Genomic DNA, 144,179 nt, shown 5'->3' with positions numbered 1-144,179 from the left:
CGTCTGAGTTTTTTACTTTGCACCCTTTCATAGGCAACCATATTTGTATTAGAGCTGAAATGATTAGTTGATCAACAGAAAATTTGTAACTTTTTTTTGATAATTGAGTCATTTTTCAAGCAAAAATACTAAACTTTTGCTGATTCCAGCTTTTTAAAATGTGAGGATTTGATGCCTCTTTGTCACATATGATAGTAGACTTACCATATTTGGGTTTTGGACTTTTTGTCTGACAAACCAAGACATCTGGAGACGTCACCTTGGTCTGTGACAAAGTAATAAGGGCATTTTTCACTATTTTATCGTTAGCTGCAGCCCTAATTTGTATATTTTCTAGTTTTCATTTGGTAAATGCTTGCAACCTTTTCAGTATACATTAATTTTCCTGGCAATTGATATATTATCTTTACTCACCTTTTCCTACTACTAAGTGCTTTATCGTATATTTAGGGCTGCAACTAATAGTTATTTTTATCATCAATTAATCTGTTGGTTATTTTTCAATTCAAGTCAATTGATCATTTGTTCTATAAAATGTCAGAAAACTGTGAAAAATGCAAATAAATGTCTTCAAATTGCTTGTTTTATCTGACCAACAGTCCAAAACACAAGGATATTCAGTTAACAACGATGTTAACATTTTGCTTGAAAAATTACTTTAGTTACCAACCCTTTTAGGATTGTCATTCCTTAAAATAAAGCAGTATATTTAAATAATTTTCTCAGCCAGACCTGATAAGATAAAACTGTAAAGTAACAAACAAGAAAAAGGACAAAGATTCAAGTTAACTGCATTGCTTTTTGTATAAAACGAATTTATGTCGGGCTTTTGGAACAATGCATTTCCCTCCGAATATGAACATTTTGTACGAAGAAAATGTTACTTTAGAGAAATTAAACTGTATGTAACTTATACAACAAGGTAAGACTGCTATGATGATAGCACTGTTAGCAAAGACATCAGCTCCTACGAGGACTGTCGTGCGTTAGTAACTGAAAGCATGATGCTAACGTTAACTAAGCTAACAACACATCACTAATAATCTGAACTCCCGTCTCAAAGTCCAACCCCCGCACTCTGACTTTTAATACTAATTCATTATTAGCCATCTAAAACAGAAACTCGACATTATTTATGTATTTACAAACCAAGTGGGAGCAACTGTGACGGATTTGTTGCTGGAGTAGCCGCCATGTTCGTTCAATGGACCCCGCGCGCAGGCAGAAGCAATGGAAAGAAGAGCGTCAGTAGCCAGGCTGAAGCAATCGAGCCTGAATCAATCATCGAACGGCTATCTACAGCAGCCAAAGATCATGTTTTGCATTTATCTGAAATCTAAACACAAACACGTTAATAAACTGACTGAATACAACACACAAGTGGGTAGATATAACATGAAAGGACTCGTAAATTATCTTATTCAATCTGTTTCCATATGATGGCGCTAAGTGTGATAGTCAATACATGACGTAATTCTTTGACCGTAACAAAGAGAACGTAGTCAAGGTCAAGATAATCACGTAAAAGTGCTCATTATGCAGAAAGGCTCCTTTCAAAGAGGTATGTTATTACATAATCCTGTTTTTATCACTAACACATAGACATAATAGCATTTTAATGTTGTAGTTTGTCAAAGTGGAGCCAATTTTAGATACTTTACTGTATACTACTGGGTATATTAGTATAGCAATGCATCATATCTTATTATTATTAGCATATCGTATTTTTATGTAAAAAGTAACTAGTGACTAAAGTGTAAAAAAAATGTAGTGGAGTAAAAAGTACAATATTTACCCCTGAAATGTAGTGGAGTATAAAGTATCATAAAATGGAAATACTCAAGTAAAGTACAAGTATGTTAAAATAGTACTTAAGTAAATCTACTTAGTGACATTCCACCACTGGCTACTTTATAACTTCATTACACTTAATTTCTATGACAGCTGCAGACATGCTCATCTTATAAAATATGACACATTGTTATAGATTAAACTACCAACAGTGTATAAAAACATTAAAATGAGCTCCACCTCAATTAGCTATAACATTAAAATGGTGCTCACAAATTAATGAAACAGTAATAATAATGTAATAATATAATATATACAGTAATAAACACTGATTGGGGCCATGCTGCTCCATAATGAGTACTTTTACTTTTATACATAAATACATTTTATGATAAATCAATACTTCTGTATTTATTCAAGCGCAATTAAAATTGTATGTAAGTAGAAAATACAAATACAAATTCTTTTACCACTTTCCAGGAGTCATTAACTGTCTAAAATTAGACTTTTCACCATAGACTTTTCAGGGATATCCGGTTAAATTAAAATACAACTAAGAGATTTGGTATGGTACTGTGTGGAGATAACATTTACAGAATTAATTAATATTATGTGGGAAAAATTTAAACATTTAAATTGATACATACATTGTTGCATATAATGTACATGCATTGTTGTTTGTGGTGTCTAGTCCAAACATTTTTAGGGATTGGGTTCATGCTGCGGAAATTTGGAATCAGTATTTATAAAATCCTAAAAGCATGTAATATTGTGTTAAATAAGGTATTTGCACAAAGTGTATTCATCTTTGTTTTATTTATTTATTATAAAACATTTTATTTGATATACTCTGGCTTTATCGCTGGTGTAATTAGTTTCGTTTGTACATTTGTTGTACTAGCCATACACCCTAATATATATTTGTGTGGTCATTTTTAAAATTGTTGCTCAATCCTGCTGTATCCGTTGCTATGACGAAGACGGAAGTGCGCTGCAGTGAACCCTCTCGCTCCGTTCGTCCTCTGGCGCAGAGGGACGAAGCGGAAGAGAAAATCATCTGCACTGGCTCCGTGTTGTGCTCGTGCTTGCCTGTCTCCTGCGGACGGCATCGATTCAGGGGGTGAAATCAGCTTTGTTTTGCTGTGTTTACATCCGACCCCCGAGTTAAAAACAACACAGGGCTGCGCAAACATCAGGAGGGAATGGAGTCTCACGGCAGAGACGAACTAAAGGGACCGGTGCTGCATATCGTGGTGGTTGGATTTCACCACAAAAAGGGCTGTCAGGTACGGGAACCCCTGCTCCATGCTAACGTGGCTAACTGCTAGCTAGCGCTTCCCAATGAGCTGATAATAAAGGCACATTTCCGCAATATTTCTGTGTGATTTGGCTGTGGAGTTGTAATCCAGCTCACTGTCAGTGTCTTTCTTTTTAACTGGAGCTCTGGCAGTGCGTGCACAACCCTGCAGGGGTGGCGATAATTGTTCACCGCCTGCCATGCAGTGAAGAGAGGTTGTAGTTAACATCAGCTGTTGGCTCTGGGCTCACAGGGTTATGTAACACGTGTTCTGCCAACTTGGACATCTTTCCAGTTCAGTTTATTCAACAGCAAGCACGGTGCTGCTGTGCTGTGCTGTGCTGTGCTGTGCTGCTGCAGGCTTCAGCTTGCTCTTCCTGTATACAGTGCTTTTCTTTGCATAGCACAAGACTTACCTCCCTGTGTAATTAATCTGTCTGTCAAGCAGGGCTGGCTGATTTAGTACCTTGATATCAACAATATGAGGATATTGTGACTGTTGGTGACAGTCTTTAATCTGAGCTTTGTTTTGTACATTTGTATTTTGTAGAATAAACTGCAACTCCTCTGAGGGAACAAGTGAGAGCCGTACTTACTGATATTTTAAATGATCTTGTTGTGTAATTTGTTGTCAAGTTTCTCTTGCAAATGAGATATTGATCTCAATGAAACTTCCTGACTTAGATACAGCTTAACTAACTCATACTTTCATAAAATAGTGTTGCTTAACTGTAATGCAGCTTTTAAGGGCAGGAGGAGACAATATTTACACCATATTAGGATGTTATCTTAAGGGCTGGGAGTCATTTGAGGTTTCTTGAGTTCCTGTATTGATATGAAAGCGGTACTTTTATCTGGAGTTGATTAATTGTTTAGTCCTTTGACAGAAAACTAATCGACAACTGTTTTGATAAATGATTAATCATTTAAGAAATGTTTCACGAAACATGCCTAGTTTCAGCTCCTCAAATGTAGGGATTTGCTCTTTGTCTCTGCTTTATGTCATTATAAACTGAATATCTTTGGTCGGACAAAACAAGACATTTGAAGACGTCAGCTTGGCCAGTTTTTACTGTTTTCTGACATTTTGTGGACTCGGCAATTAAGTTATTAATGAGACGTTAGTTGCAACTCTAGTGTGACGTTACTTGTGTTACTTTGTTGTGAAGTTTTAAATTCCGTATGTACAGTCATTTATTCTATGGTCCCTCTTGCAACAGAGATCTGAATCTCAACGAGGCTTCCTGAACACATCAAGCTTAACTAACAAACTTATTAACTCAATCTTTCCCAAACTGTTTGGCGTGTGCGACATCCTAAAACAAACATGTATACTTGTTGCCACCCTTTGTCACACATTGTATGAGTCTACAAGTTCAAACCGTAAAGGATTCTTCCTTCTCAGACGTTTTTATTTGAAAGATTTGTTGAGACCCGAAGAGGTGAAATTAGGAGAAAGTGTCTTTCCAATCTTATTCCGATATTTATCCCCGTAAGGGCAGTTGTATGCAGCAACTCTCCACCCAGATCAACAGATGTATTCACACTGTAGATAGGAAGACAAAAATACTGTTAATCACAAAACTATAGACGTTCACAGGCTATAAGCCGCTAGTGCAGACACAAACCTGTGTTTTGGTACTGATATCATAACGAGACCTTTTTGGTTTCTGCGTTTGGGGAATATAAAAATGTTCTTCAACAAAACCCTTTTTTCATTCAAGAAAAGAAGCTCTGAAATGTTAAATGTCGTCTGAACAACGCAAGCGGCCTCAAAAGAACTTTGCCTGAATGAAATGCAGTCAGAAATTTGCAAAGTGTTTTTTAAATGATGAAAAATCAGTAAAGAAGAGTACAAATCAGAGCAAGCGCTCAATGCCAGCGTTAGATACTCGACAGTTTTCAGTTCGCGGTGCTACAGACATTTTTCAGACAGTACTAACGCTTGTTATGACGACTAAAATCTGAGACAATATCTGCTGATATCACCGTGACGTTACACAAATATCTCCCCCTGCAAAGCCGAGGACTGAACTGCTTTTATTCAAACAGCAATCACAACTAATGTGACTATTGGTTTCTTTTTGAACTAAATTGCTTGTGAACTCGCCCGCAGACAGAGCTCGCGTGTTGGTTCTGCTTGTCTTGTCCCTGTAAACCTGTTTTGCAAAGATTAACATTTAGCTCGGACATCAGTCGCAGACATGTTGGCCTTTTGCCCTCCAGCGTGACAAAAACAGCGTTTAACACCTGCCAGTTAGCGAAAGTGGGTGTGAGGCATTCAACATAAGTGCCTCTAATGCATCTTCTAATTGTCGGCTCTTACTCTGCAATATTCATTAAATTTACAGGCCGAGCCGGCGGCCATAAAACCAAACACTGTGCCTCCTTGTTGTCGCCGCTCTACACCTGTCTCTGCTGCTAAAAGATGAAGGGACTGCCTTCCTGTGGCCTGTTTAACATCGACTCAGTGGCCTTGCAAGTAGCTGCTGTTTAAAAGATAAAAACAGACGTTTTTGATGTAAAACTGAGAAATGAGCCTGACAAAGCAGCCAGTGCTCACTCTTTGTTTCAGGTGGTGGATGTTATCAGATAGGAGACGGCGATCTCCTGCTGGGTATCAGATTGGGCCCCTGGCTCTTTGATCCGTCTGTCTCCTTCTCTTTCAGCCTGCATGCCTCCATCGATCCCCCCCCCCCTCATTCACCTGCCACCCATCTGTTTCTCTGGCAGGAAACTTGTTTAACAGACATAGGCAGTACCGCCTCGCCCTGAGGGAGTGCACTCTGCAGGAGTTTCTCTTTAAGGAGTGAATCATTGTTGTTGCGTGTGGCGTTCAGGACCAGCAGGGTTCAGGTTAATCGTAACTGTCACCGCCGGCAGGAGGCTGGGCTTTGTGTGAATGTTTTCTTCAGACAGCTTCTTCTTGAGCTCAGTGGAAACCCAAAAGGCGTAAAATAAAACTGAGGAGAAAAAAGAGAATCTGTCTGAACGGACATAAGGCTTCATAACCATGCAAAAACTTTATCCTGTGATGGGAAAGTTACAGTTTTCTGAAGGTGGATGACAAAAATGTTGCAATTTCAGAAATACCCTTTTAAATATTGCGGAGGAATGAACTGTTGGATGGCCCTGTTTATCGTAAAGAGACAGGAAAGAAAAGCTCTTTCCTTACATGCCAACAAGTTACTCAACTCTACTTTCTTGGTTTTGATGTAAGAGATGTTTTTTAGCCATGCTAGTGGAGTGGCTCTAGTTGGCCGGCCCACCACTTTGGTCCAGACTGATTATCTCCACAGCTATTGGATGGATTGCCATGAAATTTATTACAGATATTCATTGTGCCCAGAGGATAAATCCTTTAGTGCCACCCCGAGGTTTTTAATTTGTCCAATACTTTAATTAATGAGTAAATACCCGCAAAACTTCCCATCAGCCTCAGCTGCACTTTCCGTTTAGTGCCGATTAGCAAATGTTAGCATGCTAGCACGCTAAACTAAGATGGTTAACACTGTAAACATACCTGTTGAACATCAGCAAGTTAGCATGTAGCTCAACAGTACAGCCTCACAGAGCTGCTAGCATAGCTGTGGACTGTTGCTTGTTAATAAGTCCTATCCTCTGTGCTGACACTGAATCCCGACTGGCTTCTGTGTCCAGCCCTGAAGAGATTTGGGATTCATTAATTAAATATTACAAATAATTACTGTGTGTAACTATAACAAAAATGCTTTTAAATACTAGGTGTTGCTTTCTTTTCTCCAGTATAAAATGTTGAATATTTTCTTGACCACTGGGAAATAGTGTGGAAATAATTAACAGTATGTCTGAAATGATGCAGACATATAAGAACAAAGCACATTTTGTAAAGCAGCATATAACGAGTAAAGGGCCTACATGAAAAAGAAAAAAGCAATAAAAAGAGAACGAAGGGAAAAGAAATAATAGTAAGATGATAAAACTGTTCTCAGTGGTGGGAACAGAAGAAACCTAGTGTCCATCCAGGTGATGAGGAAGTTTACACACACCTGAACACCGACTGACTGACACACACACTCATCCAGATCCAGACTTCAGTCTGTAGATCCTCTAACCTGCAGGAGGGAACCAGAGCGTGTGGAGGAAACGCTCCCTGACGTAAAAGAACATGCAGAGGAAGTCGTGATGGCTGAGAATTAGAACGAGTGAAGGAAAAGTTAACCACGCCGACTGTCTTTGCTCGACCACCAGGTTGAATTCTCCTACCCGCCGTTGCTGCCAGATGAGGGTCATGACAGTAACCTGCTGCCAGAAGAGTGGAAGTACCTCCCTTTCCTGGCTCTTCCTGACGGGGCGCACAACTACCAGGAAGGTACGTCACACCCACAGTGTATATAGTTTTAAGGGGTGTAGGTATTGGCTGTATATATGAATGAATTCTATATCCTGCATTTATATACATTTAAATCAGTTTAGTCTAATAACTAAATATGATAAAATGCTGTTGTAATAGTAATGCACTAACCCTATTTTAATATTTATTAATAGACTTACTTACTTTATGATTGATAATGTTGTATTTGCATCTAGACCCGAAATGATGAATCGTTCAGTTGATGGATAGAAAACTATTTAGATAATCGGTTAGTTCTTTCTTTCGTATGTGAATATTTGCAGGTTTTTTTTGTTTTCTATGGTCGTAAACTGAATATCTTTGGGATTTGGACTGTTGGTCAAAACAAAGCAAGACAAACTGAATGTCAGCTTGGTCTTTTGGAAGTTGTGATGGGCATTTTTTACTCTTTTCTGACATTGTATGGCCCACACGATTAGAGAAAATAATTGGCAGATTAATTGCTAATGAAAATAACTCTTAGTTGCAACTTTATTTGCATCTTTACTACAGAGAGCTTTATCGTTGATTGATGTCAATTCTAGTGTCTTTAAGAGACTATCAACTCTAAATGTTTACCCAAAAAACATGCAGAGGAGGTAGACGTGTTTTTTTTTTTTTGCCCTTATTAATGTCTGCAGGCTTCCTCCAAGGCTGCGTTCAGGCAGACTTGAGTCCTGTGTGAAAAAACGCAGCCCTCTCATTCATTAACATGGAGCCAGTCGACGATGTCTGGCAAACCGCTGTGTTGACCAATCCCATACATGCAAGTGCGACTCGTTTTTATCACCTCCTCTCTTCTGTTGTCTGAATAGTGGCACCTGGACAGTAGCAGAGATTTTAGTGAATAAATCAAGAGAAAAATTGTAAAAGAGGGATTTTGAAAAGTGAGAGAGGCATGTCCCCCCAACCCAGTGGAAATTACACCCTTCTATAGTTTGTATTTCAAAATGTTATGCATCTATTTGGTGGAAAAATGCCACTTTGAGTCAGTTATTGAAGTGTTTTTTAGATCCTCATATGGCCGCCGACAACGAATGGATGGAATTGTGATTCTGTTTTTTACTTTAGGTCTGGTGATTTTGTAAAAGCAGGTGTCACTTTTGAAAAGAGAAACAGTATCCAGGCTGTAAAGGGAGAGCCCTGCAGTGATAGTGAGCTGACTCCGTCACAGTCCCGTGTGTTGTGGCTGCCGTCATGTGACAGTCCTGTGGTTCGCCGCTACTGTCCTGCGAAGGCAAACAGCAGGAACTGAGTCACAGTTCGCATCTAGACTTTCAACTAAAATTACGCCCATCACCACTGTTATTGTACCGGCATCACAAGACAGGCGAGTTTCTGTCTGCTGTGGCTTTCTGTTGGTCAGCTCAGTGTCCGACTAAGGTGTGAAAAATGTAGGTTTTCATGTTGCAAGAATGAGCTAAATGTTCCCAGAGCAGAAGATATATCCATCAGCCTGAGTAAAGGAGGATACGTGAGAGAAAATCTTTGCTTTTAAACAAAGCTCAAAACCAGCCCCTCAGGATCCCTCTTGCAGACAGCTTTTGTGCCCTTTTTTACATTTCTAAATGCAGAAAAATCTTTGAAGATTTGAATCGATCCCTGCTGTGTATTTCTTAATCTTTTGCGTCCATTGTTTCTGCTGCTCCAGTGTGTGTTACTGCCACAACAGACTGTTAAAAAAACAATAGCGATGTGACCAACTCCCTCTGCACTGCGGCTCATAAAAACAGCAGTCACACTGATATGACAGGGTGTTGGTTACAGAGGAATACACTGAAGGAATACTACTAAAGGCGTGGTCAGTTATTGCCATTCTTGCTTGTTGTAGCTGTTCTACAGGCCTCCTTTTCCATTGTTTCAACCTGTCCCACCTCCCTGCATCTTTCAGTAAAAAAGCTAAGGTGCATGTCTGTTTTTGACTCTGCCATAAAGCAATTTGTGAGGCGTGTTGGAGTCGTTTTGGACTCACAGCTTCCTACTCATTTTACCTGACTTTGGGGGAAACTAAAGCTGTTTCCCAATATCCATCCATCCATCCACACTACTACTATGTTGTATATGTAGTGTTCACTATGGAAAAGTGACAGAAGTAACAATTGTGTTGTTGATGTGCACTATTGTCCCACCATGCACTGCTCAGAGGAAATGGAGGCGCTGCTTATAGCTGCAAAATGAGATAAGATAAGCCTTTATTGGTCCGCAGAGGGGTGTTGCAGCAGGACAAGGATAGAAATAAGAACAGATAAACAGAGAAAAGTAAAAAATAAATAGAAGTATATAAAATAAAAATAAAAATAGAACTAAAAATAGAAAGTGTACAAGAGCAATTAAAGTCAAAATTACAAGGCAAGCAGTACACACACAGTACCCACGACCAGTGTTGCACTCAAACTAATAGTGCAGTACTATTATTTATTAGTTATATAGTCTTGACGTTGGTTTGTTAGATTAATATTTCCACTGTGCAGTGATGTTTTACAACAGGTTTCAATTTCTAGATCTTTACAGATAATTCTTACTGAGTAAAAGTATGCATGTTCTAGTCTTCAGCAGGTTTTTTTTTTTTTAGCTTGTGACCCTTTATAAAATTAATTAATGTCTTCCTTTGGCTAATGTTTAGTTCGTGGTTATGACCAAGTTAACTAAAAGAGTGATTTGTCCTTCTCAGAGTGTTTTATTTAAATACATTTTAGGGGCTTGCAAGGGTAAAATTATCCAGTAATTCACAAGATAAAAAAGAAAAGATTGAGTCTAAAAAAATCCAAACCAAATATATTGTTCTGCTTTCCTAGCATTTTGAACTAAAAATAAAAGCTAGAAGCAAAGCAGTGTCTGCTGGTTTCCTTTGTTTCTGTTTCAGTCTCATTTCCCTCCAGCAGACCCTTCATCGGTTCACGCACCTTTTTAGACGCAGCTTTCAGAAAGCAGAGTCAACTTTTGTTCTAGAAATGTGAATGTAAACTATAAAGCAGAGAGCTGAAGGCTGTGTTCTTGGCATACTGCAGCTGTGGCCTCTGTCCAGATGCCCCGTTGCTGCCCAGCCTGGACCCCCCTGCCTCTCCACCAAGCTCTGGTTAATCTCTGACGTCCACAGTCTAACCTTTGTGAGTCTGCTGTCGTCTCGTCCAGAGGAGATTGTAACCACGTTATAAAATGCTCTTCATCCCCTCCTCACATGGAATGAAGGCTGATAGTTGTGGCATTTCCTTCACTGCGTCCTTGTTATTTCCCATTTGTTTTTCCTGTTAAAGGGGCTTTAGGCTATCTGTGATTTTAACTTTTGATTAACTTTGATCTGTAGGAACTGCCTATATTATCCTTTGTTATTTCATACTTGGATTCATGGGCTTAAACATACAGTACATGACATTGTCGCCGGTCACTTTCCAAATCATAGCAGATAAGCTTCATTTCCTACATTCCATGTAAGCATTGGCTTCTTTTTATTTCACTATAGTATAGAAATTAACCTGCAGACTGGAGACATGCTTGAGAGGTAATCCATCACAGTGACCGTTAAATTTAGTTTTGTCTTGTGACATTCGCATTGTTTGATAAAGCATTTAAAACAAGGGAGGTAGTTTATTCTGAATGATTCGATTCTTCCTTTTTCTTTTTGTGTTTCAGAAAGCTCTAATATCCAAACTTTGAGAGTCAGCTGGCATTTTATTCATGAGCTATGTTTTTTGGGAAATAAAACCCTGGAGACAAACAAAAAACAATCTTTGACGTTCATTGCAGCGAAAAGGTTAGCGTCTCAGACGTCAAGAGTGTCTTTGAATGCACCAAAATAGACCTGATTTAAAGACAGACCCTGCTCAAAACAGCTTGACATCACTCGACTAGGGCTGCAACTAACGATTTAGTTCATTACCCAGAGTCCTTGGTGACATGGTGACAGTCCAAAACCCAAAGATATTCAGTTTACAGTGATATGGAACCATAAAATGTTTGGATTAGCTCGAAAAATGACTTTATATTTAATTAATAGATTATCAAAATAGTTGCCGATGGATTTTCTGTCGATCACGTCATCGATGCGTCTCCAAAGGAGACGTTATGTGATATGCGTGTGAAGCACGTTTGTATTTATGGCAAGTTGATTTTCATTGTGTACTAAAATGAACTGAAATCATTGGCTCCTTGGAAGGTAGGAAATCCATGTGCTGCGGTAATGTAAAGTTCATAAATATGCAGGACAACTCCTTAACTGAAGATGTCAGTGATGTTTAAGGGTTAAAGACAATCTGCTGCCAGGAATGAAGAGCTTGTAAAGTTTATCCAGTTCTGAAGCTTTGCTATGTTGTAAAATAATCTCTTAAACGGTTATGTCTGTGATTTTTTTTTTATTCTCTCCTTTGTGCCTTCCCTCTTACATAACCATCCTCTCTCTGAACTTTTCGTATCCTACCGTCAGGTGCATGCAGTGATGTTGGAGCTGAAGCTTATTCTGCAGTGTGAGTGCAGTGTAAATCCTGCACAAGAGTAAAGCTAAACTTACACATGATGCATCTCATCTCACTGGCTGTTTGATAGTAAACGTGTATTTTGCAGATCCTGATTGATACTCCAGACGAGAGAATGCGTGATACTTTATATTAATATGACTAATCTTGTTGTCTTGCAGACACTGTGTATTTCCACCTGCCGCCGCTGAGTGGAGCCATGAAGTGTGTCTACGGAGTGTCGTGTTATCGCCAAATAGAAGCAAAAGTCAGTCAGATATTTTTTTTTCCTTAATTCTTATAGAGCCATGAAACCTTGATTTTGTCATCTAGCTCAGCAAATATATTTACTATATGGACAAACGAATGTACACCAGTGGCAGGAGAAGTATTTAAGTAAAAGTTTATCCAATTAAAATTAAAAAATTAAAAGTAGATATAGGTATAATTATACAGTCATATCAAACCTGAACGCTACAGTTTTAAGTGCGAGCATATTTTGCATTATATAGTATATTAATACTGAGCAGTTACAGCAGCAGATTATGTCCATGGTTTTGGAATGACATGTGCAACACTCACATATGGGTGTAATGTTCAGGTGTCCACCTGCTTTTGGCCATATAGTGTATTTACCACATGCACACAAAGCACCACAGCTCCCTTCTTCATCTGTGTGCTTGATTTGGTTCGAAGGAGACAGAGGAAATGAAATGACAGCATCTCCTGCTCTATTTTTATCTCTCATGACATCAGCGTGAGGTTTTCACAAGGGTCAGCTGCAGAGCGATGAGTCACACAGTGGGCTCAAAATGTTTGGTTTGTGGTCTTTTATATACATATATGTTTTTAAAAAAAAAAAAGTTTTTAATCCCTCTCCAGGCCCTAAAGGTCCGACAGGCTGACGTCACCAGAGAAACCGTTCAGAAGAGCGTCTGCGTCCTCAGTCGAGTGGTGAGTCAGTCGGAAGATGATGCTGTTCTCTTATAACAGAATAAGAGTTCTGTCTCAGTAGCCTTCAGAATTCAAGAGTCAGTCAATACTGGCGTGACCTTACCACGATCATGTAAATGTGGAAGAAGGAGAGAGGATGTGATTCATTGCAGTAGAAAAGGCTTTAAATGAAGAGATTTCTGCAAAGGCTTTTTTATCTCCCGGCATCTTCTCCTCTAATGCTCTAATCCAGTGAGGCTCCAAAGTCGCCGTCTCCTCTCATATGAAGTGATAAAATTATCAACATGATGGGTCCCAGAAGTAAAATTCTCTTTCATGTTTCCCCACAGAGATTTAAATGACTTGTAGCCAACTTAGGTAGATTCACCACGGGAACAATTATATATATATGACACTGGATGAGCCGTTAGATATTCTGAGTTGAATTTCACAGAAGAAATCATGTTTTATTCCTAACTTTTTTTGACATAATTTGTAATACTCTATGTAATTAATTGTTATTTTATGCCCATGCGCTCTCAGTTGCATTAGTTTGTCACAATGATTGGAAACACGTCTATACGAAGGCAGACATTTTTACTATTTTATCATCCAGCTCTTTATTATATAGAAGACTTCTAAATTATGCTCAGGAAAAAGGTGCTTCACAAAATCATTTAACAGCGTTTAGGTGGTGACTGGTGACTGAGGCTTATTCTACTGTTCTGTCATTGTGAGATTGCATCCAGCAGATATACTTTAACCACAGGACATCTCACATTATGAAACCATAATTTCACACTGTAAGACTGAAAATGATGAGCGTATTTATGAGCGTTCTGGACTTCTCAGATCAACCAAATGTGTGCTGATCCTCCCAAAGCATTTGGGGCAACGAGACTCCATGATGGCCAATGCCAACATGCAGATTAGAGCTGAAACGATTGCTTGATTAATCGGTTAGTTGATCGACAGAAAATGAATCCTCCTTTAAACCACCTCAGATGCCACCTTTGGCTTTAGGAAACTGGAGGTCTCTGCGTGTAGAAAGTCAGTCCCTGTGTTGACTGAGGAGCAGTGGTGGAAGAAGTATCAAGAAGTAAAAGTTTAAAATTTACAATTTAAAAATACTCTGTTACAAGTGAAACTCCTGCTCACTATGCAGCCAAAATGGGCTCTGTTGTTGTTACATTATTATATATTAGACTATTAGATGATTATTGATTGATTGATTATTGATGCACTAACATGTAAGATGCATTTTAATATTGTAGCTGGCTGCAGTCACGCTAATTTTATACAATTTATGTTATTTTAATACTATTGGGTGGTTTAATTTACTGTGTAACAATGCATTGTATGTTATATGCTCATTATAGGTTTTTAAACTCTTCATCTGCAAAGTAACAACAGGTACATAATAAATGTAGTGAGTGGAGTGAAAAGTACAATATTTCCCTCTGAACTGTAGTGGAGTTGAAGTATAAAGTAGCGTAAAATTGAAACATTTAAGTAAAGTACAAGTAACTCTGAACTGTACTGAATTACAGTACTTGAGTAAATGTACGTAGTTCCTTTCCACCACTGCTGAAGAGGATGTAGCTTTTGATGACCGTCCAGCTGCTCAGTTGATCCTCTTAGAAAGTTCCTCATCTTCCGGCCACATCACTGCTATTTCTGGATAGCATTGTTTTTGGGTGGTGGTGTGGTGTGCATCAGGGTGGTGGGAAGGACATTTTCATAACGTAAACACATTTTAGACATCTAGCAAACGTCTGTACCCAGAAACATCTGGAATTATAGGAGACACTTTAGGTCATTTGTCTTGGTCAACAACAAGGTAATTAACATCCACTCCACACTTTTCCTCAGAGAAGTTAAATGAGCACAATACTGATAAAAATAGATCTTATTATGTTCGGCCATTTCCTGGTAAAAAGAGGATAAAGACGCACAGCAGTCATGATTGAGTGTTGCTTGTCCCCGTGAGGAGAAACTGGCTTGCAAAGGTTTTTATGGTTCATGCTGTAAATGACTCACACATAAACACACACACACATGTGATCTGCTGCTGACCCTGTTTGTTTTGATTTCCAGCCTCTCTACGGTCTGCTTCAAGCAAAGCTACAGCTCATCACGCACGCCTACTTCGAGGAGAAAGACTTTTCACAGATCTCTATTTTAAAGGTGAGAATGTGAGACCGTCTGTTAATGTTTTACCTTTCTGTTATCACTTCCACTAACGTCCTGCCCCCCCCCCCCGCAGGAACTGTACGATCACATGAACGGCTCTCTGAGGGGTTCAGCTCTGGAGGGATCACAGGTTTATCTTGGTAGGTAAAACTTCCAGTACAGTTCCAGTACAGTTGCAGGTGACAGCTGGCAGGACAAGTTTCCTTAGTAGGAATGTTTTGGCTAAACAATTAAGAGATACATAGTAATTAAATGCAAATAAAGGTGTAATTTCAGGTTTTTATTTTCACTTTCACACATTTTAACTCAAGAAAGTATTTGGAAAAAGACAAAGGGTTGCAAATATGTGTCATTTTGTAAAATAAAATATTAGTACATCTGTTGCTTTTGAGTAGAACTTCTTATATTACATAAATACTCTCCTCCTCATGCTTTACAACAAATCTCAGTTGTCTGTACGGGAGTAAAATGATTGAGCAGCAATTCAAAAACAATGATTTTGAATTGTTTTGTTGTTCCAGAGATGCAGATATTCTATAAACAGACTGTATTTGTTGTTCTGGGGCTTGTCAGGCCTGTGACCATGTGACTGTTGTTAACTGCACAAAAATGTCTGTGCATGTTTATCTGAGGGTAAATTCCTCTTTTGTTGATGCTCTGTTCGCTTTCTTTCCTCAGGGTTATCACCAAGAGATTTAATACTGCACTTTCGACACAAGGTAGAAAATTACAGATTGAACAATATTGTGTATGCTGGGAGTGTAATAGTTGTTAGGTTTTGTTTGAAATATCAGTAATTCTTTTCATTTTACCTTCATAGGTTCTCATCCTCTTCAAGCTTATTCTGCTGGAGAAGAAGGTACGATTACAAACTGAACCAAATCTTTTCTTTTTTCTAGTAACTCCGAACTTTTGAAAAATGACACTGTATGTCTGTTTTGATTTTTTGTTGCTTGTGTTTGCAGGTCCTGTTCTATGTGTCTCCTGTCAACAGACTAGTAGGAGCTCTGATGACAGTTTTATCACTGTTTCCAGGTCAGCAAAAAGAAAAATAAAGTTTCATACATCTTCTCTCCTTTTGCACATTCAATTAGGCCTTTTGTAAGGATGGTGCATGGGTGTCTTTAGTCATCTGTACAGATAACTGTAAAAACGGAGGAAAAAATACAAAAAACACAGTCAGTGGATTGACACAAAACAGCCTTACAAAAATATGTTAACAAGGAAATCGGCAAATCATTATCAGGTCAAAAAGTATTAATAAAACATCTGGTTAAATCCAGGTCCAAGCAAGTTTAAAGGTTTAAAGGTTTAACAGTATGGAAATATATTGTATGTTGTTAACTGATATTAGCTACTGGTCATACCAGACTAAGTAAGGCTGTAGCGGCAAAACCTGTGAGTGTATTAAATTGAGCGTGAGGGTGCAATTTATTGCTTATGAATTCATTGTTTTCATTTGTTAAAAGAAGAATGTGTTATTTCTTGTTAAAACATCTCATAGTCTCACTTTAAGTTCTAGAAAAATCCGAAAATGTAGGAATTGTAGTAATTGCAACATGTCAAACAGAAAACTATTAGATGGCAAAAGGCAAAATGGATTAGCGCTGATAAAGGAGACTCAAATTAAATAAAATGGCACTGACATTTTCATTTGATCTGATTTGTCCAGGTATGATTGAGCACGGCCTGGTGGACTCATCCCACTACAGGCCTAAGAGCAGCGTGTCGGAGGACCTGATCCTGGTGGAGAGCGTCTCAGGAGCCGAGGAGTTCGTCTCCGTGTCCGTCACCGACATCGCCAACACCACGCTGGAGCTGGAGGGGGAGGGGACCGCCCAGCCTGCCGCAGAGTCTCTGTCCTGCAGGAACAGCACGGACGGAGACAACCACTTCCTGAAACCCCCGTCACGCACCTCCCCGGAGTCCTCAGAGAGCGACTGGGAGACTCTGGACCCCAGCGTGTTGGAAGAAAGTGGTCCTAAAGAGGCAGCTGAGGGGAAAGAGACAGGGTCAGAGCTCCCGGACACCTTCGACTCCAAGCCGGGGACACCCATCACTGTGCAGCCACAGGCCGCCAGCGGTCAGGGAGGGGTCATCCAGGGTCTGGTGTCTGGGCTAGAGGAGGATCAGTACGGCCTGCCGCTCCCCATCTTCACTAAGGTAACACTCACACTAACACACAACTCTTCATACTTGTGCAGCATTTGCTTCGACTGTGGACTGAGACGCCTTAAAATGAAACATGGAGAGAGTCCGGACAGATCCATCACGCTTAGCTAAAGCTAGATGGACTAATACTGAGATCTGTTTTAGTTTAGTTTCATTTATTTGACATTATGAGAGGAGAGACATCACACACATCTATAAATGTCAAGATCCAAGACTTATTTCCATTGTGGAGGTAAATTGTGTGTGTGTGTGTGTGTGTGTGTGTGTGTGTGTGTGTTCAGGTGACTAAGCAACCAACAAATCAATAAAATAAACAGAACTGCAACATGTTTGATTCCTCAAAACAGAGAAACAAGAATGAATGTGAATTTTGTTTAGAAATTCAACTCATATTTCAAATGGTTCGCGCGTTTTCTGTGTAATATCATGTTTTGTCTAACATTTGGATACACCAGTTCATAAAAGATCAATACTAGTTTATAAATAACGTATAAATCATGCTCACAGCCAATATCTCAGCTCAAACACCCACTCATCAAATAATCACCATGTGTGTTTTTAGTTCCAGCAGGATATCGGTTCAGATTTAACACACAGACAGCTTTTGTCCTCGGTGTGTGTGTGTCTGGGTGTGTCTCTCCTCTGGCACCGTTACCCAGATCAGCCCAGGCAGCCGGGCTGGAGATAAGCACCTGTCTGGCAGTCATATACACAGTGACCTTTGCCTTTTGTTGCCAGGGTTACCTGTGTCTGCCCTACATGGCCCTGCAGCAGCATCACCTACTGTCAGACGTGACGGTGCGCGGCTTCGTTGCCGGGGCGACCAACATCCTCTTCCGCCAGCAGAGGCACCTCAGTGATGCTGTTGTTGATGTAAGTCCTAAAATATTTCATTTTAATGGGAAATGTAGATATTGTGGGCTTGAATTTAACCTTAAAGTCTAATTTTTAAGTTAAATACTGTATATGTGTTTTGTGTAGGTGGAAGAAGCTATTGTCCACATTCAGGACCCCGAGCTCCGGAAGATCCTGAGCCTGACAACGGCGGACCTGCGTTTCGCCGACTACCTGGTCAAACACGTGACGGAGAACCGCGATGACGTTTTCCTGGACGGGACGGGCTGGGAGGGCGGAGACGAGTGGATCAGAGCCCAGTTCACCCTCTACATCCACTCCTTACTGTCCTCTGCATTACAGCAAGGTAGGAAGACTCAGACTCATTGTGTCACTCTTTCCTTCCCTCTCACTTCTTCATTAAGGGATTATTTTACTTAACTGCCCATTAACAGGTTAGTTTAATCCAGAGTATCTGCAGGCTATAAACACAACTGCAATAAGTCTTTAAATACATTTGATCTAAACTGAAGTGTTAAATTGTTTTAAGTACAGTCTCATTTTACATTATAATGTACTCTTAATAAATCCAAAATGGCTTGGCTTCAAGTCATGCAAAAGACCATACATATAAAGTACATATACAATGTTTTACTTCAACTGCTGAGACCACGGTGCCTTCGGTCATTACGGTCCTACTCTCTGGATTTCTCTACCACATGAACTAAGGTCTGCTACAACAGGGTCTCCTTTTAAAAGCAAACTAAAAACAAATCTTTTTTTTCGCAAACTTTTAGTTAAGTTTAAAGTGTGTGGTTAACAGGTACATTTCTTATCATAGAATCAGTATTTTTTATCATTATTATTATTATTCCCTTTTTAATAATAACGATAATACCTACTTATCTTATTCCGTTTTTATTGTAATACCTTTTTATCTTGTTTTTATCTTATCCATATATGTAATACCTCCTTATCTTATATGTTTTTGTCATTCATGATTTTTGCCGATTTTTCATGCTTGCTTTTTATTTTGAAGCACATTGAGTCTACGCCTGTCTTATGAAATGTGCTATATACATTGACTTGACTTGATTTTCCAAAGCATTAATAGAGAGTTTCCCCTCGGGGATCAATAAAGTATTTCTGATTTTAGATTGAGGTCCCATCTTCCAGCTGCTAACTGATTTCTATGATTTTCACTACGATTTGAAAGTCAACTTTTTTAAGATACATAATCTATCACAGTAAACATTTAAACGCCTTTATTGTTTGCCAAATTACATGGTCTCACATTGTAAAGCAGTTGAAAACACGGCCTGTTTTGAGCACTCAAGAAAGATCCAATATCTGAGATATGACCTTTTTATTAATAAAACAACCCTTTACTTACTGAAACAACATGATTAACTCACATAGCCAGTATACCTAAAACAAAAACTCACAAAACAGAAAACAAACATAATATAGAAAAAAAAAATAAATAAATAAACAAATTAAATTAAAACAGACAGTAAGTGATAACATAATGTTTTGGTACACACCATTTTCTCTTGTATCATTTGCATTCCCTTGCTTATTGGCAATTATACCTTCTAAGATAAATTAGTGCTTGTCTTGTTAAGAGGTTCTTACTGTACATAAAAACATTTATTAAAAATATTGTGTCCTGATATGTCTGAATGTTTTCAGTCCAACAAACTGAAAAAAGCACAACATCCGTGTTTTTGCATTTAATCAGATTTGTAAGATGTAGCTTATGAATGTAAAGTGTATCGCTTCTTTAGATGTCAGAGTGATGCTCCTCAAAAAGCTTGACAATGACCATTAAATAAAGTTGACTAAATGTTGTTAACTATTTAAGCAAGTTTTAAGATTCTGCGAGCTGTTCCGTAGTACTGATTAAAGCATGTACATGTTATACAGGAACTCATTAAAATGAAGTGAAACCAGTGGTTGCTTGGAAGGTGGGGGCTACAGTCGAACAGTGCATCCAAAGACTGAAGTAGGAATCCAAAAGACTCAAAAGAGGCAGAAGAAACTCGACCTTGCTCTGCTCACTATACAGAGCAAAGTAGGAAATCAAATCTAAAAAGTCAAAGTGTCCCTGTTGTAAATGGGCTAAAACATTCTTTAACAATTCATTTGCTGGTTTCCTGTTTCTTACCCTTCTCATGTAAAGTTACGCTACGTTTTTGGCTTTGTTTCATAATGTTTTAATCAGTTTTGAATTTATTAGAGCAAGCATTAGAAAATGTATGAGGCTGAGTCCTTGCCACAGCGGCACAGACTCTCTCTCTCCCACATTTCCTGTCTCTCTATAGCTGTTCCTATCAAATAAAGGCAAAAAGCCCCAAAAAATAATCTTTAAAAATCTCTAAATATGCAGCTTACTCACTTCTTCATTCAAGTTATGATGAGTTGATTCTATATTAATATTAGTATAGTTCTATTTTCTGCTAAAGAGCTTGTCACCTTCTGAGGCATTACTATTTATGATCGCAGCTGTAATCATTGCGTCATGCATACACACAGTGATCATCACACATAATTAACTTTGTAGAGAAAATGACAAAGTGTAAATCCAGTAATGCTGCTAACCACGTTCACCGACTCCTCGCTTCTATTTTCTTGTGTCGTCTCCGTTCAGATAACGAGAGGCTGCTGGCTGATTACGGCGCGCCTTTCGTCGCAGCCTGGAAGATCACCCACAACTTCCGGGTGTGGTACGGCAACAAGCACCCCGCCATGGCCGCCATCACCCCGGGGTAAGTGGGCAGGAGAGACACTGATCTCTGAAAGACTACAAGCCAGAGTGAATGAGTCACCAGAGTCACCAGACACTTGCTTTTATTTTAATAGAAACTCTTAATGATGCTTGTTACAAGATGTCGGCCTCAGACTCGACTCATGAATCTGATGACAAGATCAAAAAATACTTGCAACTCCACTTTGACACCAATGATTTATGACTTTAGCCTTTAGACCTGGAATGACTTGATGTCCTCCCCAAGCCCAAAGATGAAAAATTGTTATTGTAAAGTAAAGTGTGCAGCAAATCGACTCTACATTTTCTTGACAACAGACATCACACAAGCGAAAGTTTGTCCGTGCAAACAGACAACCAATTCATTTCTCTGGCTATCACATTCAAATGTAAAGATTCTGCTGCGGTTATAAATATATAAAATAAATAAATAAAACAGACGTCGGCAGGCAAAACATGCAGCGCAGAAATGACAAATGATTGTACTTGTGTCACAAGAAAAACATACCAAGGCGCAACTGATCGACTGCTTTTAAATGTTTGTTTGAAAGTAGTAAATACATATTTTAAAAGCATTCATTGTTTGTGTAAATTTTCTATACTAACTGTTACTGACTTGCAAGACAACGACTTTGTCCCACCTCTGGTTGTCACTGGTGGAAGTGGTTTGTACACTTTAAATTGACCTGTAATTGTACTTCGACCCTGGAAGGTGTAGCCACAGCCTCATCTCGTGCGCAGCAGGTGAAGTTCGATTGAACAGTTAGAGTTAAAACAATATTTGCCTTTTTCGCTGGTTAAGAGCACTAACAAACAAAAATGTAAACTGTGGATAACTTGGATTTAGACCTTAATCATCCAGACCAGTGTGTATGTGTGCAGGATTTCTGTACATTAAGAGTACAGAAAACAAATATGATGAATTTTAGGTTTTTAAAAGTGTATACATTTGCTCATAATCTGGACAAGTAAGAATTTTCATTTCCCAAATTGTGATATTTGTTTTACTTGTTATTTGTTATAATCTTCCTACTTCAAAAGGAAAATCTGTTGGAAACTTATTGAGTGACCTCTGCGTTTGTTCTCTGCTGTAGACATCCGTTCCAGGGCCAGTACAGTGTTGCTGACGTGAAACTACGACTCTCACAGTGAGTATTCTTTCATTCCTCTGCTGTTTTTGCACTCATCCTTTCATGTACATTACAATACATGCAGCTTTATTATTCACTGTAGTGACATCTGTCTTTTATTACACCTCAGCAGCGTAAAATACTGCTTTAAGTCACAGAATATAACAGCATGTAGGACACGAATAACAGACAAGAGGGACACCGGCGCAGTGCAGCAGCAGAGCTGTGACCTATTTAATTTTCTTTCAAAGTTCATTGTATCAGGTGATTTGCTGTAGCTCAGTTTATATGGCTCACTGAAACATGCATGTTGCTGCCCTCTTGTGGTGACAAGATGATATTCCAGTAAACATGAGTAAAGACGTGACATTGGACATGTTCAGCAGTAAAACAGGATGTGGCTTTCTTTTTATTTCAGTGTCCTACTCCTTTTAAAAAGACAATGTAAAAAGTGGTAAATGCAGTGATTTTCAACCATACATTTCAACTATCTTCAGTCATTTAAGAACATTTTACCCAACTTTTGCTCAGTGTTTGCTGTCAGACACCTGACTGTGCTTTTACTTTGAAGGAGCTGGCAGTGAACAGCCTCAGTGTGTCTGGATCTGAGACGCCTGATTTTTATTCATTTCTGTTTTGATTTTGGACGGAGATATGTGGATATGCCTTTTCAGATTTTGCCAGTTAAACCACTCTGATATCTTGTGCAACCCTTAAACATCTGTTAAAATGTCAATAATATTGTTTAAAATTACGTTCTGTTGCACAAAGTATTGATTCAAGAGCAAGAATTAAGCTCTGTAAGAGCACAAATTAGTTTTCGTCCTTCTCTTGACGCTGATTAGGCTCCATACATCCTGAAAAATTAAAGGATCACTCACAAAATAAAAGACTGGAGGAGAATCTAAACTGGGAAAAACTTGAAGGATAGATTTGTGGGCTGAATTTAGCAATAAATTCTTAACATGTAAGCGGCCTGATCTTAGTTTAGTTTAGTTTAGTTTCCTCAGTGGTGTTCTTGGAAGTCTGTAGTTATTAGCAAGAAAAAAACATAAATAAGTAAAGAAAAAAGAATAAAAAATTGATTTGTCAGTTAAATAGTTTTTTAAATCTGTAAAAGTTGATACTTTACTGCTGCTGTCTTCTCTTTTTAGACCACTAATGATTAAATTTCCAAAAGTTGTCATGCTCAGTACACTCTACACCCAGCTATGAATACTTTATGAATGCTGTATGTTACAGAGAGCAGCAGGCAGTGTGTTACTTCATGCTGTGTTTGGGGGGGGGGGGTCTCATATCGGCTGAAGTCATTAATTATGAGCGAGTTTCATTCTCAAAAACGGAGCTGAACGGAGACTTCTTCAACTTCAGCTCCGGTTTCATTCCAGGAGAGTGTAGATGAAAGGTGACTCCGACCACAGCTGGAGCGCCGCTTCTAGTGTTACGCGTCAGATAAATGCCTCCACCACACACACACACACACACACACACACACACACACAGTTGAGTGTGTCTCCATCCCTAACTTAGCTTTATAGTGAGAACACGGGCAGATCTGCAGGGCTGCGATACTCGGGGCTCTCACTTTACCACTTTGGTGGGTGTTTGGTGACATGGCCGCTGTAAACTGTGTCGTAAATCCTCAGTAAACAAACACAGACAAACAAACTGTAGAGGAAGCTTAAAGTGGGTTCAATTTGGTTCGTCTATGGAAAAATTCTGTGGTAAAATATTCTGATGAAAAGCCAAAAAGTGAGCCAGATGAGATGAAAAAGAACAAAAAGATCTAAATGAAAAGAAATTAGTTCAGAATACATGTTTAGAAGTTGTTAAAATAAACCATTTCTGCACTAATGCTGATGTAACCAAAGATGCAAGCTGTGACATTTTTTATCTCCGTTGAAGTTTGGCACATTTACAATGAAACAATTCTGTTACATTTCAATTTACAATTTACAAAAAATGACATTATCAAGCTGCAATTCAATTAACTGTTTAATGTTGCTCAGACTGTTTTTCAGTAATATAATAATTTGTCAAAATGTGATAAAAATGAGCCACTGAATGAGTTGAACTGTATATATAACCTTTATTTAATCAGGTAACTCCCACTCAGATTGAGACCTGAATACATGTAAAAAAACAAACAAAAAAAAAACAAGATACTGAAGAACAGTTATATACATTGCAATATTAAAAAATGATGCAAAGCTGAACATGTATTCAAATAATAAATAAATTGTATAAATAAGTCAAAATAGACATTGCTCATTTAAAATGAGGACATTAAAAAACATAATTAAGCGATAACCTTATATAACATTTAGAACCTAAACAATAGTAATGCAATACTTAATGTAAATTCATATTATCAGGAAAGAGATAAATTGATACATTATTGGTCTAGTGATGTTACTGATTTAAGCAGCACTTTATTACTGTATGTTAAGTAGTTTCAATGCATTCTTTATGCATTTAGAAATACTTTTCCATAATTTAGTCACTAACTAATCATGATGAAAACATCTAGCAAAATTCTCAAGATGGTAATTTAACACATAACTAATAATAATAAATAAGGAGGGAAAGAAGGCACCTCTCACAGGTTTGCTATGTGCAAAAAAAAGCAAAAAACACAATTTTATTCATGAATATGCACCATGTAAGAACAATATTGGCTAAAAAGTTCTTAAAACTATATTTTGACTGAGGGCCCTTCTACAACTCACAGCTTTAAGATGAGGTAACAATGCAGGGCTTGTCCTGCGACCTTCACCATATCAGCTGAAAGAAAATTCATCATCTCAGCTGTTTTGAAGCAAAAATGCCACAAATTCACTGCCTCCACATTCTCAAATGTAAAATGCTTTGTCGTGATTCTCTGTCTTATCAGAGGATTTGAAAAGTGGTGACCGGGTCAGAGCTGAGGGCGAAGGAGCGTGGCTCGGGGGTGGGAGGCAGGCAGGAAGTTTGGCACTCAGCCATTGGAGCTTCTCAGGAATAAACGCGTCTCATTTCCTGCCTCCGCTTTGTGTCAGAGCAGGGCTCTAAAACAGGAGGGGATTCAGCCGGTCTGTGTGTGTGTGTGTGTGTGTGTGTGTGTGTGTGTGTGCTCGCGCCTGTGAGGTTTTCCTACATGTGTTCGCTAAGCGGAGACGTGAGGGCACTGCGGCAGATAAACAGCTCCGTCTCCATTGCGACCTTGAACATCAGAGACGAGTGTTTATTGACTGTCAGGAGCTTCGAGCCTCGCAGACTCGCATCTCTGACGGACGTTAACATCCTCCTCACCCAGGCAAAAAAAACTGAAGACGATTATTAAAACCACCAACACTAAATCAATAATAAAGATATACATATATGGATAAATGTAAATATTGTATTTTATTTGATTCCTCTGCATTTTCCGAGATTCTTAGTAGACATACTGTACATGTGCAAAACAGGTTCAGCTTTCAATTTAAAAGAAGACCATGAAATTCTGCTAATGGGACAGCTGTATCACGTAATACAATAAAAGGATAATTAATAAGCCAGTTCCACAACTATATCTATAGTAAATATAACATTGTTCTGATATCTAGCATTGCTTCTATAAGCTGTTCTTGGCTGATATTGATCACATGCTGATACATAAATGCACCCGTTCGGTCCGCCTGTCCTTGATGTAGTTTGAATCATTTATTTTGTTTGTTGCCAACATTTGACTTATTGCGATATATAAATATACAGTATATTGTTGTCACAAAACATTTTTATTAATGTCTTGACATTAACTTCAGCCAGCCGTATTGCAGAGCCCAAACAAATCTTTATTACAGTTTAGCATGGACTCTGTGCTTAATGTTGTGTCTCTAAATAAACCATTGAGCTGTAAACTTTCATAACCAGATGAATTCAAATAAGCTTTATTAGCATGAATGTTAAAGTTACACTATTGCCGAACTAAATTGCATATTATTGAATAATACACAAGAAAACAAATACACTTTAAACAGTACAATCCATTATACACAAAACAATTCAACACAGTAGACCGAACGAGGAGACTCAGACTATTTTCCAGCTTTTCCCAAAATGTGGGGAAGTTTTATATATTTGAGGGCTGTTTAGACGTCTCCTATTTGCTATAATCGCCACTGAAAAAGTGTTTTTTAGTGCAGCTAATATATAATTAACCTGGATTTTTGAGCCTGATTTTGATATTAGATTTTAAAATATATGATTTAAACTATATATCGAATGTACATTTTTTTCCCTTCTTTTTTTTTTTACATAAACACCCAACATAAACACATTTCTTAAAAGGTTCCCTTAAATTTGGTCATTAAAGAATTGCAACTATGTATTGAGTGGGACATTGTATAGTTAAAAACTTGTCGAAAACAGCAGATATAACAGTAAATTAAAGTTGATATTAAAGTTGAGATGAGAGAAAAGTGTACAGAAATAAGTTATATTAACTTTGCTTTAATTTTTATCCACAACACCTTATTTGTTAAGTGTTATTTATAGTTTGTTCCCATGTTAAAATTGAATTTTGTGTCTTTTGTTTTGGTTTTATTCTTTTTGTGTGTTAATTGCAGGTTGTTTATGGCAACAAAACCAAAATCAAAAGTCAAATATATAAAAATGCAGCTTTATAAAGCTTAAAAACTGTAATAAACCATACTGAACTATAATTAACATTAAACTAAAGCCTTCACTATAAACATGATAGGAGTTTTTTTTAAATTCATTTATTTTTTTGCTCTCTGATGGATAAACTAAGCTACAAGCTAATGACGACGTATCAGTCGGGCGCTACTGTTGAGTTCACTTTCTGGTCCCTCACTAAGCTCTGCCCCCTCCACTGAGATTTGATGGATGTTTGCAATGTTTTGTTTTGTGTCCATCAGTCTTGAGTCTGACCCCAAAGCGTTGCCTTGTTGCCTCTCATCAGTCAGGGACAGCAGAATGTTTTCTTGCATCAGTGAACATGGAGCTGTTTTCCTGGAACTTGAGGCTGGACGACGGGGGGGGGGACTGGGGACTGGGGTTAGTGGGACAGACGGTTACTGGTCTGAAGAATCCCACTTGTCAGGGTGCTGGTTGACAAAGTAAGAGGAAAGCTGAGTTCATCCACTCTGCTCAGCTCATCACTCTTTGTCCCACTGCTGCTGCCCCGCCACCTCCCCTCTATTTATACTCCCCCGGAAAAAAAATTAAAAACGCTGCCCTACGCATGACTTCCTTGTGAATGCAACACAGCCGACCCTTTTCATGTGTCCCCGCCATCAGTGTTGGACAAAGAGCAGCCAGTGGCAGAGATGTTCTCAGAAAACAGAGTCATGTGACGGGCTGCACGGCTGCAGGCAGACACTCACTGTTAGAGGATCTTTCTTTATTGTCAGCGTACCACGCTAGGCCACATAAGGAGCTGTTTATTTGGGTCAGCCAGCGAGATGGAGAGTGTCCGCTGGGCTCGTCTCTGAGCTAACAGTGTACACAGCAGCTCAGGGGAAATACTGCTTTCTGTTACCATGAGATTGTTGGAAGCTTTTCTGAGGCTGGGTGGTATCTGAAAAAAGTTTAAATGTGATCATTTTACCACAGTGTTTCCATTATTCCATCCAAATTTCCCCTCAACAGCTTCAGCGTTACAAACATTTTTTCCATGCTAGAGTATGTCACACTTACTGTATATTGAGCAAGACATTTAATCCTGATTCTAGATGTCTTTTGCATTATTTTATACACATTTTCCCTGTAATTGAGATATATTTGGACGCTTTGAGATCTTGAGTAGAAGTTAAAGGCTGATTCTGGAAATGTTTGTTGAAAAAGACAAGTAAAATCAATAAAATAATAAATAAATGAGTAAAAAGTATAAAAGTATATAAAAATACAAAAACGTTATATAAGATAATATAAAACATAAGAAATCCAAAACCATATCAGTATAACAACAGCTAACATTAATGAAAGGCTTTTTTAATATAAAATAAGTTTGAAGAAGTGAATTATAAGATGTTACTCAGGCAAGAAGATCCACTTTTGAGGTATATTGAATTATTCATTATGGAAGAGTTTGCATCATAATTGGAAAATCAGTATTTTGTGTATTTTTTAACAAATCAAAATGTTTTGTAAACAGCTGATTTAGTTGTTTGCTTGAGTTAATCTCTGTATCTAAAGATCTGTCAATCCATTAGGGAGTGATAGCAGGCCATGGTTTGATTTTTATACTAGTTTTTAGTGTTTTATTTTTAATTTTTTAAATGGATTACACCATTTATTTCCATGTGTTTAAAGGTACTTTGTGGAATTTGTGACCACTAGTAGCGCTTTGGAATAATGTTCTTTTGAGCGGGTCCCCATTTTGTTTGTGTCTTGTTAACACGACCAAGGCACATGCACACAACACAGTCAACACATTATTCCACTGATCGACAGTTGGTGGTGGTAACAGGCTAAGAAATGTAGCAATGCGCCAGCCATCGAAGGCAGGGAAGAAGAAGACTGCAAGCAAGCAAACAATGGCTGTAAACAATGCAGGTTTCAAAATATTCAGATGTTCAGATTTACAAATGTTTTAAGGAAGGAAATGCATTCAACACATTTGTTACATCTTCAGAATATATACGGTGCGGTGCGTCTTGGTGAGAAACACAAAAAACAACTTTGTTGACAAGAAAAGTCCACAGGGTGCCTTTAACCACTGCTGTCTGCATGATGACATTGTAACGCTGAAGCCACAAACACGACTTAAGTTATGTTTGACCATTGCAGACCTCTCTTTGTGATTCTGAAGAAACATTCTTAGTGTGTGAGGAGTTTTTATATATTTCAAATTATGAGAAATGAGTGATGAAAACCAGAAAATTGTAATATCTGGACACTTGGTTAATGTCATCAATACTATTGAGCGGCATTTAAAGCCCCTTCTTCTTAAAGCCACTATGTGTAGACTTTGTAAATGTCAGTGGCAGTATCAAAAAAGACATTACACACACAAATGACACTAATGTTCGCAAACAAAATGAATGGCTTCAGAATAAATACAAAATATTAGATGCAATAGAATATAAAATTCTACACCTATTGGCTTTAAACTGAGTGACAAATGCACTAAGCCTCTCAGCACTGCTGGGAATGCACAGCAGCGGGTCGCTTACTTTGAAAATAAGGACAAAAGGAAGTTGGCACAGCGAGGGGAAAGATTCCTGGTGGATGTGCAGCCGTGGAGCTGGATTATCGATCCTAGCAACAAGCGCCTAGCAACCGCAGCTTGTTTGGTGGATCCACTCGGTGTCCCATGAGTGACAGCGCCGCGGGACGTCCGCCTGACTCCGAAACGCCACTGAGCCGGCGAGTCGGGGTGCCAGTTCACGCTCCGCCGGGCTCGTTGTGCACAGAGTGGTGTCATGTTGATGCTGTAGTCAGATAAACACTATATCTGTCTGTGGTGTGTAGGAATGAGAGCAGTTACGCCGGCAAGACACACACACACACACACACACACACACACACACACACACACACACACGCACGTCTCAGTTTCTCTTTGGTTTTAGGTTTCATACACAGACTTTAAGGTCTCCTTTAGATTAAATCTGAATCTAGGATCTGACAGTTGATTCTATTCACTTCTGTCACTGAATAATTAGGAAGGAGACAGCGTCATGTTAAAGCTGAAATCTGCAGTCTTTACTTTCTTTTCTTCCTTCAGTTGCAAAGCCTTCTGGACCAATATTTACTCTTGTCTTTGAGTGATTTCTGTCTTCCTTCTGGCGTCTGTGCTGCCTCAGATAGATGCTGCGTATTTTTTATGTCCAGTGCAGACGATTGCGCTGGAAAGTGTCTTCAATGTAAAATCTTTATTTATTCATTATTTAAATGTCCCTTATTTGTATAATCTCTTATTTGATTTTGTTACATTGTTTCTTTTTGTTTTTAATGATTCTACATAAAAAAATGTTTTCTGTCTATTGTAATGCACATTGTATTGCATGTGTTTGTAAAGAAATGCCCTAAATAAATACGTTTAAAAATAGTAATAATACAAATACAACTACTCCTAATAAAAATAATATTCAGATAATGCAAAATCCATCATCAACAAAATGTGTTTTCCACCACCCATGTAACACTCTTGACAAAAATGGCAAGCTGTATATGTCTTAAAGGAATAGTTTGGGAAAATACACTAATTTGCTTTCTTTATGAGAGTTAGATGAGAAGATCAACACCACTCTCATATCTGTGCATTAATAACAGAACTGGAGCCAGGAGACACTTAGCCTAGCTTAGCATAAAGACTGGAAGCAGGGGGAAACAGCTAGACTGTCTCTGTCCAAAGGTAACAAAATCCACCTACCAACACCTCTAAAGCTCACTAATTAACATGTTGTATCTTATTTAATCCGTACATGAACAGAAATGTGAAACAATTATGTGGTTTCAGAGGAAGGTACATGCTTTAGAGGTGTTGGTAGGTGGATTTTTAAACTTTGGACAGAGCCAGGCTAGCTGTCCCCCCCCAACTTCCTACTTCCGTCTTTATGTTAAGCTAGGCTAATTGTCTCTTGGCTCTAGCTCCATACTGAACACACAGACATGAGAGCGGTATCCATATTCTCATCATTCTCAAAGAGAAGATTGAGTGTAGTTCCCCAAATGTCGCACATTTTCTTTAACATGTAACACAACATTCGACCATGTAGATGACATGTCACATTATTTTAAGCAAAATAATTGATGGATTTTAGCTTAAAAGGTCCCATGAAATGATGTCAGTACTTGAACCTTAATGTGATATAATTCCTGTTGAAACATGTTCATAAGACAGTGAGGGCTCAATCTTAATTGTAAAAGAATGGGATGTCCGTTATGGAGAGAAAGGCGCTTCAAGATAAAGTTACCACGGAAGAGGCAAAAGTGGTTTCCATATCATTGGATCTTGGTCACATTTTAAAATGTTTCCCCATCACCACTTAAACTCACTATGTTTGCTCTCTGTTGTGATTATCAAAGGCAGCTGCAGTGTAGTAAAATTCACAGTGACAGGGTTTATTTTCAGATGAAATAACTGGCTCATTAGAGGGTGTGAAGGCACAGAGTGGCAGCTGCTGACACGTATCCACTTCGTCTTTTTTAACAACGCTGCTGTTTGCCCAGATGATGCAGGAGCGAGATTCCTGCTGAATGTCAAGTCAGTGGGGATCCATGTGAAAGGTTGTGTGTTGGACTCGCACCAGGCTGCTGTTCAGATAGCCACGCGGGGCTGCATTTAGCCGTGCATTTGTTGTGAAACGTAGCCTGCTCGTTTCCGCTCTCGGTTCTGATCATTAGATACGGCACCTGTGACTGCTGCTCAGCCTCTGCTGTTACATAATCCCCTCTAACAGGTTGGCGCAACATTTAGCAATGGCACTTTTGTGTAGTTTGTTTCCTGGAAAGGAGGAAGAATTCCTACGATGGGATTCACGGAGTGCATGCATACGTGATTTGTGAACCTTTTGTTCTCCCCCTCTTCTTCATGTCCACTGCAGCTCGGTGCAGAACAGCGAGAGAGGGAAGAAGATCGGTAACGCCATGATCACCACCAGTCGCAGTGTGGTCCAGACGGGGAAGGTAGTGGGTAAGAAAGCTCAGAAATCAACCCCAAAGTTTAACCAAAATAAGATATACTCACTCTCAGGCAGTCTGATGATGCTGTTATTTAGGGCATTACCCTAAATAACAGCATTAACAGTACATTTCCTCTCATCAAGTCAACTAGGACTGCAACTATCAATTATTTTCATCGTTTATTATTTTTTTTAAATGGATTGATTAATCATTTTGTTTATAGAATAATAATAATGAAAATGCCAATCAAATGTTTCCAGAGCCCGGCAAATGTTTGGTAATTTTGTTTGTACATTTGCTTAAATGATTATCAAAGTTGATCAATTTTCTGTTGATTAGTTAATCGATTAATTGACTTACTTGTTTCACCACTAACGTCCATGATCCCTAAATTGATTGGTCTCATCGAGACCTGTTTTTGTATTATACTTTCCCTTGCTGTGTGACATGATTTATCAGCGTCAGACTCTTTGAATCAAAATCGGAAAAAAATGTTCATTTAAATCAGAAACTTTCTGATTCAAGAAGTAAATAAAAAAACATTCTGGACACATTTTGGTTGATCAGTAAGACAGAAATTGTAAAACAGACATTTATTTGTAAATGTTTGGAAGTACCTGCTTTGTAACAGATGTCTCACTGTTCTCCACCTCTGCTCTCAGGTCAGTCGGTTGGCGGAGCGTTGACCAGCGCCAAGTCGGCCATGTCTTCCTGGTTTTCCACACTGGCCCAGCCTGCAGCTGTAACCCCCCCGGCCTGTCCAGAGCCCGCCACAGAGGTCAAACCCTGAAACCAAACCCACCAGTCCTCTTACTCTGTCTCCTCATCCTCTGGTCTTCTGGCTGCTGTGAAGCCTGAGGGTCAGCGGAGTGAGAGCTGCTTTTATGAAAGATGTGAGCAGAAATGGTCATCTTCAGAACCAACGAGTTTTAACTCTTTAAAAAAAAAAACCCCGACAGTCTCATCCCTGTTTGGTGGCCACTCTGGACAGGAAGGCAGCACTGCCGTTATACTAACTGTACAGTCCATATCCACTGTGAGGCAGAGGCTGCCAGCGTTATTGATCAAAACCCAGAAATTTCAGCAGGCTGCAATGCGTCTGACCGCCTGTCTGTCACTGCTGCAGTTTGTATTGCTGGATGCTTTCCTGTGAGACACTAAAGATGCTGTCGTTGGGTTTTGCGGTGTTCACTCTTTGCTGCATATTTCTAGAGTTTGTCTATATAGCCGACTATTTTGCTGAGAAATTACGTTTTAAAAAAAAAAAATCTGTCACGTGATTTGACAGAACAGCATGAGCTGTGGCACCTTGAAGATTTTAAGAGTTTAGATTTTAAGTTCAGTCTGGCTCATGTTCGGTGACGCCTCTGTAGTGACATTGTAGTTGTCCTGGTAACAGCACGAACTCCTCTGTGAGATGTAATTGCGTAAATTAATGTTGAGGCTGCAACTAACAATTATTTTTCATTATCGATTAATTCGTCGATTATTTTTAAGATTATTTGTTTGTATAGGTCCATCACAGTCCGAGGTGACATCGGTGGAGCCCCGAAACTGACAAAATGTAGTAAACGATGAAGTCAAAAATATAATAGAATATATCAATAAAAGATATTGTTAGCCAAATAACAAATAACATGAAAACGTCATACTTTTCCTTTAACCTCCAGTCAGTCTGTTAAAAATAAAGCAAACGTTTTTTGTTTTTTTCTCGTAACAGTAGCTGAAGCCTTTTAGCTGGCAAGAAAACGCTAACAAACTTAGCTAGCTAATGCTACTTAGAAGTTTTTTTGTTTACTTTGTTGGACATTTACAAAATTTTAAGGATGAAACCGTAAACTCCAAGATTTACTTAAAGATAATATGTCTGTGAACTTCCAAGTAGTGTTAGCTAGCTAACTTTTTTAGCGTTAGCTTGCTAAAATGCTTTATATTTCTTTTTACACTTTAATTTAACAGTATAACTTATTGATATCCAGTTATATTTTGGACTTGTCTGATAACCTTTTATTACATTGTATCAGTTTCTGGGCCCCAAAGAAGTCTGCAAATGACTTGTTTTCTCCGACCAACAGCCCAACTCCCCTAAAACATTACATTTAAGATGATATAAAATAGATAAAAGCAGCAAACTCTCACATTTTGTGAATCAGGAAACCATTAATGTTTGGCATTTTTCTTGATAAATGACTTAAATCATTAATCCATTCCCAACTGTTCAATTTGGCTAATCATTTCAGCTCTAGACTTCATTACATTTCCTGTTTAACAGGTTTCTTCCGCTCTCAAGCATCTGTGACAAATGCAGAACACTACAACATCATGAAAATCTGAATGCTGTTACTGCAATAACCACAATGTTATTACATAAATCCTTGTGTACCCAATGCCTGATTTTGTGCCCTGATGAACGTGATGAAAACCTCCCTTAACTTTGAAGGAACCTGCACCCAGCTGTGTTATTAACTCTCACCCAGGCCTTTTTGTACTTTGCTGTCAGAATATATATATATTGGGAGAACTATATTTAGCAAATCTGAAGGTAGTTTAAAGTCAGATATCTTATTTATTTGTTGTGTATAAACTTGTAATCTCATAAATATCCATGTTTTGTCATGACGACACTGGAACAAGTCCTAATCTGTGGACCACTGTGTGTATTTGTACAAAGCAGCCATTATATTCTATTTATGTGAATCTTTATCTTGTATAACTGTAATTTCCAGGTGCTTACAGGATCGTTTCCCTCCATGCTACAAATATTCCACAACAGTTGGATTAAAAGTGGTCCAGTGAGCATGCTCTGTCCAGTCCAGTTTTACAGCTGTAAAGAGTGTCATCCTCCTGTCTTTAAATCTCTTTTAATATTTGGGTTTTATTTTTTTGTTCTTCGTGCTTTTAAACCTTCTTTGGCCATCGACTCATTTCTGGAATTTTCTTTTGATTTCTGGATTAAATATAAGAAAATAGCTGTTGAAAGCAGCTTTTTGGTTCTTTTTTTAATCCTCCGATGATATATTTTCATTTTATATTTAAATGATATGAATGTATTGTGAACTAAAATTCACAGAGTATTTTCTTGACAGATGCTTTTAATGTATTTGAGAAGAAAGTGATACTATACTATATTGCCGTATTAAAAAATCATTAAAATACACAGCAGACTGTTATTTTTAGTGGACTGTAATATTGGAACAATTCTTTACTTTTATCCCTGTGGGTTTGTGTCTGGGTACAAATGTAGGTCAGCCAAACAAAGTGGTGGCGATTGTAGGCTCTTCTCATTTCTCTGTTTTGTGCCACCTCGTCTCCTCTCTCCTCCATCCTCCTGCCCGTGACCTGGAAATCAATCTCAGTGCGCCATCCTGAAGAACATCTCAATTCCTAAAATGCAGAGTAGAGTAGAGAGGAGGCTTGCCGGAGGAGCTATGAGCGAGGAGGCACAGGTGTATCCTTTGCAACAACCTTGACGTACAAAAGAGGCAGGACAATGGACAGATGATACAGCTGTGCCACGCATCATATTTAGCTGACGTCGCTTTAAAATGTCTGCTCCGAAGCAAGGATGTCTCATTTTGTTGAATGCCCGTTGACTCCTCTCTCCTCGTCTCTTCCTTGCCTCCTCTGCTCGCATCTCAGGTGGGAGGGACTGTGTGTGTGTGAATGAATGAGTGTTTGTAGAGGGCTTTGTTGTTGTGGTGGTGGTGGTGGTTGCAGCACGTGGCCGGACAAAAACGCACCCATGTGCTGTCCGACAACAATTCGGCAGCATCACAGGGACACGTGAACCCTGCGACCTCAGGCCCGAGGCAAGCAAACAATTCACACCCAGTGATCCTAACTGACAGAGCGAGGGTTGTTTTCATCATTAAGCCATATACTGATTTTAATTTCTTTTTATTAATCATTTAAACGAACAAAAGGTTTTGCAGAAAAACATGCTTATATTTCTCAAAGTAAAGTATTGTTTTTGGTAAAGGAGAAACTCTCTGAAGGCACAATTATTCTGCATGTGGTTGTTGAGTTTCCATCTTCTCCATCATTTAAGGAAATTTTAGATTTATCATTCCAAAATAGGCCTGCAACTATTGATTATTTTCATTGAAAAATCAAATTTTTCTTCGGTTTTATCTTTTATATGTCACCTCACCGCAGATACAAAATATTTAAAAATAGCAAACTTTGTCCAGTAATAATAAAAGTTATAAACATGAATTCTGCAACTTTAAAAATCAACTGGTAACTGCTGTTCAGGTAAAACAAACAAGTCCAACTTCCTAAACTGAACCTGTCAGTAATGGCTGTTAGCTCATTTAAGTTCGTCTCATTGTGGTTTAATGACGTTACCAAAATCTATTTGCAACTGGAAACCCCTTTTAACTGTGAGATATGAATTATTTTAGCGCTACAGACGTTACGTATTTAGTGTTGGAAAAACCATGCTGGTAAATTTCGGCTCAGCAGTTATTTGTAAATTAATAACCACTGTGGATTTTTTTTTTGCAGGGCTGGGTAATATTTGAAATGTTTCAGTACTATTGCCAATGATACCTGACACCTTAATAGGAGAAATATAAGCATGTTTTTCTACAAACCCTTTTTTTCCCCCCATTTAACAAAAGAAGCCAAACTTGTCAAATGTTAAACACGAGCAGCTGTAGAACTCTGCCCAAACAGAATGAATTAATATTTGCAATTTTTATAATTAAATCAAACTCGAAGTTGCTCGAAGTAAACGAGACTACAAATCTGGCCGTGACATTCAATACCAACTTTCTGTACTTAATACTCAGTGGTTCAGACATTTTGATTAACCAAAAAAGTTTTGGGATTCATTACCCAACCTTAATAACTAAACTATTTTTAAATAAATAGATACACTTTTTTATTTTTATTATTATTATTATTATTATTATTATTTTTTACAACTGGCAGCAGTACCATCACCACCACATTTCAGTCAAAACAAAAGAAACAGGGAGTCAGTTTCAGGAACGTTTTTGGTATGTTTTTTAATAAATTAACGTTCATTCAAAATACAGTGCCAAAGGAATATGATGCAGCCAAACATGCTAGTAAGGTTTGTCATGAAGCACCTGTGCTCATGTTTTTAAGGTAGAAGGAAGACCCCTTCCTTCCCCAACCCGCCCTCTCCACTACTGCTAGCAGTTGCTGGGGCCAATTACCATAGCAACAGCCGTGGGCCAGCCCTCTCCTCTCGCAACCAATCAGCAGCAAGATTCCTCAATATTCACTCGAGAAAAATTTTATCTGATAAGAAAATGGATATCTACCCACAATCACACTACAGTAATGTCTGATATTAAATTAAAAAAAAGACACTAATACAAAATAGACCTGGTTATTTTCCCCACACTAAAACAGTTGTCTTTTAAACGTATGAAAAATATATATTTTACTATATATAGATATATATATATATATATTTCAGCAGCTTGGAAATAAAAAATAAAATAAAATGCATGAGCCCGAAACCTATGAGAGTGGAGTTGTGTGTATTTGCAGAAACGCTCGTGGAAAGAAAAACAAAGTATCATGATGATGTGACAGTGGATGGAGTGAGGTGTAAACTGCTAGCTGTGTGGAAGACCTGTGTGCAAACAGACTGACAGACAGGCTGCGGAGGCGCTATAGTGGAGTCAGGGTGGAGGACCGAGCGGTGAGGGAGGAGAGGTGATGGGTGACCGGACCTGCAGTCACCTTCTTTTAAACCCTCTCCGCCTCTCACGTTTTCCCCCCCGTCAGCCCTCCCACCCCTCCCGAAAACCACGGCCCCTGTTCCTCTCGTCTGCGGGGCCTTTTGAAGAAAGAGATGGATCCTGTTTTTTAATTTTTTTTTTTTTTTTTTTTTTTTTTTAAAAGGACCACTCTAAAATCTATCTTTGGAGTATTAAATACTTGCACCTGTAAGCTTTTAAAGGTGGTTTGTATTTTGCTCATTTGTGGAGGACAGTAGTAGTCTGGATTCCCTGTAGTTACAATGGAGATCCAGAACCACAGCAACAAAACCTGTCTAAAGAGCTGCAAGCAGGTAAAATGCTGGTAAAATGCTGGTAAAATATGAAAGTGGCTGGTAGATTTCAAACACAAAATAATGATTTACTATGAAGTGGCTGGTGAATTTGAACATTTATCTGTCAGTGGCTGGTAGATGTTCACATTTTAAAGTTAATTAATTTCCCACCCTGGCTGCAACTAACGATGATTTTCATTATTGATGAATTATTTGGTCTATAAAAATGTCAGAAAATAGTAAAAAAAATATTAAAAGAATAAAATAAATAAATATCCATCACAAGTTACCACAGTTGAAATCGATGTCTTCAAATCGCTTGTTGTTTTGTCCAACCAACAGTCCACAACTCAAAAAGGAAAAATCATCAAATCCTCACATTTGAGAAGCTGGAACCAGAAAATGTTTGACATTTTTGTTTGAAAAATGACAAATTATTCTATCAACTCATCGACTACTTGTTTCAGCTCTACATTTGAGTGATTTCTAAAAGCTAAAATGACAACAACACACATTCTCTAGTTCCAGTTTCTCAAATGTGACAATCTGTTTAAGATCATTATAAATTTGAAGACTTTTTGGATTCTGGACTGTTGGACTGACAAATCAAGCTATTTAAAAGATGTGAGCTTGGGCTTTGGGAACTTGTGGAGGGCACTTTCGACTTTCCTGACATTTTATAGACAAAGCATTAACCAATTAATTAGAAAAATTGTGGACAGATAAATCCTCCAAGCAAATAATCTTTAGATGCAGCTCAAGTCAAAACATATTATGACCTCGGAAATAGTATTTATATAGCATCTGTATGTTTTTCTTGTGAGACACGAACATTTACAGGATTTTTAAACAGTCCACTTACTGGAAATTTTCCCAAACTTTGACCCACATTTCATGGACCATGTGCTACCAATTTTTTGTTAAACTACCATTTCCAAGGTCAGTAATGAACATTCAAGGTCAATATCAAAACAGGCATTAAAACTTTTCAAACCACTCCTGCTACTTTATCGACTGATCTATATGTTCAGTATCTTCCAATACACATCTTTCACGTTGTGCCGTCACCTCGTTGTAGTGCCAAAGCTCCACCAGAAAGTAGCACATTTAGTGAAGAGGAGTGGTTTAAGAAGTTTCTACATATCATTTTGATACTTTTATTTTTATTTATTTTTTTATTGCTGTGAATCAAAGCTGACTGACTGATCTGCTGTCCTCGGCTACAACTTTTCAAGCCTACAGGGAATGTTTCTGATACTCTAATGATAGATTTTCAGTGGCGTATTCCTTTATCAGTGGTGAGAGAAGAGAAAAAGAGGAGAGAGGGAAGCCACAATCGGAGGGGAGGCTGGGAGATTTTGGTACAGTTGCCATTGTTATTCCAAGAAGGTTTACCAGTTAAGTGCATCATCACCCTCATCATCACAAAAATCAGTTGACGTTTAGATTATCACATTGTAGAAACAGTATGACAGACTTGTAATAATATCTAATAGATGTCACAACTGACAAAATAAGAAGGGGGGAAAAAAAGAACCAAAAACCAGAAGTTTTCAGATTACTAGTATTTTTAAGGGCGTCTTTTTCCTCTCCAAGCTTGTTTAAGGCTGCATTGTTCATCAGTAACAGCTGTAGCTAATGCAAGCCTCCAAAGTCCAGAGATCCCTCCACAACACAGATAACGTCAAACCCTTTCATATGTCAGAGATCTGATCTGCCCCCCCCCCACCCCCTTTTCATGTTCATCCCTCAGCATTACATATTCCTGGTTCAGTCAGCGAGGTAGGGGAGGGGAGCTTAAGAGCTATACGGGAGGGTCACCAGCTCCCCGTCCACCTCAAACTCCTCGGCTCCGTCGGGGGAGAAGAGGTAGGTTGGGGGTTTCCAGGGGGACTCCTCCAGGCAGGAGGGGTACAGCTTCCCCACCGCACAGCGGAAGTCCTTGCCCAGATCCCAAAGCACGCGTTCGGACACGGGCTGCCGCAGGTACCAGCGGTCCAGCTCCATGTCGTACTGATAGATAGCGTACTTGGCGCGCTCGTTCATGTGCGTTTCACGCATGAAAATGCACAGTGAGTTGAGCAGCACCACTGCCCGCACGCATGGGTCCGAGTAGCGCTTGGCAGGGATGTTGGCGGCCAGGCGCCACTCGTTCTTGTTAACATCATAGATCTCCACGGTGACAGAGGAGCCGTCGATGGTGCTCGTGGGCATGCGGATGCCAGAGTTGCTGACCACGTGGAGGCCGCCGATGTAGAAAATGAGGTCACCAAAGGCAGCTGCAGAGGCGAAACAGCGGCTGGTTTTGCGCATGGCCATCTCCACCCAGGTGTCCGCTCGGGGGAAGTAGCAGTACATCAGGTCGTGGGTCATCACGTAGATGCAGTCGTGCGCCACCACAGACGTGCTCCAGTTCCAGGCGAAGGGCAGGGGGCTCATCATGCTCCACTCGTCCTTCTCGCAGTCGTAGCGCTCCACCGTGCGCTTGTTCAGCTCTCCTCCAACATTATCTCCCCCGATTGCATAGATGTAGCCCTCGCAGAACACCAGCGAGGGTTTGATTCGGGCACACATCATGGGGGTTTTGGGTACCCAGGCGTTCTGCTGGGCATCAAACCAGAAGAAGCTATCGACCGAGCGGAAGACCGCCTGTAACTTGCCACTCTTGCCGTGGTTGGTGATAGAGTTTTTGAGAGGGATCTGTCCACCGGCAATGAACACATCGTTGTCTGGTGTAACGAGGGTCCCCACCTTCTGCAGGTCTCCTGGGGGGTTGCTGAGTTTGTAAACTTTCTCTGCCTGTGGGCTGTAACACACTACCGTAGTAGGCAAGGATCCAGACATTACATATCCATCGCCCTGCGTTTCTGACATGGCCTCCATGAAGATCAGCATCTCTTCCTTGGTCATGCCTAACCGAGGTTTGAAGAACTTGGGCATGGACTTGTAGAGGCCCTGCACCACCACAGACTTGTCGTTGGGTGGCAGACCTTGGAACCAGGCGCGCTGCGTCACCTCAGACAGTGCGTCGATGCGGATCTGACTGAGCACAGAGGACAGGTGCTGCGAGCGTGCCTCCATGTTATACTCCAACCACAGCATGGCCGCCTCGCGCACCGTCTCCTCCTTCTCCACATTGAGGTTGTCGCTACTCAGGACGTCTATCAACAGCTCGTGGGAGAGCTGAAGGAAGGCCTCCTGCCTGTAGACCACGGGGAACTTGTGCTCCACCATGCGCTTAGCGCTCTGCTTTAGCTCACTGCAACTGAACAGGTCGCCGATGCTCAGCATGCGGACACAGTTCTCAGCATTTATCTTCTTCACCAGATAGTCTCTGCACTGCAGCAAGACATCCTCCACCTGAATGGGACAGACGACAAGTAATGACAGAGGTCTGTCAGACAAAAAACATTTCTTTTTGCATCAAGGTACACAGCTACAAAAGTAGAACACCACCACCAGTGTGTAGATATTTATTTATATTTGTGACTTTAATTTAAGAAATTTACATGAGCATAGTAATTTAAAGATGTAAATAACTAAATGCTGGCTTCGTAGTAGCCAAAGTAACTAGAAGACTAGACAATCTTACAATACAAGCTTACCATGTTTTTTTAGATGGCTACTAGGACACTCAATGTTTCTTGAAATTAATATTTAAAAAGGATAAGGCTGTCGTTACTCTATATGTATGTGTTAGTCCGTCTCTCAATACTTTTCTCAATTCCCTACCCTGTCTGTGGCTCTAGACAGGCTTTAGATACACACACAATACTTGTTAGTAGATACATTAATTGTTGGTTTTGGTCTTTTCATGAGCTTTGTTGACAGTTAAAAAAATAAAAATAGTCCTTTAAGGGTGACAGGACGACTTGAAGTGTTTGCACAGACCTGGAGGAAGCAGGCGGTCTCATAGAGCGGCTCCACGGTGCTGTCGCTTATGGCCAGGTTGCCCGTGTAGGCGTAGGTGATGATGATCTGCAGGGTGGCAGGGTCCACATTCCTCAGGTGGACGTGGGTCTGTTTGCTCTCACTGAGGCCACTCATGAACATTGCCCTGCAGGAACAAGAAGACAACAACGCAGGGTCAGCAGTCGACACATCAACACAATAGCTATTGAATAAGGAAGCTAACTACTAGATTTCACACTGATTAAGATTCACTAATGTGTCCATAAAGATAAGAGATTTTTTAATCAGCTGCTCCAACAACCCAAGGTTCACCTATCTCACCTATGTCTTGTCAGAAGTACATGCAGGATTTTGTTGCACCCTTGGTGTGTCAAGCCTGTGTTGTGTTCACTGTGTTGTTTCAGCATGAATTAACCAGGTCAGATTTCTACTGTACTTGGCAAATACAAACCAGTTTTTGCTAGTGAAACTGGATCCATGGCAATTGTAACATCACTTTCAGATATATTTTTGTGCGGCAGCGTGAAAGAGATAAAAGCCAGTGGTGAAAAGTTAATGACAAACAAAATGAATGCAGTAACCCCAAGAGCAAAAAGCCAAAACCAAACTAATAACTTTAGTATCATCATAATCATTATTGTTTGGCAGATTGGAACAGACACAAGCCACAGTGAAGACTGGACCAGTATTTATTTGGATTCTATTTTAATTTTAAACTGTTCAGACCACAAAATCCCCATTAATTATATATTAAATCCATAGCTTATTACTTCTTATCTGCAAATATCTTGAGTTTCTGGTTAACTTTTTGTAATCAACAAAGACCTGACTTCATAATAAACCCACGAGACAGGTCAACTTCTTAGTGTACAGTGAGCGATGAAACTTCAACTTCAGTTTTATTAATAAACAGAGCCCCCTAATGACAGTTGGCCACTTGCCAAAGTGGCTTTAAAAACAACAAACAAACAGACAAAGTTACCAGCCAGAATCAGGGTACCTGTAATTGGCTGTTGCTGGAATGCATGTCCCAAATCCTTCGAAAAGCAAAATCCAATGTAAACTGAATGTTACTGAATACGATCTAGAGCTGAGTGTATCTGTATCATACTGATATGGTGATATGACCCCAGATGTTTTCTGGGATTTTGGATATTAGAATATTGTGATACATTCGGGGGAAATCATTTGAAAAGCTACTAGGATGGCAAAGTACCAATTATTTTCATTATTTATTCATCTGCTGATGTTTGGTCAATAAAATGTCAGAAAATAGCGAGAAAGTCCCAAGATATTCAAGTTACTATCAGAGGACGAAGAAAACCAGCAAATATTTACTTTTGAGAGGCTGGTACCCAGTGAATGTGTGGCATTTGTGCTTTAAAAAATTACTTACAAGATAAATTGATTGCAAAAGTATTGCCAATTGATCGTTCCAGCTATAAAAGCTACATTACAGTTAAATGACAGTGTGAAATGAAACAGTAAATGCCACCTTTTCTTCTTTTGGAAACTATTTATCAGGTTTAATACTGTGACATTGTTCACAGGGGTATTGACTCAGAGCTATCATTTGTTTTTGTCTAAACTGACATATAGCAAACAACACTAGAAGTATTCTTGGTCTCAAAGAGCAGGATTGAATACCACTGGTTTTTGGAGCAGATGTTACTGCAGACTTGATACTTGACACGCTGATTAAAATGTCCACCAACCCAGTTTCCTAATACTAAATGACAGAAAGTGACAGTCAACACCTGTCTGGAAGGCTAACGGTGCACAGTTTAGCTCCAGCTGGGCTTCTCTCTGCTCCGACTCCCATGTTGCTGCAGCCTTGGCGGGCCGCCTACACTTCCACGTTGTCATTCATCAGAGCTCTGAGTGAGTCAGAGCCTCTTTAACCTCTTTCCCCACATCGATTTCTCACATTTCATGCACATGTAGAACTGTTATTGAACTGGTAATTTTAATTTATTATAGTTTAAAGTGTTTTTTCATCGTTTGCATTTAGATTTTCTGAGTTTGAGTTTCTGTCGGTGGAACCATCTACTTGGTGGTCATCACTGCCCATGGTAACTACGCAATTCTTCTTTTGTTTATTCCACAGAAGATACAATTGCTGCTGAGGAATGTACAAACACATCACTTCTTGTGTGCCAAATAATTTTTCTTGGTAAACAGCTCCAAGGGAAGGGTTCTGAACAATCATGTAAAAACCAAATCAATTTATTTCTATACCCTCAAGTAGATTAAAATAGGCAGACTGAGATTCTAAAAAGGTGCTTCAGTGTTAAATAGTGCTGAAACTTTTAGCCCATGAATCCATTTCTTAATCGAAAGGCGATAAATCTACACCGATTTTGATAATCAATCAATCATTAAAGTCCTTTATCGAGGAAAAATGTCAAATGTGCTGCTTCCTGCTCCTCAAATGTGAGGATTTGCTGCCATATTCTCTTTAATATTAATGTAAATCATTATTGTAAATTCTTATTAAAATGAATTTCCTTTGGGTTTTGGATTAGAGCTAAAACAGTTAGTTAATCGATTAGTTGATCAAAAATTAACCTGCAACAATTTAGATGATTTTTTTCAAGCAAAAATGTTACGATTAAATGAAAACAGACAGATTAGTCAATGACAAAAATATCTGCCACTTGCAAATCTACTCTAACAGTAATTTGTCTGCAAAACAGTTCTGCCCTCCTGTTTGGGGGTTTTGGGTGTGTGACTGTGTTGCTCGCAGCAGGGGCTGAACCTGCCAGGCTGTATTACGCAACCCTGCAAGCATACCCATACACCCCCTCCCTCTTTTTCTTCCCCTTTCTCCCCATCTCTCACCAAGACCTACGTGACCAGACTTTCCCCTCCAAACACGAGCTCTCTCCAGTCTCACGGTGCCCCCTTTCCCTGGAGTGAGGCGCGTGAGGAGAGGCAACAGACAGAAAAAGAGGGAAGGAGAAGCGGTGTAGAGGAAGCGCTGCGACACCTCTGAACCCTGGAGGGGAAAATGCTTTGCATGTTCGCACCAGATAACGAGTGCGTGGGAAACAGTGGGGAAGATCGCAGAGAGGTGGGTGTGAGAGAGGCATCGAGTTGTTGGGACCTTTTCTTGGAATGCATGTGCGAGTGTGCAGTGTTAGAGGGAGGGAGGGGTGAGAGAGAGAGAGAGTTAGACAGGGTTTTCAAATGCAGCATGAGCTCCTGTCATTTACAGATGGACTCTTCCCAGAGCCGAGGCTTCTGCGCTGTCATATTTACCGCAGTGCACACACTTGATTATGCAGTGTTGTGCGTACAAATGAGGCCTCCCGAGGGCCTAGAGGGATACGTCTGTAGAACTACAGGTTAGAGGTTGCTTCATTTGTTCCATGAGAAACACATCAGATGGAATAACCGGTGAACCCCAGCTTTCACGGAAAAACACCATCCCCTTGTTTTTCACCCTCCATGTATAGAGTGGGTAACGCTTGCTCTACGATGTGGCGTATTATTAATTGTAATTGCAGGAGGTGAGCTCTTACAGGCATAACAACCGCGCTACATAATGACAGTGTACCTACACCTCATCACAATCAGACTGAGGGGAATAACTGCTGTCTTTGAAACACAAAAGCCCAACACTGTATGGTGCATTGAAACTGTAGGAGACAAATTTTAGAAGAGCTATAGCACACAAAACACAATCAGCCTGAGGTTGTTAAAAACAGAAATCCCCACATACAACATGACTTATTCCATGCCCTGAGCACTGGGCTGACAACGGTGTGGCACACTCACCTGAAATAGGAGCTACATGTGGCCAGGACCATCTTGTGACATGGGAACTCCGTGTCCTCCACCAGCAGCACAATGTCAGTCAGTAATTTCTGTTCGTAAAAGAACTTGAGCTGCTCCAGCAGGGAGACAGCGTAGTCCGTGTTGACCGGCCTACGCTCACTGAGATCCGACATGGTTGCATCCCATGAATCACGCCCCAGTTTTGAAAAGTCACACGGCCGGCAGAACCGGACTCAAGCCAACCAGGAGAAAAAAAGTATTCTTAAAAGATTAAAAGAGATAAGCGGTGGGCAGGGGGGGGGCAGCACTTCAACACCTCCACTTGGGCCAGTGGAGGTGTTCAACTCCTGCGTGGAAAAATCTGCTGTTTCCTCTGCTGAAGATGAGCTGAAAGGTGAGATGAGATGGTTGTGATGCTGTGGCTACCAAGTGTCACAGTCTGGACTCCAGTGGAAGGGGTCCTGGATAAGGAAGGGGCGGTTTCCCTCAAGGATCTTTCTGTTGTCTGAGGTCATGCAGTGAGGCACTGGGGACCGGAGGTAGAGGGAGAGCACGACAACTGTCACAACACTGCTACATCAGTGCTTATCTGAAAAACACAGGAGGAAAAACAAAAAGAGCAATGATGAGTCTATAATCCATGGAAACTAGCAGTTAAGAAGAAAATAACTCCTATTAAATCTTTTAACTCTCTTTATCCCTCTCATTTCCTTTTTCTTTGGGCATGTCAGAGCAGCAAACATCCTGAAACCAGCATTTTCAACAACAACACGGTCTCCCTTTGCGGGTCACCTGCTGCCATCTCTCCCTCCACCATACCCTCCCTTCATCCCTCGCTTCCAGAAATTGCAGTGACAGTTGGCAACTAGAGAGCCTGAATGCAACGGATAGCAAGTAAAAAGCTACTTCATCCATACTCTGGTTTACGTGCTACAGTGCAGAACCTGATTACGCCACAACAGACTTTCCCTTCAGTATTTAACTGCCAAACTAGGGACCCATTTCACAAGAGCATCATAAGGCTATCATGATCTTAGTCCCATTTTAAGTATATGGGCTTCAGTCATCTTAGTCTTAAAATGCTTTTGGGAAACAGGGCCCAGATCTTTCTGTCTGCCATGATGCCACTATGGTATATCCTAGTGAATATCATTATGCATAGTTTGCAAAACACTGTGCTTCAGATGGTTCTTTCCATGGCTATACATGATTCAGACAGCGCTGCATTTGTGGTCAAGAAGTTGCCATGTTTTGTAAAATGCTATAGAGATTCATACTTTGTGGTACTTATGTCTAAAATGGCCCTCAATATTGGGACCAAAACTCAAACTTTCCACCTTCATTCAATTATGGCTTTTCTGACTATGATCCTTTGCAGGTAAAGACAAAACAATGCTTATATGGCCATTTCAAATGCAGAGTACTGTCCTCATTAGGTAACATGAGGACATTACGGTCCATGAAGATTAAGTGCAACTGACTTTAGAAAGAGCCCTGCGGTAAAGTTGGTCAGATAATAAAAAAGGCCAAGAGTAAAAATGTATTGTTTCAATCAAGCTAACAAAAACACATCATGCTTTTGGCTGTAAGACTTGAGCCCCACTGCTCACATCCTAAACGACTTTGGGCTTTTTGGCAGGTTACCATGACACAGAGCCATTAAGCCACGTTTACCACCAATGCCTCCACTGGCTTCAAGCAGTACAGCTTGAAGGAACATACTACTAATACTGTCGACCATAACAGTTTCAACAAAGTACTGTGGAGATAATTTATGGCAGCAGGCAAAAAAAAAAAAATACAAGGAAATGCTAATAACCTCATTGGTGTCAAGTGTTTTATCAACCTGTCAGCTGAATATCCAAGTCAATTTCAAGGTTGTGCATGGTGAATTTTACAACCATCTCCCACACCACACTGAATCAGGTCTGCTGGATGCTCATACCGGCGACCACCCGACACGACGTCTGATCGGGTGTCACCTTTTCGCCATAACACTTGTGTTGATAACACGCCCTGCGACAGCTGTCAACACGAGATTCAGGATATCTTCAATTTCCACGAGCACTGACGTTTAACGTGAGCAGCTAGCATAGCATTTTAGCGTACCAAAGCTGACATTAGCTAACGTTAGCACTAAGTTACCACATTTTAAAAAAAAAAACCTGACATGACCACACTTAAGGAGACACATGATAAATGGAATCGGTAACATTTGCTAGGCGTTAAGTTAGCTTCTAAGACGTTATTATGTGATCTAGTCTCCAAATAGTTAGGGATGCAGTGTACAACACTGTGTGCAAGCTATAGGTAGATGTTAGCCAGCTTGCACCATCGGTCATTGCATGGCACATCCTTCACATAACGTTAGGCCATCGACACACATCATCTTCAAAAGCACCAGCTTAAATAGCTGGACAGCTATCTAGCGAGCTAACGACAGCCCTTTTGCGACACATTTACCCTCAACAACATGTTAACTAACGGTTTACTTCTGGAAGTAAAGGCTGGCATTTGACGAGTGTTTGTCGTTACCGTTTTCTGGACTTGCCTCATGCTGGCTAACGTTAGCACGTTACCGTTAACCAACCAATCCACTTTCCACCATGTCCAAAACAAACCCTGCCTGCTATCTAAAACATTGCAAAGTAAAATTAGCCAGGCAGGCCTGTTGCAAAACGCATATCTCGCCGAGGCTACCTAACGCGACAAACCTTAACATCATCCCTGTAGCTTTAATTCAAAGAACACGTTCAACGAGGTGGCCATCCTCGTCTTTGATCAACCAATACACTAATCAGCTAGCTTCGATGTAATGTTATATCGCTAGCTCAAGTAGAGACACTTGCTTGATTGCCACCAGAGGCAAGTAAGCAACTTAGCTTCTACAGTTCCGGGGTAACGTAACAGTTAGCTAACGAGGTAACCCGTCTGGTGATGCGTACTGGCTGGCTGTCTAGTCAAGCGTCTGCCACCATCAGCTCGACTGTGAAATTGTTTCAGAAAGGACATGCTAGGTAAAAAAAAAAAAAACCTCTGCAGCGACCAAACTAGAGAGCGGTCATGCTGCTAGCAGACACACAGCTAAGCTAACCGCTAAAAGAGCTAAATAAACGTAAGCTAGCTACCCGACTGAACCACTTTTCAAGTTATCCGCTTCAACAACCAAAATCCAAGCTTTCTTACAGTAAGTATAGGCAGACTCCACACACTGGACCGTCGCGATGGCTTTTCTCGTCAGCAGAAAGTAAGCTCCTCAAGCCGAATTTGGACATTAAACAGTTGTGTAGAAGCGCTGAGCAGCAGACAACCTTTCAGCGCATTATAAGCGCCCGAAAGACCTGAGGCCAAATGAGGTTTACTGCGCATGCGCCAAACTAAGCTGCACATACTGCTAAAGAAAGGAACAGTGACCTCTGCTGGACAGACGGAGACACACAAACACACAAACACACAAAAAGTATGACATGAGTCCTTTATAAAAAAATAATTGATGTATTTGTGCTTTATATTGCTTTAGATTATATATTTAAATTCTACTAGGCCTACTTTTGGGCCACAAAATACATACATAAATAATTATTCTGCACCATAATTGTATTCCTGGCACTATTACAGGGCTCTGAAACAGTGTTTATGTTGGTAAAGTAAAATGAACTGAAAGTAACAGCTATCAGTTAATAAAATTTAAAAAAAAAATCGAAATAATAATAATAATAATAAAGATATTTTATTTTTTAGTGTCCGGTAAAAATGAAATGAATATTTCCAAAATCCTGGCCTAGTCTTCAGCATCTGTACATATGTTTATTTTATTGATTTAGTTTTAAAAAAAAATGTATCCGATGTATTATATCCCGTTTTTGTATCTAGGTCTGACTTACAAAACACAATGAGAAAATACACATGAATAACATTGCAGTACAAAATATTTTTAAGAAAGAAGCCAACACACCAATATAACAAAAATCAAGGAAATGTAGAAAAAATAATATTGTAATGATCGATGATACACAGTTCGTCCATGTTACTTACGTCAATGCTTTGTACTTTGAATCAAATTGAGTATGTTATGTTTGGGAAGACTTTTTTTAGGAATCAAGTCTTTGGGTTTGCCTTTTATTGCAAATAATTAGTATTTTTTTCCAAAGACAGCGAGTTTGATGTATGTATTTTGGATTTTTTCATGTTAAAACATGCGAAAATATTTTCCTGTACGTTCATATTTGTCCTGCTATTCAGTTGTGGCTCATTTGGTGACTTGATGCATCGATTATGATGTGATTATGAGCCATTGTGTGACGTTAAAGTATAGTTTTTCACCTATGCAGTGTGCTCCAAAGTGAAAATGACCATTTGGACAAAAAATAGTTATTGTTAAAATTAAATAGGTTATGTGGGATTTATTTTCACGGACTCTAGCTTTTTATTCTTCTCACTTTGGGACTTTTTTTTTTTATAATTTGAGAGTTGCACACACGTTGTTGCAAATCCGCTTACACAAAAATTACATTTCATCCCGGTTAAACGGACACTGCTGAAACGCAGTGCTGATTTGTCCTCAGGTGTTTCCTATATGAATAATTAGCGGAGATGGTTCGGCTTTCGTTAGTGGAGCGTCATGTGGACCAGAGAGTGAAGCGTTTCTACTTCTGTTTCTTTCTCGAAGAATTTACTGTAAAACGTGCCTTTCATTTCCCGAAGCTGGGGGATGTTTATTTGGTTGTTTTCATCCCTCTGCGGTGTTTTATTTCTGACAGGTTGAGCAAGCACGTGAAAGAAAATGGACGGTAAAGATTTTCCCTTTATAATTTCCACATACAAATGTTGGTTTAATAACATTTGAGCTGCGTAAACGCATCGTTTTTATTAACCTCAATGAGTAGAGGATTGTATATTTGCTTGAAAATAATATCTTAAAACTTTTGTCTCTGCTGCTTCCTGTAGATGGAAGCAAACAGCCACATACATTTGGGAGTGGACAGAGAACTCATCATCCCAGACCTTTTTTTTATGTTCAGCCACCATCTCAACCTTACTACCTCTACCAGCACTGGCAGATGAACAACCCATACAGTCACTATGGTTTGCCTGGAGGTATCGCGCTATTTTAAACCTATCTTTTTGTTGTAATCAATCTGTATTGATTGCCTGAAATCTCACTGTGTGCAATTATTTATTTCCCAGGTTTTAATTTTGGCCGTCCCTGCATGCACCCTTACCAGTACATGCACTATCCTGGGTATATTTTCCCACATGCCCCGATATATCCAATGGATCACAGGCGAATGTTTGAACCTCGCTTCCACGTTCCTGCCTGGAATGATATGCCTCGCCAGCAGTATCACCCACAGCCTTACGGGCGTCGAGAAACGGCCTGTTCAGAGGCTCAAACCGACCCCAGTGATGCCATAACCAAACTCATCGAATGCCTGGATAAGATTCGAGGCAGTGATCTGCAGGGCGTTGAGGGAGAACTCGACTCAGGCGTCGCCTCACAGTCCTCGGGAATGTTTTCTCCAAGAGAAGCGAAGACGAGAGAAGAGCAGGGTCACATCCTGCCTTCAGCGCCTGATGTGAGCCATTTGGAGTCTTCAGCTGTGACCTTCAGTGACTCCACGACGGCTGTGTATGACGGTGAGTCCAGCCGAAGGAGCTTAGATGCCCTGAGCTCTCAGGGATGCTGGTCTGGAGGATTAGAAGAGGAGTTGCCTCTCGATAGCTCCTCTGTCCATGAAGAGTGTCCTGAGCTCGAGCAGCCAGCAGCAGACGAACACTTCCTCCGTTTTGAGAAAGCAGAGGTCACAGATATCCAGTCAGATACCTCGGTGACCGATTCAAGTGTTCCAAAATGTGTCGCTGAAGAGCTCCTGAAGCAGAGAGTGGATCCGATCCTGCCCTCAACTCCATCAGTGCCATCGTCTTCCTTTACCTCCAGTCAGCCAGCGCTCAAAGATGCTAAAAGTGGCAACAAAGTCTCAAAGACAGAACATCAGAAAGCTGATCCAAGCTACCAGATCCTCAAGCTGCCTTTTGAGAACGTTTTGACACCTGGAGATGCTGAAGCCGGCCGCCTCTCCTCCCCTGCTGCTGCTCCCTACTACTACAACTACCTATCTATGCACACCACCCATGAGCGGATGAGTGTTCTCAGTCCATCTCTGGACGAGCTTTCCTCCAGAGATGAGATGTTCTCCACAGATCTAGACGATGCAGATCTTTTCCCCAAACATGTGTATCCGGGCAGGAGGCTTGCAGAAGTTGTGAGCGGGTCTCCACAAGCCGCTGAAGAAGTAGAAGTGTGGCTGACCGGCTCAAAGAGGTTAATGTGCGCTTGCTGTGGGAAAAGCCTAGCAAAAGGGGCAAGCAGGAGCAAAGTCCACAGCTCCAAGATGTACAGGGATGAAGCTGGAGACTCTGAGGAGGAAAGCAGATATGGAAGAGGGTGTGAGCAACCCGCCAGAGTGGTTGTGAGGAAGCATTCGGCACCCAGGAAGCCCCATTCTGCCCCTCTGAGACATGCTGCAAAACCGTGGTATAAAAGAGGCCAATACAAAGATTCTTCAGATCCAGTCAACCAGGAAGAAGGTCATGAAGTTTGTAAGCAGGAGCCAGCGGATGGTGAGGTTGGAGAGATGACTGGTATTGAGCTGCAGTGCAGAACATGTCAGGGTAAGTCTCTGGCAGAGTCTCTTTTCTTTAACAGCTTCAGTTGACTTGATTTCTGTGCTGTGTTGACCGGCATTATTTTGTCTAATTGTGCAATAATGCTAGAAATATGTACTGAATGTGTGAACTCTTTCATAGACGGACACTGCAGAGAAGCGCTGACCACGTCAGACCAAGGAAGGTGGGGAGACGGTGACGTGATTCCCAGGAGGAGACAAGCAACCCCTCTTCAACGACAAGGTTGAGTTTAGCCACTCGCATATCTTGTAGAAAAAGAGTACAATCTCGGTCTTCTCTTGAACCAACAAAGTTTACAGGGCCAATCATTTTGAAACTGTCAATCTGCCCAAACAGCTCGTGCAGCTTAATTAGACATGTGCAGGCAAGTTAGAGCAGTTTTGGTCCCAAATGTATTTATTTACCCCTTTTTTATGTTTGTGAAATGCTGAGCTGGAACCCCACAGTCTAAAGTTAGAGCACATTACACAATTTTAGGCCAACAATGACAACCGGCTTCGAAGAAAGCAAAGTGCTGTCCACAATCACTCCATTTGGTACCTATTGCACTTTACTAACTTTGAGTGACTGAATTCTAGTTGTAAAATTTATGCCACAAAATTATTCATAAGCATTTGAAATCTGTTTACTGCTCACTATAAAGTAAACTATTTACTGATTGTTTTCTGTAGAAAATAGTTAATTGGTGAACAGGGCAGTGTTTTTCAGACACAACATATGACTTAAATCTCTGTACTGAGCCTAAGACCTGTCAAACCTACATCCATGCTTCTTCCCTTAGCCATAATTCTTCAAATGAATTTGTTTATTATTGTTGACCTGGTATTTTATTCTGCTCGTAACACTGGATAGAGATGAGTACTCAGAGGAAAGTGATGTACCACAGACCAAGAGATGAGGACAATGATGACGATGAGCCGCCTCCATTACCCTGGGAGAGAGGTTAATACCAGATTTTCTTTTGCAACAAATGTTAACAATGACCTGGCTATCACATCTCTCTGAATGTGATCGTTTTTGTTTGGCCTTTGCCAGGCTCTACGATGAGAGGAGAACCAAGATGTTGACGTCCCCGGATTGACTTTTGAACAAAGTGTGTTGAACTGTAGGTGAAATGCACACGTCACTGCACAAGATGAAACCTCTTTCACAATGCTCTACCGGGGATCCATAGACTTCACACACACCAACACACTCTTCAGTATGTTCAAACTTCTGTCTTGGGGAAAATATGTTTTAATGAAATGTTTCTTTCCTCCTCAGGTCCCCCCAAAGGTGTAATTGTTTCAGGATAATGTGTTTGAAAATATTTAGAGCACCAGGTGAAATGCACTGCACAGAAAGCCTCTTTTTGTTTAGATAAAAGTAAAAAAAAAAAATGTATAAAGTTTGCACTATTCATGATTTATGAATTTCACAAAGAGGCAAATGGGCCGAAAGGTTGTGTTGCACTGTTTGGGGCCAGTCCAATAAAATATTGTCATTATTTAAGCTTTGTGTTGAATCATTTTACATCATAACATCTTGCAACAGTTCATATTGTGCTGGGAGATTTCACTTATTTTATAGGAACTGTAACAATGTCTACTCCAGGGGACATCTACACCCATATGTCCATCTTTAATACTGGCTGAAATCCTGGGGTGTATTTCAAGAAGCAGGTTTTTTGATTTACATGTACAGTATCTGGACAACTTGGAGTAATATCAGACACAGTTTCCAAGTTTGAGCACAGATTTGATGCTTTAAGCATCAGATGTAGATCTGCCAATAATTCGGCACCCCTATTTATTTTGTTAGATGTGTAGATAAGGCGGCAAGAAATAATTATAGATTTGCAGAACCAGTTGCTACTTCTGTCGAGTGTCAAACTGAATGTCACATATGTACTGTTCTCAGTAGCTGTTAGTAGATGGTAGCCTGTCTACTTGAGATGAAATATTAGTTGAATAATGTTTTACTGCTGATTGGATGAAACAAGACATTTGAATATGTCACTTTGGGAAAATGTGATGGGCACTTTTCCCTATTCTGACATTTATTAGACCAAACGATTAATCAGTTAATCGAGGAAATTACGTCAGATTAAGAGAATGAAAATAATCGATAGTTGCAGCCCACTTATCTACTAACCTTTGCGTGTCAATGGATGCTCTCAACATACACAACAGTTGTTTTTACAAAGCGAAAGCTGAGGCAACACCTGCTAGTTTATATTATTCTTTAATAGAAAGGCTTTACACCAAAATGTGGGATCCATTAACCAATGCAAATTGCAGAATGTGCTGTTATTAGCAAAAGTAGATATTATGGTTGTAGGCATTAAGGATTTTAATGAAGACCACTGTAAATACCTATTTTTAGGGATGTTTCATACTGAAAGCTCACTAACCAGAATACATACACAGAAAACCTCTTTAAACAGCAATACTGATTTTAGAATCACAGGTCAAGTCAACAAACCGGTCTAACAGAGCATGTTTATTCTTCATGGATAATAATGTCTATAAATGCTGCACCAGGCAACCAAACAAGCTCTCATCTAACCTCGTAATTGGCTCTTCAGGGGTCAAACATCTCAGCACAGGCCGTGTGAATACGTGCTTTGCTTTTTAGAAATGCTGTCTCAGAGAACCCATAAGGAAATTAGCCTTGAGCTTCACAAAGATGCTAAAAAAGGACAGGATGTACCACTTTGAGCCGCATATCTGTAACCAATGATTCCAACAAGCTGCAGGTCTGTAGTCCTTAATTAAAGCCAATCAGCTTCTCACCTCCTCTACCTCTAGTTTCTAGTTGATTGAAGGCACCAATCCTACTTTTTCACCTCTGATCTATTGTCTGCCTTTCCTCAGGTGAGTTGATGCACCACAGTGGGAGGGAATCAGTGGGAAACAAACATTTTTCATTGGCTTTAAAAGAAGGTCATTAAACTCTAATTGGACAATTGTCACCTGGAACCAAAATCCAGCCAATCAGTGCAGCATTTGAAAAGCTAGACGGCACTCAACTTTGATTTCAAATTTAAAACATACTTTGAAAGCTGTGTTGGGTTGACAGAGGTAATCTTCTTATTGCATGTAAGTACGCTTGCTCAGCAAGTGTTTTGTTGTCAGAAAATTCACTGAAAACCCTTTGCTGAAATCTTACAACAAAGAACGAAACTCTTATTTTAACTTGCTTCTCGTCTCTTTGTCAGATATGGAGGCAGCCACGTCTACCTTGCAACATTCTTTCGGCCCGGGCCATCTGGGTCCAAACCCACCACATGGAGCTCAGCAGGCCCAGGGGCCCCATCAGCCGGCTTCAGGGTCTTCAGGAGCTCCACGTCCTGAAGAGCACCACCACCAACACCACCACCAGCAGCACCACAAACCTTTCTTCTACATACAGCCCTCGCAGCCATACCTGCCCATGCAGAGTCTGCAGTGGCCTGTGCCAGTGCCCATGCCTGTGTCCTACAACCCATACTATGGTTACCCTGGTTTAGGTAAGTGTCACAAATCCCAAACCTCCTTGTGTCTATTTGGTGCACCTAATGGATTTTCTGCTCCCTGAAAATACTTAACTTATGCTGCATGTTATCTAGCAAGAGTCGGTGCTCTATAAGCCCCTTTTATGCTGTATGCACGGAACAATTAATGCAGTGAAGTGCTTTCAAATAAAGTCCTCCTGCAGAACTTTTTTCACTAAATGCTATCATAGTTTCTACATATTCAATACATGTTTTTCTGCATTCTTTTTGTTTGTTTGTAAATGAGTTGGTGCATATCTCTGGACACTTTAATTAAACATTAAATTAATTTAAATGCTCACATTTAGATTCTTCTTTATCTGCATCAAGAGTTTTTGGTGAAGTGATCAATCAGTTGTACTGATCTGAATCATTATGTTCTGTTCATTTTAATTTTGTAATATGTATGGCCTCCTGCAGCCAGTGCTAATAGGACTACCACTGCTTATCACATCATAAACTGAAAATTCATGTTTTTGTTATTTATTTATTTTTTTAATATTCCTGTTCTGTCTCAACTGCACATGTTGCATGGATCATGCTATTTAGAATTTCTTAGTTATTTCATGCATGTGCGCAAAGTTTTGTGCAGACATTCTTTCCATCCAACGACTTTGGTGATCGCTGGCTTTTCCTCTGGCGTCACCATGAGTTTGACATTTTTGGTTTTGAGTGAAATTTCTCAACTACTGGATGGATTTTCATGACGTTTCCTCTAATGCCATCATTAGGTCAAAATTTGTATTCATGACCAGATACCTGCAAAACTGACATTCCCATCTGCCTTAGCTGTACTTTGTTTCAAGTGCTAATTAGCAAATGTTAGCATGCTACGTTAAGATGAACAAGGTAAACCTTATACCTGCTAAACATCAGCTTGTTGGCATTTGTCATTGTGAGCATGTTAAGCACAGCTCTGATTTTTGACCAAACTGGCTCAGAAACCCATAGATAGTTTTAGGTTTGTGGCTTTATTCATCCATTGTTAGCTCACCAGACTAATGCAATGCATTTCTTTTCTTCTTTCAGCTGGGTTTTGTGTATCTGCTGTTGTAATACATGACATGCATTGGAGCAGATTATTGACAGAGAATGAGAGGGACGACTTGATGACATTGATAAATGACCCAAGCCAGAAGTGATATGCAATATGTTAACCTGAAATACTACTGAGTCGGATAGCTGAAGTCTGATTTTTAAAAACAATGTATCACAACTGTGAGATGTGCTTTAATATAAAATTTACAAATTTTACAATTAACAAACCACAACAGCACTTTAATGCTCATTACCTTTTTTTTTTTTTTTTTTTTCTTATGCTATTAAAGGTTATGGCATGCCAGTGATGCCCAACTATCAGCCAAATCCATATGTGGAGCCACCTGGCTTTGTTGTACCCCATACCCACCTCCATTTGATGGACTACAGACGCATGCTCAACCCTCAGTATTACCAGACCATGGCCTACCACTCCCGCAGGTTCCGCTACCAGCACAACAGCCAGGCGAGAGAAATGATCAGCTCTGAGGTTCAAACTGAGCCGCTGTCTGCAACCCAGAGGACTAGTACCACAGGTTCCAGCAATGTCGAAGCCTCCAGTGACCTCCCAGTCCACAGCAGCGACAACACCCCCAGTGTCTCCACCAGTCAGTCGCTCTCACCAGCCTTGGCTGTGCAGAAGGGGGATCACTCTCTGGAGCTAAAGGACATGTTGCCGTCTTCCACCACTCAGACGCCACCAAATGGCAGCTTTGTTATTCAGACAGAGGAGGTGAGGATTGAATGCTGCACCACACCGGTGGGACTACAACTCCTGCACTCTCATGAGACTTCAGAAGTATCCCACAGCTTTTCCCAAGATGTGGTCCAGTGTAGCTCCATCCTCCAGGGTCGTGTCCTGCAGGACGAGGGACCGTGCCTTCCTGCAGACCAGTCGGCGCAGGAACTCCAAGCTTGTCCTGACATCCTGTTAATTGGGACGCCCAGCAGCGGTGAGAAGAGCCCTGCACTGGAGGAGTCCAGGAACCAGACGGACCCTGTGACTGTCCTCTCTGACTTTGGTTCTCGAGTAGTATCTCATGGTGATGTTCAGGAGACAAGCAGTGAGAAAGATGTGAGTATGACATCCAAGAATTTTCACTTCAAAGTCGTTCACCTGCCCTTCGACCCCAAGTACCTGGATGAGCTGAGGAAGATGGAATCCACTGTCTGGTCAATGGAGGAAACTTTGATTCCCTCCCCTGAATCGCTAATCCAAACTGGTCGCACAGAGTCTTATGATGAAACAATGGCTGCAGTAGCGGAAGTGCCCTCAGCACTGATGGTGAGAGAGGAGGCTCCTACAGAAGAGGTCATCCCCATGATTGAGATGCCTCCTCTGACAGAGGATGAACTGGAGGACATGGTCCCCACTGTGCAAAGTCCTGGGGATGAGATGGTGTCTGAAGCTGACATGTGCCCTATGATGGGTGTTCCTGTTGCAGAGGGAACTCCTATGACAGAGTCGACACACACAGCAGAGGTGGCTCATGCACCTTATTTGCTGGTGTTGGATAATTCCCCTCTTAATGCAGATAGAAACCAACATAGACGAGAAACAAATGTCCAGCATCATCAGGACACTTCATTCGAGTCATTGCCTGCCTACCTCCCCTCAACCAGCTGTCTGGCTGACGTTGATAATATCTACTACTGTAGCAAGTTGCCACCAACTCCCAAGACACCGAACAGACCTCTGAGCAGCCATGGTTTAGATGTGCCTTCCAGAAGAAGAAAACTAGACCTAGAGTATAAAGAACGGCCTACTGTTCGCAAGCCTAAAGAGAGGTACAAACCCAAAGGCAAGGTGGATCGGCGAAGCCTCTCGGACCATGAATGCTGCCTTAGCAGAAATTTCAATGAAAACGCGTTTACCCCTTATGCGTCCAAGAGGGAGCGACTTTGCTCCAGATGTCTGACAAAGCGCAGGATCTGCACGTTTACCAGTCCAGGACTCGATGCTCAGACCTTAAAAAGAAAAGCTTTCGAACAGTGGAATGACACACTATTACCAACATGTGAAGCCTGTAAATCTCACTCCAAGAAACAACTGAGAAAAGGTTCCAGTCCCGATGTCCGTGGCTGTCGACATGGACACGACACTGAGGGAGAATCTTCTGAGAACAGCTCGTGTCGCACTAGGCCAAAATGGAGGACCGCTAACGATCCCAGGAAGCTCCACGATCTCAAGAGGCCACTGGCCTCAAAGCAAAACTTTGAGAAATGTCCTGCAGCGACATACCCAAAGCTGAAGGAAAATAACTGTGTGTGTAATGAGCCACAGCATCAGTCAGGTGCATGGGAGAGGCTGCGCCACTGTCCCCACGGCAACACCATCCGAGAAATGGATGAGAACTGCGCCATGCCGGTTTCCCTCCAGGACAAATGGAGGAACATGGATCAGATGCGCATGTGGCAAACTGGTAAGTAAATGGTTTTCACTCTTGATATCAGGATAATTAACCCTTAACATACTGTTCTGCAACTCTGCCTTTCTTTGTAACTGTATACCTTCTCATCCGTCAGAGAAGTCATGGAAAGCAGCGACGATTAACCCTGACATTGACGGCTCCAAGAATGAAGCCAGATCACAACACCTGAATAAACACAAGAAGTCACAACCACAATCACAAGGTTTGCTGTGGGCATTTCACTTTACTGTACTCTTAAATCAGCTTGACATAAGTAATTTTTAAATCAAGATTTATACAAAAGGGTGGAATGCAGAAAAACACACACGTGCCAGTACCGGCCTTGTGTCCATTTCTAGAGACCTCAGCATAAACCTCTTGATCCAAGCCTTTTTTTGTGTTCTTCAAGCCATTTAGTGCCTGTATTTGTACACACATTAAATGTTCTCACTTTCCTGCATTCAACTGTTCCCCTACTTTTTTTTCTGTGCGTTATCACTGAGCTGTTTGGGAAGCCTTTTTCCACGATTTCCTGTAATATACTCCACCTGATGTGGATGTAGACAGAATGTAGTTGTCTAAATGTTAGGAGGAACTAGGTTGAATATATTGACTGTCTTCTTCCTACTGCTCAACCATGCATCATCATTATGTGGTGAACAGATCCAGCATGTGAAATTCCGATCACATTTTGTCCAATGAGTCATGAATACAGAGAGAGGTTGCAACTTTGCTTAATTGCACTTAATATTTTGTCATTTTTCTCCGCAGGAACCCGTAGAAAAGACACAAGATGTTGATTTGCACAAGAGCACAATTTAACAAATTGAAAAATGCACTGTTTTTAAAAAAAGATGTACACTTAATTTAAATTATTTCCACGTAAATGAATTGTATAATAAATCACAATGTTCACTATTTATTGACATTAAAATAAACACAGATTTATGATAGTTCATGTATTTGTCTTGCCTTTAAAAAAACACACTTTGTGCACCTTCAATTCCTGATTTTTATTTTATTTTTTTCCAATAATGTTTGGGGAGTAAAATTGTGGTAAAAGTAGTAATTGTATTTGTCCACTAGATGGAACTATTTCTACATTAAGTATCCAATCCATTGGGTGATTAAAATATTGAATTAGGCTTTATTTTTAGTCACACTGACAAAATCATACATAAATAATGCATACATTATAGGAAAACTGTTTCAGATGAATCCCATTCTTAGATAAACTGAATTTAAATGGAACTTTTCCATACAAAAGTCAGTATTGAACACTTTGGAGGGATGGAAATGAAACCACCTGCAGTCTGGACACTGCTTCATCTTCCTTTTTAACAAACCAATTTAATCTCTGGATTCCACATAATTCATTAAACATGCCACTGTGATCACGTATTTGCATAAGACCTTTTTAACTGACAGCCTTATCTAGAATGCCTTTCAGTGAATGTTAAGGTGGGTGTTTATCATCATGTTCAGGTGAGCCACTGGTGGTCTCATGGTCTCTGGGGGATCAAACCTATGACCTTTGATAAGACTAGGCATGTAGCCTATAACCTGCAGCTTCTCTTAATAAGGCCGGTAGTTTTAATGGCTACAGACAGTAACATGAATAAAGAGACAAGCCTTCAGCACAAAATGGAAAACATAAAATTACTGATTGCTGGGATATACAGTATATCTAAAATTGCATAACCTATATTAAATATCTATTCAGGGAAGTTTGTTTTAACTTTTTTTTAAGCATAAATGTCTTAAAATGAGGCAGAGAGCAGTATTTTTAGCCATGCTAGTAGTGTGCCTCTAGGTCAGTGCTTATCAATCCACCATTTTGGCCCAAACTGTAATTTCTCAACTACTGGATGGATTTCCATGAATTTTTGTCCAAACATTCACAGTCCCCAGAGGATGAATTCTGCTGAGCCCCTGACTTTTAGTGTTGTGCCACCAAGAGGTTGACATTTGTGATGAGTGAAATATAAATTTGGTACTCACATTCATGTCTCCCTCAGGATGAATTGTAATGAGTTTGGTTGGCGCTAGACTTTTCAGCTAGCGCCACCATCAGGTCAAAAATGTAATTTGTCCAATACTTTATGACCAAAAACCTGCAAAGCTAATGACATTCCCATCAGCCTCAACTGCACTTTGGTTTACAGCTAATTAGCAAACATTAGCATGCTAACACACTTACCTGAGGGGGATGTTTACTAAGCCTGCCATAAATTACTGTTGGGGGCACAGCAATTTTTCAATTTAGCGGATTATTCACTAAGATTACATATGTTAATGAGTTCATCGGATTTGCATAAAGTGCCGCTAAATAAGATCTGATGCCTGAAGGGGGCAGTATACTGTATCAGACCTGCTTGTCGGATGGTCTAAGAGGTCTGGAAACCCTCTCGGACGATTAGGGGGACTGGGTCCGACCATTTCTGTAACTTTCCAAAACCGATGGGCCAACGTTCACACGCACTTCACGCTGTGATTGGCCAGCTGTGCAGGGGTGGGAAAGAAGCCAGGGTTTGAACTTCCTTCTCTAGCGCTCTTTCATTCTTGACACAATTTATTTGTCACTTTTTATGCGTGCCATTATCCCCTTTTTTTTATTTTATGGTGTATTTGTGGTGAGCATTTCTGGAAAGTAATGCAGCCCAAAAAAAAAAGTGTTTTCTGCTGCTGAACTTGGAATTTTTGCTGAAGAGAAAACACTTTTGGAACTGCAAGTTTGCATTCATCCCACAAGAGGAGGGCTAAATTAAAAAATGGTAAAGATTACACCTGCCAAACATCAGCATGCTAGCATTGTTATTGTGAAAATGTTTACATGCTGATGTTAGCATTTAGCTGAAAGTGTCACTGTGCTTAAGTACAGCTTCACAGAGCTGCTAGCATGGCTGTCGACTTAATTCCTGTTTCTGATTATGTCAGCGAAAGCATGAAAACTCAATACTGAAATGGGTGACTGGTTTGTTTTGCGGGAAAAAAGATGTTTCCACATTATACTGAATTAATAGTCAAAAAGGACATTATTAGAGTCATAGTATTTCTTGTCAAGCTGTGAAGGCGACTGTAAACCCCATTATTGACCATTAATATGTAATGTCGCTCCCCAAAGGGGAAAAAATACACAAATGTATTGAATAAAGAAAGAACTGTGTTGGGCCAGACCATTAGAGTTTATGTAGTGGTCAGCAGGCCTTTGAGACCAGGTAATGAAACCAATTTTACTGACATTGTTCCAAATGAAACATGTAATGGCATATGCAGCAATAATAGCTTTCCTGGCTGGAGGGGAGGTAAATACTGGGATGAAGAGTGTGTGCTTCTGTCAGTTGCTTCATTTGAGAGAATCGCAGGAGTCGATGTGTGTATGTATGTATGATTTTCAGGGTCTCGCAACAGGCCAACAACTGCTCACTTTGCCTCAGATTGCTTTGTTTTCTTCTCCTCACCCTCCGTGGAGACATCTGCACAGAAAGCCCACACAATGTGCCGTCTTCAAAGGGAAGAAAGGCCTGCTTTTGTGCATTGTTTGAAACAGAGACAGTCAAAAGCTTTTTTTGCAATTTGAAACAACCCTCTTAAGTGATTTCTGGCTAACAGGGAGGAGAGGGTCTTTGAAGCTAACCATGTGTGGTGAGGGAGGCCAGATGGGATGAGGAAAGTTGCAGCACTGGAGCGCAACACATGATTTCCCCTCAGATTCGTCAGTTTGAGGGCAGAGATGGACAGCGCGGTTTGGACGGTCTCAGAGCTCATATCTCGTTGACTCCTTCTTCACGCTGCCGTTCCATCTTCATGACGCCTGCATTATGGATAAATGTGAAAGGCTTCAGTGTGATTGGCTCCCGAGGGGATTTACAGTATGAGGTGATATACTGTGTGTATCACATAAAGCTGGAGGAGGCACATATATTTCATATAGAGCGACATAAACAGTCAGGGTGGGTAAAACATCCTGCAGTGATGCTTTCTCTTTACAGGGCTGGTGTGTGTTGATGTATTCAAATGCATGAACACCAACATGTCCTCTTTAGAATAGAAAGATGAAGAGAATCCTCAGAATTAAGGCCATTTTACAGCAAACAAAACTAACACCACAAACATAAGGATGTTTAGAAAAGGATACATTATGAAGGTGATCATCTTTTAAAGAGTCGGTTCACCCAAATCACAAAAAAACATATTTGTACCACATGTACCACCACTTACCCCTGGTGGTACAGTATCCAGCCACACACGTTTTTAACTTTGGTTAAGTGCTGTATCAGTCAAGTCTTTATTATCAGTAATTTCTTGCATTAAAAAGGTTGTTGTTGGGGTGCCTCTGTGGCGTAGGGTTAAGACGCCAACCATGAATTCATTCAGGTTGCTGTTCAGTTGACTCATTTGTCCTTGAATGTACTAACAGTGAGTGTTTGCGGTGACCATAAAAAGTACTAGTAATGAACTGAAACCAGTGGCTCCCTGGAAAGTAGGAAGGTCATCCCCTAAAATCACAAATTGCAGTCCAGTGTATTTACTGGTTAAACAAACAAGATACAACATGTTCATTAGTGAGCTTTAGAGGTCTTGGTAGGTGTATTTTTTTTTACTTTTGACAGAGCCACGCTGTTTTCCCCCTGCCTTCAGTCATTATGCTAATCTAGGCTAACCACATCCTGACTCCAGCTCGGTAATGCACAGTCAAGTCAATTTTATTTATATAGCCCAATATCACAAATCTGCCTCAAGGGGCTTTAAAATCTGTACAGCATACGATACCCTCTGTCCGTAGGCCCTCGTTTCGGATAAGGAAAAACTCCCCAAAAAAACCCTTTTAACAGGGAAAAATTAGATAAAAAATAGATGCCGTGTGTACAGAATAGACCAACATGATAAAACTACAGTATGGACAATCATGATGACAACATTATAAACAGATTGTAACATATATGAGTTTGATATAGATCTTTTAACCTCACTCTGGGAAAGAAAGCAAAAATGCGTATTTCCCTTTAAGGGTCTAATTTATGACTGTAGCTCAGGTTGAAGGTGAAGGGTCAACGAGACTTCAGGTCAAGTGTTGTTTGGGCATGTGAGATCTTTATGTATTAGTGTGTATCTGAATTTGTGATTGCACCATTTCTCTTTTATATGCTTATGTACTGTGTGCGTGTGTTTGTGTGTACTTACAGATGTATAATAGATTGAAATATTTTTGGAACACTTCCCTCGACAATGTATCTCAGTGTGTTCAAAGCTTGTTTTAATGTCAGTATGTGCCTCTCTCTGTGTGTGTGTGCAGTCTGTGTGGGTGTGCGTAGCTGCTTGAGATGCCTATAAAAGCTGTGGGAGGTTAAGAGCATCCATTCTGCCTCCTTAACTGTTTGGAGTGATTCTGTCTAGCTGTCAAGTCGTTTTTCCTGGAGAACAGCAGTGTGTGTGCCACAGGGTTCAAGTGTTTTGAAATGCTCATCATCAACAGACGTCTCAGAGATGACTAAGTGGTATCAGAACACAAGATTACTTGCTCCTTTTATACAGAAATAAAAAATAATGAATAAAATTACAGCAAGCGATTATTACATTGGTAAATAGGAGTATTACCCAAAAGACTGTGAGTCAATACCTGTCCAATATTTTTTACAGGTATTGACAGTTGTTTCAATTGAGGATTTAAGGTGCCGATTATCCTTTTAAAACTAGTTGCACTGTGTCTGCTGAATGTGTAAATACTACCTATTGCTAATTAAACTACCCAACAGTATATAAAGCAGAATTAGCTCAGCTTTAAACAACTACAGCAGTAAATGCAACACACACATTAATGCAGCAGGAATATTAATCCAGAAACATCAGATATAATAGGAAAACACTGACAGGAGCATTTGTACGTCTGTGTTTATATGTTAAAGTGCCATTTATGTGTATCGGTATGTGCGTGTGTTCCAATACAACGCCTGTAATGTCAGAATACATGTGTGAAGATCTCTGTGTGAAACATTATCAGCTCCTCAGTCCTCCTTCAGCCAAAGACAAACACCCGACCGGTGTCCTGACAGTGCCGTCTGCTCTCTGTGGCTCCTGAAGGACATGATGGATGCTTCTTTGAAGGATCCCTTCTGTCATCCAGACGCCAAATTAGGGGCCGGCTACGGCTGGCCACTCTGGACTGAGAGGTAGGAGGGCAGCATCAGTCACTCAGTGGACCACACTGACTTTTTGGCAGTTCAGCCCATTGGTCAACTGACACAGCAACAAAAGCAACTCTGTGAGGCCAGTAGATGCTGCAGATCTCTCCAGTGTACATGCCAATGCTTTAGCAGACAGTATATCCTGTCTGGAATATTTCCATATATTGCTAATAGATCTATCTGTATGGTAGAGCACTATAAAACACACAAAACTGGTGCATTTATTAAGAAAATCAGTGTATTACAAGTGAGTAAGTGGGCACTAAGGTCCTGTAGGAGTGCAGCGTTTGCACAAAAACTTGACAAATACAGTAGAAGTGTGTGTCGCTTTAAAACGTGTGGTCATTTTTCAGCAGGCAGGTGGTCCTGTGTGGCTCAGTGGCACTAAAATCAGCAGGGTTGGGGGTTTGATATCCACTGGGGCCTCCCACACTCAGGTGTATGCACTCAATTAAGCAATAACACACTCAAGGTTGCGCTGCGCTATGGTTACTGGCAGCAGTGAGCTGCAGCTGGAGGAAATGTAGATCAGCCAGCAGCCACGCCAAAACACGACCTTGACAGTGTTAGTGCTTTTACACAGAATACATTAACACAGGAGCTCCAAAGTGATGAGTGAGGAAGTATGTCTATGAAGACCTTTCTTACTAAAAGTTGTTAAATTTCACCAGATGTCACCTGTCATACCATATCTAGAGATGAGTCCTCCCAATCCCATACTACAGTTCATGAAAGTATGTGGATACCTGAATTCTATAACCATATCTGATCATTGAACATGTGATTCTAAAATCATGGCCATTAATCTGCTGCGATAACAGCATCCGCTCATTTGGTTTCAGGCTTTCCCACCAATACTCCCAACAGTGAGACCCGGCTCCCAGTCGGCGTTCCAGTTGATCCCAGAGGTGCTGGATGGGGTTGAGGTCAGGGCTCTGTGCAGGCCAGTCAACTTCTTCCACACCAAGGTGAGAAAACTAGTTCTTTATGGAGCTGGCTTTGTGCAGGGGGGCACTGACACAAGTTGGAAGAACACTATTGTATAAAATATCATTGTTTGCTGTAGCATAAAGATTTCCCTTAATTTGAACTAAGAAGACTGTGGAGGTGGGTGTGGGTAGCTTTAAGCTGCAGAGGGAGAGGTGGGGGAGTTGCTCAGGTGAGCAGCATCAAGGAGAGATAATTGGCACAGCTGAACCCAGTTAACTAATTATTCTCTCCTTAAATACAGTAGCATGCTGGACAAGGAGGAGAGGCGGTTGGAGAGCGGACGGAAGAAGAGAGAGCGTATGGACAGAAAAGAAAGCAAGAACAACAAAAATAAAGAACATACACTGAAACCCTGGTGTCAGCGTGGTATCTCAGGGCCAAGAGGAACTCTCGGTAGCACAATTACGCTACAAAGACCAAACCATGAAAAACAGCCCCAGACCAAAAGTATGCAGACAAGGTGTCCACATACTTTTGGCCATATAGTGCAGTATGAAGATATTCCTGTCTCACCACCATTCACACTTTATTTAAATTTTCTTGCAGCTGTGAGTAGTTTCTGTGAATTGCATTGTTGAAAAATAGCACCAACAGCAGTTAGCAAAATTAGCATCAGTTTTTCCCCTTTTCTGTTTTTTAATTCTAAATCAGCCCAGAATTAGCCTGATTAGAAAAAATAGATAGTGAATATCTGTGAAAGTTTTTTTTTCCAGCTGTAACATCATATAGGGAGGGACACTTCAGAGTGACCTGTTTGAATAATGCACTGTCATCATTTAAAAACGTTTGCGAAGCAGTGAAAAATACCAGTGTCATGCTTCAACAGCACACGAATAACAGCAAAAAATACCTCTTTTATAAAAAAAACTTATAATACAATACATATGTACTGTACTATCTTTATGTTAACTTCATGTTTTTTTTATCCTATTTAATATCTGGCCAACAGGCTAACTCTAACTTTACAGTTTTTAGCAAACAACCTATTCTGTTGTTTAGGTATGTGGACGTGTTGCCACATGAGAGGGAAATGAGGAATCAAAAACCACATCTTGTTTCACACCATTATTATTTTCAAAACATTCACAACAAGTGTTTATTGAGAAGGTCAAATTCAAAACCCGGTGCACAGCTGCTCATGAGCTCCACACGTAAATGTCAAGGGTGCTTTTTTTCCCCCCCCCCTCGTTGGGATGATTCACACTATCATGCAGCTCTTTGCTTGGGGAGCAGTGGCCTCTCAGCCCCAGTCGGATACACCAGAGAGCACCAGAACAACAACAACAACAACGCTGAAATATCCTGTTGGCCCGTCCTCTGCGACACAAACAAAAATGGAGCGTGGCCTTGCCAGATATTGAGTCAGTGTACTGTGAAAAGGAATATGGTGTAAGGTCTCCAGGCATCATGTACTGTAATGGCTGGGCCCAGAGGAAAGCAGAAGCCGCAAAGTTCAGCGTGTCCACTTGTCAGCTGCACGGAGAGCGGAGCTGTAAAACAGGTCCATCACACCGCCGAGGCAGGGAACGAGCCTCAGCACCGCTCGCTGCAGGCTCAGCATTTCTCCACCGCAGAGGTGACGGCAGATAGATCAGCCCATGCTCTGCGGTCTTAATACCTGGGGCTTTTACACTTTAATGTCTTTCACTTGACAAATGACCTGTGTTTATGAAGTGCACCTCGCAGGCCTTGGGACTTGTGGAGCGGCCAGTGGCAGTGAACTCCGAGAGAATGGTCCAGGTTTTACATAAAGTTAAAGAGACCACTTGGAGAGAAGGAGGATTTTATGGAGCAGGGTTATATCAGACGGTGATGTTGATGGTGTGATGGCAATTCAGGAGGCTGAATATGCACCTGTTACTGCCGGCATTTCTAATGCTTCTTACATGCTAATGCAAACATGTTGTTTATGTGAGTTCCCTGCTATGAACATGAATATGGATCTGGTCTATGGTCAGACTTAATATAATGCTGCATCTCCTCAAAAGGTGTACTACTTTTTCACCTCACACTCTGTAACAACAAAACAAAACATGTGGCCAACTTTTTAAATTATAAATAATAACAACAATGAACACAACCTTTTTATAATGCTTTTTAAAACCAGTTACAATGACAGTAAGTATATGAAGCCCTAGAAGCAACAAATGTCACTACTAGTATATCTGAAAAGTAAAAAGTATAATTTTTGTTTTTAGGGTGGAGCAGGTATTGCATAAATGATTTATTTGTGTGTGGCAGAAATGAGCTTCCATACCTGACAAATATCTCTACTGGCAAAAAAACAAACAAAGACCAAGTTATTCATCTCATGTACAGTCATTATCAGCTGCACATACTGCATTGCTGATTATAACTGTTTACAGACGGGGAATGAATACATAAAGAGACATGTTCAGCGGCTGAAAAGGCATTCAGCCGCCTTGCTTTGCTGTGGGAATAATCATCCACACGATTAATGTCACAATATTTACTTGTTGAACAGATCTGCTCAGATCACACACACACACACACACACACACACACACACACACACACACACACACACATAGGGAATAGCAGAGCACTGAGTTGTTTTCCTGGGCTGAGTTCTTGGCAGTGCTGCTACCCCACCCGGAGGTAATCAGCACAGCGTTTGGGGCTTTTCAGTCTAAGCTCTGCAGAGGGACAGGCATGTGCACAGGGCGTTTTACCCAAACAAAGACCGCAGGGGGAATGCCAATGATGACCAAATTCAGGAAGAGGGAGATTGCAAACACATGCAGCAGGGGACCTCAGAGGGCACACAGGAACGTCATGTTCCTCTACAGGCCTAATTGCCAGAAACACGTACCAGATGTGGCTGTCAGAGGCTGAACCTTCATTTGCAGAAAAGGATTACAGGATAGCAAGGGTTAGCAAACAATAACATGCAGGATGGAGAAATGAGCTAATCCTGGTTATGTAACATGGCGGAGAAAAAGAGGTGGGGTGCTGCAGAGGAGAAAGACACACATCCACCTGTGAGGCTGCAGCTACTTCTTTTATCATCTCCTCTGCATGTTTAATAGCTGATAATACTGTGACGCAAGAGGGTTTGAGTCACGAAAGCCAGATTGCTGCTTCCTGTCACTCACCCTTTTATCTTCCTACACCTTTATTCATATTTTAGAAGAATTTAAATTGTATGTAAAGCACCTTGAAACTGCCTCATTGTATACATTTTGCTTTGTGAATAATTTTTTTAAATGAAAATGCTCCGGAGATTTTCTTCTGTTGCATTGGACGGACTGGAGAAAATCTCTTTCTGGGTCCTAGGGCATCATGTGATCTGCAATTTTGACGATGGTGAACAGTGCAGCACTGTTCCTAGGTTGTCAGTGGGATGCTGTACAGGGCCACAGCTACTATTGAAGACACTGAGGTCACATGTTTCAAATTTTTGAGGACATGCTTCAACTGAATAGTACTCATGTCAGAGTTTTATTCCAGTATTCTTTACATTCAATTTCTTTAGGCCAACAAATTAAAGTTCAACTAAAAGAATAAGTGTCTTCTTAGCTGAACTTTATAGCAGTGTGGAAAAAGCTTTAAATTTAGACCACATGGAGGAAAACGTATAAAGTCCTGTGTCATGAGCTTTTTTAATTTAATAGACTATTTTAATGAGGGAGTTTTAAGCACTTTGGGCTGAACACTGGAATCTGTCATAAGAGGATTTTATCAACCATGTTCGAGAAAAAACACAGTGTCCTCTTGGATGCCCCATGGTAGATAAAACATGATAAAGTGCCCTCTACGGTGGCCCAATGGGCAAGAAAATGTGATAAAGTGCCCTCTTGGTTGCCCTTCCAGTGGAGATAAAGTGATGGAGGACCCTCCAGGGTGCCCTTCCAGAGAGGTGGTGGACATTACTCCAGTTGACGACAACTATGCTTGTTTCTGTAAGCACAAGAAAACCTTCACGAGTAAAAGGCCAGTATTTTATCAATAGACCTGTTCAACAAGCATAAACATGTAAACATGTAGAAAGCTATATTTTAATGTGCTCTCATCCACTGCCGCTATATTTTACACAAGCACAGCGCGCTAGCTCAGCCAAAAGCAAATTTTTACAAACAAGCTAAAGCGAAAGCTGTCCGTATGTAAATGTTTAGCTTAGTTTGCCACGTATCTTAAAATTTGGCAAAGTCTTTAAACTTGCCGGCCGAGACAAACCAGCTGGCAAGCAGCAGCAGAGGGAGGAGGACAGAGGACAGGAGGAGGGACTGATACTGACTGAGTTCTAAACTTCATGATATGGTTTATTTTATATTTTAACATGTTAGATTTGTTTCCAGTGTGATATTATTGAGTTCATATAGTGACTTTGCTGTTGTAAACATTACTGTTCCTGCTCTAGAAACAACATTTAGTTTTATTTAAAATATTCAATTCTAATCCTGTCAAGAAAATCAAGTTATTCTTTTTTAAAATAATACATTTAAAAAAAAAAAAGCAATTATTTAGTAATGAAAAAGAACCGATAAGAGTATCAATACGAGTTTTAGTATCGATAAAATCCTAATGATACCCATCCCTAAACACAAGTTTAACACTACAATTTGTCAAAAAACACAAATTCTATTGGGGACCCACTCAATTTCCCGGGAACCCACTCAAATGACCACCTGCGGGTCCCGGGACTCACTACATTGTAAACCTATCAACATCACTGCCTGCCAGTGGAGAAAACGTGATGAAGTGCCATACAGGGTGCCCGTAAAATAGAGAAAACGCAATGCGATGCCATAAAGGCCACTGTTTCACCATAAATGCATCACCACTTTCTGCGCGCTGGTGCCCCTCGGGATGCAGCTGGTGCCCATTTCATTTTTTTGTCCCTGCCCCTCAGACAGCCTGGAAATATCACTCCAAATGGGAACAGAGACGCTGCCATGGACTGAAAAACGGCTGTCAGGTCAGGTGGTGGAGATGCATTAAATACAGTTATTTCATGAATGAGTACATTTGTGACATTTGTTTCTAGAATTTGCAACAACACAGTAGGAGTTGATGAAAGGGCCCATTAGCCAGTTATCTGTAATGAATTCAACCAGAAAAAATTAAATTGACCCAGAAATATAAATTACATTAAGTGTTGCATGTTTATCCTGAGAAATGTCCAAGATTTTAATATCTTGATCCTTAAATGAACCTGTGGCTTTTGCTAAGATAAGATAAGTTATTGTGGGAATCAAACTTGTAACTTGCCTCTATAAAAATGTTATTCTATATAGTGTATTATTAGGCAACAAACTGCTTTTGAGACTCACAACACAGACAGAGCTTTACTCACTGAGATATGCAGCCTTCATACTGTCCGATACCATACAGTCCTCTTTAAGCTGAGCTCTTTTTGTGCTTGTCCTGTGATAAGCCCTGTTAAATTTCCACTAAAGATGGTGAAACTGAAGCACAGATGGCATGAAAGCTTCTACCATGTGGTCTGCTAAGAGACTTGCACAGAAAACTCTTCCCAGACTTCTACTGTACACTCCATTCCCATTTTGAAAGATTCACACTGTGAACAATTGTGCCAGCATTGATTCTTCCATGACAACACACACATTTCACAAACTAATTAAATCTGTGATACTCAAACCCTGAATGACTTATCTCGCAGAGGCTTCTCTCAGCCGCTGGTCTGATGTAAAGCTTTAAAGTGAAGGTAGTCAAGGTAACCTCGCTAAATTTAACGCTTTTCCCATGAAATTAGCTTATCCCTTTAACTGCGATGAATAAACCTCAACAGCGAGGAAAAACTTGATCTCCCGCCTGCTTTTTGGGGCCTGTTAACACAAGATATGGAGTTTCTTTTCCTACTTTCCCGGCAGGCTCAGATAATCCCTCATGGATAGGAAATATCTGACCCAGCCACTGATTTCTGGAGAACCTGCTGCGCCTGTATCATGGATTAGTGGAGCTGAATTGGAATCAGAGGTGGGGAGGAAATGGAGCCGATGGGCAGAGGCGCCATCCTGGTGTGAAAGTGCACACATTTGGTGGTGGTTCATCTCAAAATGCATAAAATTTCTCCCTGGAGATGGTCTCATAACAGGGTCATTAGACCTCTGGAAGCTGCAAGAGGCTGTGCAAAAATGTCCAAAAACCTTTGCAGAAGGGAACGCAGTTTAGTAGGCGTGAGTGCGTGCGTGTGTGGGCTGTTTCTGTACACAATATTAATATATTCATCCATCTCCACTTACTATTAGAATTGAAGGTCAGCCTTCTGAAGTAAGAAGCGGTCGGCCTCAAAATTCAATTTCTGCTTCATTTCCAGGCTGCGACAGAGATGTTAATACAACCTCCTATATATTTATTTTATACACTGCACATGGACGCCTGCTGACATGTAACCAACACCAACACCACCAGATAGCGTCCAACTTGCACTGTACGCGCTGCCAACTGAATTAGTGAAAAATCATTGATCACCCACAGCCTGAGAAGGATGAGAGAACTAATTAGACAGAGAGAGAGCGAGAGAGAGCGAGAGAGGGATCAGAAAGTGAGAAAAATGTGAGAGAAAGACAGGAGGAGAGATGAGAGGGAGGATATTTGGCTGAGAAAGTCGTGAGACAAAGTGAGAGAGAATGAGTGAAAAATAGAGAGAGAGGGATGTGTACTGAAGCGTGGATGAAGTGTCTGTCTGCAGAGTGAGATACAGCCAGCTGGTGAGAGACAGAAACTGTGTGGATTTACAACTTTTTAAAAGACAGTCAGATGCTTAGTAATGTAACTCCTGGTGTTGTCCTCTTAGGCTTTTTATATGGTGAGCTGCTTGGCCCAGTCTTATCTTTACCAAAGTGGTAGAAGCATGCACTGGTTTTACACTGAGATCAGACCACACAACATTTATGTCTTTCGAGATGTGTCAGATTTGTTGATAATGGCCAAGAGACATGTCAGACTACACAGTGAATCATCGCTCACTGTCGTTTCCTGAGATACATGCATGGGTGTTTGGACAGGAGAGAACAGAAAGAGACTTTTGATATCAGGAATGTCAATAAAGGACACACACAGCATGGTGCAGGTGTTGTTAACTACAGTACTTGCATCTTAGACACATGTAATGGGTGTATTGTTAAATTTAATTGAAACCAGACAATCTACGTACGTATTGGTGTTTCTGCTACACTCTGAGAAAAAGATCTTTTGGAGTACAAACTTCTATCACTGGGGCATCACCATGTGAAATACTGTAATCTATGGAAATCACAGCACAGTAGCTGCACTTAAACAGCAATTTATTCTTAGCTCTCAAACTGAACTAACATCTCTGAACACAGTGACACTCATAACATAACAGAAACTCTTGCTATGCCATCCACTTCATTAAGTACAGTACAGGGCCCTTCCTTGTAAGTCAGTGTTTGTATCCAATCACTTGAATCTTCAAAAGTAGTGACCAAAATGTATATTTAAGTAGTGCTACTTGCTGCTTCATGGCCAAACATTGCACACCCCAAAACTAAAAATTAAATATAAGAAAAACTAGGAACTGCAGACAGACACAGATTGATAATGTATGAGATATATTTTATTCATCTTTTATTTTAAGGTGGAAGTAAACTATATATTCCAACTTTAAAGAAATTCAGTTACTAATTTGCACCTCGCCAGCTTTGGATTTGCTGAGGTGTGTGTTTGATCTGACCTCTACTGCAATATTCCCTGAATTAATTTCAACTTGGCTTCAAAGACAAAGAAGCTGTGGGCCGCCATGCTGATTTAAACTACATCAGAGAGCATGTTACTGAGCAATGACACCAACTTTAGAATCTATCAGGATATAATTAAAGGGAGAATTTTAAATGCTAAAGAATAATCAAACAAGGAGAGGTTGTTTTATCTGTAATTCTCTGTATTCGAAGAGATTCAGAGCACAGTTTAATTCCCTTTTCCCTCTTCCTATTTACTGAGTAAGTAAGTAAACTTTATTTATATAGCACATTTCGAGAGAGGATTTATAGAGGTCTTTACAGAAGGGAGAAAAGAAATAAATAAGTATAAGAGATGGACAGGAAAACACAGCACAAACCACACCATATTGACTTCTAAGATCATAAAAAAGCCAACGAAAACTACTGAAATTTAGAGCAAAAATTAATATTTGTAGGTCAATATTTGAACAAGACTCAGAGTCTACAGCCATAGCGGCTCTGTGAGGCTGTACAGCAGTGCTTTGAGCTCATTTCTAACATCAACAAGCTAACATACTCAAAATGAAAATGCTAACATGCTAATATTTAGCAGGTAATATTTACCATGTTCACCATCTAGTTTAGTGTGTTAGCATGCTGACATTGCTAGTACGCACCAGACACAAAGTACAGCAGAGGCTGATGGGAATGTCATTAGTTTCCTCTAGAAGAAAAGTCAGGGGATCGCCAAAGTCAGTAGGCTTCATCCTCTGGGGAACATGAAAAATAATTCATGGTAATGCATTGTAATGGTAGTTTTTTCAGTCTGAACCAATCTGGTGGACCGACATTGACATCCATAGAGCCATGCCACTAGTGTGGTTAAAAATACAGATGATGGAACAGCTGTGTTTTTACCTATGAACACATCCTTCAGAAGAAGTCGACCTCTGGTGTGTTTACCTCGCGGCGAGGTAACCGCAGGAGCTGCAGTTTAAACTGATTGTTGTTTCTGAGCCCCATCTCAGCCTCTGTAAAGTGATTACTCTCATTCACAAACATCCATCTCGGAGCAGAGACCCTGGGAAAGCGGGTCAGTCAGAGCCTTTTTTACCTGAGATAAACTCAATCTCATGTCAGAGTGTATCCAATTATACAGCCTCGCCGTCCTCATTTAGAATGAGGTCACCTTAACTCCTATCTCTTCCTCATCGAGCGGAGGTTGAAATGGGGATTTGATTGGGTGATAGCGGTTGAGGCGGAAGGTGGAGGGGTATATCAGCTACATTTTCATCAGCACCCCCTTCCATCTTTTTTGGAAAGAAATGCTTTAGGGGGGAGGGCCAGGGGAGGCTTGCCAATTGGAGTGTGAAGTGAAGGCGGCAGTCAGGTGGTCAGTTGAGGGATGAGTCAGCAGATGCCTTATCACTTTTCAGCTTGTTTTTGTGCGTTTGTGTGTGTGGTTGCTTGCAGGTTTGTGTGTCCATATAGGTGGTGGAAGAAGTATTCAGATCCTTTACTTACATCAATGTAAAAGTCCTGCATTTAAATTTGGTTAAATTAACTTAAAATATGAAAAGTAAAGGTACTTGCCAAATGCCCCCCTTCATGATGTCATATACTGTATATCATATGATTATTATTACTGATGCATTAATGTCTGAGCAGCATTTTTATTGTAGTTGGTTGGGGTGGAGCTAGTTTTAACTATTTTAAAAAGTGTTTGGCTGTTTAACCTGCAAAAACCTTGATAATATAAAGACATTTCTGTGTGTAATTGAGTCCTAAACACCTTATTTTGCAGTGCAGTGAGAATATTTCAACCTGTTTTTAATTTAAATGTTCTAAAATGTGTCTATAGAAACAAGACACAATAAAGCAGGTTGGCACTAGAATTATGAAAAATATTAGTTAAGAAAGTCCTTGAAACATGTTGATTTGCACTGAAATGTTCCTAAAACACTGCCAGATTTCTTTTTACTATATATAAGAAAATAAAACTTTAAGGGCTCAATTCTACTCTAAAATGACCTGATATGAGAACAATGCATCACATACTGTATGTTTTGTAAAAAAGTAACTAGTAACTCCAGCTGTCAGATAAACATGGTGGAGTATAAAGTACAATATTTCCCTCTGAAATGTAGTGAAGTAGAAGTATAAAGTAGCATAAAATGGAAAATATATTTAGTTACTTTCCACCACTGGTCCATATGTGTTTTCCTGTAGTGATTTAAGTATCCACTTACTTGCATTAGATTAAATAAAGGGTAAATAAATTGTCAAACTGTAGTTAAAATATGTCAACATTGTATGTATAGCAGACTCAAACTATAGCAGTGTCATCACCAACAAGAGACTTGACTATTATCTAGAGCTACAGCTGTGTCTTCTAAAGGGTCATACAGTACTCTTTGAAAAGTGATGATTTAGAAAGACATTACTCTTTATCCTCTTATCCTCCTCTGATCTTGAGCTGAAGGTAATGGAAGGTGGTGGAAAGTACTTTTTTCTCTGCAGGTCTGAAACTCCTGGCAGCAGGTAGTGGTTAGTCAGGAGATAAAATGTTCGGCCTATATATTTGGTAATGTGGAAAAGTTTAAGGTTATTTTTTAGCTTTTAAAATAGTTTTATATAAAACATGACAACAATTAAGCTACAGTTATATTTAACTCATTCAATTCATTCATGAAAAGTTGAATTTATAAGCACTAAAACTTATTCATCCTCATTTCAGTGCACTCAAAGCTTTTTCCACTACAGTCTTAAGCTTGAATTACTGTAACAAAATTCAAAATTCAAGTATAAAAGAAAACAGCCACCATGCATGTTCGCTTATGTGGAATGTGAAGCAACGTGTACCAGCCACGTGCATTTCCTCACGTACACGAGGTATTTGTACTTTACTTGAGTATTTTCATTTGCTGTTACTTACTTACTCATACTTTAACTCAACTGCAATTCAAAGGCTTTTTACTCCTCTACATTTATTCGATGCAGATTGAGATTAATAATACAAAATCAACAAATAAATTATGTTGTATTTGAAATGGGCCATTCTGCATAATGCGTACTTTTACTTTTTGTAATTTAAGTATATTTTGATGCTAACACTTGTGTACTTAAGTAAAATTACTTAACTCTTTGAATGCAGGACTTTTACTTTTACCACTGGTGGCCAATGTTGATAACTTAGCTAGCTAACAGTGGCTAACGTTACCCTTAGCTAAGGGTAGCTAACATTGGATAATGTTGGCTAACATAAACTAAGGGTAATGTTAGCTACTTTTAGCTATTTTAGCTACATAATACTGAGTTGGCAATGTTACTAAGTCAGTTCACTCACTTTTGTGTATATACTGTATATGTATATACTGTATGTCTATTTCTAACTACCTGTAAATTGTTCTTGGAACTGTGTGTAAGTACATTGAGAGCAACTTAAAACCGGAGTCAAATTCGTTGTGTGTATTCGCTTACTTGGCCATTAAAGCTGATTCTGACATACAACGTAGCCCAACAGAGGACCAGTTGTTTATTCCCTGGTTTTGGTCAATGGATGTATTTATAATAATACATTTTCCAAGTTCTGATCCTGTGTCCCTGTGATTATTCAGTTATCTCTTGGTAAATGCCAAATATATATGTTAAAAAAATCTTTTTTTAATGTTTTTCTCTCAAAATCCCTCTCTTTTCTCTTTCTATAAAATATTTTTGATGACTCATCTTGAACTCACAGGTGCATATGCATTCATTTATCCAAACACATGTGATTTGGGGCATCTAGCTAATTCTGCCCATCATATAAAACTGTACTTGACAGCTTGTGGGTCGTAGCTAGCACAGTGATATCATGTGTTAGAGGTATGTGTTTGGCTCAGTCTGCAAAAGTTTTGTTTACATTTCCAAAGGATTTGGTTGATGTCTAACTTCCTCCACCTCTAACAACGTGGGTGGGGGAGGTGCGTATGGAGGTGAACAGTCAGCTGTATTCACTCAGCTATGCCCTGAAGGATTTGATTTAAATCTCTCTTGTAACTTTACCTCACCCACATATTGTGTTTCACTCAGAAATACATCACATTACAAGAGATGACGATGCTCATTGTGACTTTGATTTAAAGAACTTGATACCATGTCCATTAGAGTCCACTAGCTGAGCTGACTGACTTTCTGTTGGACCCCTGCACACATGAACGGTATGAAAATAATACTTTCATACGGCTCCTCTGGAGTTTTTAAATTGTGAAATAAAAGCCTCATTTTTGAATTTACAGCCATCTCTTTCTAAATGGTGTACAGAAAAAAGGCCCCTGAGCATCACATGACCTGCAATTCTTACTTTGGCCACTACATGAAAATCACCGCCCAGCTCAGTGCTCCTCATGGGGGCTTGGCTTGATTTGTTCTCCCTCAGGTCGCCTAATAATCATGTACTCAAGTGACTGTTTTAGAGAAACTCTTTGCACAGCTAACGTGTATTTGTCCTGTAAAAACAGTGCCTGCTATTCAGCAGAAGTGACGTAGGCTCTCTTTCATGCCAGAAGAGCAGACATTTTTAAACTGGAACCACAATGGGCTTATATTTTAAATCACTGAGGACAATACATTGTCCAGTTGATCAAGTTGTAATGTACTCTGTACTGTATGTACAGAGTAAAATGTGCTATAGTCACTGTAATAGAGTACAACTTAAAAACAGTAAACAGAGCCCTTTATCCTTTATACATCATGAACCTTGGAATAACAATAACACTTAGGACACTAATCTAATATGCATGTTCATTCGTCAGGCCTCAGCAGCACTGCTCTGGTTGATTAGTTCATTCCAGAGATACAAAGTGTTTAAAATGTGTGATCTTGTGGGAAAACTCCGGCTCCTCTCTGTCTGATAACAGTGAACACATAACATGAATGTGAACACACTGCCACAGCTTAGATCATAAAACAAAGAGCACCAGTGATTCACACAAGGTCAGCCTCTGCCCTCAGGTCCCGCTAACTGTAAATCACTCTCGATATGAGCATCAGCCAAATGCTTAAAATGTAAATGTCCTCATCATGGTGGCTGAACCTGGTGCCAGGCCTGCGGGGTCCTATCAGTCTGCAGGCCGAGGCAGCGCTGGAGTGGAATTGGCAGGGAGCAGATGGGGGACGGGGCAGATCCCTCTGATGAGCCACTGAGAGAGGTTCACTGATTACACTAATTTAACGGATGAGCTTCATTTTCAGTCTGCTGGATTCGAGAATCAGGACGAATCGTGGATGTTGTACAGTTAATCTTTTGCTTTTTTTCCCCATGCAGCTGCCTGGCTTTACCTCTGTGTCCTTTCAGCATCTCTTCACGTTCCCTGTTGTTCTCTCCACACTGCTGACCTCAGTTGTTTTCATGGCATTCGTGCTGTTGCATCTTATCAGCAGCACTTGACATCAGGGCTGTAGCAAGGATTTTAAAAATACTGAGGTCAAGAGTCCAAATTCCCCCAGCAGAGCTCCACCACTTTTTGACCAGCCACCAATTTCATTCTTTTATGTTCTGTATCTAAATGTTGTTTCAAAGCCTTGCCTACAGCTATGTAATTCTTGTGGAAAATACTAAATTCCTAAAGCACTAAAATATATAAATATTTGATGTAAAATAGTCCATCATGAAGATATTTACTCCAATCAGAGTCACACAAATAGCCGAATCAGTCCTAAAAATGATGTAAACGTAATGCTATTAAACCCCCCAGATCCCCAGAAATAATACTGAGGGCATGACCTCAGTGTCCTCAATGGTAGCTACGACCCTGCTTGATATCATTATGTAAATCACAGTATGTTGTTATTACGTTATCCCCAGTGGTTAAAAGCTTGAATACATTTCAGCTCACAGGAAGATAACATTCACCCTGACATGACCCTTTTCACATGAAACCAGTGGCTTAGGAAATTATACACAGCTCACCTGTGACTTTGAAAGGATTGACTTGAGTAAATCAGATCCACAAAAGAACGCTGGTTAAGATCAGGGTTGGGAATAAGGTTACACTCTAGTCCACCTGTCTGAAAGTTCAGTGTTTAACCTGTCTCTTTAGCCGCTTCCACCAAGCAGTCCAGTTCAGTTCAGTTCGTTACACATTAGAACAGTTATTTTTGTGATTCCATTGGCAAAAGTTGTGGAGAACCACTCCGTTCTATCCCGTTTTTTCGTTACCCCTCTGTTGCGGTACCTAGCACACTGACCTGGGACTTAAAGGTGGAGCTAGAAACACTGCAGTCTGTTCATTGGTCAACAGAATCGTCACTTCTTGCACGACAAAGGACTCAATGCACTAACTCTTGTTTTTTACGACAGTATTTTCCCTTGCTGTCTGCAGCCTTTTCTCAAACAAAGCTTGTCTCCTTGTTGTAATAAACAGCCACATACAGAGAAGAAAGACCACGAAACACTCACTGTCCCCCATTGTGTTCTTGTGGTCCTTTGTTTCCTGTGTCGCTTTAGATATGATGTCACGCTACTTACGTGGTTGACGAGGCTATTACCATCCGGTAACAACCCCGCCTACATTTAAGGGTACTGTCTGCGGTGGAAACGTAAAACAGATCTGGGGTTTAGGTACATGTATGTATGGGTTAGTACGGGTTTCAAGGGTACTATACCGGAAGTGTTTGGTGGAAACGTGGCTATATAGATATAGATCTATATGTTTGCTGTGTCCCAATTCAGGTGCTGGATCCTGCAAAGTCTGCATTTCTAGACCAAATATGTTGTAACAAGTCAACAAGGCCTGTCCCATTTTGCCACTAAGAATTGCAGACCTTCTCTGACTGACTGTCTTCAGTATCCCATAATCCATTGTACACCGATAAGTTGTGTAATGCAGCATTCACTCAATCTTTGTCAGCTCGTAGAGTTGGGAGCTTTCATGTGCAATCAGCCTCAATCACAAAACCGAACTGAACAGAGAATTTAGTTCCATCGCTCCTAATAGACTCCATTGATTTACTTTATTTGGAGTCAGTTCTGGAGCTGGTTGTGTTTCCTGTCCACAGGATTCAACTTTGAATTGAATTCATTTACTCATCAGTGTTAGACCTTTTGATTCTCATGTCTCTTTTATGCTGTGCTCAGGAGGCTTTATGATGTCCGGCTTCAAAAATTGCCCTAAGAGTAGAACCCAGCAGATTGCAAGGCTGTTGTGCAGAGGTATGACTGACACAGGCAGTTGCACATGTAGCTTAAGAGTAGCTTATTACAGAATACACTTGAATACACTTTGAATTAAAACGTGTATGAACTGTCACTTTTGTTTCCTAAATTTAATATTCTTATCTAGCCTGGTTTGATCTGTTGCCTGATTTTGCATTGTTTTGTCTGCAACTTTTTCTGCTGTCGTCTTGGCCAAGTCTCCCTTTTAAAAGAAGTTTATAATGTAAATATGATTTACCAACTTTCCAATTCAATAATACTTTCATCACCTTTGTTGTTAAAGGAATAGTTTTAGGAAAGATTTCTGGTGGAGGGTTAGATGAGAATATCGATACCACTCTTATTTGTGTCTGTTAAATGTGAAGCTAGTTAGTGAGCTTCAGAGGTGCTGGAGGAAAGAGCCAGGTTAGCCGTTTCCCTCTGCTTCCAGTCTTTATGCTAAGATAAACTAACCGACTGCTGGCTGTAGCTTCATTTTGAACGGACATACATGAGAGAGGTATCAATCTTCTCATCTACCTCTCCACCAGAAAGGCGTATTTCCCAAAATATTCTTTTAAATATAAGAGTGACATCTGTGAACTGTTATATTCAGTTTATAGATATTGCATGACATTATTTCTGAGCAGTTAAACTCAGAGTTTTACAGTCAGTTAATGATTTTATTATGTAAATGAGCAAACATACTTTTGCGAGTCAAAATATTGTAAAAAATTGTAAAATGTAACTCTGTTTTTGTGACAAATGATGAACAAATGATGTGGATTTGACCTTTTCATTTGTAACATGGTACGCTGATTTGTTTGATATCACCGATATTCTTCTACAGAGATAACACAGGGCTTCTCCCACACTCTTTTGTCTTTCCTTCCCAGACTTTCCAACTCATCTGAGTGGAAACAGAAAACGGCTCACAGCTTCTGAGAACAACTTTGAACAAACTTCTGTCTGACGAGCAGCGAGAACAACTGACAAATTGCTCAACTTTTTCATGCGGTTGCCTTGGGAACAAGGCATGCATGCTCACTTTCCACTCGACATACATTACGCTTCCACTTGACATACGCACTTTACATTACAAGAGACACGGGGGTGGATGGGGCAGTGGGGGTTGTGAGAGATTTGTGTGGGAGAGAAATCATGTGAGAGACAGATAAAGCTCTTCCCGGAGAACCTCAGGAGTACACATAACTTTTTTGAGGATGCAGCTTGTCACTGCACATCACCCAGACAACTGAGCAGCAAGCACAATAGGCAATTAGAAGCTCCCATGGAAGCACAGGAAACACAGTCTATATAATGGGGATGGGGATGTTGCATCCTTTGAAGAGTCTGATCCCGGCAGGAGAAAAATCACAATCACCTTTATTTACTTGTTGAAAACACGGCATGCTTGAGGAATTTGTCTTTGTGCCGTCGGTGCTTATGAACACAATTACACAACAGTCACACACTCGGCTCTGATGCTTCAAATTGTGCAGAAGAAGAACATCCACCCCCAATTACTCTTTTAGCCTGAAGTGGTACCAGGTGGTTGATGTTTTGTGATGTAAAAGTCGACAGGAGCGGTGAAAATTTCCATAGAAGTGTGTCGGCTTTCATCTCAGCCCTTGTCCCATTTGGAGTCTTTGCTTCCTTCGACGGCTGACCTAATTTTCCAGGAATGTAAGTGCTCTGTGTTTTTAGCACTCATTCATACTCAAGGAAATGAGGGAGAGAAGGCAACTGTAGACGTTGTTTTTGTTTATCCGTCACCGTTCTAGGTTGACGGCTGGAGAAGGCCTTCACCTTGTGACTGACAGGATGCATACTGACACACGTCTGTCTTTGTCTGGTCACATACATGTGTGCAAACAAATGGCCACACAAGAAGAAAAAGGTGGATGTGACACAAAGTACATTTATTCATACAGATGCTCAGAGGGCAGGCACGTAGAAACCAATGCAGCCAGTGGAACATATTGATAAATGATGAAATATGTTTGGTTTTCGGGAATACTAAAATTTTTAGCTATCTACCCAGTGTAGATGGAGATATAGAACAATTAAAGGATATCTCCAGTTTATCACAAGTTGGATCTTAAAGGAATAATAAAATACGATCAATACCACGCTCATGTTGGTAAATGCCACCAGCAGCTGGTTAGTTTAGCTTAACACAAAGACTGGAAATGGGGGGAAACAGCTATCATGGCTCTGGCCAAAGGTAACGAAATCTACCTCCTCTAAAGCTCACTAATGAACAAGTTATATCTTGTTTGTTTAATCTGTACACAAACCATAAAAACATCAAGTTAAGGTTTTTTTGTCTTGTCTTTGTCCAGTGTTTGGCCAGGTGCAGTGACTTCCTGGTTGACTTCCGTCAAAGAAATAGTCTTGTTAAGCTAAAAATGGACATTTTAGGTAATAATTTTACTGTTTGGCTAATCTGTTTAAAATCTCTCTGATCATCTGACTACTTGAGTTTATTGACCTGTCTGACTTTTAGCGATGCTGACGTGTTCCTAGATCTCAGCAATTAATTTGGTGGATATAATGTTATCATAACTGACACGGAGTATGGCTAAAACTACAAAAATAAAACCCAAGTTGTAATAAACTGGAATTATCCATACAATTGGCCTCTCTTAGCTCAGTTAAAGAATGCCTTTGCAGTCAGCCAGTCTAAAATAGCTTAAAAGGCTACCAAAGTTTGGAAAAAAATTCGGGTGGATTGATTTCGCTCCCATGAGCAAATCCACTAATTGCCAAATTTCACCGCTTTACATGTTGGTGTGACCCAGTCTCAATACTTTGTACTCATATAGAGGCCTCAGGGTTTGGACATATTAGGGCAGGGGTAGGGATTGAGTCTAAACTATATATACAACTATGAAAAGCACCACAGAGCGCCACAGGAAGTCATTCCTGCCTGTGGCCATCAAACTCTTTAACTCCTCCCTCTAAGTGTCAGTCTGTATGACCCTAAGTCATTAAACTGGACATTGATCATTACATCTCTGCAATACTTAATAATAATTGCGCAATATTCTGTGTTAATACTCCGGTGCAATATACTCTTTTCATTTTAAAATTCCCTAAATATTGATATTTATTCATACTTCTATTACTGCAGTGCAATATCCTCCGTCTCATTATAATCTTAATAGCTACACTTCACTTGACAGTTCATGCACTATTACTTTATACTGTATTATTATCATCAACCGGTAAACCCACTTTGTACTTCACACCTATTTTAATTTTATACTTATACCCACTTGGCACTTAATTTATCTGACCTGTATTATAGTGTATTATAGTTTTTGCTTAGTACTTCTATTCCTGTGTGCACTAATGTGATAGTGAGCTGCTGGAACAAAAGAGTTTCCCCTCGGGGATCAATAAAGTATTTCTGATTCTGAAAAATGAAATGTTGCAATTGAGTTGAACTTGTTTATATATTACTATTAATTATACTGATAATTTAGTCCCTGTCTCTTTCAATCCATATGGTTCCATCTTACACAAACAAATTCACCTCTCTGTAGCAGAGGACTGTGTGACATTTGGAGAATGTGAAGATAATGAAGCTAACATGAGACAGACACAGCGATGATAACAGAAAAAGAGCAACAAACAAGACAAAATAGTTTACAGCACAGATACAGAGCAGCTCTTCTGGCTGATACATGAGAATAACATGAGAACATTAGTGGCAAAAAACAGAAACACGGCTTGTTTTTTTTCTTCCTACGCTACATTTTTTTGTCAACACTAAGGCAAAGAATGTCCCATCAACATGAAACGCTGGCATTCTCCTCTATTCATCCAAGTACAGATACAGACACAGTGTCACATTGTGGAAAACTTGTAACGTGTTCTACGACATGTACAGAACCACTCACATGCCAAATGAATAGCCTGACCTATCCTAAAAATAACAATACCAGGCATGCCTGGCTGAGACGTGTAGTGACTGTACATTGAGCCAAAAAGTACTTGCAGAAATATACAAAACTCACACATTTGAAATGATTCAACAAGACTCTTGTCTTTTCTTCCATTTTTATTTATTTATTTAATTCCATTCCATTTTTTTAAAAAAGAGTCTTTTTTGGGGAGTTTTTCCTCATCTGAATCGATGGTCTAAGGACACACGGTGTCTATTCTGCACTGATTGTAAAGCCCCCTGAGGCAAATTGTGATTTGTGATATTGGGCTGTATAAATAAAATTGACCTGACTTGACTGTGCATGAATGAAAACAACAATCATGATGTTAGGCATAAAACTGAATCATGATGCAGGAAAAAAACATTAAAGGTGCTTTCCATTTGGCTAACATGGCCCCTTGCTTCTTAGCTCCTCCCACCGACATCCTTCCTCACTGCAATGTCATTTTGAGTAGACAGCAGTCCCTCATGATGCACAGAACCTCACTTGTCCTATAATGTGTAGAAAGATAAAGTTAATAAAAACACTTCACTTGACAGATTCTGAAAGTAGGTATGTTGCCTTCCAGTAAAATACTTCTGCAGACACCTGTGGTTCCTTGCTCCAAGCTCCTCGTTTCCTCCAAGATGCATTTAAGGGATTGGAATATCCTCAATGATGACGGACTTTGATCAATATCAGAGTCACGGGCTGCAGGATGGAGGATGGAGGAGCAAGGACGGGAGGATAATTAGCTCAATAGAAAGCACCCTAAAAGCTACCACAGAGGTCCTGGATCAAATTGCAACTTGATCTCACAAATAATGAAGCTAAACTAGGCTAATATCACATGTCAACATACCCCCAAACTGCACGCAGAGGTATAAAACAAGGCAGACCCTAGTATGACCCACTACACAAGACTATTCCTTTGAATTCAAACTTTTAAACTGGCCCTCAGAAGTTTCTAATTGTTCTCGGCAGCTCCTCTGTCGTGAATTTGTAATTGTGTTAGTCAATGCGTGTAAAAATACAAACCTGCTCAGTCGACATAACACAGAGGTTAAAAAAAAAGTTACTCCCTGTCAGATGTGCTGTTGTGTGTGAGTTATTGATCAAGAGAAACAAGGACTGAAGTTTGCATCCTGCCTGCCTGTGTGTTTATTTAGCCTACGGTGAGGAGGAGAGCATGTCCTCCGAATGCCAATTAAGCCGGTGATGGTCAGATCATTGTCAAGCCGCGCTGATGACTGGCAGGCCTGACAAGCTGGCTGAGCGGTGCATGTGGTTGCTTTAATTAATTGCCAGTGGCTCGGCTACACGTGGGCGGATGGAGCGAATATGGATGTAGACGGAGAGCAGAACTCATGCTTCGTAAAATTCTTTGTGAAACAAAGGGTGAGAAATTGAGGCAGATTAAAGCTTCGCTGCTCTCTGACAGAATGAAGTGAATGTATTTTTTTGTTTGTTTTTTTTTGTTCCATGCGATTGATCTCAGACGCACAATTTGTTCGTTTCTGCAGAGCAGTTTGTCTGTGAGTGAGGAACAAAATATACAGCATTTATCTGAGGGTAAGCTAAAGGTTAGCTTTACTCTCCCTGGAAAAGTGTCTCTCTAACAAACACACACCAGTGTATTTGAACCAGCGGGCCATTGTAGCTCGGTGCGTCCCATGGGCTGCAGCCAGATTTAGGCACCAAAAGTCAACATTAGCATTTCAGAGGCCTATCTCTTTTCATTAACTCAATCTTGTATAAGATTTCTCAAACTCTCCTGGAGCCTGAAGCAGCATCAGGCATTTAGAGCCTTGATGTATCACAGATTTAAATTCATTATCCTCCATAAAAGCAAATATATCAAAGACTGCTTACACTGCAGCGATACTGTCAGTGAACTCCAGAGGGACCGAGGCTCAGGCCTGCAGCCTAGGTGGCTTCTAAGATATTCAAACACACATTCACATGCACACACACACACACACACACACACACATATATATATATATAAATATAGCATCTTGTTAAATGCATCCTCAGGGTTCCCTTAATAATTTAACCCAAAACTGTGAGACATCGCAGTCGTCTTCCTGCGAAATGTAATTTCCACCACTTTTAATTATACTCTGGTCACCACATTTAATTATAGTGTTCAGTGTGATGGCGGCGAAATAATTTTTAGAGCAAATCAGGGCTCCTTTGCAGGCAGAAGATTGTTATAATACTCCTGTAATGCTCTCAGAGGAACAGTCAGAATATGTCTGTGGTCCTCAGTAGAGACCTAATACAGACTTTGTCGTACTTTTTTGTTTATCTCCTTTGAGGAATAGGGAATATAGCAATATTCTGCTCTTGTCTAGTCTATTATATTAAATAGCATCCTTTCATTTTGCTAGCAGAGTGCTTTGTTTTAAAGCCAAGGGTTTATACACCTCAAGACTAAAATACATGAAGCCCGTGTCTATGGTTGAGTGATAATCAGACCAAATAAGGCAAATCTGTCCTGGCTTGACTTATCACAGAGGAAACACTTTCACATTTCTTTCTAGAGCTGTCTGAGCAGCCACACACTGCAAAAAATATCCATCATTAAAGGGTCATTAAAGACTTTTAGATCCCCATTTTTGCTACCAAGGTGGTGCTACCTGAATGTAATTTCCTGATTTTCTTTTGAGGAAGTTTGAGTTTCTGCTTTGAGTTTGAATTTTAACCGCTTAATGTAATTTATTCCAAAATGCATTACTTCTTGTATGCTGGGGGATGCTTTAAAGTCAAAGTAGACAGTTACAAAATCAACTTTATTTATTAAATTTGTGTAAGCAACCTCTTACACTGCCATGTTCTATACAGTCCTCAAACATGTCAAAGCCCAATGGAATTAAGTATATTTAGGCTATTTAAGGCTTTAAATTCTGCAATATGTTCAGCAAATGTTTTTGTTGTAATTGTTTCAAGGGCATAACCACTATGACGGCACATGATTTGTTCATAAATGTTCCAAAAATCATAAATACTTTATGCATAATCTTGTAGTTTCATAACTTTTACATTCTTCTTGAGAAATCAGATGCAGGTGGAGTTGGAATTGAAGCAGTTTGCTTCCTAAACTTGAACATCAGTGATTTTGTTCATAACTATCTCCATGGATTATTTGAAGACAGCCACAATGTGTTAACATAAAAATGCTTTCTAAAAGCTTGTTTAATGAATTAATCATTAAAGTGTATTTAATGACCTCATTAACTGTTATGCCTCATGTGTCACAATGACACAAGCCTCCTTATGTAGGAGTATGTTATTAAAACTCTCTCTGTGGGCCAGAGTGTCTCAACCTTGGGCTTGATATGTAGATGTGGTCGTGGAAGACTTCTAAGATTAAAATATATATCTGTTTGATATGCTTTCTATTAAAAAATGCATTAAATATGTTTGAAATATATCATCATTTTCTATAATCTGACTGAAGCTCCTCTTATGCCTTTGAAAATAGAAGAAACACTCAGATTTACTTGACAACCTAACAGCTCTCTGTGCTATATGTCCGCAGCCCCACATCTTTTCATAGGGCCCTTATAGTGACTTGTCCTGGCCTTTTAAAGGTGGATGTTGGATTTAAAGGGGTGTTGGTTATAGTGAGGGTCCTAATAATAGATTTTGCCCTTTGGCCCTCTATGACGGCAGGGGGCCAAAGGGAGTTATTATGTGATACAGTAAAGATTATGTGCTGAAGTCACAGTAGAGCAGCACTTGAAGTAACCCGCGGGGCATTTGTCCTCCCAGAGGGGAACCTGGTCTGATTGGGGGGCATTTGGACCAAGCATAGGGGCACTTGGGTGATTAAAAGGACTGACCCTGCCCCTTTGGCTGACCAGAGGGGCATTTAGTGGAACTGGAAGGGCATTTGGGCCAACCAGAGGCCAATTTGGTTTGACCAGAGAGAAATATGGGCAACCTTAGGTGCACATGGGTTATCAGAAGGGTACCTGGGTGACAAGAGGGGTATTTGGGTAAACAAGGGGGCATTTAGGGCAACTAGAGGGACACTTGGACCAACCAGAGGGGCATTTTAGCAACAAGGAAGGCACTTGGATGACCAAAGGGGCGTTTTGGCTGACCAGAGCGGTGTTTAGGCCAACCAGCAGGGCATTTGGGCTGATCTAAAGGGATGATTGGACCAACCAGAGGGGCATTTTAGCAACAAGAAAGACGTGAACAGAGGGGAATTTGGATAATTCAGAGGGATGGGTGACAGGAAGGTACTTGGGAAATCGGAGGTGCATTTGGGCAGCCACCAAATTGGGTCAACCAGTGGGGGAATTTGGGCCTCACGTGTGCGTTTTACATTAGGGCAAACAGAAAGCATGGAAGTGTCCCATTGGGGCACAAACACGACACCCAGCACAAAAAGGTAAGGCTGTGCCCCTCTGTGCGACTTTAAAACTGTGTCAGAGACCACAAAGCCATGTCAGGATGGACATTTTTTGCAGCGCAGCCAGAGCGTCTAAAGCCAGCGGAGCGCAGCGATGCAGCAGGACTCCTGGCTGCCTGCTCGTGCTGCTCACCGCCGGCCAGACATCACATCACACAGCCGCCTGTAGGGACACGGCTTTATTCTCAGCGTGCCACCTGAAGCCTGTAATGTGTGTAGATACGTGTCTGTCTTTCTCTTACAGTGAGAGGGCGTGTCCGCTTTCAGAGAGAGGAAGGAGTGGGAGGGCTTTTGGGTGTTTTCGCTGCTTTGAAACAGAGGAACAACAAGCACGCCGCCCACTAAACAAGGCGAAGCGCGCATCAACAATTTCGCAAACGCTGCTGCTGCTGCCCCGATTAAATGCACGGAGGAGCGGAGGAGAGCAGACACCCACAGACAGAGGGAGGGCTGCTGCTGTGATCCTACAGAGGAACTAACAAAAGGTGAGCTCTAGATATCTCCTCCGTCTTAAAATGATGATTTATTGGATGGAGTCTGGCTGAAAGGCTACGGAGCGTTGAGGAAACACAACAAAGTTATTTTCAGAGGGGAGGATTGCTTTGTTTTGCCGTGAAAGGTGGGAGCAGCATTCCTCCTGGTTAGGCTTTGTCTACACACTTTTGCATGTGCATTGTGCCATGCCACACGAAACGCATGATTGTAGCATTAATTTAGGTGCAAGTATTGGAATAAGAATTAGGAGTCTGTACTATGATAAACGCTGCTTTTAGTTGTGTTTTGATGAACTTGAAACATTTGATTTAGTTTTATTCCCACTCATACTCTTACCTGACACCTACTGTAGCTTAATATTTCTTTACAATGATTTACAGATATTTATATTGCTTTATCTGAATCAGTATGATCCTGTCTCACTATCAGACGTCCTTTGTGCTGTTATCTGAATACCTGCACCTTCAGCAGACAGCTTACAGTGGGGGTCTTGCTAGTTGCCCTAATGTCATTGTAACCCATTGTTACAGTGATTGGCCCTGGTTAAAAACCAATACACTTTTAGCTTTACCTAACTTCTGCATTCTTGTAAACGGGAATTTGTGTTTTTTCTGTGTGTGTGCTTTAGAGACACTTAGAGTTCACCCTCCAGGCACCTCCTGCAATTAGCATCTGTGTGTTTAGTGTCATATTGAAAGCTGGGTTTTATTTATCAAACGCATCTTTACTTTCAAACACCTCTGGAGTGGAAGTGCAGGGCGATAATGAAATGTTGAGTGGCTTGTTTCCTGTCTCTCCAGTGTGTTTTCAGATGCAGGGTTAGAATTGATAAGCGCTCCAGCTGTGCCACAGGCCATCCATGTTCTGCCTGATGCAGCGCTTGTTGTTTGCAGTTTTGTGAAATGTAAAAAAAGAAATGGGTCAGATGAGGAGGATTTCCAGCAAGGAGATTGTCTAATAGAAGTCTGCATTCTCTTTGCCATGATTTAAAGTTTGGTTGCACTCGGTGAATGCTGCATTCTTCCTTTCTCATGTAGGTCTTCTTCTTCCTCCATGAATTAGAAAAACCTTGTAATCCCCCCTGCTCTTTTTTTCTTTCTTTCTCCAAAAGCCTGATTTGCTGCTGCTGGACTTCATCCAACATTTAGGATGTGTCAACTCTTAATTCTGGGCTAACTTAATTGCCTGCAGGATTACTGTTAGAATGAGAGTTTATGTCAGTTTGATTGTAGTAAACCTTTACTGCTTTGTGAGCTGTTTCCCTTTTGTCTGTAAAATCAATCAATCAGCCCGCTGATTTTTTTTTTTTTTGTAGATGGCAGTCTATCAAGTGGCCACTGTATGTGTGCTTACAGCTGTATAGATGGCAACATATCACCTATTGTCTGTCTCGTTCCCTGTTCAGTCTCACTGCAGCGGCCTTCAGCATGCTATCTACTGTGGATTTATTTAGTTTGTATACAACAACATGACGGTCAGTGTGTTCAGATTAGTCGATTAATCAGTTAGTTGATTGACAGAAAATATATTGACAACCATTGTCCCTTTTCTCTGTTTCATGTTGTTGTTGTTGTTGTTGTTGTTAAACCTTTAGGGTTTGGTGTGTTGTTTGGACAAAACAAGGAATTTGAAGATTGTGTTCAAGACCAGATTAACCTGTTTAGGGGCCTTGAGGCAAAAATTAGCTACTGGGTCCTTATTTCCCTCCAGTTCCTTCCCTCCTCTTGTGCAATGTGTATGGTCTACGCTGGGGCACTACCTGACCCCAAATTTGTGGTAAGATAATTTTATTAAACGCAAATCAATATAGATACACATCAAGATAAACTGAATCGTCTGTGGTTACTGTGTGTACGTGTTGGATTAACAGCCAGTTGCGACGGTCAGTGCTCGGACTTCACCCTTCACTGTCCACCATTATTAATGTAAGATCGTACAGCATTTTGAGCACAGCCACCTTTTGAGACTGTTTTTCACGTTTGATTATTGGTCCTTGATTACAGGGTGGTGCCCCATAGTTCTTCATCCATATTAATAATTTAGATTATATTAATTATTGCATTAATATTTATAGATATCTTTGATATTTTGCTAATAACCAAACCTGCCCTACCTGAATCCCAACACAGTCATATGCATTGTCTCGGCTTCGGCTTGGAAACCTTACATTTTTAAATGAAAGCCCGAGGGCATGGCATTTGAAAGACGTGGACCAGACAGAGAGGATCTAACCAAAGATGCGGGTCAGCTGCATTATGGGAAATGTAGGATTAAGAGTTTTTGTAGCTTGACCAATTCTAGTGGTTAAAAGTCAGGATTTCACATCATATGATGCATCAATTTTTATGTTAATCTATGTCTGATAAATCCTCCAAATTTATATAATGTATATAAGGACTTTATCATGCCAGTTGACTTTGTCCTTCAGTGCTGCATATTCCCACCCAGTTGACACACGGTAAGCGTGAAGCTGTTGGGGCCCAGGGTGTTCTTGGGCTCCAGGGCAGTTGGCCAATTTGTCTTGTGATGGTTATTTTTAATTTTTTTTGACAAAGATTAAATAATTGAAACTGAATAGTAATCGGTAATGAAAACAGTCATTTAGATGTGGCTGTTTGGAGGTTTTCAGTCAAGATTATGCTCCTGTCTCTGTATCTCTAATCCAGTGTGAAACTGTTACGCCATTCATGTCAACATGTGCATGGCATTTACAGTGTAGTTACTGAACAGGGATCAGTGTTGGTGACTCACGAGGAGACGATGTAGTAACCAGTACAAACAGGTCCACATGTTGCAGGAACAATGAGGATGCAGGACAAGTAGGACTTAACGTAAGAGTTCAGTCAGTGTAGTCATTCAGACACATTGTACGTCCAGTATTAAGCGATAGAAAAGCTAGTCCACACAGAACACATCTACATTTTATAGTCTTTGGATCAAACTATTATAGGGAGGCTTACATTTCTGGTTTTGCTTAAAGTTCACACTGGCTGAGTCCTCTAAACAACAGTCACATGAATTCAAAAGTTGCTTATTTATTGGACAGATTTGCGGTCAACCTGCCAGGTTAGAGAATTTGGCGGCGAGACTCAAGCAGTCAAAACAAATCTGATTGCACTCTGCACTTTAAGTGAAGTGTGATGGATTTGGGGTATTAGTGTGTTAATACAGTTTGAGATTAAGAACACACAAAGAAGAAGCTGGATTTTACCCAGAAAATCTTTGCCTGTTATTGCTTCCAATTCTTGGACGACGAGTCCAAATGGCATGGTTCTCACCTGGGGAAATTAACTAAACAAAATAAGTGTTCTATTAAACCTCCTCATAGATTTGGGCTCACAGTAATTTAAAAGCTGCTGAGGCATTTCACTAAAACATTGCAGTCTTTGCAGCAAAATGCAGAACAACGTGAGAAAGAGCAAAGGTCTGGAGCTGCACATGCTAGCATAGGCGCCAACATCCTCATAACCCTCAGCACGAATGAGATAAGATAGACTATATGGCCAAAATTATGTGGACATGGTGTACTTCTGGCCTAGGGCTGTTCCCTTCATTGTTTCCAATGAAGGGAAGTTTTTAACGCTATATACATTTACATACAATGATATTTTCGACAATGGTGTTCTTCCAGCTTTCTGTCAACAGTTTGTGTTTGTCCCTTTCCTGTTTCAACATGACAATCCCCCGCTGCACAAAGCCAGCTCCATAAAGAAATGGTTTTCCCAGTTTGGTGTGGAAGAACTTGACCGGCCTGCCTGGTGTTGGGATCTCACTAATGCTCCTGTGGCAGAATGGGAGCAAATCCCTGCAGCCAGGTTCAACTGGTGGAAACCAGAAGAATGGAGGCTGTTGTCGTTGTCTTGGAATTAAATGCTCAACAATCACATTTGGTTGTAATGTTCAAGTGTCCATATACTTTTGGACATATATTGTTAGAAAATAACAGATTAAGATAGATAGAGAATGGATAGAAAGTAAATGAATACTGAATTTTTCTCCCAGATGGAGTCTAAATATCTTAACTTGCAATATACTGTATTTGGTCCAAACCCTTGTACATAAAATCAACCTGTTCCTTTAAGTGTGTATTATTGTGTTGTAAAAGTGACTTTTCTTTTGCCCAACCGAAGCAGAATCAATGAGATTTCTAATGAATCGCACATATTTTTAAGGAACAGTGTAATATCTCTCCCTTGCTTTTAATTTTTTTCATGCTGTCCTTGGAAGAACACCAGATCATGCAGATTTATAGAATTCAGCCAGTGCGACTAAATCTCTGGGGGAATATGTCGCCTTATATCGCCTACACTTACCAATATTTACTTAGCTTTATCTAACAGCTGCCTGATACCTTGTGTGAGCAGTCGGAGGGAATGAAGGTAAACATTGCCTTTGAGTTTGCTCAGTCACGTAGCTTTAGACCTGTTCACAGCTTTGAAATTGTCCTTAAGAGTTTAACTTGTCCTGGCATCTTATTCCAGTCCTTTTTTTTTTCTCTTTCTCGTACTTTGGAGGGATGTGAGATATTTGAAATCTGATGCCAGCAGTTTGGCATCCAAAAAGGTTGCAGCTTTATTCTGTGTCAAATTGAAGCAGGCAGCTAAGTTTTGGATCATCCTTTGCATTTTGTTTCAATTAAAATCTATTTTTTTTCTGCACAAATGCAAAAAGACTAAAACTAACTGACTACGTGGCAACAAGACTAAGAGTCTACAGCCACTAGCTGCTCTGTGAGGCTGCACTCAGTGGTGCTTTAAGCTAAATGCTAACGTCAGCATGCTAACATGCTGATGTGCAGCAGGTATAATGTTACCATGTTCACCGTTAGTTTACCACGTTAGTATGCTAACACTTGCTAATTAGCACTGAGTACAGCTGAGACAACAGTCGCGTAAACTGCATCAGTTAGTAATAATAATAGTAATATTCTGTAACTATCCACGTCACAGATTACGTGACAGTTATAACTCAAGACCGCTAATGTAGCTAGCTATTATCTATATTACTTTTTCTGCATTTTGTAATAAATTGAATTCCACGATGTGGACATTTTACACTTTCTGCTAAAACAAATTTGTGACCCCTAAATAAAGATATTTGTAACTGCAGCATGGTTCTGGTTTTATTTAAGTTACTTACAAATGCTGAAAGCTGAAAATCGGATTTGATAAGGGTTTTGAAGGATTCGTGTTCGAAGGATTCAGATTTAGTAAGCGGATTTCATAATGGACTCAGATAAGCTAAAATGCTATCTAACCACAACCCTACTCCTTCTTAAAACCCTTTGGATGCGTTTTGAAAACAGTCATGTTAATGAGGCTTAATTAGCAGCTTAGTTCCTGAACTTTTTAATATTTTTTTAAATACAAGGTTTTGCCCTGTCAACAGCAATGTGTTACGAAGAATGGGGTAGAGCACAGCTGGGTTAACCCGATTTTTATCCTTAAAATTGTGATTGAAAGTTGTGATGTTCTGCAGTACTGGCAGCCTCTGGTCTAGTCAGTGCTTAAATAAATATGACAAGATGTTCATTAACTAGATCAATGATTTCATGTTACCCTCAAATTGAATATGTCGAGCTGATGTTGATGTCGGCTGATGGAGGATTCACCGCCGGCAGAATTAGACAATGTTCTCCATCAACAGATATTTTTGCCCTCTGTTCGTTGTTTCTGTAACCTCTCTGGAGACCTTCAGTCCAGCTCTGCGTAACCCTCCATACATCATTTCCCACTTTATTCTCTTTCCATTTTCCAAAACTGCACCTCCGCTGTCTCCTTCATTAATTTCTCCTCTCCCAAGACGTTGGCAGGTCCGCTTCCACCTTTCCCTTCATTTGCATTTTGGCTGCACACGGCTGCCCAAGTGTTTTCTGGGAGTCAGGTGGCTAATTGGTTCCCATCTGTTGGGAGAAAGCGGCCTTTACGGGCTCTTGGGTAACTTGTGTCAGGAGTTTTACCATATTGATTTAGTTTTTTCCTTTGCCCAGAGTTCACAGACTGTTATCTTTTTGTTTTCGTCATATTGTTGCAGTAGGTGAGCTCTGGGATTTCAGTATTTTAAAAAAAATATGTAGCTTTGATATCTTCTGGATTGTTTTTCATCGCAGGACAAAGGGTTTGGAGCACTGTTGGAATAATGTGTGTTTGCCCAAAAGGCATGATGGAGTTTTTATTCTCACTCTGTCAGTTCTGAAGGAGTTTTCTGAGGCAGAAATGAAATGTAGTAATCTGTTCTCTTGATGTGGCAATGCTTTGTTTTGCAACCACTTTAGTCCGAGCATCAGCGTCTCCACCGTTTCTCTTCAATGCTGTGTTGATCTCAGGCAAACAAGACAGATAATGTGCACTTCCTGCTGTGTTAATACAAGGTTTTAATTTCACAATCACTATCTGCAGCATGAGTTAAGCGTTCAGAGGAGGAAGTGGCCAGGTCTAGCAAATGCCCAGCAAACCTAAACAGGAAGTGACAGGAAACACTGAGACACTTGTTCAGACAGACATGAGAAGCATGAAAAGAACAGCTTATTTACTTTACTGCGCTACCTGAAGAAAACAAATAATTTCAGTGGCAGCCCATGAGACTGTTGGCTCTCATCCACACAGCACTTTACTGCACCTGTTTAATATTCTGTATCAACAGAGAATACTGTGTTTGGTCTCTGAGGGCTGGCATTTATGAATAGTTTAGACCAGATCCAGCTTTTTGATGGTATCTCGTATTTGCATGTTTTTTCCCCATATAGCTGTCATATGCCATTTTACACTGAACTTCAAATATCACTACTTTTTCGACCAAATACCTCAAGATCTGATGATATTTTGGAAATGAGACTAGCACTGAAACTGGAATTGATTAGTCGACTGATTCTCAAACTTGTTCTCTTTCCTTCATTTGGAATCACATATGCCTCCTATCCTTTTAGAAACCTATTTAATTTTTCTCATCCATTAACACTATTAGCAAAATCTGGGCTATTTTATTGAAATAATTTAATCAACATCATGAATTGTATTCCTTCCACCATTTACACAAGTTCCTGTTGTGCAAGAAAATGCAAGAAAAGTTTAGACACAAAAAATATCTAATGTCATATCTTGGTTAACTTGATGACCATTACTTGTTTTTCTTCCACATCACTATTCAGCTTGTACTTTTCATGTTCTTCTGCTTTCTTGATAAATCTTGCTAAACTTAATCTTGATCTTAATGCTTTTGCTAGCATCATTAAACTTTAATTCCACTGTTTGAGAACCTCTGGATTAGTCAATGACAGAAACTGACAAGAAATTTGATATGTCAATCATTCTTGTTCCAGCGTCTCCAATGTGAGGATTTGCAGCTCTTCTCTGTTTTATATCATTATAAACTGAATATCTTTGGGTTTTGGACTGTTGGTCAGACAAAACAAGCAATTTGAAGATGTCACCGAGGGCACATAAAACTACATGTTAGTTTTTTTTCCTACTGTAGCATGCTGTATATGTAGATCTGTTCTTCAGATTACGTGTACTATGTTCTCTTTTGAGAATAAAAGGGTAGATTGACTAAAGGGAAGTTTCTGATATCTCCAAAGTTGTTTTTTCCTCCTTTCAAATAAAAAAATGTACAAAAATGCTTTTGAAAATCACTTTGACTGCTGAAAGGGATGGCTTGTGATGACGCTACGGTATACTGTACACTACTGTATACTCAAACAAATTAAGGTAGTTGCAGTCCCAGATTTACATTAGTCTTATCATCATGATACAATATTAAATTGACGTATTTTTTAGCTTTTGCTTCCTCTGACTGTTCAGATCTCCACTGTGGCCTTCACCTCTGCTCCTCCTCATCGCACTACTTCTGTACATTTTTATTCATAATGTTTGTCTCATGATCCCCTCTGAAAGAGCTGTTGGTGATGAATCAATTTCAAGCTCTTTGAGAGCTTCCTGACAATTGATGGGGTGCCAGCGTTGACCTTCTGTAATAAGGTAAGGTCTCCGTATCTGCCGGGGGGGGGCGGGTTCTCCTCAGCAGAAGGAGAGGCTGAATGGGCAGACTGAAATACATGCATTGCTTGGGTAAATTTAATTTGCCGTTTAAAAAAAAAAGGAAACAGGAGAGAAGAGGATGAGGTTTAAAGTGGCAATCGAGGGAAGATGACAGAAGTAATTCGCAGTGTTAGACCTCCAAGGTTATCCCACAAATTGAGATGTTTTCAGAGGATTGCACACGCCAGTAGATGTGTTATTTAATGCAGTTATCACTGTGCTCTTAATTTCCTGATATCAAGGTTGTGATTGTCTGCAGCAGGCTTGTGAGCTGATACTGCCGTGTTTCTCTTTCCTGTTGCCTGACACTCCATTTGTTTAGCTGCTCTATCTAAAATGAGGCTTGCGTGCATACATACAGGCGCATTGATACACCCGCTGACTTGTCCATCTATCCTTAATGACAGTATTTAATGCTTTTTTGGGGGGAGACAGCCATGAACCTGTGGCATCTGGCTCAGCTTTCTCCTTTTTTCTGTGATTCCTGAAAAGGATCCAATTTGAATCAGTCATCGTCTCCCCGGCGTTCCCGTTTGTTTTGTGGGTGTCTCCTCTGATGATAGATGCTGTTATTTCCGTTTGCAGGATGGATTGTAAACGGTGACGAATAGTGAAGACTAATGCATCCTCTGTTGTCAGTGGGAAAACCATTTACCTTGCTTTCACAATCCATTAAGTTGATGAGAAGAAGAAAACTTGGATCTGCGGAGGGGGCTTCGCTCCGTACATGACACTGACAGAATATCGGCTGGATGATATCTGTGGATACTGCAGTTTAAACATAAAACATCTGTCTTTATGTGTATTAATTTCTGTTTCAATGTGGGAAATTACAACCACCCAAGTCTGTTAAAATGAGTCTGTTGGAGGTAGGTTAGTCTCCCTACAACCATTCTGAGGTCCAGTTTAGACTGATTTCATGTGGCGTAATGCACCCTCCAGTAGCCATATTGGATGTATAGGTAGTTGTTTTTGCGACTTCCGTGATGACAGCAGATGTAGTTTGTTTTGTGATACACATGTAAAGTCTATCATTCTGGTAAATTCCAGTCGTGGTGGTGTGTGAACAAAAATATTTTTGTTAAAGCACTTTTTCCACAGCAGACATTTGACTTGTCATAGCAGCTAAAGCATCGGTGTAACTAATAGCATCAGCAGGGCTGCAACTAACAATTATTTGTGTTATTGATTAATTTGTGGATTATTTATTTTAATCGATTGATTAAGTGGTTTGTCTAGAAAATGCCAAAAATTGCGAAAATCAAAATTTCTTTAGGTGATGTCTTCTGATTGCTTGTTTTATCTGACAAAACCCAAATATATTTAATTTATTTTCACATAAAACAGGGAAAAGCAACTAATCCTCACATTTGACAAGCTGGGACCATTCAATGTTTGGCATTTTTGCTTGATAAATGATTAATCAGTTATTAAAACTATTGCCGATTTATTTTTTGTCAATAAACTAGGGCTGCAACTAACAATTTCTTTCATAATCGTTTACTTTTACAATTATTTTCTCGATAAATTGATTGTCTATGCAATGTCAAGAAAAAGTAAAAAAAAAAGAAAAAAGGCCTGTTTTGTCTGACCAAAAGTCCAAAATCCCCAAATATTTCATTTGGTGTCATATGACAAGGAAAAGCAAATCCTCACATTTAATTAATTTGAAACCAGAGAATGTTTGACATTTTTTGCTTCGATGACTGCTAAACATTAATTGCTGGGTTTCCACTGAAGTTTATCAGTAAGTCTTGCCACTCTGCAAGCGCAATACCAAGGCCCTGAAACTTACTACATACTAAATGCAATGCAGCCGTAATTAATGTTATTAGTTCTACCTGTGGTTTTACTTGTATGACATGTTGCTGCAAAAAAATGGGTTCTTCTAGCCCAATTTGTGTCTTCAGTGCATTAGAACACTAATACAAATTGTTGGATGTGTAATTATGAGAAAACATATATTGCGTAAAGGCTCTAGCATCATTGCATGAGTACGCAATTACGTCAGAGACCTTGCTGCAGGCCGCTTGAAATCAGTATGGTCTGTGGACATGCCAGCTGCGTGTGGCACATTATTGGTGATTACATCATTGTGCGCTATGCAGTTGCTACCCCAGTTCCTTCAAAACGCAGCTGCAAGAGGAAACAAAACCATCTGAACATTAATGTGTTCAGATGGGCAAGTTCTTTAACATAAAAATGAATGAATGTTCCATTTTAGAGAGTAAAGATTATGTGTATTAACTCAAGTGTGTTCATTACTGTAGCACCCAGATAATATAGATAATATAGATAAAGCACAAGGATCCATCTGCAGTAAATAAATACCTCATACCTGTGGATGTTTTGTGCACATGTGCAGACAAGTGTGAATGAAGCATGTTCCAGCCTTCAGGATGAAGGTCTCTGCTCCTCTGAGTCACCGGCAGTCTGGTGTCACACATGCGTCATTGGGTCATACGTGTCCCCCCCCGAGGACGGACCTGCAAGGTACCATCACACCTCAGTACTCTGGGTTTTTATACTACTCCAGTGCAATGCATTGACCTCAGTGACAATGATTTCTCCTCCAGGAATTCAAAGGGATCATGCATGGAGAGGGCCGAATGAGCTTTACTAGTATTGTCAGAAAATAGCTCCCTGAATTTAAAATGCAGATGGATCCATGTAGAAAATTAATTTATAATTTATAGTAATTAATATTACAAGTGTGCTCCGTTTGTTTTGTTGCGTTTGTTCGAACTTGATTTTTGTGACATTTAGTGACAGCTCTAGTGCACATTCCAGGTAGAATACTTTGTAACATGAACAGTGTAGTATTGTGCCAAGTCCGCTGTTAATCTCTATCTTTGAGATGGAGCAGCAGTTTATTCCCACCAAGCCAAATCAGGTTGGCCAGTCGTGGACTTTATGTAACCATAAAATAGACTATACTATAAAATTATTCTTCATATCGTGATAAAAAAACGATTTGTGTGTAAAACTACGAAAACATGACCTTGATATTGCATAAATATGAGGCCTAACAATATATGTCATAATAATGCATGCACCTCCTCAGGTCCCATGCTGGGTTAACAGTGGACTTGTTAGAGATGAATTTTGCTTTGGAAAACATAGAGATTTTAATTTAAAACTGTCGACTGACATCTTGAACAGTTTATTTTAAAATGGGCTAATGCAGACTAATTGCCTATAAATAATTTCACAATGATTTTCAGTTTTTAAATCGTAAGAATTATTTAACAAGGGAACTATTGCCTCAGTATGTGAGAAAATAGTGCACAGAATACAAAATGTCTTACAGCAGCAAACATTTGCCTCCATGATAACTTTCCAGTGTTGTACAGTCTTACCTCATTGTATTTATTATGTGCAGGCTTATCAGACGCAGTGGCTTGGTGTCAAATCTTCTCACTGGGTACCTGCAGCAACATCCAGGATTTTATGTATTTTTTGTGAATTTGTTTTTTTTTTTTGTCTGAACATGGCTTAGGTGCAAAGGACTTGCCCATGCATGGAAATACTGGGACATCCACAAATAATTGACTGTAGTATTTATAAAACTTACAGGGTGACAGTGTAGTGTAAGAAACCTAAGGGTGCAAGACACAGCAATCATAGACAGTATATATGTCATGGTCATTATGGTGAGGAAAATACTGATCATGAAGCCACAGACATGTAGTATGAGCCTTTTTAGAGGCGTTAATAAATGTTGTTTTCGTTTAATAAACCTCATGTGTAATTGGGTTTTATGAGTGAGCAAAGACCAGAGGAGGCTCTTTTAACTTTGCAGTGATAATTGTTTTTATTACCCTGAATAAGGAGCTTTAATTTGACAAGGGCGCGGCGCGTGAGTCGTCAAATGATCCAGATATGATTGACGAGATGGATTGTTTATGGTCGATTTACGACGGGAGAGGAAGAGGCACATTGTAAACGGCGGGATTTGCACGATGATCCAGTGTTGGCTGGCTGTGTTTCAGCACAGTGTTTGTCAGATATGGAGGGTGATGGATGTGTGGTATTTTAGATGGATGAGCTTGTGTAACATCATTGAACTGTGAAGGTCCACAATACATACCCCCACCCCCACCCCCAGCACAGTGAATGATGTATTGACATAGCTATGGGAGACCCCCTGGGAGTCATTTACAACACAGGTGACACAACTCCTGCACCTGACCTCTTCACCTTTAATGAAGCCCGATGAACTACATCCAACAAACTCCCCATGATCTGAATTTACACACCGCTCGCCTCAGGTGGAACTGACGGCTGTCATGTGACCAGTTTTGCATATAGTTTTAAAGCATTACAAATTATAACCATCCCTTCTTTAGTGCTGTTTCCTGATTAGGCCAAATACTCAGCGCTGTCTGCTCATGTAGCCGTGTGGTTAGCATCAGCTAGACACCTGACCCACTTTTCTTTTATTCCAACATCTGGGGCCGCCTGCCTCGCCAGCTCGCACAGGCCTTCATTATTTATTACAGGGACATGACACAATCTGTGACAACCGCTCTTCATGAAAGCATCATGAGAAAAGGATCAACAGCAGCAGCATATGGTGACCCAATGAGTGTACAGAGGCTATAAAAGATAAATCCCCTGTTTTTTATTATTCTTTTTTAAAATTTGTTTCCATCCTCTGTCGTGTTTTTGCCAGCCAGGTAAGCAGATATCTCCCTGCTCTCACACTTCCTAGCCTTGGGCTTCTAATTTTACTTTCAGATTTGACTTGGGGATTGAATATGAAAGCTATTTCATCTCGTAAAAATTGGCTTGCAGTGGTGGCTTGGTTGAGCTGCAGTCAGACGGGGTACAGTGGGTGTATTTTATTTTGTTTTTTGTTTTTTTCATATTTTTCTGTCAGGTTCTGGCAGGCTGGGGCCCAGGAGGAGAGTTGTTAATATGGTTGTTATCCCGGGAGGGGAAGGTCTTTGTTAAAAAAAAAAAAAAAATTTCAGGGTGACCTCTCCTTTTGAACCTGGCGGAGCCTGTTTGGGGACATTCTGTGGAAAAGGCTGCATGCTGTGTTGTGTCTGTAGGGTAGAGGAGTCACAACACACGCCTGCCGTGATTGAGATTGTTTGTTTTTTCCCTTTATCCTTTTTCTTCTGGTATGCAAGGACACAACCCCTAAAGGGATGTGGTGTGATGGAAAGTTGGCATCGAGCTCCAATGAGGAGGGAGAGATTAAGCAAAGAAGAAAGATGAGTGATCAAGGAAAGGAGGGCAGATAAAAGAAAGACAGCATGAGACTCAAAGGCATATGAGCAACAGGGGAGTTTTTGATTTTTAACCATGCTGGAGGTGCAGCACTAAGTCTGTCAGTCCAACACTTTGGTCCTGAGTTAAATATCTCCACAGCTCTGGTTGGATTGAAATTTGTCATTCATGCTTCCCAGAGGATGAATCCTAATGACTTTAGTGATCCCCTGAATTTTTATTTAGAGGTTTGAGCCGGTTAACATTTCCACTACAGGTCATGACAGGATAAGTTTAATTGGTTGATCTTTTAGCCCAGTGGCTAAATGTAAAATGCTAAAGCGAACATGCTAAACTTCTAAATTTTAAATGTTAGCCGCACACATGCATAATACATATTAAACATTAGCATATTAAGATGCTAATGTTTACCATGTTTGACCTGACATGTTAAATTATAGCATGTTAACATTGTAACATTTGCATACTGACATGGTATGCCAAACGTACACGATAACATCTAGATCAAAGCATTTAATATTCATTTTTATATACTAACTAATATGTTAACATGCCTATTAAAGAATAATATGGTTTATTTATTACAACACTGTAATGAAGTTATTTTTTGAGAACTGGGACCACAGTGACATCGCTAAAAAGAGGTCTGATGGGGCAAGAAACATGAGCAGTCAGCTGTCAGGGAGGTTCAAATCAAACACATCCACATCAGCCAAACGTATCCTCCAACAGATGAAGGTAGTCTGTGTACGGAGAATCTAGTTAAAGCCAGCAGGAATTACTTGCTAGGTTATGGTTTAAATCATCAAACTTCATGATTTCTTGTATTGTAATCAGAAGAAATGCATCATTTTTATAAAAATCTGGATCACGCAATGTTGTAAAAGTAGAATTTTGGCGGGAAACATAGTACCAAGTCAGCAACCGTCGGCCCCGTGTAGGCAAATCGCTCGGTCTTTAGCTGTTAATGATCATTCTTTTGTTTGCAACGTGTTTTAAAAAGTAAAATCCTTTATATACATTAGTTTCATATGCAGGTTTACAAGTGAGGTGCCACCACAGTAATGGCGTGTACAGCCTACAGCCCAGGATTCGTCCAGAAGGATGCAAACTTCTATCACACCACACTTAGTTTTTCATGTTTTGATCTATTTTAGCCCCCCAGGTATGATTGACTGACTTATGTGACAGGTGATAGTTTCAGTACCAAATGGAAAACATGATACATTTCCTTTCTTTCCCACTCCATCCGCCACTTCACATTTCGAATCAGATCTCTTGGTGCCCCTTTTTCGCTCCATCCATTCACACCGTACAGTAATAAAGACGTACTGCCTTTGGATTTTACCACCGCTCACTCTGTTTAGCGCTGCCAGTGAGCCTGTCCTCGTAGCCAGATTTATATGCCTGGCGGCCATTCCACAGATCGTTCTTGGACGTAAAACAAGTCATGGGTGGTGGGAATGGAGGGGAAAGGGTGTTGAAATGAATCATTTTCATTTCTTTCATTTTCATCTGGGAAGGATACAGTGCGATGATGGGTTGTCGAAATTAGATGTCATGTGTGTGATTGCTTTTAATACTGATAGACTTGTCTGTCACATATGGCACAGGAGAATGCTCTTTTCTTGTGCAATCCACATACTAAAAATGGTTTTCTATATCATACATTAAAATTAAATATCTCTGCGAATTTTACACATGCTCCTCAGAAGATAACTCACTGCAAAGCAGGAAAAAAAACATCCTCATATCATCCTGGCCACCAGGGAGTCTGCAGCAGCATCCTATTTACTTCATCCATCACAAATCCTCCACCGGGCCTCTAATGTGTCTTTACTGCCACGGGGAAGCGCTTCACTGACTTTGCCCCCCCTTTTTCTTTTTGCTTTACCAGTTTTTAAATCTGTATCAGCACACAAACAGAATGACAAACTGGGCCAGTCAGCTTTCCCTTCTGCTACTTTGGGTGTCTCAGTGTCTGTGAGTCTCCATGGCAGCCGGCGAGGCTTCCTCCAGCACCTTGCCAGTGGGGAGGTTGATGGTCTCATGTGGCGCGGAGGGAACTGACCCTTTTGACACACACATGCATGTACATAAAGACATGCGCACGCACGCATGGTCAGAAGTATAGCTGAGAAACGCAGGGATAGCTGAAAAGATTTCATATTTTTCTTTTTTTAAACGAAACATGCAGATGATCTTAGTTTATTTAACTTTACTGTTGAAAATGATTTTAAATTTAACCAGTCAAGGTGGTAATAAAGGTTCCTTATTTCTTTGTTTTATTTTTCTATATTTTTCACAAATATGCAGATACGCATAATTTATTTGACTTGCCTGAAATAGTCTGTTAAAAGTTATGTATTTTAAAAAAAATAATATATCAACTTGGACAAATTAGTTAAAAAAACTTTTTGTATGTTATCTAACACTTTTAACTGTAGGTGGTAGTAAAGCTTTCATTTTAAATGTTTTGTTTTTACAAATATGCAGATAAGTATGGTCATTTGTACGTAAAATCACTTGTTATCACATGACCGAAGTTCTATACTTGGGAAATTGTAGTGGTACCATGGAAGTAGTAGTTTGAAAAAAATCCACTTACTAGCTTCTTCCAGAGCTTTCGACTGTATCTCACAGGCAGCTAATGGAGCTAAACTGCATCTGCTGACAAAGACTTCGAGCTCCAGAAAAAGCTAGTAAGTTGAGTAACTTGAGTTGAGATTTATTTATTTGTCAAACTACTATTTCTTAGGTCAAGAATGAACTTTCACCCTCTATCAACATTAAATTTAAACAATTAAGATGGCAGCAAAAGTTTCCTTTTTTTAGTTTACACTGTAAATTTATGATCAAATAGAAACAAGTCATTGATCATTTATGCATGTAGGAGGAGATATTTTCAGTGCAAAAAGGAGAGCTCAACTGGAAATGAATAACAATATCTAATGAGGTTAGCAACAAAGAAAGACTTTGGTGATTTAGAGCCCATCGACGCGAAGCATTACATCATTAAGATAAGACAGAGGGCAGGAACCCTCTGGGGTCCAGATGCTGCTGCTGGTGGTGGAGTACAGCTCGTAGGAGGAAGATGGACCCTCTCAACTGATTAGTATCCCGAACATCCTGAAGATCATTGGTGGTAGCGTGTTGTGCAACAGTAGAAAGGCAGGATGACAGGATTGCAATGGTATTTAAAGAGCAGCTTTCCAATTTTGTGAATAAAAGGAACTTTTGACAGCAAGGGAAGACATACGTGACGGAGAATATTGGACCAGGAAGAATTACCAGAAATTCTTTAATTTGGATTTTTGCTGAACTCTGTCTATATGTATTAACTGCATTTGTCTTTCGTTGTACAGTATTTACACCTACATGTACAGTTTTTGAGTTTATGTGTCTGTGCCCATGTGTGGCTTTTTTGCTTTCTGGTTGATTTAAAAAGAGAATGAAACGACTGCGCTGAAACAACACTTGGTGAGCCGTAACGAATCTAAGTTTTTGATCACGGAGACACTGGACATTTTCTTTGAAGAGCTCGTCAAAACCAAATGAAACCCAGTAGCAGGCACTCGGTGGCTTTTTAAGTACAACAAATACTCACTGCAATGCATTTAAGTAGAGGAGGATTTGAATTCCTGTAACAGGTCCCTTTGTTGTTGTATTGGTAGCGTACTGAATCATCAAAGGAGGCATGTCAAACACATCAGGTGCCCCCTTCTGCTCCAGACCCCCGTTTGTCTTTGACTTAATGGGACAGCCTATTGTTTTCCACCTCGTGAGCGTGTTGCCACACAATTTGAATTAATTGGATTGTAAATTGATCCTACTTTGGAGCCGAAACCCTGGAAGCCGGAGTTTTGGCTGCATACAACACTTTAATCTGAATACTAAATGTTATTAAAAGCCTCCCCTGCTTCGCCTGTGTAGGACAGTGTGTACCTGGTAATGAGAAAAAAGCCCCGAGGGCCTATTGCATTCATTGTGCACCAGCATGGTATAATTCAGTAATTAATTGCCTTAGTGCCTGGATGGCGGTGTAAGAGTTTGAAGATAACCAATATGACTTGCCTTCACAAGGCTGCTGTACTTGTCTTTCTATCCAAAACGGTAAGCAGGAGGACGTGGAGTCAAACAGTAATGTTTTTATAATGAATAGATAAGAGCTTCAGGGTTATGCAGCAGCACATGTTCCTGGAAACAATTTCATATATTTACTTTGAAATAAATCGTTGTCTGAATGTAACTTGTGAATATTTCAGAACAGGAAGAATACTAGGGCTGCAACTAATTACTGTTTTTTTTTAATCATCAATTACTGAGTATTTTTTGAGTAATGCATTAATCATTTAGTTTATAAAATGTCATTGCAAGTTAGTACAGCCCATCTTTAAATGTCTTCTTTTGTCCCACCAGCAGTCCAAAACTCAAAGATCTCACATTTACAATTATATAAAACAGAGAAAGGCAGCAAATTCTGCCATTTAAGAAGTCACTTTTCTTGATAAATGGCTCAAATGAATAATTAATTACTAAGCTGTTGTTGATTTTCATCTATCAACTAATCCAGTGGTTCCCGGCCTGTTGACCTGTGACCCTTTTAACAACACTGTATCTACAAGTTGTCTAATAGCCATTTTCCATCAACTCGGGAACTAAACTAAACTAACTCCCTTTTGCGTGTGCTTGTTTTCGTTTCCATCACATCAGGCAAATTAGACTGGCGACAGATTACAACATGACAGTGATGTTATCATGTTGTTGTTTTTTGTGTTTCCTGTTGCAAGACTCTGATGTTTGAATGTAATGAATGAATGAAAGGGAGACATACAGAGTTAGAAAAGTATACTGAAACTCCACAATGCACGTCTCCAAAGTGGTTGATCTACCGAGTGTTTGATGATTATGTATTTTCCTCTGCGATGAAGCACATGGTAAATTGAGTTTTGTTTCTCTTGTTCACTCGCTTTGCTCTCATCTCGTTTGCCAACACACTCTTTATCTTTTTCTCTTTTAAACTAGCCGTGAAGCCAACAAAACTTCAACATCAGTGGCAATTAAAAGAAATTAATGAATGAAACGCTTGTTCTAATATTAATGCTAGTGCCACTCACTGCTGCTTACTGTGCGAATGAAGCTGTATGCAAGTTTTAGCACATGCAAATTTTGTGTTTGACCCATGTTTAGCACTGAAAACTGAAACCCCAATAGTTCCTGGGCCATCAGAAAGTGCCACACCCAGAGGAGGTACTTTTTGGCACCTGGAGCTATGGCTGAGGAACAAAGATCTTGTCTACACGTATACGGATATTTTCCCCCTCTGTTTAAAAATATAATTCTGTCCACACGATCTTCATTTTACAAAATATCTCCGTCCACATAAGAATGCAAAAACAATTCCAAACGCTTAAACAAGCCTGCCGGGCCAGTAGGTCAGTAAACAGTAACCAGTAACCGTCGTTTGTGGCGGACTTTAAACTGTGGACGCTGAGGTGGACCAAGCAGACGCCTCTGCGTGCCAGTGAAGTGGTGCAACAATGATAAGTTAAGTTGTAAACTTGTAATTAGACCTAGCAGTGCTAACCAATCATAAACAACCAGTAGTCCAACATTCTTGTTGTTTGTTGCAACAATGGGCATGGGCGAATTGAGATGATACATCATCGATTCCTAAACACTACCCACATGGATACACAGAAACCTGAGTTTTGAAAAATCTCCGTTTTAGTCAACTAAAACTCTGTTTGCATGTGGACGAGAGGCTAAAACGTAGAGAAAAATAATAATTTTCAAAAATATCCGTATACGTGTAGACAAGACCGTAAATTTAGTCCGTGGTTCCAGGTAAAGTTCCTGAAATGGTTCCTGGGCCTCTGGAAAAGTTCCTGTGGTGGAAAAGTGCTAAAGAGATGCGAGCAGTTCAACGGGGTTAATGTTCCCTTTTCATGCAGTAAAAGAAGTATTTTCAGGGGTAAAACTATCCATTATGTGAGTGATAATGTACAGCGAGCCAGTCATTATTGCGACATTAACCCCAACAGGGTGATGCAGATCTAGAATCAGTCTGAAGGGGTTAATTTTGCAATAATGACTGGCTCGCTGTACATTATCCCGCTTATTACACAGATACTTAATAAAGAAATCAATAATCTGACACCAAATATTAATTAAAAAATGATTTAAAAGTTTTTTTGCCACGGGACTTCTTTCTGTGGATTGATATGATTGGACTCCAGAGTCTATGATCAGAACTGCGTCCATAGCAACGTCTGTTATGTATAGCAGCTGTCTGCTCTTCAGCAATAACAGACCGTAGAATGCCATAATTGACCAATCATAATCGAGTATTCAACAGAGCTGTGTAATAATTCATTATAAAAGTGAGAAGATTGGAGAAAAGTCTGAAAAAATATACAAACACATGATTTGTATAGCAGAAATGTTTTTTATTATTATTTCCAATTCCTCCGTCTAAAGCATACTTTATAGGACCGATGACTTTAATTAAGAACAACTTAATTTTCTTTACTTTGATGCCAGCAACTGTTTGTTTTATAAGGAGATACCTCATTTTGCTCCACCGGTGGCAGAATTTTAAATCACATCCAGCTATTGCGCTTCGCTATTCTGAGTACAACACCTCTGCTTCTCATCTCGCCTGCTCTGCTTACACAGCCGAGGCTCAGAGGAACTGCAGATGCTCCTCACAATGTAGATGACAGGATAAAAAGAGAAAGAGACAGAGCGGTGGAGAATGAATGAGGAAAGGGAGCGGGGAGCGAAAAGAATGGAGGGAGTGATAGAACGAGAAGCGAAAAGGCCAGGGAGGGAGGATAAGCCATGTCTCCCTTGTCTTGACATTTCTCTCTGTCTCTCCTGGGAGTGAATACCCCGATATAAATGTTCAAACTGATGATGGAGTGGGACAGGAGGAAGAAAAGGAGGAGAGGAGGGCGCAGAATGAAGCTTGTTTGATGTGCATTAGTTATGCTCAGCAGAGTCGGCCTATAATTTGGTTTCAGGGTGATGTAATTAAAGGGTTCGGGCCTCAGCAGTTTTCTCCGGGCTAATTTGTTTAGGAAGCACTGATTCCTCCACCCGCAGCCGTGACGATAGCGCTACAGTGACTCTGCTGCTATTGCTGGTGGTCATGGCAACAGGAGGGCCCACAGGTGTCCATATTGGTATCTTTGTCGAGCTAGCAGCTCCCTCAGTGGGCCACATTTACATTCAGCACTTTGCTCCAGGTGAAAAGAACTTCCTGAATTCTCCAACAATCTAGGAGTTTTGTGCCAAATGAGACACCTTGCTTGGATAAAGAGACATTTATACCTCATTTACTCTTGGTATTAACATGTGAACTGTGTCTGGATAAGGAAAAAGTAATAGCTTGACATTTTGGAAAAATGCACTTATTTGTTTTTTTGCTGAGATGAGAAGATTGATAGATACCATTTTATGTCTAAGCGTTAATTATGGAGCTACAGCCTGGAGGCAATTAGCTTAGCTGTACAGATTAATCAAACAAGATACAACATGGTAATTAGTGCGCTTTAGAGGTGTTGCTAGGTGTATTTTTGAACTTTGGAAGCAGGGGGAAAACAGCTAGCCTGGCTCTGTCTAGTCTTTATGCTAAGCTAATCGCCCCCTGCCTCTAGCTTTGTACTTCAAACACAGATATGAGAGTGGTATGGATCTTCTCATCTAACTCTCAGCTAAAAAGTGAATAACATATTTCCCAAAATGTCCAACTTATCCTTTAAGAAAAAAGCATGGTCATGTAGCACTGCCTGTGCCTGCTTTCTTGAGCTCCACATCAAAAAGCTACAGACCCTTCATTGGCAAAGGCAAAGACGGCAACCTGCAGCCTCACACATGTCAACAAACGGAAGAATGCAGTTCAATAGGCAGCTTGTTTGTTAGCTTGACAGTTAGCTGAAACAGCTAATCCATGAGGCAAATTTATCCGAATCAGAATCAGAATCAGAAATACTTTAAGTCAGAAATAAATTAAGTATCATGTCGGTATAAGTGTAAGATAAACTAAGTGTCAAGTACCAAGTGGGTTTACTGGTTGATGATGAAAGTACAGTCTAATACAATGTAACTCCTTATGTAATAAATAATATTAATAAGTGGGGGTGCATGTACTGTCGAAGAGTAATTGAGGTATATAGTATCAGTAGCAATAAATAAGAAAAACTAACAAGGGAAAACTAATATTGCACGTAAGTAGAACACAGAATGTTGCACAATTATTATTAATTATGGCGGAGATGTAATGCTCAATGTCCAGTTTAATGACCTAGGGTCAAACAGACTAACCCTTAGAGGGAGGAGTTAAATAGTTTGATGGCCACAGGCAGGAATGACTTCCTGTGGCGCTCTGTGGTGCATTTTGGGGGGGATGAGTCTTCCGCTGAAGGTGCTCCTTTGCTTGACCAGCACGTCGTGGAGCGGGTGGGAGACACTGTCCAAGATGGCATGTAGTTTGGCCAGCATCCTCCTCTCTGACACCACTGCCAGAGAGTCCAGCTCCACCCCCACAATGTCACTGGCCTTGCGGATCAGTTTATTGAGTCTGTTGGTGTCCGCTACCTTTAGCCTGCTGCCCCAGCATGCAACAGCATACAGGATAGCACTGGCCACCACAGACTCATAGAACATCTTCAGCATCGTCCGGCAGATGTTGAAGGACCTCAGCCTCTTCAGAAAATAGAGGCGGCTCTGGCGCTTCCTGAAAACAGCCTGAGTGTTCTTGGTTTTACTTTCGGTTGAACTCGGAGACGAGCATTTCAAATGATTCATGTAAAATTTAAGTTTATTTGGAAACCTTTTAGAAGGCTCGCGCTGCTTTCCCCAATATGTTGTTTTGTCTGAGTCACAGTGAATCTCTTTACATGGGAGGTGGCAAGCACAAAGTTAGCATGACGCATTAGTCAGAATGGCCACAATTCTGAGAATTAGGTTGAAAAATAATGAATTTTACTTTAATACCAGGTGTAAGAGATAAGGTAATGTATCTATATACACAATGCATTTTAATACCACATGTAAATTGGATACCAATGCTAGAAAATATCTGGTGGCACGAAATTAAATTCTGCACTAGAGAGAGTATTATGTGAAAATACAGCCAGTTTATCAGCCTAAATCACAAAATGAGGCTGCTCAGTGAGTGTCTCATTCATTCCCAGTCAACTTGGATTCTGTCCAAATTAAATTCTGGCATGTGTTATGAAAACATCCTCACTCACAGGAAAGGACTGATTGGAATTAGAGAGTTGTGAGTTTCTCCTCCCCAGAGAAAGCTGGACTTGCCAGCGTCAGATGTGTTGCCTCACAGTTTGGACAGGACGGCAAACATGAGGTTGCTGTGATCGCCTTTACTTGATGTCACCTTGCGGGATTTCTGGGTATTGAAGTTTCTCAAAAGTTACCTCTCGCTAGAGTCTGGAGCTGCCAATGTGTGAAGTTCAGGTTTAAAGGTGATGACAAGATGATACCACTTTTTAAAGCCCAAAGTCCCTGTATTTAATTTTACTTATGTGTTTCTTAAAATGGAAATAAAGGTTTTTGGAAAATGAACTTTTTTGATTTCTTTTTGAAAGACCTTCTGAAAGTCTGGGATCATAACCACGCAATTTCCCAATTCTTACCAGAGCAGTTTGGTTATTTCAAGAAAAGCAAAATTTTTCTAAGGCCCTTTGAAATTGCTGCTATAATTTAACCACTTTGCAGCACTAAGTCTGACAGTTGTGCTGCGCCACACTGCAGCTTTTGGGATTGGTTTTCTCCATGAGGTGTTTGATAAAAAGGAAAGCTTTATCTGCATCCAGAGGCCTGACCTCGGCGGGTTGGGGACTGATCCTGCAGCTCTGCTTCCTCCCAGACAGCCGATGATAATCTGTCCACTCCTCAGGTGGCCTGAGTGAAAGCACAAGCTGGCTGTCGGATCAAACAAGTCCTCCTTGCTTCCCTCCCCATTTTTCTCGGAAAATAAATAATTTTTGTTGCCAAAAATTCATGGGTGGAGAACAGTGGATAACCGGGGGGCAGGTGGAGTTCTTATTTTGCGAGCTGCAGGTTTGGTAATCACAGAATCTATATGTGGCATTGAAGGGTTTTTCTTGATCTGTAAGAGGAATTGAGCACATCTTTTTGGCTGCCAGTGTACTTGCTATATTTGAAATCCCAAAGGCAGGATTTTATGGGATTGCATCTACTTGATGTCCACACTTGGCCTCAAAGTGAGTGTTTGCATCTCCTCTGGCTGTGTTTACTTAAAACCGGACTAGGCGGGCTTTTCATGTATAATTATGCCCATTAGATCAAACTAAATCCCAAACTAGGATTGCAGAAGGAAAGACGATTCCAGCCTTCACTAATTGAGATAGATTTGTGGATTTGCTCTGTTTGTTGGAATTAAATTCTGGTGTCTGTTTGGATGTGTTCATCCACAGGAACTGGGGTTATTGAGTGAGCACTCCATCCAAAGAAAGCTGGATCACCAATATTAAACCATTAGTGTTGCTTGGTTTTAAGCAGTTATAGACTCCCAATCTGGTAAACACGAGTTCAATATCTGTAGTTTGCTGTGGTCATTTTCTGACATTCAGACATCTAAATCTTCGCCGATTTGGCTACAAAGTTACTGAAAAGTGAGCAAACTGCATCTGCTGGTGAAGATCATGTGATATGACTGAAGGCTCCAGAGCAGCTACTAAATAGACCTTGAGGTGAGATTGTTTTGTAATGATAACGATCTATTGGCCAATATTCGTTTATGTACTTTGATAAAGTTCCCTTAAATCTGTTTTGAACAAGATATGTGCTGAGCAGCATCACGTTGTTGGCATTCCTGTACAGCAGTCTTTAGTTACGATATATCTATGATAAGCTAAAATGAGCCAATAACATCAGCCGTTCATATACATCAGTTGGGCTCTACTTTTGATTATAGAGTAAATTTCACCATTCACTGACAAAACGATCTCGGTTCAAAGTTGTTCTGGGGCTTTCAATCGAATCACACAATCCTCCTTAGAAGATGGAGTTTTCCCTGTTGTCATAAAAGTTAAAAAGTTCCTTATTTCTGAATTTTCAGTCTTTTCAAACACAATATGGATCCAATTGAAAGCAGAACAGCATCTAAATGGACCTTGTGGAGAGATTGTTTTGTCAGCAACTGTTTCCAAAGTCAAGATTGAGCTTTCAACTTCACCAATTCTTTGTCTTTTTCTTGCTTTATACTTTTTTCTGCTAATCTTATGACAATGTTGGTAAAATATTCCTTTTCCTCTGCGATGAAGCACTCCTGAGAGAGAGAGAGAGAGAGAGAGAGAGAGAGAGAGAGAGAGAGAGAGAGAGAGAGAGAGAGAGAGAGAGAGAGAGAGAGAGAGAGAGAGAGAGAGAGAGAGAGAGAGAGAGAGAGAGAGAGAGAGAGAGAGAGAGAGAGAGAGAGAGAGAGAGAGAGAGAGAGAGAGAGAGAGCGCTTTACTGTGTGTGTGACAGCATGTTAAAGCTGCCATGATCAGCCCCAGAGACATATGACCCATATCCCTGAATTGAAGGTTTAATTAGCATATTCTCTTTTCAGAAGTTCATTCATCGTGTTTCCTCCTTTTTTAAAGCTTGATATACGTTGTTTTTTTCTCTCGATCGAGCTGGACGTAGTCCTCGGGTGCCTTGGTTTTTGTGTGTCTCGTGCTGTCAGCTTGTCTGTTGGCCTGTTGATTGAAACATGCCCGGAGTCTGACTCGACACACGATGCCAAGCGGCTGATTTATGACCTCTGTAGCACACCAGCGCTCCCGCTGTGAAGCTCCTCTCCCATCTGCTTCCATTTGTGGAGTACTGGAGTTTGGTTTTTAGCTTTTTTTTTTTTTTTTTTGCTGAGTTTGCATCGTGCTCATTGACTGTGCTGTGGGTCCTTGTTGCCTCCCACTGACTGTGTCTTTGTGTGTTTGTCTGATCCTTTCGACCAACTCATCGGATGTCACTGGCATTGATTAACTCCGCGGGCCTCATCAGAGCTTGTTATCCTGTCAATTTGCCCACCAACTGCTCAAGTCATTAACATTTAGGTTACTGTGCAAAATGCTACACCAGGTGTTACTGTTGCTCATTTCGCTCACCAGAATCCATCCACACCTGTGCTGCTGTCAGAGAGCATGATGGAAAGATGCAGTGAAACCAAAACACTGTCAAGTCTGTGTTATTTCTTGAGCAGCTGTGAGAGATTATTTATTTAAGTCTGCACAAGCCAAGATTGTGCATTTTTACATTCATGCATTCTTACAAATAATATACCTGTAAACCAAACAACTTCACTATCAGTCCCTCTATTGAAAACTGTAACCGTCAGTGTCTTTTGAGGTTTTGTAGCGCCGGCCGCAGCAAAATATCGATGCAGTATCTGTGACGTCGCCTGTAGGCCTCAGTCAGGACTCTTTGAAGTCTGCAGTTTGAGTTTACACTCAACGCCATTTTTTTTCAGCTGCTTCAGACAGAAACTTAAAAAATTTCCTCCTGTGTGGAGCTGAACTAGGCTGGGTAAGTGGCAACCACCGTGGCTGAGGGTGATAGACTGAGACAGCTGTCAATCAAGCCAACGCAGCACCAAACACAACCCTCTTTTAGCCTAAATATGTACTTCATGGAACTGTGACCACCATTAAAAGAGGGTAAATACGTGAATTAAAAATGTCACTTATTGTGTACATAATTCATTGACCTTCTATTTTATGGAATACATCCACGAGTTTGAAGGCTTACAATCAATTGATTCCAGAGAGGTGACGTTTAGCATGTAAGCTTGTTAGCATACTAACATTAGTAGGTTAATATGTTAATATTTATCACGTAACATTTAGTATGTTAATGGGCTAAAGTTTAGCATGTAAGTATTCTTGTCTAGCATTAATCTAATAGTAAAATGCTAAAGTTGTCATTATGCTATTCTAGCATTAATATAAAAGCAACATGCTAAAGTTCAGCATATCATTTTAAGCATGTTGTTACCTTCAGCAGTTAAGTATTTAGTCTAAAAGCTAAACTTAAAGGAATTTAAGTTTAAGGTCATTAGCTTTATCCTGTCATGACCTAAAGTAATCGAAAACGATCAATTAACCTGTTGAATTATTTATCAATTAACAGCTCAGACATTTGGTCTACAGAATGTCAGAAAATTGTGAAAAATCAGATTCAGGTTCCAATCCTAAGGTGACGTCTTCAAATGTTTTGTTTTGTCTGACCAATGGTCCAAAACCCCCAAAGATATTCAATTTACAAAGATATAAAACAGAAAAATCAACCCTCTCATTAGAGAATTGAATAATTGATTATCAAAATTGATGCCAATCGACTAACTGATTAATCAACCCCATCAGTCCTGTTGGGCTTGGGTTGGGTTGCAGACCCAAACTCAAATTCCTGCACTGATCATCGCCTGTGCTCAGATTTAGATGTTTTCTTAAAGTTGGCTACATGACCACTAAAGTAACAGCTCTAACTGTCAGCTGCAGGTCTGCGGGCTTTATGGATACCAATTGCTTTCTGTTTTCCTCAGGCTTTCTATCAGCTGTGCTCAGTCTCAGAATCGGCTCAGAAAGGGGGTATTGTGAAGCTGAACCAATTTCATTAGAGGTAGCTTGAAAGCATGTGCAGAAGTCCCTTCAGGGATCTTAGCTTGAACACAGGTAGCCTTTCACATGTTTGGCCTCAGGAGACGCTGTTGAAGGTCAGGCATGTCTGTGTATGTACACTATGTGCGTGTACGTGTTTTATGTTTGACATTTGCTTTTTTTCTCGTTCTCTCTGCTGCAGGGCTCTTGTATCAGGCAACATGTGAGTGTGTGTGTGTGTGTGTGTGTGTGTTTGTGTGTGTGTGGAGGTTCAATGAGGTTCAATGATGCTACAAGAGAGATGAGAGAGTAGTGATGGAGAGGGAGGTAATCACAAGTTTGTCAGTGATGGTGTGCGTATGATGTCTGTGCAGGTCAAAGGGCGTCACTCAGCTCATGTGGATATATATGCAGTCATAAGAGACTCTCTGGGTATTGTATCATTTTCTTTTTTTCGCTTTTCCAACCACCAACCCTCACAATCCTGTTCACACTAAACCCTACAAAATATATCCATAACAATCTTCTTTTTTAAGTATGAACGACTAGGGAAAACAATAGGAAAATGCCCCTCACAATGTCTGAAACTTGCAATGAGAACATTTTATTGAACAGACAACTTTTCAATCTGAAAACAGTCTTCCTCTGGTCTGTTAGAAGTCGTTTTGTCACTTGTTATTCCTTTAAGTCGACTTACAACATCCCGTACAGCTGTGTCGACTTCATCCAAGCCTGTTGGGGGTTTTTTTGTTGTTGTTGTTCCGGCCCTGGCACAGTAAAATGACACCCACATCTTTAATCCCACCTACAAAGCTCTGATTGGCTCAGTTGTCTTTACAGTTGTCTGAATGGTTGTTGATGAGCACAACACCTGACCTATTTTAATCTAATTTAAATCTAATTGTCAGATCTAGTGCAGAAACGAGTCAATTAGTCGATTATTCAATAATTCAGTCTATTGACATAACGTTGACCACAAATTTGATAATCGATCATTTCTCAGTCTTTTATGAAGCAAAAATGTCAAATCACAGTTTCAAGAGTTACTGCTTTTCTATGTTTTTTTTTTTTTATCACTGTAGCGTGAATGTCTTTGGGTCTAGACTGTTGGTTGGACACGTTTCACTATTTTCTGTCATTTTTATAGATCAAATGATTCATCAATTAACCGAAAATATAATCAACATATTAACTGATAAAGAAAACAGTGCAGTCAGATCTGCCCATGAGGTTGTACGGGAGCACAGGACGAAAGCGCAGCCTCAGATGACCTCGGCGTGCTCGCAGATCAGTGCTCCAATTTTCTGACAACCTCAGGGAAATGAACAACACCTAACACTGCGACAGCCACACACACACACCGACAGACACCATCCATCTTTAATCCTGACAAATTGCCTCCACGACTACTGTACCTTTCTAAAACCCTTTATCTGCCTTGCCTGCCCATTCACTGACATACAGAGGCTCCGAGATTCATTCCAATCTATATCCTCCCCAACAGGGCCCATTATCTTAAGTGAGTGTCGATAGGATGCGGAGAGGCGCTCTCTTTTTCTTCTCCATATACAAATGAGCTGCAGGAGTCATTTCAGAGCTGCACTGTGTGTGTGTGTTCTGACTTGTAACCTAGCTTGTGTAATTACTGATGAATAACAGGCCTTGGTAATCTGCTGCAGATTTCCCTGTATTATGTATGTATATGTGTGTGTGTGTGTGTGTCAGTGCTGCAGGGCTTTGATGTTGGAGCTTTTGTTGTCATCCCTCATGTCGTTACCGTCATCACAGGGTCCCGCTCAGCTGTCAGACACCCCAACGCCGTGCTGCCTTTAAAGACTGCGAGCTTACCAGCCGGAGAAAAGGCATGTAGGAATATCAAAGCTTATTTATTTGGCAACATCTGGGGACATTTTCTGGAAGAAAAACTATTGAAAGCTGTCGTTTTTAAAGTGGGAAATTAGAAAGCCAAGGTTCCTCCGGAGAGAATTGTCTTTTTTTTTTCTTTATAAAGAGCTCAAAGCCGGTTTGCAGTCCCCATACATCACTGAGGACTGGGTTCTTGTTTCAGAACCACCCCGGTGTTTTCACTTAAGTTTCCTCTGGAGAAAGAGCAGATGCTTTAAGCCTGTGTTGGTGTGTTGGTTAGTGTAGAATCTGAGAGCATATGTAGGAAAATAATCATGTCTTCACGCCTACAGCTCCTTGTCTTTCTCCCTGTCTGAACCATCGTTGGAAACTTTATATCTTTTTTGGATATGGTAGGCTTAGACTGCTGATGGGATGGGATCAAAACAGACTCTCTCGCTCTCTCTCTCTCTCTCTCTCTCTCTCTCTCTCTCTCTCTCTCTCTCTCTCTCATTACATTAATTTGGCAGACACAATCTTAAATGCAGATTCAGATTCCCCACTGGGCAGGTGGCAGTGCAGTGACTGTGAGGTTACCACTGTAGAAATGTAAATTAGCATGAGTATCAGAATGTGGTCCGTCCTGATGGATTTGTCTCAGTCCGTCAGAGGAGGACCTGACCCGTGACTCTGCAGCTACGTGCCAATCAGTGTATCGACCTATTTGTGTTTTTTCGTCAGCCGGAGGTGTCCACGCTGACATCAGTCTCCGTGAAATATTCCTCTCCTTGGCTGAGCGTCAAACGTGTCCTCAGCCTCGGCGCTGTCAGTCTCACTAAAAGAGATGAGCAGGGAGAGAGAAAGGGGGAGGGAGGATGTGAAAATGGCCAATGGAAGACATCACAGCCATTTCTCAAACTCAGAACTGTAGTAGCAGGTGGCCCGGCAGCCTGCAACCTCACTTCTTAACATTCACACACAGAAAATACTCCTGCTTACTTTAGGTTTACAGACTTTTGTCATTACAGTTTCCAGTTAGCCTATCATTGCTCCTGTATATAATGTGTGTTTAAGGCATTTCAAGTTCCTTTAATGTGTATTTTACAACACAACCAGCTTCCCTTTGTCCTTCCAGGGACACTACAGCTGTTACTTAATGATTTCTGCTATCTATATGGCTGTTTCCACAAGTTTTCCTTGTTTTTAGGATTTCAATTTGCACTTTAAATAGAGGGATTAAATATTCTTAATTGGTTTGTACTCAAAGGATTTTGGATTATAGTAAAAGTATTTCAACTTGCTTGACAGATGGAATTATTAGAAAAAGGAAAGCTTTCTCCACGAACAGTGAAACTGGGACTTTCTGCAATTACAAGGACACGGAGACGAGCAAAGAGGGTTTACCCTGAAATGTCTGCAGTCCATGTGCTGCTAAGAAGCACCACTGATTGATAATTATCGTGCAGTCTATGGAGCAATGTCATTGATGCCTCATTGCTAATTAGGGGTAGAAAAATAATAAATTCTTAGATATATTGTCCAAAACCCCTTAATGATAAATGTCCCTCTGAATTCAGATTAACACTACTGTAATCCACCTGAGCCATTTTGCTGATTAGTTTAAATAAGTTTAATTAACCAATCCTGACGCTATATGCTCTACCAAAAAGTCTTCACTCAACACTGATGAAAACTTAATTCTGTGCACCACTAAGGGAAGTTAAAGGAATGTTTTGACATTTTTTAAAATATGCTTATTCACTGCTTGCTGAGAGTTGGATGAGAAGATTGATACCATTCTCATGTTTGTGTGTTAACTATGGAGCCTGGAGGTGATTAGCTTAGCATAAAGACTGGAAGCAGGGGGAAACTGCTAGCCTGGCTCTCTACAAAGTAAAAAAAACAACAACCTACTAACGCGTCTGAGGCTCACTAATTTACACTTTAAAATCTTGTTTGTTTAATCTGCACACAATCAAATATGTAAAAAATGACAGGTTGTGGTTTTACGGGGAGTTAAGTGCTGAAGTTAATGGCCTCCTGGCTACAGGTGTGTATTTAGAGGGGACTCCAAGAGTGATTAAATTTTACACGTCGAAGTGTGTTTCCAGGTGTTGGGGACTACTACTACTATATGTTTAAAAAAAAAGTATAAAGTCTTTTGTGGCTCCAAAAGGAGCAGATCTTAAATGTCAGTCTTATACTCTGATAAGCTGATGTCAAAATTTGGTTAAATCATTTATAGGTGGCCGATATGGTTAAAATCCTCTATTACAGAACATGTAATTCAATGCTGCAGTATTGATACATATTGCGATATAGTACATATTCTGAAAAATCAATTGAGAAGCTTTTTATTGATTAAATAATACAGGAATGTCTCATAATACCTTATTAAAATATAGGGAAGCGATGCAAAAATCAAATCCAATGTAAGTTATTGTCTACTCTATGAAAATATTGATTTGTCGTTGATTTGCAATAATGCCCTGGCGCCTAATATATTTAGAGAGTAGAGCATAGTCTGCGTGTGTTTTCCTTTTCTGACTGAGACTGAGCTGTCTTTCTGGATTTTCCAACTGTCCAAATTGACACATTTTGGATTTTGCAGAGTAGAGAAGAAAAAGGAGATGAGATGGAAATTACATTACATGTGTCCATGAGGAGCTGGAGAAAAAAACAACCTGTTGTTGTTGTTGTTGTTGATGCCAAACAGAAGGCCCTCGAGCAAGTGTCAAGGCAGCACACATTTCCTCTGATATGGAAGAAATGCCGACTTGTTCACACATAACCTACCAGTTATGTTAATAAATGAATGGAAGTAAATTCATTTCACGTTCTTCATGACAGACGTGAAAGAAAAAGCATGGAAGTCGTGCTTTTTCGTTCATGTCTGTCATGAAGAACTGGCATGCATTTGGAATCAGTTTTTGATTGAATTGTAGCACCATAACCCAAAATTTAATTGAATTATATAGATTTGATATTTATAGCCCTAAAAGACATCTTTTACCTCCTCAGGCTGAGCTTCCACTCTACATGCTGACCATATTAATCCTCTGTTGTGTTAGTCTAGTGTGCTCAGAAGACTGCTTACATCCTCTTTATGCAACGGATCTCTAATTGAAAAGTAGCAGATTAATTGTTTACTCTCTGTGCTGACTCCTGTGTCCCTTTAATGACTGCAGGCAGGCTGTTTACACAGTATGGATTTCACACAGCCTGAACACACAGCCTGTCATAGAGGATACTGCATGTTATTTTGGCAGCACATTTCTAAAATCTAGTTTTAAAATGTGACTATTGTTTGGTAGTAAGACTGCATGTGATTTTTCAGCTTTCTATTGCCTGGCAGCAGCACGCACTCCATCACCCGACAGCTTTGTTGGGGTATTTGAACCTCCTGGAGTCCTTTTTTTCATGAAATTCAGAATGATATTCCCATGTTTAATTGGCCTATTTAAAACTGAATTGTATTAAATGGAAAGAAGCTGTTACACAGCAGGTTTAGTGGGGTTTTCGACACAATCGGAGCTAATGGAAAGAGCGTCAGTTCAAAAGGAAATAACCCACAATTTTAATATGACTTATACCAGGGAGGAAATTAATGCATGAAATCGCTATTGAATAAAATCACATGCTCCATCTTGATTTCCCAAATTGCATATCGGACAGGTTGGAAAATGTCTGTTTAGTCAGAACTATACTTCTCTAGTTAATTCTTTGTGCGGCATGAAAATTCATAAGAACTAGAAGACAGAGGTAAAAATCTAACTGCAGTGACTATACTTCAGCTAGCTGGTGAGATTGCCTTAACTAAAGCTAATTTACCCTCTTTTTTACCTGTTTCCTGTAATTGAAAAATCTATTTTAATGCTCCAACTTCTTAGTAATTGAGTTTGTTATACCATATAAATAAATCATTATGGATAAAAAAAAAACAGTAACACCAGATCCTACTAAATGCTAACTAGCCTAGTTTAGCAGTGTGGCAGTAGCTATCATGTAACTCTAGTGGAATTCATGTGATTTGTTGTGGTTAAGCTGGCTTTAAATCACATATTTAAATATATTTGATTATAAATCAATTCATTAAACTAGCTTATTAGTTCAAAAGGACAAGAAAGCTGAAGACGAAACAAACATTTTGTTTGTAGATACTCTGCACCCCAAATACAGAGCACTGTATCTACGTGATTTTATGAGGTCTGTGACAATGATTAAGAATCAGCCTGAAAAGGTATAAATTAAAGTTAGCTAATCTGTGTAACAGATATATAATTAGCCTTAAAACTTCAAAGCCTTTTTACCCAACAACTAATTACAGCTTTTAGTGTAGTGATAAATGCTTAACACCACATTTGGACGGCATTCCACACAGTTCTGGAGAAAAAACATGCTTATGCTTACATGTAAATAGCTGCTCAATAATTAAGACTTTAAATGAATTTAAGTTGTCAGAAAGCATTAAAAGACACCAAAATAGGCAGTTCATCAAAAAATATTCCCTGAGGGAGGCTTATCCATGGTTTCCTCAGGCTTGTTACTGTTTCTCATAGTCTGACAACTTAGTTTTCCTCCTGAAAACACAGATGTGTGTGTGTGTGTGTGGGAGAGATTGCTTTGTGGAGTAGATGATGCTGCCTGCCTCGTTTGTTTAGGTTTGCCCGTAATTAACATGTCAAAGCGCCAGTGAAAGACATTGCGGTTTTAATGGTGACAAGGTGACTTGAGGGCAAATCTAAAAAATGTGCCGCGCCGTCACCCCATCATCTTCTACCACCTCTGGTCTTTTTCCCCGAGAACCTCGGAGCAAGGTTTTGACAAAACAGTCAGTTATGTGACAACGTCTGTCTCCTAGCAACATGCTAGATCCGTGGTTCAAATTGACTAAGAAACTCTTGAAAGCGTTAGCTTGCAGCGTTGCCATAAGTGCAATAGATAGCGAGTTGCAGGTTGAACAGAAGACAGTACGTGTGACGATAGTCTAATCGGGCTGTTTTGGAGCATCTAGTGAAAGTGTTTTTTGCTTCTTTGTCCCCCGAACGTTTTACCTGCTGAGCTTCAAGCTGGGCAATGGAAATTCTACGAACAGACAGACACGTGAACACACATTGAAGCACACAAACATCCATGCACACCCACACGCACAGTCTCGCTGTGCTGCTCGCTGATGTGCGAATGATCTCATACTCAGTCGGAGGAACAGGGGTCGGGGTGCGCTCGCTGCCTGCTGCGTTGCTCTGTGCTGGATAGACTCAAGCAGCTGCAAAAAGATGCACAATGTTAAAATCTGTCTTCTCAGGCTCCGCCTCGGCAGGAATGATTCTTATTTACCACCTCCTATCAGACTTAAAAAGCACAAACCCAGATGCACAGGTAGATTCGGCAGAGCAGACAGACCTCAGAGAAAACACATGTTGCTGCACAAGCTTTTTTCCATAAAAGTCTGTGATTTTCAAACGTCTTTTTAGAGCCATCTCCTCTGGAGGAACAGAGCCCTGTCCTTAGCAGTACATTTGATCACCCTCTCTGTGGGGAACTCTCTTTAATTAATAAGTGAATCGAAGTGTTTCGTTCCACAGCAAGATATACCCCATTTGAAGAAATGAGAAAAATGATGATGTCAAAATGATTTCTGGCATGAGAAAAAGCACATTAGGTAAAGTTATGAATCATCAATGTTTTCAAGAGTCATCTTTGTTTTTGAAATTGGTTGAACTTTTCAGGAAGCATTTTATTGTGGAAATGGATAGAAAATGTTGACACCATTATCCCACACTTAATAGTTTTTAAATAATCCTAATTTACATAGTTTCATATATACATAAGCAGCCTTGTTGCAGATTAGTTTAATTAAAAGTGTCAGTGTTGTTTGAAGTTTGGGCAGAGCTGCTGTGCTTTGCCTTTATCTCAGGTCTCCAGGATCTTTATTTGAATCTGTAGATGGAGATCAGGCCTCCGGCAGCTGAAATCACAGCATTCACCTCTTTCATCTGCTTTGGAAATTGCACAATTTCTCAGTGTAGAGATGCCTTTCATCAAAGAGCGGCGAGGGCCAGTGATTTTGTTTTGCTGATGAGAGTTTTTGTACTCTGTGTGACCTCGCCGGGGATTGATGGGATAGTGTGGGAGCAATATGCTGTCAGCCTGTCACTCACATGCATACAGGTATGTGAGTTCACACATACACACACATATACTACACTCATACATGTAAATCTCTAAAAATATATAAAAAATAGAGCAACTTTAAAGATGGAAAATACAATAAAAATATAGTTACTGTATATTTAGACACATTTTCTCGCTAAAACGTTGTATATACATAGGACTATTGTCATGTTTTAAAGGTCAGGGTTTTATATTTCATCACTGTCTGAGTTGGCAAAGCAAAATTGAAAATGCATCAATTCCTTCCTCCGTCAATTTCACTCTTTCCTCCAGTTTTAACGCTGACATTACTATGATTTAAATTTTCAGTGGGTTGGTTTTTTAATAGATGTGACAGAATTGCAAAGGCAAATTCTAACCTCAGATAATCTCAAAGCCTTAGCATATAATGCATTTAGCATACCCATGTCACTGAATGATTTCTAACATTTCCCAAAATAGGCAGCCTTGTTTTAAAGGGTAGGTCCACCCAAATTCTAAAAGACAAACATATCTTCTTTCTTACCTCTGCTGGTATCTAGCCATGCAGAAAAGCCGTCTCTGAGATTTCTGCCTCCACCCCAATAAAATGGAGGCGAATGGGATTTAGTTTGTGGTGGTCAGAGCATTGAAAAATTACATAATTACATAAAAAAGTTCTGCAGCAACTTTCTAGAAACAAAGTCTGGGTTACTCTGGATAATCCACAGACCTCACTGCAACAGGATATCTGCATGTCTTTAAAAGTCTTGAAAAACATTGAATTTAGTTTCCTCAACACAAAAAAGGCCTTAAGAGGTAACAAAAAGTCTTAAATTTACAAAAGTATCTTGCCTGCTGTAGGCAGTAGGCAGTAATGATAGTTATAAAATGTTTTTGTATGTAGTTGCGGGCTGTTGGGAGACGCTACACACCTATAAACTAAAAGTGGGATTGTTGTGTTGTGCTTCAGGAGGCTGTTCAATCCTGTTTTGTGGAGTTTCAGTCAGGACAATCAGACCTGCAGCACCTGCGGTTCACTACAGCAGTCAGGAAGTTCCTCGCCCCATAATGGGCAAGTGTCAATTTTAGCTAAAACTTCATCATGTCAATCATTTTTAAATGGTGTGTGTAATCCATCCATTTTTTGCCACATATGCAGAAAAGGTCCATGTAGCTTTAATTTCATTAATTCTATCATTGGGAATTATTGTACTGCTGGGAAGTGCTGGAAAAAAGTGATTTAATAATAATTTTAGGCAATATTGGCCCTACTGGCGTTGCATCATACTTTCATACTTTGGCCAGTATGACACTAAAACAGGTATGAAATTGCATCCTATGTGGTATTAAAAGGGTCTTTTAAAAAGTCTTATAAGCTCATCATCATCATCATCATCATCAATACTGACAGATATAACAATGCTGCCTTTACTTGAATGTGGGTGGTTGTAAAATAAATAGAAAATAGAGGAAGCTGTCCAGCCCTTTAACTAGGACATTTATCAATACTTTACCAAAACAATAGCTTTTTTTAAAATCTTACTTCGAGGAATGTGATTTTCTATTAAACATTTTTTGGCACTTAACAAAATAGGCCAAACTTCTCACAACTTCTTAATGTTGCTTTAACACAAGCAGCTAACTTAAACACAGTCTAAATTTGGATTAGTTCAAATCTCACCAAAGAATACAACAAGACTACGAATGTGACTCTGCATTCAATGTCAGCTTTTCAGTATACAGTACAGTACTGTAAACATATTCAATTTTATACATTTAGTCTCTCTTTTTGTAAAGGAAGTTGCCTCTGTGGGATATGTGTGTTTGAGGATACTGACCAGAGAGGCAATATAATCTGCACTGCCTCTCCTTTCCCAGGTGAATTTGTTGTTAAGTCTGGAAAAGGTTCTGTAGTCAAATATTGGCTTTAGAGAATGAAACCGGGTACCTGGAGAGATGTACTGGATGAACACCACTGTCCTCGGCTCACCTCCTCCGGTTGGGAGGCGTCCCAGCGGTGCAGGACTTGGTGTCACGCTCGGGCAGATCTGTGGGGCCGAGCTCATCCAGCAGGCCTGCCAGCTCTGAAGCTCGCTGGCTCTTCAAGCTGGAAATTGCTATAATGTGTCCTGAAGTGGTCGGCTGCACAGGACTCTATCAGGGGCTCCATCTGTGCTGAGCCTACAAACGCGCACACACACACACACACACACACACACACACACACACACACACACACACACACACACACAATGCATCACACATCATACTGGTGGTGCATAGACAAGCACACTCAAACACAACAATATACAAAAAAGAACTCCGTTTTATGGACACCGGAACATTTACCCATATGTGATAGCTGAGCATCTCATTCCTAAACCACAGGCATTAATCTGCTGCCAACAGCCTCCACTCCTCTGGTTTCAGGCTTTCCACCAGATTTTGGAACCTGACTGCAGGGATTCAGCGAGCTCCAACACTGATGTTGGGTGATAAGGTCTGGCTCACAGGTCTGGCTCACAGTCTGTGTTCCAATTCATCCCAAAGGCGTTGGATGGGGTTGAGGTCAGGACAGTCAAGTTCTTCCACACCAAACTGGGAAAACCATTTATTTATAGACCTGGCTTTGTGCATGGGGCTATTGTCATGTTGAAACAGGAAAGGGCCAAACACACATTGTTGTTAAAGGTGAAAGCACACTATTGTCTGAAATCTCATTTTACTGTAACATTAAGATTTCCTTTAACTGGAACCAAGGAGCCTTGCCCAAACCATAGAAACATCCTGAGTTGAAAAGTAGCCTACACAAAAGTATGTGGATAGGGGTGTCCACAAACTTTTGGCCACACAGTGTATTCACAAACTCAGTAAAACACACCCATGATCTCCTGGTCAGAAAGTGGTGCAGCGAAATGTCTTCAAGAGCTGGCATGATTAGTAGCCTACCATAGTAGCAGAAGCTACAAGTAAGATAGCAGCATTAGCTTGCTAGCAAGCTCGCCAGTTAATTTAAGGAATATAAGTCACACCAGAAAGCAGCACAGCAAACCTCAACCATATGCTTTCGCAAAATATGTGGTTCTCGAAGTTTGGTGATGTAGCTACTTGCAGGGCTAATTGGTGAACTACTGTAACTGATGAGCTAACTGTCAGTTAGCCAGCTAGTTAGCTTGGTCACTCACATTAAGTTCAGACAGTTTATTCAAAAGACATTCGTTTGCAAACCATGACTCATTTGTTTGACAGTTTATACTCCAACAAAGGAGGTTAAATAAAAGTCTATGCTGCAACACAGCTGATAAAATCACCAAAGTTTAACTCAAAGCGAAATATTAATGTGGATTTACTTTGATCCTGGAGATTTGGAGATATCTCTTTTTTTGCGATGACTTCATTCAGATTAATTGAAAATGGATTTTCCTTGCTTTCTTAGACCCTAACCCACAACTCTATGCCAAATATCTATCCTTTCCCTAAACTGAACTCTAACCTTAACACTAAAACCAAGACTTAATCCTCAAATAGTGAAGAAGTATCAGCACGCACACACACATCCAAACTGTACGCTGTAACCTTAATCAAGGACACACTGTTCTCTGTCCTCGCCTGTGCAGTTAACATTAAGCGTATTTGAAAAATGGGCTGCAGTTTAAGTTAATTGATGTGTTCTGGATTAACACACACAGGCGAACTGTGGAGCGTAAAAAGCAGCCGGCAACTCAGTGATGGAGCTGCTGTTGCCCTTTAGCCTCAGCAGCTCCTACTTGACTACTTTAGCTGTTAAATGTACACTGGAAGAGATGTTGACTCCCATCCAAAGATTTGATGTGTCGGTGAGGAAATCAGCACACCAACTTTATGCAAATGCTGGCTCGGCACACTGCCCACAGTCAAGACTTAGAGGATACCACATTTGATTTGGCTTGTTTGTGCTGTAACATTTATGTTGCTGCAAAAATCCCATGGCTGAAACATATCAACATCAATCGACTGTTCTGTTACCACCTTAGCTTTTATTCACTGATGAAATGTTTTCATCGCAAGTGAAAAAAAAACAAGCATATTAAGATTAATTTCATACTTTAGCATGCATAAGTGGCACGCAATTAATATAAAATCAACACATGCATCCCAGCACAATGCATTTATCTGTCAGTAGAAATGAGCGAATGTCTAGTGGAGCATAATGGAATTCGTTAGAAATATGATGCCAGAGTGCTGCAAATCGCATGGACAGACTCCAAATGGAGCTGCCATATTTGAAAGTTGATAAATTTGATAGGAAATGTGTTTGCTCCTGTCAGATTCTCTGGTGTTTTTAATATCTGATGAATGATAGCTGAAAACGTATGGGGAATAATGGGAATATTGGAGAAGAGTTGAGCGACAACTTCAATTTTGATGGACTCGTATCTGTTAAAATCTCACGAAGAAATATTGGCATCAGTCAGACGTTATTTTTACGGCTGCCACAGAGTTTTCAGTCCTTTTATTTGTCTGTCTGTTTGGTGGTTAGTTAGGATATCTCAAAAGCTTGCCAACAGATTTCAATGAAATTTAGTTGAATGTTCAGCCGTGGGCCAAGGACCAATTGGTGTCACTCCAACAATTTTTTGAAAGGATTTATTATTATCACCAGATAGGGACTACATCCAAATGTCCAACCTCTGGACTTGCGACCTAGGCCTGTCAAGTCTGCAGGGGCACTGGGCTGCAGGGGGATAAAATGTGCAACGAAATGGAAATTAAAACCAAAATCCTTACCATGGATATAACCAATGCTGAGACCTGTAATCCTGTAATCCATCTCAAGTATTTTAATATCAGGCCTCAAATTAATTCATACATCACAAATGATAAAAAAGAATGTCCTCTATATGTCTACATTTATTAGTATATAGTTTCCCATGCTCTAAATTATGATTATTATACATTCTCATACATGTCATTGCTATGAATACGTATATATGGTTTTAGTATTATGTTTGCCTCAGAAATCCAGTAGAAGTCGGTCTCTAATTGAGTTGCTGTGGTTGATATTGCCCGAAAAACCCTGTACATTTCAGGTAACTGCTTTGCACCTGCTCAATGCAAACGCATGTCCTGTAAAGAACCAGCATGCACATGCATTGTATTGTGTGTTACATCACACTGTACATCATCATCTCGCTGACATTTCACTGGTTCATACCACCTCAGGGTTTGCAGATTAACACGTTTTTCCTCCATGCTGCTCACAGCCCACCTCCCCCTGCTGCTTCCAGGTAGTTTATTATATCAAGCTGAGTGGAGCTGTGTGCGTGTGCGTGTGTGCGTGTGTGTGTGTGTGTGTGTGTGTGTGTGAGAGAGAGAGAGAGAGTATATTGTGTATACATGTGTGTGTTTTGTGCATGTGTGTACTTCTGGCTGGGGCGGTTATTTTTAACTTCTGTCTGCTAGGACGAGTGCACTTTCTCCTCGGCTGATTGTGTTGGGAGGCCCTGAGGGAATGTGTGAGTATATTTGTGTGTGTTTCGGTTCGGTCCTCTGTGTGTGTGTGTGTGTGTGTGTGTGTGTGTGTGTGTGTGTGTGTGAGTTTTCTGTTGGTTACTCCCAGTGGACCACAGGCATGTTGGGGTGGTGGAGGCCGCCGCTCATTCACTCTGCATCATTACTAAATCATATGTCCTTCCCTGCTCCCCTGATGACGCCACAAAAACCCCCTGGTCTATTTTTGTAAAAATATAATATTATAATAATTCTACCAGATAGAGGCTAAATCAAATCCTAAACTTTCCTTCAAATGGTAAATGGACTGTACTTATATAGCGCCTTTCTAGTCTTTCTGACTACTCAAAGCGCTTTAACTACATATCACATTCACCCCATTCATACACTGATGGCAGGTGCCAACTGCTCATCAGTTGAAAGAAACTAATCATTCACACACCGAGGACACAGCCCTCGGGAGCAATATGGGGTTCAGTGTCTTGCCCAAGGACACTTCCACATGTAGGCTGGGGGAAGCTGGGATCGGACCGCCGACCTTCCGATTGGTGGACGACCCGCTCTACCACTAAGCCACAGTCGCCCACAAATGGTTCTCTTGATTTGTAACCAGATTTGTTTTCCAGTTGGGAATCTCACGTTAAACTGACTTGTACATGACTTGTTGTTTAAAGCTGCTCCTGGACCTTTTAGGGGGGCATTTTGTTGTTTCTACTGTATGTAGGTGTAATAGAAAATGGGTCACAAACTGAGCTTTTATCTGGAAAGCCAGGTTGCTCTGGTTACAGCTCAGTTGAACCGATAAATCATATTGTTAAGTTGCAGCCTCGGTTGCTCCTTGAGTCCCTTGCTGTTGTTTCATGACCTGAGAGTGCTTCTCAAGAGCAGACGTGTTGTTTTTTTCAGATTCTGAGAAAAACTTCACTGGATGTCCGTGTTTTGTTGTTACCTTACACGCCTTGGATCTGTTAACATAATGATACTGACATAGTTTATGATATATGTCCTGCTTAATAGAGCTGCAACAAGTCATTAATTGATAAGTCGATTGGCAGAAAATTAATCAGCAACTATTTTCATAATCAATTAATTGTTTTGTTGTTTTAAAAGAAAGCAAAAATACTAAAAACTCACTGGTTTCTTTCAAAAGTGAGTATTTGCTGGTTTTCTTAGTCTTCTATGAGATTAAACTAAAAAACTTGGATTTTTTTGGTTATTGGTTCAACAAAACAAGCAATTTGAATATGAAGTCAGTTGCAGCCCTACTGCTGAATATTGCATTAGTTATATAAATTGTCAAATACCTGGGCACCATTTGTCTTGCATAATATTCCCTTTTCTCTCACAAACTTATTTAAGAAGTTGTTTAAACTTGTTTAAGATGTTGGAAATGACTTTCCACGTACAAGGAAATGCTGCCTTTGATAATTGCTGTGGCTAATATTGCTGTTTCCGTATTTTTTGTAGTTATTGTGCTGCTTTATTCTACTTCTCGACATGTAGAAAATTTGTGAAAAGGTAGTTGTGGAAAGGAAAAGACTGAGGGGGGAAAAAGGAAAGAAATTACCTGGTGAAAAGTATGAAGAATTGATGTAAAGTAGGAGAGGAAAAGCTTTTCAGTCAGAATGGAAGAAGGAAGGCAAAAGAGAGCAACTGGGTGTATGGGAATATTGAGCCACAAAGCATTTATGTCAGATCAAAGCTAATCCTTATCTTTGGGAAAAGGATTCAGTAATACCCTGGGCTGTCTCACCCCCTCAAGGGCAGGTTTCTTTCTCTGCTTCCTCTGCTCGTATTCCTCTCTCCTCACTTCTCTATAAAACTGCCAGGATTTTTCTGCACTTTTCCTCGACTTTGACTCGGTAGCGGTGTGGATAAACTAGGTCAGCTGGGGAATGCAGAGCGAGGAGGCAGGCGGACCGAAGGGTCTGGCTTCCGGACCCGGTTGGGGAGACTGTAGACTTTAACAGACAAACGAGGATTCGAGTACTTTCGGTGCTGAAGCATTGTAGGGTGTGAGAATACCTGGTTTTCTTTACTGTCTGAGGCAAAGTGGAACGTGGTTCCAACATGTTTGACCATCTGCCTCATAAAACTCTTTGCATTCTTAGGACACTTTCTAAATGCCAACTAGACACACAGCATTTCACCTTGATGAGGCATCTTGGTTTGGTTTACAATAAGATTGGATTACATTTTATATCCAGTTTCGATTTGGGAGAATTGGAACTGGATAAACTGAAAGATCTGTATTCATTAAGTTATGCACAACTAGGACAAGGTTTTGCCACCTACTGCAATGCTTTCATGGACTGCTAATACTAGCGAACATTAATTAATTGAACTTGTAATATACAGTACATGCATGTAACATTAGATCCAACCCTCAATAGAAAAAACTCTTTGAACAAACTTTTTGTTCATTGTGGTCATTTTTTAAAAAGAAATGAAACATTATAAGACTAAGAGTCTACAGCCACGCTAGCGGCTCTGTGAGGTTGTGACTTTTTCTGTCCTGATACAGATTCCATTACTTCAGGAATACCAATTATTGATTCAATACCAGTAATGTCCTTTTCCCAAATTCAAAATCTGTATACCACACTGCGTGGAACTCTTTGGGATCATTTATATGTAAGCTACATATGTAAGCTGCTAACTGATAGCAGAAACACTGAATTTTGATGACAAATCTGTATTTACTGTGGATTGGTCACGTCTGGCCATAACTGGAACCACTTAATAGGGTCAGTATCCAGAAGATTGGATCGTGCATCCCTAACACTAAACCTAAATAGAATCAGTAATGGTTTCGAAAGTAGGTTGAAGATATCAGCCATTTGGAAAGAGTTGGAGTAGAACTGCTGCTTCTTTACTCTGAAAGAAGTCAGTTGAGTTGGCTCAGACATCTGATCAGGATGCCTCCTGGGCGCCTTCCAAGGAGGTATTCTGGTCAGGGCAACCTGGAGGAAACCCCAGGGCAGACCCACAACATGCTGGAGGGATTATATGTCCCATGTGGCCTCGGAATGCCTTCAGATCCCCCAGGAAGAGCTAGAGGACGTGGCTATGGACAAGGGCATCTTGGCTACTTTGTTTAGTCTACTGCAATGACGCCCTAGACCTAGATATTGATGGATGAAATGTTTTCAAAAGGATTCAGGTTTAATAAGTGGAATCTATGTGGGATTCCAATTCAATAAAATGATATCAAAACCTAAACCTTGTCTTGTTGCAGTTATTTACCACTGCCCAAGGTCGAATGTGATCATCCTCTCCTCTCCAAATGAACCAAACTAAAAGACTCCAGACTGAATAAAAACTGCTCTAAGCATGCCTGGTGTGAACACACTCTTATCTGTCATTGCCACGTCAGTGTCCCCACAGGGCGCTATGGGCAGTTTAATTGCCTGAGATCTTGTTTTTGATAAAGGACTGAGATGCACGGTGTTGCAGGGCAATCAGTGGTCACCTTTTTCCATTTCTATCACCACTTTCCTCTCCATCTCTCTCTCTCCATCTGTCTCACTCTTCACTCTAGCTGTCTACCCACAGTTGTGCCTGGAGGGACACCGGCTCTGTTGAGATGGCAGCGGAGAAAAGAGAAAGAAAAATCTAGTTGTCTTCCCTCCTCAGCAGTTTTCACACTTGACAATTTGGGCGAAAAATAAAATAAAAAGTCGGCAGGGCCCTGTTTGGTATTCATTGTTTCCTTGGTGCTATTTTGACAAGGTTTAATCATCTGTAAAGTAAACTATCACAGCTTCCGCATGGATTAACACGGTAGACGTGATTATACAAGAGGAGTAGGAGGAGGTAGAAATTGTTTATGGACTCGCCCCAACTGCAGTCAGCTGGCGGCTGACATGTACAATGCGTGCTGTACATAATAATGACTCTGTCATTCATGATGCATTGTTGGACATCTGCTGCATCTCCCTCAATCAGGGCTGTGTTTTTTTTCTCCCTGCTGTTAAATCACATCTGTAAACGGCCATTTGTTCCTCTCACTGAATGTTTGGGATATCTGGCATCATTTACAAGTGTTGAAGGACCATACGAACATGTTTGAATGTTTATATCTCTTTAAATCAAGTCATGTATACTTTTTCCTGAATATTGTCAAATGCTGAGGGGGCTGCCAAGCAAACGTGCATGTGTGCGACATTGTTTTGAACATACATTAATAAAACACTGACAAATGTGGAATCACATTTTCTAAACATCTGAAACGTTAATCACTGATAGTCCTTTCAGATTTAGTTTGGACATGCATTTTTGTGTAGAGACTTTGCGTTGTGTTGCATTTTGTGAGGACAGTTTTTGGTGGGATGATTTTAAGAAAAACTATTAGATGCTGGATAGGAAATATAGCTTTGCGGTGATACCAATAATTTGCAATCAGGGAAACTGATAGAGTAACTCATATTTGGTGCCAGAATTCAGTTGCAATGAACATACAAACTTTTGTCTCAAAACTTACATCAACACAATTACTAATGTAATATGCAAAGACAAATTAATAGGCATATGACAAGAGTCACATGAGAAGTGGCTGTGTCAGAGGAGCACATGGACCAACCCTGAATCTGCCGGCTGACTGTCCAAATAGATGTTCAGTTCAAAACTTACACACAATACACACAATACAGAATACAATAAAGTAAATGTGATAATTAAAAAAGAAAATCTTTAACAATAAGAATAGGGATGAGAAAATGTGCTAAACTGCAGAAAACCACGTCCCATGGTATATTAGAATTAAGAGCCTTTATTGCACATGTGCTAAATACAAAATTGAACCTGTTGCACCTAGTTTTCGGAAATCTGTATTTCTTACAGGGGTTAGATGTGAAATTCATTGTAGATACAATGGTCCAGATTTGCTGAGATGGATTTGGCTTTCCCATACCAACAAATCACTGCATGTCCAGACTGATTCTATGGATCTGTAAAATGAAACACCATCAACTTCCTTTCAAAGAAGAAAGAAAAAATATTAAAGTTTTTGTTGCCCTTTCTTGCATATTAAGTGTTCACATCAAAGCTCAATTTTTCATCAGTTCCAAGTTACAGTTTTTACTGTTGCTGCCCTCATTGTCTCAACAATGCTTTCTCCTCTCTTGCAGATGAATGACCATGTTGCCACCAGAGAGCTGATCGCTGTGAAATCAAGGACGGTGGTGAAACATCAAGCATCGGAGCCAGTTGTGCTTTCTTAGCTTCACTTGGAGTTGTGCAACCTTTCTACAAGACCTGTTTGACTTACCTTCTGGCCTACTGGCTGTCTGCCAGTGAATATAAAAAGGGACCACCCACCCATCTTTAAAAAATGGAGACTCTTTCCCAAGATTCAATTCTGGAGTGCCAGATCTGCTTTAACTACTACAGCCCTCGCCGGCGGCCCAAACTCCTGGATTGCAGACACACATGCTGCTCAGTGTGTTTGACCCAGATGCGCAGCAGCCAGAAGGAGATTCGTTGTCCCTGGTGCCGTGGCGTCACCAAGCTCCCTCCGGGCCTGTCCGTCTCCCAGCTCCCTGACGACCCGGACATCATCACTGTCATCGCCATCCCTCACGCCTCTGAGCACACGCCCGTCTTCATCCGCCTCCCCAGCAATGGCTGCTACATGCTGCCACTGCCCGTTGCCAAGGAGCGGGCGCTTGGCCTGCCGGGGGAGCTGGGATGTCGCTTCCTGCCTGGCAGCCAGCAGAAGGGGATGACGGTGGTGACCGTACCTGAGCAGCAGCCTCTGGGCCTGGGTATGGGTCTGGAGGGGGTGGGGTTGGAAGGAGGCGAGGGCGAGAGGAGAGTTACTGGCCCGGTGGGAGGAGGAGGAGGGAAGGGCTCCACGTGGTCTGGTGTGTGCACGGTGATCCTGGTGGCATGCGTGCTGCTCTTCCTCCTGGGCATCGTGCTGCACAACATGTCCTGCATCTCCAAGCGCTTCACTGTTATCTCCTGCGGCTGAGGGCAGGGGAGGCTGCTCAGACTGCCCCCATCCCTCCAGATTCCCCCACTAGCCCCGCCTCTCCTCAGGGCGGGACTCTGCTGTTGAGAGGGGACTAAACTCACATCATGGGCATCCAAGGAAACTACAGAGCAACATAGAGAGAAACAGATGAAGAAGAAGAGGGCAGGGAGGGGATTCACAAATAGTCTGCCATTGTGTCCCATTTTTTTTATTTGGGAGACTGAAATCAAAATGGAAATACAGATACAAACTTCACTTTCCTCTTGTCAACAGCACTCTGTCGGCCCTGAAACCCCTGCCCTTTTCCTGTCTTTCCATTTTCTCTGAAAGAACGCTTTGGGAATTACTCCAGAAATGTTTTTGGCCAGCTGATTGTTTCTGGCTTGCTGATATGTTTTTGGCTGGGGGCCAAGCTGACACTCACTCACACAGTCGTTGGATTGCCTGTTTAGTCTGTGGTTTGTAGAAATAAATCAGTTATCATAGTGTTGTTTAGCTGAGTGTAGGTTCCAAGTGCGGTGTCTCCAGCTGGTGCTGCAGTACAAAGAGTTTGGACTTGGCTGCTCTCCGTTCTCTGATGCTGTAGGAATTAACTGTGCAGGATCCACGTCTGGCCTCGTTTGAATCATGAAAATCAACACAGCTTTCATTCATTTTTTTTTCTTTCACACAACCTGTTCCTGTTCAGAACAAACTGTTGCTATGATGGCTCCATGTGGTTAGTAAAGACAAAACATGGATTGTATTGTTCATTCATGCCAGCATATTACAGGTCTAAATTAAAAACACAGGTTAGTCAAGTAAGAGATTGGTCAATAAATAAATAAATAATTGTTTATGGCATTTATCAATCAAAAAGTGAAAAACATTTGCTGTTTTCAGCCTCTCAAATGTGACAATTTGATGTTTTTTCTCTCTTTTATATCATTGTAAATTCAATATCCATTGGGTTTTGGACTGTTGCTCGGACAACTAATTTGAAGACATCTTCAAAGGTTCTCAGAACCTGCGATGGTCACTGTTTTCTGACAGTTTCTTTACTTAACGATCTTTTCATTTATCAAAAGAAAAATATTACTAGTTGCTGTCCTATTTCAAATATGGTGGGAAACTTTGTGCAACCTTCTAGTAGGATGCTAGCTGCCAAAAATGTACAGGCTGTTTGATAAACAAAGAATTTGCTCAAAATACTGTATTTTGAACTGGATGACAGAATAAAAATTAAACAGGATTAGTCTGACATTTTGGGAAATACGCTTATTCTGTTCGAGAGTTAGATCGATACCACTCTCATGTTTGTGTGTTACGTACGGCTCTAGAGCCACTTAGCTTAGCATAAACTAGAAGCAAGGGGAAACAGCTAGCTTGGATCTCTCTCATTTCAAAAAGCTTGACACTTTATCAGCACCCCTAAAGCCCACTAATTGAAACGTCTCGTTTGTTTAACAGCCAGGAGTTGCTGCATACCTAAAATCGCCAACGGGTAAAGTCTACCCGCTATTAGAATACATTGATTTTGCGATTTCTTTTTGCTACTCGGTGCTCAAACACACTTTGCGCAGACATTCAGCACCTTGGGTGTGCACCTCCTAAACAGCATCCGAGCACTTTAGGCGCTTACAGAATATTTTATTGTGTTTGCATTCCGCCTTCATCATACAGGTAATTTTCTCCTGCGCTCTTCTGCACCTGTGGAGAAGGTCACGTCCACGCGTGATGGCTCTTTTGATGTCATCCACTCCAGGCTGTTGTAGTTATATTCTAAACACAGTCTGAATTTAAATGCAGCATACAATTTAGAAGAAACGATTGACTATTGCAATGTTTTTATAGGACTACATGATGAAGATGATGATTATGATAATAATGTAGAATAAGAATCTAAGATGTTCTTCCTGCTTTGTTTCAGACTGGCGTGCATCCAAACAATTATGCATACAAAAATATTTATTTAAAAGAAACAATTCTACTCAATTCCAAAATTCAAAGTAGATTTTTACCCAACAAAAACATGACATGTTACAATGTTATACATTGTATAATGATCACTTTTGCTAAACAATAGGGCTACACTGCGGTCTAAAACTCATACTCGCCACATGGTCAAAAAACACATAATGAGGGAGCCGCACACCACCTGGAGGGGCCGCAAAACACACCTGTGTCAGAGGGAAAGACTTTAGACTTTACTTTAGAATAAATCTATTCCATAAATGTTTATAGGCTACATTTGATAACATTAGTATAATAGTTTTGCCTCACTTTTCGTGAAGGCTCTGGATCGCTGTCAGATGATGACCGTCAGAATCAACCCAGGACACGTTGTTCAGTCCTGAAACCTCTCCTTCACTCGATGCATAGAGTAAGTCTAATGCCTGTTTTGCATTCATAACTCTCTTTCTTTTGGATTGAAGGTTAGCCTATGACTTGACACAGCTGTATCACGCACGGTAGTAGGGGCCGTGTTACAGTAACTTGTGAGTTTCAGAGGTGTTGGTAGGTGTATTTATCTTTGAAGAGGCTAGCTGTTTCCTCAATGCTTTTAGTCTTTATGCTAAGTTAATCTAAGATAATCGCCTCCTTGCTCTAGCGCTATGTCTACTATGTCTTTAAATAGACAAAATAGTTGAAAATGAGACATTCCGGGCAACATTCTTGTTTCTAGTTTTTGTTTTTTGTTTCTCTTTTGCAGTGCATTATGTTTTTCCACGGATGCTTTCATCGATTAGTTAACTGTCCATCTACTTCTTACCCTGACTTGCAGACCACCATGGTCCACTAAAGACTAACTCTCCAGCATTGACCAGGCCCTCACCGGCAGCCCACACACTGTCGACTCCCTTCATCTTAATACCTTCCTTAATTTAGAAAACTGGTGAATATGGGCTCAACAGATTGATGGTGTGTGTTTATGTGTGTGAGTAATGGGTCAGTAACGGGTCAGGAGTGGGTGGGCGCTGCAGGGTTCTAGTTAATGACGACTATCGATTTATCTGCTTTTGAATAGCTCTCGTATCTGCAGAGATGGATGTTTCTCTTTCTTTTCACTTTTATATGTTGAGGCAAGCATTTTGTCTGTTTACTGTATCGTTAACGCAATGGAGTGTACAGTACACACAAACAGGGTGAACTCTTTTGTATAGATGCCTCGTCATGTACAGAATGATTGTAATTTCCTTGTCTTTTTCTGATAACTTTTTTTTTTTTAACATGTTTTGCTTGGTTAGTATTAAGAGTCTGATTTGAGATTAGGGAGCGCTCTGTGTGTTTGCTCTAAAAGAAACAAACATGACAAGTTCTTTGGTACACTTCAGGGCTCAGAGTTGGCATGACACACCAGTGACACAACATAAGGAAAGATAGTTAACAGTGTTTGTTATTTTTGGTATTTAGTATATAAAGAATCCTATACTGTACCAAAATGTTATATAAATACACATATCCACTTGTTCACAATTCCATGACTTATTTGATACATCTAAACTATCGATTATCCAATCACTGAAGGTTAAAAAGTGACTTTTTCCTTAAAAATGACAACTTGTCTTTGATTTTGTTCAAACTGGGGCTTTTTCTAAATGTATTTTGATTTGACATCCCATATCAGCCTGATTTCACCACCTTTCACCAAAGCGAAGTCTGAGATTAAACATAAAAACAGACTTTGGACATTTAAATCAGACTTAAATTGATTTGAAATCAAAACATACTTCAGCCATTTTGCAGCTCACAACTTCCTGCACAGCAATGTTCTGTTGTGAAAGCGTTCGGGTTACAATAGGGAAACTATTTGTTTTGCAGATACACTGAGAGACGGAGTGAATTTCAGCTGAACTGTTACGTGGGACATGCTGCTGATTGCAGGTCCTGCTGTTGCAATGACATTATATTTTAAAGCCCTTTTTGAAGTGCGGCGCTCCTTCACTGAAAGTAGAAATATTTTTAGCTCCGAGCGCTCAACGATCTGGGCAATAAAAAAAACATGCTAATTTCTCAGTACTTGAGGTTGAAGTGGTTTTCTGGCGTCGCTTCACCCCGCTGCGCCGAGGTCTACCGTCCACGATAACTCTTGAGATAAAGGAAATCCCAGTTAATAAAATAAAAATAAATGCATGAATAATTTTGGGGGGAAATCTTGATGAAGGCTATGTGACATGTTTTATTAATACATTACTACAACTTTCTAATAGGGCATACTTTATATTGGTTTATAAATTGTAAATAATGGCTTTATTATTATTTAATGCTTTATAAATCAGTAATGAACCATTTATAGGAACTTTATATTGTGAAAAAATTGTTCGGCTGGTGTATCTCCTCCTCCGCTATATGTTTCTACGCTTAGACAATGGACTGCTCCACCTGGCTGACTCAACCTGGCAACCCAATATGTCATGTGTTATTAATGATCTATAAAACATTACTAACAATTTATTAACCATTTATAAGGCTATTTCCTAAAAGAAACCATTTGTATTGTATGCCTTATTAGAAAGCAGTACTAAGGAAATCTTTGACCTAAGTATGATGGCCTTGCTGGAATTCATAGTCAAAGAATAAAAGTATCCTGCGTTTCTTGCTAGACACAGTCTTAACTGTTCATCATGAGATATTACACTTACAAGTACATCACACAGTGTTGGAGGCGCAAAGAGACATCTCTGTGATCCACTGTAACACTGAGGGGGTAGAGAAGAGACTCTTAAAGGGATGGCACACCTTTAGAGATATCTGCCTCCACTACAATATAATGGAGGTGAATGAGGTTTAATTTTTGATGCTCAAAAAATTACATTTACAATTTACAGTCAACAGCAACATCTCTTTCCAGAAACAATTCCCCATTTCTGTGTAAAACCCCCTCATTGGAACTAAAACATATTCACTGTGGCTTCTATGGATTTTGACTAACAGGGTTTCTAGAAAGAGTTGTTGCTTTTGAATTTTGTTGAAGCTCAATTTATCTCAGTTATGCTGGGGTGGAAGCATCAATCTCAGAGAAATATCTCAAAACTGGGACAAATTAAACCAGCACTATCTGCATAGCTAGATATCACTAAGTGTGAAAGTGCAAAGATGTGCTTTTTAGTAATTTGGGTGAGCCAGGCCTTTAATACTCCATCTGTGCAGCCATTTTGGGGGTCCTCAGCTACAATTTATGACTGCAATTTTATCACTTTGGCACAGAAAGTGATCAGTTCTGATAAGCAATAATATTATTATAATGCACCTCATTTGTTCATTTTTTCCACCCTTATGTCTGTACAGTGCTGATGAGATCGTTGATCTGAAGTCAGTACAATCCCATCATTATTTAGAAGCAAACACTGTAAAATGCAGTTAAACAAAAAAATCAAGGATATACACCAGGCATTTAGGTTATTGCTTTTCATATTTTCCTGCTAAATGAAACATCCTCCAATTAAAGATCACTAAGGATTAGACAGAATATTCATATTCTTGAATATCCTTCCTACCGTCTGTGTAATAATTGTTTTTTTTCAAATCAAGAACTGCCCTGTACAACATTTTTACAGAAACTTAAAGAGTGACGACTAGAGAAGCGTAGAAAGGAGGCTTGTCATTTCTGTGCCTGTGTGTTTGTAAAATGCCGTGAAGTTCCTGTTGTAGTTTCCTGTTTGTGTCAGGTCGACGACGACTGACGATGCAAGCAGCAGCTGTTTTTGGTGAACTATTAAAGCAAACGCTCTGAATCTGAACAACAAGGTCTCCAGCAGTCTTCATTTTGAAATTTATTTATTTGGCCGATTATGGACCTTTTTCAGCTTTAACATAAATGTCCATTTGTAGAGAAATACTACTTGGCATGTACTGATTGAAATTACAAGAAAAACACAGATAACCAAAATTTTAAATGTTTCTTTTTTTTTTTAAAGGTAATGGACTCCACTAAGAGATAAAAAAAGCTTATTACTCGTAGCTTTATTTATTGAAGTCCCGTATTTCATGGTTGAGTGAACTTGGAAAGCAGGCTCTCTGTGTTTACCCTCAGGAACCTCTTTTCTCCCTAAATATTTATTGATAAAGTGTGAGGGAGGTAATTAACGCTCTCCGGGGGCCAATTGCAGCCGACTTTGTCGCAGCAAAACACCTCTATTCCTGACAGGCAGCACAGCGGCCGCTGCTAATGATGACCACGCTCATGGACTGCACAGCCACAACCAGCCACCTCTTCACTCCTAATGAAAGGGTTCTTTACTTTAATGACCACAGAATAGGTTTTTTTTTTTCAAGTGCATCAATTATTGTTGGAAAAGTATGGACTTTGATAAAATTTCTTCCCCTCAGTTTTCAGATTATGTCATGAATCCAACATCTGTTATCATTTTCCAGCATTTGTAAATGCTCTCATGCAGTTTATTTTTGATTAAAACTGTATTATTTAAGGACACACAAATATTAAAAGCCTAAAATCTACCTGTTTTAGGCCTCAAACTTCAGTTATTGACAAAACAATCTCACCACAAGGGCAATTTAGTAGCTCTTCTGGAGTTTTTAACTGAATCACACAGTCTTCCTCAGCTATTCCCAGTTGCCATGGAATAGACATTCAGATGTCCATTTTCCAAGGACCTGTGTCCATGTTGGTGTAAAAGCAGAGATTGAAATTGACTTGAAACAGACAAGAAGTCCTTAGTGACATGATTGAAAGAAGCTTGAAGAAGACAAAATGTTGCATTTGAGCAACATTTAAGTTAGAATCCTTTGAGACTTTCATGAAATCAAACCCCATTTTTGATACTTAGAGTATTTACTGTACAATCTGCAGTAATTATCCTCCACTCACACACTGGATTCAGCCTGTCTACTGAAGCACGAGGAATTCACAGGAAACATGAATTAACACAGTCAGCGGTTGCAATTATTTTTGACCAAATGTATTAAAAACAGTGTGAGTCTGATTAGCTGCACTGTAAACAGATAAATAATTTAAATAAATTGATATAGTATTGTGTTGGCAAAGGTTATGTATTTAAGCTGCTCTGTAAATTGAAGTTTGAAAATACAATGAGGGGGAAAGCAATTCAAACTGAACAATGTGTAATTACAGGTGAGATCCTCTGCTGCAGACAGCGGGTTTCTGTCATGTTTGAGGGTCAAGCCGGGAAACAGGGAGAGGACCCAAACGCAGACAGCAGGCCCAACAGGGAGCCAGCAAAAACCAAAATTCCACAGACTAGGTCCACAAAAAAACAGAGGATAAATCCAAGACACAGAAGACTAGGGTCGGGAAGCTTAAGACAAGTACGACGATGTGACACAGAACAAAGGAACGCAGACTAAACTCACTCGGGTAGGGGAGACAATGAGACACAGGTGGAACCAATAAGGACAAGCAAACTAATCACAAGCAGGAAGTAAAACTACACAAGACACGAGAGGAAGAACTCTTAAAAAAATAAAACAGGAAATAACAGAACACAAACCCAACTTTCTCTGGAGGGTCATGAATGCCTTAAAATGTTTCATGGAAAGTTTTGTTCCATTTGAAACTGAAAACCACTGTGCAGTGGTTCAGCTCTGGAGAAAGGTAGTGAAAGAGCTTCTATGTTGACTATACTTTCACACCATGGCCTCTATTTGGGAGAATACAAAAAATCCTAAGCATCATGATTTAAGTATAATTAAGTATAATTGGATTTTAAAATGCCATCAATACATTGTCAAATCATCAGTGGTGGAGGAAGTATTTATATTTGTACTAAATGTAGCAATACCACACTGTAAAAATACAAAAAAAAAACCAGACATGCAATAGGTGTTGTATTTAGAGTAGACAGACGTAGCAGTAGGAGAAGAACAATACGAATATAATATCAAGTAAATATAATATACAACATTTTCTTTTTAGTGTGAAACTTATTTGAACTTATTACACTTAATAGTCATTCAATAATTAGAGAAAAGTCTGATAAACTAAGCAGTTTCTTTCTTATAAGGTATTATTATTTCACAACAATACCTAACATTTTCCTTTGGCTGTACTTTATTAAAACAACTGTCATTCAAAC

General features: G+C 40.1%; 6 protein-coding genes across 10 annotated transcripts in view; 4 read left to right on the top strand and 2 right to left on the bottom strand.

The window, feature by feature from the left end:
* lsm5 (LSM5 homolog, U6 small nuclear RNA and mRNA degradation associated) overlaps positions 1 to 1,301 on the bottom strand; it is a 2,185-nt gene extending 884 nt beyond the window's left edge. Inside the window, exon 1 of the mRNA XM_044177090.1 lies at positions 1,150 to 1,301. Coding sequence (XP_044033025.1) covers positions 1,150 to 1,195 — 46 coding nt within the window. The 5' untranslated portion in view covers positions 1,196 to 1,301. The remainder of the gene's footprint in view (positions 1 to 1,149) is intronic.
* A 1,517-nt stretch (positions 1,302 to 2,818) lies between these two features.
* Positions 2,819 to 34,706, top strand: avl9 (AVL9 homolog (S. cerevisiase)). 2 transcript variants are annotated; one of them, XM_044175842.1, is made up of 16 exons: positions 2,819 to 3,077; positions 7,319 to 7,439; positions 12,091 to 12,176; positions 12,773 to 12,862; positions 14,939 to 15,028; positions 15,108 to 15,174; positions 15,713 to 15,753; positions 15,855 to 15,893; positions 16,000 to 16,069; positions 16,707 to 17,197; positions 17,945 to 18,079; positions 18,188 to 18,407; positions 20,691 to 20,808; positions 21,902 to 21,955; positions 31,471 to 31,559; positions 32,212 to 34,706. In XM_044175842.1, the coding sequence occupies exons 1-16, from the start codon at positions 2,994 to 2,996 to the stop codon at positions 32,337 to 32,339; spliced, it is 1,923 nt and encodes a 640-aa protein (XP_044031777.1). In that variant the 5' UTR covers positions 2,819 to 2,993; the 3' UTR covers positions 32,340 to 34,706. The 2 variants fall into 2 exon arrangements, with proteins under 2 accessions (XP_044031777.1, XP_044031778.1); XM_044175843.1 differs by having other exon boundaries at positions 2,820 to 3,077; positions 12,791 to 12,862.
* Positions 34,707 to 36,535: 1,829 nt separating this feature from the next.
* On the bottom strand, positions 36,536 to 48,641 carry kbtbd2 (kelch repeat and BTB (POZ) domain containing 2). 2 transcript variants are annotated; one of them, XM_044175844.1, is made up of 4 exons: positions 48,462 to 48,641; positions 45,276 to 45,864; positions 41,475 to 41,640; positions 36,536 to 40,943 (listed from the first exon to the last, which is right to left on the bottom strand). In XM_044175844.1, exons 2-4 carry the CDS (start codon positions 45,446 to 45,448, stop codon positions 39,381 to 39,383), a joined length of 1,902 nt encoding a protein of 633 aa, XP_044031779.1. In that variant the 5' UTR covers positions 45,449 to 45,864; positions 48,462 to 48,641; the 3' UTR covers positions 36,536 to 39,380. The 2 variants fall into 2 exon arrangements, with proteins under 2 accessions (XP_044031779.1, XP_044031780.1); XM_044175845.1 differs by lacking the exon at positions 48,462 to 48,641 and adding an exon at positions 47,095 to 48,279.
* A 1,229-nt stretch (positions 48,642 to 49,870) lies between these two features.
* Positions 49,871 to 53,453, top strand: LOC122866338 (bucky ball-like). Of its 2 annotated transcripts, XM_044175848.1 has the most exons (7): positions 49,871 to 50,065; positions 50,223 to 50,372; positions 50,463 to 51,947; positions 52,083 to 52,184; positions 52,815 to 52,904; positions 52,998 to 53,067; positions 53,226 to 53,453. In XM_044175848.1, the coding sequence occupies exons 1-6, from the start codon at positions 50,059 to 50,061 to the stop codon at positions 53,027 to 53,029; spliced, it is 1,866 nt and encodes a 621-aa protein (XP_044031783.1). In that variant the 5' UTR covers positions 49,871 to 50,058; the 3' UTR covers positions 53,030 to 53,067; positions 53,226 to 53,453. The 2 variants fall into 2 exon arrangements, with proteins under 2 accessions (XP_044031783.1, XP_044031781.1); XM_044175846.1 differs by having other exon boundaries at positions 52,998 to 53,453.
* Positions 53,454 to 54,892: 1,439 nt separating this feature from the next.
* On the top strand, positions 54,893 to 59,878 carry LOC122867019. 2 transcript variants are annotated; one of them, XM_044177333.1, is made up of 5 exons: positions 54,893 to 55,042; positions 55,162 to 55,452; positions 56,805 to 58,937; positions 59,041 to 59,148; positions 59,697 to 59,878. In XM_044177333.1, the coding sequence occupies exons 2-5, from the start codon at positions 55,164 to 55,166 to the stop codon at positions 59,723 to 59,725; spliced, it is 2,559 nt and encodes an 852-aa protein (XP_044033268.1). In that variant the 5' UTR covers positions 54,893 to 55,042; positions 55,162 to 55,163; the 3' UTR covers positions 59,726 to 59,878. The 2 variants fall into 2 exon arrangements, with proteins under 2 accessions (XP_044033268.1, XP_044033269.1); XM_044177334.1 differs by having other exon boundaries at positions 54,927 to 55,024.
* A 29,531-nt stretch (positions 59,879 to 89,409) lies between these two features.
* On the top strand, positions 89,410 to 141,866 carry rnf152 (ring finger protein 152). Its single transcript, XM_044176722.1, has 2 exons — positions 89,410 to 89,787; positions 135,299 to 141,866. The coding sequence occupies exon 2, from the start codon at positions 135,502 to 135,504 to the stop codon at positions 136,141 to 136,143; it is 642 nt and encodes a 213-aa protein (XP_044032657.1). The 5' UTR covers positions 89,410 to 89,787; positions 135,299 to 135,501; the 3' UTR covers positions 136,144 to 141,866.
* Positions 141,867 to 144,179: the final 2,313 nt, after the last annotated feature.

The sequence above is a fragment of the Siniperca chuatsi genome, linkage group LG19, assembly GCF_020085105.1.
Source record: "Siniperca chuatsi isolate FFG_IHB_CAS linkage group LG19, ASM2008510v1, whole genome shotgun sequence".
Taxonomy (NCBI): domain Eukaryota; kingdom Metazoa; phylum Chordata; class Actinopteri; order Centrarchiformes; family Sinipercidae; genus Siniperca; species Siniperca chuatsi.
The sequence above is the reverse complement of the archived record's forward strand: the minus strand, read 5'-3'. Positions and strand labels throughout refer to the sequence as shown.

Excerpts from the sequence above, each read along its gene's own strand:
- avl9 (XM_044175842.1), top strand. The coding sequence starts at position 2,994 with ATGGAGTCTCACGGCAGAGACGAACTAAAGGGACCGGTGCTGCATATC. Across the intron at positions 15,029-15,107 it reads CACAGATCTCTATTTTAAAG|GAACTGTACGATCACATGAA; the intron begins GTGAGAATGTGA and ends CCCCCCCCGCAG. Across the intron at positions 18,408-20,690 it reads GTCCTCTGCATTACAGCAAG|ATAACGAGAGGCTGCTGGCT; the intron begins GTAGGAAGACTC and ends GTCTCCGTTCAG.
- LOC122866338 (XM_044175848.1), top strand. Across the intron at positions 51,948-52,082 it reads GCAGTGCAGAACATGTCAGG|ACGGACACTGCAGAGAAGCG; the intron begins GTAAGTCTCTGG and ends ACTCTTTCATAG. Across the intron at positions 52,185-52,814 it reads AACCCCTCTTCAACGACAAG|AGATGAGTACTCAGAGGAAA; the intron begins GTTGAGTTTAGC and ends AACACTGGATAG.
- kbtbd2 (XM_044175844.1), bottom strand. The coding sequence starts at position 45,448 with ATGTCGGATCTCAGTGAGCGTAGGCCGGTCAACACGGACTACGCTGTC. Across the intron at positions 41,641-45,275 it reads ACATGTAGCTCCTATTTCAG|GGCAATGTTCATGAGTGGCC; the intron begins GTGAGTGTGCCA and ends TTGTTCCTGCAG. Across the intron at positions 40,944-41,474 it reads AGACCGCCTGCTTCCTCCAG|GTGGAGGATGTCTTGCTGCA; the intron begins GTCTGTGCAAAC and ends TGTCCCATTCAG.
- LOC122867019 (XM_044177333.1), top strand. The coding sequence starts at position 55,164 with ATGGAGGCAGCCACGTCTACCTTGCAACATTCTTTCGGCCCGGGCCAT. Across the intron at positions 55,453-56,804 it reads CTATGGTTACCCTGGTTTAG|GTTATGGCATGCCAGTGATG; the intron begins GTAAGTGTCACA and ends ATGCTATTAAAG. Across the intron at positions 58,938-59,040 it reads GATGCGCATGTGGCAAACTG|AGAAGTCATGGAAAGCAGCG; the intron begins GTAAGTAAATGG and ends CTCATCCGTCAG.
- rnf152 (XM_044176722.1), top strand. The coding sequence starts at position 135,502 with ATGGAGACTCTTTCCCAAGATTCAATTCTGGAGTGCCAGATCTGCTTT.